General features: G+C 42.6%; 2 protein-coding genes across 4 annotated transcripts; both read right to left on the bottom strand.

Moving 5' to 3' along the window:
- Positions 1 to 496: 496 nt before the first annotated feature.
- Positions 497 to 65,365, bottom strand: LOC106585070 (solute carrier family 23 member 2). 3 transcript variants are annotated; one of them, XM_045706862.2, is made up of 16 exons: positions 65,040 to 65,365; positions 26,831 to 26,940; positions 25,267 to 25,469; positions 21,142 to 21,240; positions 20,307 to 20,423; positions 16,176 to 16,333; positions 9,534 to 9,622; positions 8,870 to 8,940; positions 8,211 to 8,392; positions 7,819 to 7,939; positions 2,320 to 2,476; positions 2,011 to 2,158; positions 1,756 to 1,861; positions 1,320 to 1,587; positions 1,087 to 1,182; positions 497 to 882 (listed from the first exon to the last, which is right to left on the bottom strand). In XM_045706862.2, the coding sequence occupies exons 2-16, from the start codon at positions 26,877 to 26,879 to the stop codon at positions 611 to 613; spliced, it is 2,136 nt and encodes a 711-aa protein (XP_045562818.1). In that variant the 5' UTR covers positions 26,880 to 26,940; positions 65,040 to 65,365; the 3' UTR covers positions 497 to 610. The 3 variants fall into 3 exon arrangements, with proteins under 3 accessions (XP_045562818.1, XP_014026316.1, XP_014026317.1); XM_014170841.3 differs by lacking the exon at positions 26,831 to 26,940 and having other exon boundaries at positions 65,040 to 65,364; XM_014170842.3 differs by lacking the exon at positions 26,831 to 26,940 and having other exon boundaries at positions 25,267 to 25,466; positions 65,040 to 65,364.
- A 6,015-nt stretch (positions 65,366 to 71,380) lies between these two features.
- On the bottom strand, positions 71,381 to 80,943 carry LOC106584951 (calsenilin). The gene is made up of 7 exons (XM_014170636.3): positions 80,832 to 80,943; positions 75,833 to 75,957; positions 75,358 to 75,427; positions 74,879 to 75,057; positions 74,352 to 74,456; positions 74,130 to 74,192; positions 71,381 to 71,428 (listed from the first exon to the last, which is right to left on the bottom strand). The coding sequence occupies exons 1-7, from the start codon at positions 80,941 to 80,943 to the stop codon at positions 71,381 to 71,383; spliced, it is 702 nt and encodes a 233-aa protein (XP_014026111.1).
- Between the last annotated feature and the right edge of the window lie 40,953 nt (positions 80,944 to 121,896).

Here is a 121,896-nt window from a genome sequence, read left to right as displayed (position 1 = left end):
GCATACACACACACACACACACCACACACACAGAGGCCACTGGGAGTGTAATACATCAGAGTATTTTGGTTAAACAGCAGAGAACAAACCTTTTCTTACAATTCCCCTTGGAATGAACGTAGACAGATGGACTGATGTAGACAAGTTAACTGAGAAATAAGTGTTAACTAAAGATCAAATTCCACAAGATGAAATAGTGCAATGGGAAAAGAGGGACCTCAATAATGGGCTGTCTAAGGCTCTTTTACTCACATACTAGGCAGAGACAAGAGCATGTTGCATCTGAAACTTCCTCTATAAGGACATCTGTTATTTCACGCTCATGACACTGGTTATAACATGCTAATAACAGCATGAATAGGCCATAGACAGTGTTATTCAGACACACACACACACACACACACACACACACACACACACACACACACACACACACACACACACACACACACACACACACACACACACACACACACACCCCCCCCCCCCCTAAAAGACAGGGTTGAGCATGTCACACTGCACTGATGCTACCCAAAAACCTCCACCCCTCCCTTCCTTCCATGGTACCAAACTCCATCTCTCTTCCCTCCAGCCCGGTTCTACCAGTCTGCTATACCCCGCTCTCCCCTGGTTCTGTGATTCCCTCCATCTCTGCTGCCTTCCCTGCCCCCCCTTGTCCCCCCCTAAGTCTGCAGGCCTTGCAGATCGCGCCCCACTGGTAGCCGCTGAAGGTGGGGCTGATGGGGAAGTACTGGAAGATGGTGTGGCGGCGCAGGAAGTCCATGCCGAACGGGAGGTCGTAGGTTCTCATCCCCTCTAGCTCCGCAGTACTGGGTCCCAACCCACGCTTCAACTTCCTGATCCCTCGCTCCTCCGGCGTACCTGACAGGAGGAAAGGAGAGAGGTAAGAGAGAGAAAAGAGGAAGACAGAGGATGAGGGGGTGAGCGATTGGAGAAGGCAACAGATTGTGATATACTTGTCCTATCTCAAAATACACTCAAAATGGTTGAGTACAGCAGTAGATTAATAGTAGTAGTGTGATAGACTAAACTAACAGTGATAGTGGGATAGTACAGTCCACTCACCAGGGATAGTGTTGTCCAGCACAAATGCCACTGACCCCCCTACGAACATGGCTGTGGTCAGGAGGACGTTCAACACCTGGTCAATCGACACTATACCTGAGAGACAGAAAGAGGGATAGAGAGAGAGCGAGAGAGAGAGAGGGTTCAGAGACCTACCCAGTCCTTTTAGATGTGTGAACACTGAAGTAGTAGGCCAATGAGCTAAATCTGTAGTCCACTTGTCCTCTACTCACCAGTGACCAGAGGGTTCTGTTTGAGGTAGCTGGGCAGCACCAGACCAAAGAAGATGGAGAAGCCCAGAACAAAAAGGTTCCTGGAGGAGTTGAGGTCTACAAACTGCAGGTTGGACAGTCCCACAGCTGTGATCATCCCAAACAGGGTACAAAACAGTGCCCCCAGGACAGGGTCAGGCAGGGAGGCGAACAACGCGCTGAATTTACCCACCAGCCCTAGCAGTAGCATCATAGCAGCACCGTATTGGATCACACGCCGGCTGCCCACCTGGAGGACCAATCAGAGAGCAGCAGGGAGTAAGAAAGCGAAGAATCAGGAAGAATAAAATACAGAGCAAATTAAATCCAAGTAGACTACTAGCCAATTTAAACAAATATTTAACATTTGAATAGAACTTGTAGTAGGACTCTGTGTATAGAAGTATGTGATGGTTACCTTAGTGATGCCTAGCACGCCTATATTAGGACTGGAGGAAGTAGAGCCATTTCCTGTCCCCATCAGCCCATCCAACACGCAGGAGAGACCTTCCATAAATATACCCCTACAGAGAGAGAAAAACAGAAAGAAATAGGGAGAGTGAAAGAGAGAGAGACGGATTTCAATTCATGATTCAAACCATTGTGTCTGCGTGAAGTAAGCAGATTCTATGAGGTGCATTAGGCAAGGAGCTATGCAAGCAAGGTCAAGTACCTGTTGATGGCGTGAATGGGGGGTGGGGGGGCACAGGAGAGGCGGGCACAGGCGTAGTAGTCTCCAATGGACTCAATGATGCTGGCGACCACGGCACTGAACATACCGATCACCCCCGCCGCTGTCACCGTAGGAACACCCCACTGAACTATGGGTAAAAAAAACAAACCCAACATTAACACACTGATATGGAACAAACAACTCCAAAACATTCTAGATTTGAGGAACCTACGAAGCTATTGGATTCTCTCATTCAGAGTTTGGGCTTAGCTAGGGGCGGGTTGAACATCATAGGGAGTGGTAACTCACAGGGGTAGGGGATCTTGAACCAGGGTGCGGCTGCCAGTATCCCCTGGCGTGCGTCGGTGCGGGCGTAGTAACCGTACTTGTCTTTCTCCGGTGGGAAAACATTGGTTACGGTAAAGATAAAACAAATCAGCCATGACACCAGGATGGCCATGATGATCTGAGGAAGAGGGAAACACTAAGGGTCAAACACGACCCTCAAAACTGTAAAGAGCAGATTGATAAAGAGTGGAACTTTTAATCAGACGGGGAGAGAGAGTGTGAGTGATGAAGAGGACTTTATTAGAGTGGAGTCACCAATACAAGCATCTGTCTACTGGTCTATAGGAGCAGCAGATATATGAGCTAGCATGACATGAAATGACCAGCAGGGGGCACAGAGCAAATAAAATAAAATGTATTAGTCACATGCACCGAATACAACAGGTGTAGACCTTACAGTGAAATGCTTACATACGAGCCCCTAACCAACAATACCGTTAAAAATGTTTTTTTTTTCAAAAATGGATAACAATAAGAAAAAAAGTAACAAGTAATTAAAGAGCAGCAGTAAAATAACAATACGAGACTATATACAGGGGGGGTACCGGTACAGAGTCAATGTCTGGGGACACCATTAAGTTGAGGTAATATGTACATGTAGGTAGAGTTATTATAGTGACTACGCATAGATGATAACAACAGAGTAGCAGTGATGTAAAAAAGAGGGGGGGGGGGGGGGGTGCAAATAGTCTGGGTAGCCATTTGATTAGGTGTTCAGGAGTCTTACGGCTTGGGAGTAGAAGCTGTTTAGAAGCCTCTTGGACTTAGACCTGGCGCTCCGGTACCGCTTGCCGTGCGGACGCAGAGAGAACAGTCTATGACTAGGGTGGCTGGAGCCTTTTACAATTTTTAGGGCCTTCCTTTGACACTGCCTGGTATAGAGGTCCTGGATGGCAGGAAGCTTGGCCCCAGTGATGCACTGGACCTACGCACTGCCCTCTGAAGTGCCTTGCGGTCGGAGACCGAGCAGTTGCCATACCAGGCAGTGATGCAACCAGTCAGGATGCTCTCGATGGTGCATCTGTAGAACCTTTTGAGGATCTGACGACCCATGCCAAATCTTTTCAGCCTCCTGAATGGGAATAGGTGTTGTCGTGACCTCTTCATGACTGTGTTGGTATGCTTGGACCATGACAGCTCCTTAATGATGTGGACACCGAGGAACTTGAAGCTCTCGATCTGCTTCACTATTCCTCCGTCGATGGGGATGGGGGCGTGCTTGGCCCTACGTTTCATGTAGTCCACAATCATCTCCTTTGTCTTGCTCACATTGAGGGAGAGGTTGTTGTCCTGACACCACACTGCCAGGTCTCTGAACTCCTCCCTATAGGCTGTCCCATTGTCGTCGGTGATCAGGCCTACCACCGCCATGTCGTCGGCAAACTTAATGATGGTGTTGGTGTCTTGCGTGGCTGAACAGGGAGTTCAGTAGGGGACTATCATGCACCCCTGCGTGTTGAGGGTCAGCTTGGCAGATGTGTTATTTCCTACTTTCACCACCTTGGGGCGACTGTCAGGAAGTCCAGGATCCAGTTGCAGAGGGAGGTGTTCAGTCCCATGGTCCTTAGCTTAGTGATGAGCTTGGAGGGCACTATGGTGTTGAACGCTGAGCAGTAGTCAATGAATAGCATTCTCACATAGGTGTTCCTTTTGTCCAGGTGGAAAAGGGTAGTGTGGAATGCAATAGAGATGGTGTCATCTGTGGATCTGTTGGGGTGGTATGCGAATTGGAGTGGGTCCAGGGTGTCTGGAAAGATGGTGTAGATGTGAACCATGACCAGCCTTTCAAAGCATTTCATGGTTAAAGATGTGAGTGCTACGGGAGGGTAGTCATTTAGATAGGTTACCTTTGTGTTCTTGGGCACAGGATCTGTTTGAAACAAGTAGGTACAGTGCATTCGGAAAGTATTAAAACCCCTTGACTTTTTCCACATTACAGTCTTTTTCTAAAATGGATATAATCATATTTTTTGTGTGCTGACTGTTGGAAAAGGATTCAAGGTGAAGCTGGTTGAGAGAATGCCAAGAGTGTGTAAAAGCTGTCATCAAGGCAAAGGGTGGCAAAGGGTGGCTACTCTGAAGAATATAAAATATATTTTGATTTGTTTAACACTTTTTTGGTTACTACATGATTCCACATGTGTAATTTCAGAGTTTATGTATTCACTATTATTCTACAACATAGAAAATAGTACAAATAAAGAAAAACCCTTGAATAAGTAGGTGTGTCCAATGTTTTGACTGGTACTGTAAGTATTCAGACCCTTTGCTATGAGACTCGGATTTTAGCTCGGGTGCATCCTGTTTCCATCGATCATCCTTGAGATGTTTCTACAACTTGATCGGAGACCACCTGTGGTGAAATCAATTGATTGCACATGATTTGGAAAGGCACACACCTGTCTAGGTTCCACAGTTGACAGTGCATGTCAGAGAAAAAACCAAGCCATGAGGTTGAAGGGATTTTCAGTAGCGATCCGAGACAGGATTGTGTCAAGGCACAGATCTGAGGAAGGGTACAAAAAATGTCTGCAGCATTGAAGGTCCCCAAGAACACAGTGGCCCCCATCATTCTTAAATGGAAGAAGTTTGGAACCACCCAGACTCTTCCTAGAGCTGGCCTCCCGGCCAAACTGAGCAATCGGGGAAAAGGGCCTTGGTCAGGGAAGTGAACCTTCCAGAAGGACAACCATCTCTGCAGAATTCCACCAATCAGGTCTTTATGGTAGAGTGGCCAGACGGAAGCCATTTCTCAGTAAAAAGGCACATACACAGCCCTCTTGGAGTTTGCCAAAAGGCACCTAAAGACTCTCAGACCATGAGAAAGAAGATTCTCTGGTCTGATGAAATCAAGAATAAACTCTTTGGCCTGGCACCATCCCTAAGGTGCAGCATGGTGGCAGCAGCATCATGCTGTGGAGTTGTTTTTCAGCGGCAGGGAGTGCGAGACTAGTCAGGATAGAGGGAAAGATGAACAGAGCAAGCGATTCTTGATGAAAACCTGCTCCAGAGTGCTCAGAACCTCAGACTGGGGTGAAGATTCACTTTCCAACAGGACAACAACCCTAAGCACACAACCAAGACAACGCAGGAGTGGCTTCGGGAGAAGTCTCTGAATGTCCTTGAGTGGCCCAGCCAGAGCCCGGACTTGAACACGATCGAACATCTCTGGAGAGACCTGAAAATAGCTGTGCGGCGACGCTCCCCATCCAACCTGACAGAGCTTGAGAGGATCTGCAGAGAAGAATGGGAGAAACTCCAAATATAGGTGTGCCAAGCTTGTAGCGTCATATCATACCCAAGAAGAATCGAGGCTGTAATCATTGCCAAAGGTGCTTCAACAAAGTACTGAGTAAAGGGTCTGAATACTTATGTAAATGTGATATTTCTGTGTTTTATTCTAAATACATTTGTTAATTTATAGAAACCTGTTTTTGCTTTGTCATTATGGGGTATTGTGTGTAGATTGATGAGGGGGATCAACGATTTAATCCTTTTTAAAATAAGGCTGTAACGTAGAAAAATGTGGAAAAAGTCAAGGGGTCTGAATACTTTCGGAATGCACTGTATTACAGACAGGGTCAGGGAGAGGTTGAAAATGTCAGTGAAGACAATTGCCAGCTGGTCAGCACATGCTCTGAGTAAGCGTCCTGATAATCCATCTGGCCCTGCGGCCTCACGAAAGTTAACCTTTTTAAAGGGCTCACTCACATCGGCTACGGAGAGAGTGATCACACAGGCATCCGGAACAGCTGGGTCTCTTACGCATTGTTCCGTTTTGCTTGCCTTGAAGTGAGCATAGAAATATTTAGCCTGTCTGGTAGGCTTGCATTGCTGGGCTACCCACTCCTTGAAAGCGTCAACTCTAGTCTTTGGCTCAGTGCGGATGTTGCCAGTAATCCATTGTTTCTGGTTGGGATATGCACGTACGTATGGTCACTGTGGGGACAACGTAATCGATGCACTTATTTATGAAGCCAGTGACTGATGTGGTAAACTCCTCAATAGTGAAAGTCCTGTAGCTTAGTATCCGTTTCATCAGACCACTTGCGTATTGAGTGAGTCACTGATTCCTCCTGTTTGAGTTTTTGCTTGTAAGCAGGAATCAAGAGGATAGAGTTATGGTCAGACGTCAAATGGAGGGAGAGCTTTGCATGTGCCTCTGTGTGTGGAGAAAAGCTTATCTACAATTGTTTTCCCTCTAGTTGCACAGGTGACATGCTGGTAGAAATGAGGTAAAACTGATTTGAGTTTTCCTGCATTGAAATCACAGGCCACTAGGAACGCCGCCTCTGGATGAGCATTTTCTTGTTTGCTGATGGTCCTATACAGCTCGTTGAGTGCGGTCTTAGTGTCAGGATCGGTTTGTGGTGGTAAATAAACAACTATGAAAAATATAGATGAAACTTAACTAGTTGTCTACAGTTTATCATGAGGTATTCTAACAAGCGAGCAGAACCTTGAGACTTCCTTAATAATATAAGAGATTGTGCACCAGCTGTTGTTAACAAAGAGACCCCCCCCCAGAGCTTACTGGACACAACCATTCTCTCCTGCCAATGCACAGAAAACCCAGCTAACTGTATATTATCCATGTACTTGTTCAGCCATGACTCCGAGAAGCATAGGATATTATAGTTCTTAATGTTCCGTTGATGTAATAGTCTCGAACTGAGCTCGTCCAGCTTATTCTCCAGTGATTGCATGTTTGCCAACAGAATGGAGGGTACAGGCGGTCTACAACACACAGGCCATGTCCAAATACCCGTACATGCATACTAAATAGTAGGCCATTTGGGTATGCAAAAACAGAAAGTTACGAATGGTAAGGAATAAGCACGATTGCGCATTAGATGGCACCTTCTCAGTATGGATGAGTAGTATGTTGATATTTGTTGCTTACTGCATACATTTTTACCAAACAGTATGTTCTAAATAGTATGTAGTACGATTAGTACACAGAATGCAGTTTTTGTAAGTAGTAGGCTAAACAAATTTCACATACAGCCACAGACAGACAGGCACACAGGAGATTTATATACAGTGCAGAACAGGGAAAAACAAAAACAAAAGGCACCATAGGGGGCTGAATCATTTCAGATCTTATTAAGAGGAACGGGGGAGGAGGAGACAGGGGAGGTGAATAAGATTTGAACAGCAGGACTTGACAGGTAACGGGAGGATGGAAAGAGGTATCTAAAAGATGGAGAGAGATGGAGGGAGATGGAGGAGTGTGTGCCCATTTATCTTAACTCACATGGCACTGTGATGGACTGGATCAATAAGCACACTCCAGGAAAGGGGATGTGTATGCTCCTGCCAGAGTATTTCTATGTGCATGCACATTTCTCTCTGTCTGTCTGTCTGTCTGTCTGTCTGTCTGTCTGTCTGTCTGTCTGTCTGTCTGTCTGTCTGTCTGTGTGTGTGTGTGTACGCGCACACACGTGTCAGGGTACTCACAGGGAACATCTTGAAGAGCTGTAATCTATAAGAGGTCCAACCTTTCTTAGCCTTGTAGATGGGCAGAGGAAGCTGTACGTTCCTCGCATACTGAGAGAACAACAACACCAGGAATATAGTCCTAGAGAGAGAGGACGAGTAAGAATCATTCTGATTGGCTATTTAATGGGCTGCTATAATAATTGATTGGTAAAGGATGCCTCTGGGGGGCGGGAGTCAGTCTTATAGGATAACAAAAGATAGATAAGAAATCATTTTACTTTCTGTTTTCATCATAACAAGACAAAGACAACAACAGACACTATAGAAAAACATATAGAGGGCTGGGGAATGTATACGGGACTATACAAGTAGTCAGTCAGGAGAGATTAGAGCCACAGTATACTACTCACAGCATGGCGATGCCCCAGTGTTTCCCTGCTCTCTCCCCTGCAGCCTGGAAGCCAGACAGGCCGATGAGGGCCACAGTCGGGGTGATAGTTAGGGGCCCGATGTATTTCAACAGGAGCCCAGGGAGCCCCAGGAAGCCAATACACACCTCTATCAGAGACGACACAATGATAGCCCCCTGGATCTGGAGGGCAAAGAGACAGACTTTGGTACAGCCTTGATAGTCTATCGACGTCCTTGTCTCTAATTCTATTCATTGTGACATCGTGATTGAGTTACCTCCTCACACACGCATCAAAACATGGTTACCAAACCCGCTTACACAAGCCTTATAAAAGGTTAATGTGAGTTAAAGGCCTCTGTCACACTCTCACACACGCACGCAAACACACAACGCACACGGCTAAAGGCCGAGTCACAGCAACAGGTCTAAACAAACATCATCATTTAGAACTCTTTCTACTCAACGTTTCAGTGTAGGCCCCAGAGGGTATCACTGGGATGTGCTGACTATCTAACATGGGCTTTGAACAATACTGACACAGAACACAGGAGTAGACCTCTCTCTGTACACTATGCAGTGTAAAGATTGGATAGTATAAAATATCCCCTATGTCTCCCGCTCTCTCCCCTTCCGTCTTGCATTTCATTTCTCTCTCACCTCTCGTATCCGGGGGTGCCAGATGTGTTCAGTGTTGAGCAGCTCAGTCTCGTTGAACATGGAAGGAACCACTGGCAGAGAGATGGAGAAAGTAACAGAGAGAAAGATGGAGTGAGAAAAAAGAAGAAAAAAAGAAAACAGAAAGAACATAAAAGAATGCTTAAACATATTTATCATTCTGTTATCGTCTGCGTCCTGGAAAAAAACGTGTATCGCAAAAAAGTTAAAAGTCACGGTTTATTTTCTGATCTATCGCCATGGAGGTTCACAAGTACTCTGGCTGACACCAGTTCTCAAATAGCCAGGCTAGTTCACAAGGCGTTTTGTATTACTTTTATTAGTTATACTTCTAGAGTAATGAAACTTTCATGGAACATGGAGGGGCATGACTACTATCGATTTACGTTTAATAAAATCAAAATCTACAAAAAGTGAGATACAAGGTTTTTCCAGGACACCGACGTTATAGATTAACACACTGGCACCGAACCTGGAAACCTAATCTGATGCCAACCTGAAAACCTCATCTGATGCCAACTGAGGTGCCAGTCAGCACTACTGATGCCAGCTCACGTGGGCAGGAGAGTGAGGGTGAGACCAGGTCATAATGAAGGCACTGGTGGGGTGTGTGTACGTGTATGTGTATACGCGTGTTTGTGTTTACCTGTAGCGTTGCACTTCCACTTGTCTAGTGACAGGATTGCCCTGGCGGGGGCCAGGAAGGCAAAGGCACTGGCCTGGAACAGAGGAAGTCTGGAACAACAACCACACACCAATACACACAAAGCATCTTATTAACAGATTAGTATCTTATTATCTTTTTAGCTAAGTGACAACACACACACACACACACACACCAGCAACTCACTCAATTAGAACACACACACACACACACATTCCTCTAATACACACACTAAGCATATTTTTTTAAGTGATAGATGTGCTTTAGAATGAAAATAATAAATATGTAGTTTCCTTGAATGCAGTTTATGGACAAGGAGTGAGTGCAACCCACATGTAAAATGGCTGCAAACTATCACACTGTCAAACATTGTGTCAGTTAGTTGTAAAACAGTGTAAAGTCAGTTATCATAGTGTGTGTGAGAACAGCTGTCATGATGGTTATGTGATGAATATGCCAGTGTTACGTAGCCCTTATGGCTGTGGATTCAAGTAGTATAACCAACAGTTCTCCTGTCTGTCCAATAGGTGTCACTAGTGAACACTGAGAAGCAGAGTCAACCCTGGCTAGCTAACAGCAACAGCATGGAAACTTACAGAGCTGTGGTGCTAGAACGGAGCAGGTGGTGGCTGATAATTAGCATTCATTTGAATGCTGGCCTGTCAGTGTGCAGGTGGACATCATTATTAACTTTAATCAACAACCAGATTAATGAGATCAATAAATGATGAAAAAGCATGGACTCTGATATCCATGGAAATGTACAAGGCAGGTGAAATGAGCTATGTCAATAATGAATAAGAGGACAACTAGCAACCAGTCATGACAAATAAAAACATTTGCCTGTTAAGTACCTTTTAAAGGCTGCTCTGTATTTGAATGTTTGATATACATCAAATGAATTATCACTTTACTAACATTATTGTTATTACACTGAACAAAAATATAAATGCAACATGTAAAAGTGTTGGTCCCATGTTTTCATGAGCTGAAATAAAAAGACCCCAGAAATGTTCCATATGCACAAAAAGCTTATTTTTCTCAAATTTTATGAACAAATTTGGTTACATCCCTGTTAGTGAGCATTTCTCCTTTGCCAAGATATTCCATCCACCAGACAGGTGTGCCATATCAAGAAGCTGATTAAACAGCATGGTCATTACACAGGAGCACCATGTGCTGGGGACAATAAAGGGCCACTTTAAAACGTTTTGTCACACAACATAATACCACAATGTCAAAAGTTTTGTGGGAGCGTCCAACTGGCATGATGACTGCAGGAATGCCCACCAGAGTGGTTGCCAGAGAATTGAATGTTCATTTCTCTACCATATGCTGCCTCCAACATCATTTTAGAGTATGGCGTGTATGGCGTCATGTGAGCGAGCGGCTTGCTGATGTCAACATTGTGAGGGCAGGCATAAGCTACGGACAACAAACACATTTGCATTTTATTGATGTTAATATGAATGCAGAGACAACGTGACGAGATCCTAAGACCCATTGTTGTGCCATTCATCCGCCGCCATCGCCTCATGTTTAAGCATGATAACGCACGGCCCCATGATCGGTACACCATTCCTGGAAGCTGAAAATGTCCCAGTTCTTCCATGGCCTGCATACTCAGACATGTTGACCACTGAGCATGTTTGGGATGCTTTGTATCGACGTGTACAACAGCGTGTTCCAGTTCCTGTCCATATCCAGCAACTTTGCACAGCCATTGAAGGGGAGTGGGACAACATTCCACAGGCCACAATCAATAGTCTGATAAACTATATGCGAAGGAGATGTGTCGCGTTGCATGAGGAGGTCACACCCAGTACTGACTGGTGGTCACACCCAGTACTGACTGGTTTTCTGATCCACACCCCTACTTTTTTTTAAAGGTATCTGTGACCAACAGATGCATATCTGTATTATCAGTCATGTGAAATCCATAGATTAGGGCCTAATTAATTTATTTAAATTAACTGATTTCATTATATGAACTCAGTAAAATATTTGAAATATTTGCATGTTCCGTTTATATTTTTGCTCAGTATATAATAGATTAGACTGAAAGTAGGCCATTTGAGTGTCATATTCACTGACGTGTGTGGGGGGAGTGAGACAGATGGAGAGAGAGAGAACAAGAGAGGAAAAGGGGAGAGATCGTGACAAACACATAGACGCCAATTTACCCAGCAGCACTCATCTACTACATGTTGTCCCCAGGTGGGACCAGCTGTGCACACACTGACATGCAAACACACACACCAGCGCTACACTCAGACAGAAACACTTTAGAAATATACTGGTAGGGGCACATGTCAGCACACACACAAACAAGTCACCTTTCCTAGAACAGTGAGTGTGCTCACTGATCTGACCTCACTGGACACTGTGACTCAAACACAGCCACTAGCACTCCTCACCACTCACTCTCCATTTCTCTATTCCTCTTTGCATCCCTTCAGCCCTGTCGGCCTACCCCTGCCTTCCCCTCATCCCTTTGTAGCCTCTTATCCATCTCTTCAGCCCTCAACCTCAGTCCGACATTTTCCCCCCTCCCTCTACTCCCGCCCTCTCCACGTTGCAGAGGTGACACAGATAGCTGTGATTTGTGACACAGAAATGACAGTCATTAGTGAAAAGATGGACGTCATATTGACGTTTGATGAGTTGGCTACAGATTGTGTTGTGAGAGATACAATGGCGCAGAGAACAGCTCTCACTAACAACTTCGCAAATGCTTCTTTGAGTTCTCGCAGCCTGTGATAATGTTCATTAAATGGCACAGATGTAAAAAAACAAAAAACTGATCGGGGCATTATAGGTCTGCGCGGGACTGATTTATTTATCCCGCAGCTTTCATACCGCACCCGCCGACTCCCACTGCAGCAAGAATTGGTCGCGAACCCAAACGCAGTACCTCAATTTTATTTTAGGCGCATAGGCAGTATCTAAATGGGCAAAATAGCCTAAGAAACACATGAATTAAAACTGAATCTCACGTGAACCATTATATTAGACTATCGGTATTACCAAGATATATCAGCCAATAGGCTAGACGTAGTTTTAATATAGCAGAGTTGGAGAGACTTGCATATTCTCTTGAGCTACGTTTTATAGCCTAACTTTTAAGAGTGGGACGATGTTCAGACGGAGACAATATGGGTGATCAATATTTATGTCTAGGCAATGTAGTAAACTATAGCCTAATCATATTTATTTAGTACATTTCCTTGGAAAGATAATTGCCCTGTGCTTCTCCACCCATGCATAGGCTATATAGCCTACTCTATTTAAGGAATATAATAATAATAATAATAAAATAATAAATGGCATTTAGGAGACGCTTTTAGCCAAAGCGACTTATAGGATATACATGGTCACTCCAATGTCTGCTGTGGCCATACAGCATTTACTGCGAGGCGGCCTCCGCAGAAGTCAGAGCAAACATACTTTTTTCGCTTCGCAGATCTGTTGTGAAGGAAGTTGTAAAGGAAGTGAGTTTGTGTTTATACAAGACTTCACGCCCCCACCTACCGTCAACCAGTCATGTCAATGCGGAGCTATACGGAGCACTCCACATTGTTATATGTAAAAAAAATAATAATTAAATACCCTTTTTTCTCCCCAATTTCGTGGTATCCAATTGGTAGTTACAGTCTTGTCCCATCGCTGCAACTCCCGTACGGACTCGGGAGAGGCGATTGTCGAGAGCCGTGCGTCCTCCGAAACACAACCCAGCCAAGCCGCACTGCTTCCTGACACAATGCCCGCTTAACCCGGAAGCCAGCCGCACCAATGTGTCGGAGGAAACACCTGGCGACAGTGTCAGCGTGCATTGCGCCCGGCCCGCCACAAGAGTCCCTAGCGCGCGATGGGACAAGAATATCCCTGCCAGCCGGGACAACGCTGGGACAATTATGCGCTGCCTCATACGTCTCCCGGTCGCGGCCGGCTGCGACAGAGCCTGGACTCGAACCAGGATATCTAGTGGCAGAGCTAGAGCCCTCCACATTGTTACATGCAGAAAAACATGTTGATTGCTGGCGCTGAAGATGTCTATATCGGTCTGCTAATACAGGATTAGTAAAGGCACAGGGCATGACTTTTGTGAAAAAATAATGTTCTTAATTTTACAACTACCTTTGTCAAAGCGTAGATGATAAGTGTTGATGTCTATATCAGTCGGCTAATACAAGTAAAAAGGCCCAGTGCACAACTTCTATTTTTATTATTTTATGTTTTGAAAGAAAAATGTATCTTATTTTTCAGGGGTGCTGCAGCACCTCTAATTCCCACAGCTATGCTCAGATGACAGAGCTTTTTGGCCTACAGGCAACTTAACTAGAAGCAGCGAATTCTGATTGTGTGAATAATGCAACAAATGTGCTTTTATTACAATAGGTAGGCTAACATATATGAAGCAGACAGACAACTTCTTACAAACAATCTGCGGGACAACAAAAATATTTATCCCTAAGTTGTCTGTCTGACCGCCTGGTCCCAACTACAGCATGAAAAATGCAGAGAACGCCTCAATGATCTGTCGGAATCCGCAGCCCTCTATGGTGCACAATTGCTATGTTTAGGTTAATCCTCTGTGTATGCAAGTGCTGTGTATGCTTCTCTGTGTGATCAGTCCTAACTGCAGGACTAAAGACAGGAGAGTCAGGTCCATAATTATTGATACCCTTGATAAAGATGAGCAAAAAAGACTATAAAATAAATACTGAGCTATATTGTATGCTCAAAATGTAAATTATATTTTACCATAGGTATGAGGTACTTTTCTGCATATTCTTTTTTTTCAACGCCAAACCCACCACTGGTGTGCACGGCCTTATAGCTATATTTTCATGTTATCTGACCGTAGAACCGGTTCCAATCCAAGTGCCAATGGCGGTTATCAAACTCCAGGCGGTGCTATGGTCAGATGACATGAAAATAGAGCTCTTTGGCCCACATTTATGGTTCTTCGGTTGAAGGGTTCAGTTGGACACAGCTTAAATTACATCAACCCATTTTTCACAGTAGTCCTATGTGGCTGAACGCCTGGTTTCTCCTTGAGCTGGGAGGAGTGTGTGAGAGCCAGGCAGACAGAGGTCTACCATACCACTGGTCTGTGAGTGTATGTGCAGCTCTTTTCAGGGCTGTAGTCGCTGAAACAGTAAAATACTGCTTAAATTCTCTTGTTTCCGACAGGAATCACCCAAGGCCATGAGACTAGCGGAGAACCTTGTGTGTGTGTGTGTGTGTGTCCAGTGTGTGTGTGCAGTGATTTCCTGTCAGGGCTGCTGTATCTTGGCCATGAGACTGAGACATGCAAACACAATTACAAACAGATTACCATGACGTGATATGGCATCTAGCAACACATTCATGTGTGGTAATAACCATAGCAACAATGATGAAACCTGGCTGTGGTATTTCTAAAGGATATCATATTTCTAGAGTGAGAGAGAGAGAGTGGGCAAGGGGAGGGAGAGAGAGAGTGGGCAAGGGGAGAGAGAGAGTGGGCAAGGGGAGGGAGAGACAGAGAGGAGAGAACAGAAGGGCATCTCAGGTCACACTGACTCACTGAGTCAAATTTGAACCTCTAACCACAGTGAGGAGAGAAAGAACTGAAAAAGAAAGAGGGAATGAAAAGGAGAAAAAAAGAAAAGGATAGAGTGTTTCCTGTAGAGGGAGAGGTGGCAGAGAGAGAGAAAAAAAATAAAATGGAGTGCTTGTTTGTCCATTCAGTCAATGCTCCTCACCATGTAGCCCTAAACATATCCCTAATGCTAACCACACTGTGTAGAATGTAAAGCTATGGAGATCTTCTCCCACAGTCTGGTTTACTGTTGACACCAAACATTCATGACATACTCAGGCTGCCAACCCAAACGGCTCCCTATATCATAGTGCACTACTTTTGACCAGAGCCATCAGAATATGGTGCCATTTCGGAGGAACCCTCAGACACTTAGAACATTTCAAGTTCACTGGTCAGTCTGGGAAGAGGGGGTGCAGCTCTACAGTTGGCCAAATACACACACACACACACACTTTCCTGCCCTGGTGCTAACCCACTCCTTTCCTGTTACCAACAGTACAACTTCTGGCTCATGTGCTTTCAGAAACTGTTGAGTCACATGCACACACACACACTCATTTTGCTACACCTGCAATAAACCTGCTAAAAATGTGTATGTGACCATTAAGATTTGATTTGACATACACACACACTAGAGAATGATAGAGGGATAAAGAGGAATGAAGGAGGAGCAGAAAGGATGGAGGAGTGACTTTTCACAGTCTCTTCACTGTCTATAATGCCTAAATGGTACTTAAAGAGAGAGGAGGGAGAGAGAGGACAGAGGAGAGAGTAGGGGGTGAGAGGCAGAGGGTATAAGGAGAGAGAGAAGGAGAGAACACTAGAGAAAGAGAGAGGTAAAAAAAATTACAAGCCGTAAAGGGGAAAGTGCAGGAGAGAAGATCAATAGCAGAGTATTATGTACCTGTAGCCACAACACTGGCCTACAGTTTCCCTTGTTGCCTGCATCAGCCCTAAACCCATCACTGTGTGTGTGTGTGTGTGTGTGTGTGTGTGTGTGTGTGTGTGTGTGTGTGTGTGTGTGTGTGTGTGACCTGCAGCCCAGTGTAGTCTGTAGCAGGGTGGTGATTCCCACACAGAAGAAGATAGTTCCTATGAGCTGACTGGTAGCCCACTGGTCAAACCCTACACACATGGCTTCAGCTAGCAGGAATGGCACCGCGATGGTACCACTGAAACATGTCAGGTAGTGCTAGAGTGAGAGAAGAGAGGGTTACATTGTGAAAGTGTGTGTGTGTGCGTGCGACAGTGAAGCAAACCAACTTTCATAAGAGTATGTTTTATAAGAATCAGTGTGAAGGGGAGGGGCTTAGTTACATCAGGAGTGGGGAGACTGTGTTACATCATATGGGTTATAGAAGGGGAAATACGAGGACACTTGAATAAGCAGTGAGATGGCATTTTTTGACCTGGGCATGGCTGCATCTGAACAGTCTGAAGTGGCTTCCACTCCTTGTCTCCTCTTGTTCATCTGCACTAGTAACAAAGGAGAGGTTAAAGCAATAGGGAGGATCCCTATCAGGCATTACCTTTCACCTCTCCAAGTATTTCACATCAGTGCAGATAAAGGAGAGGAGACAAGGAGAGGAAGCCATGTTATTCAGTTGCAGCCTAGGTAATAGAATATCTCTGAGGACACAAGGCAGTTGTCATTATTTGCATATTACATAGAGTCAACATGGCATTATTTGCATATTACACATATATTCAGACAGTCAACTGCATAAAAACCAGTGGCGACCTGTCATTCAGGGCAGGTGGGACAAGCAATAGGCTAACTAAATTCATGGTTATCTCAGTGTCTTTGTGGTCCAGTGGGTACAGCTGCTGACAATGGCACACATATGCCAGAGTAGGCATGGATTTCAATATTTTGAGGAACTAGTACTTTTCTAGTTACTCTCTGTGGGCTGTAGTTGTACTCTCTGTGGGCTGTAGTTGTACTTTCTGAAGAAAGTAACTTACTTTTTACTCCATTACATTTAACCAAATCACTTCGTTACATAGATTTATATTATTATATAATAATAGCCAAATGTAGCGAATTAAATTAAATGTACATTAAATCAAACTATTGGTTCCCTTTTACGTCTGTATGAACATTTCACAACCCCTTGACCAAGGAAATGTATTCAAAATAGCTCGTCATCAAAACTCTTAAGTCCACTGACTCTCAAAGTTGTCCATCAAACCCAGTTCTATCTCGACCACAGCTCTTCATATTTTTGTTCTTGGGTTCTTATCCAGATGCGAGGTAAATTGCACTTTAATTACCTTCTGCGTTTGTAATATTATATATTTCTGGAGTAAGATAAGTATTTCTAAGATATAATTCTGCTGCTGAAATTGAGTTGAGGACAAGTGCAAATCAAATGGCTAGGTAGCTAACTAGCTAGCTTTGGCTAACCCAGAATCTGACAGAAAAACTTTCATCTCCTGTTTTTAGCTCCTCATACGATCTCTGTTTGTTTCCCAACTAGTCACTTTGTCATTGGCAAAAAGAGTGAATCGAGTAATCAGATGTGTGTGGCAATAGCTAACTAGCTATCACATTAGGTTGCCACTAGATAAACTACCATGTAACTAGCTAACGTTAGCTAGATTAACAGTTCAGTCTACTGCAGCATCCTCCCATGCGTTGCTCTCTCTGTGTCTAAATGTCATAAATGACAAGGCCTATAAGCACATCCGTCATACAGAGAGTGTATCTTCTCAGTAAGCTTTTTGTGCCATACTGGAAATCACTTTTTTTTTGTGTCTTTTTATTTACAGCTTGTAGCGGCACAACCGAGGGTGAGGAGAATGGGCCAGCCGAGAAAAGAAAATACCCTTCAAAGTGGAAAGGAGGTTCAGAAGAGAAGGAGGGAGTGTAAATCCGGTTCTCTAGAAGAGATACAGCTAATCAAAAATTGATTTTTTTTTGTAGCAGGTTAGGAGAATTAACGTAGCAGGTTAGAGTAGATTAAGTTTAAGAAAAGGGTTAGGATTCGCTAAAATGCAAAAATATATACTTTTTTGACATCAATTTAATTCCATGGTGAAATGTGTCTGATTTGCACACTAGTAACATGATTGATAGTGACATTTCGGTATTGATTGTTTGACTGTTGTAACACTAACCTGTTCATTCTGAGTGAAAAATTAAACATCACACTTGCTGTAAATATTTTTAGTATGCATTTACCATCACATGTACTTGAAATTATATTGTGAAATAAATGTTCATTAATGGTATTGAAATTGTAAAATGATTCCAATGTCTCGAGTACCATATAACTTTATGAAATTGTGCACATTGAAAGACATTAAGTCAACATTGAAACTGTACAGCCTACGGACTTTGTCAGTTTTCATTGGAGAGTATCTGTGCTGGGGGACATCTGCAAGATGGTGCTGACAGGCTTTAATAATAAATAAATTGCACTAAGTTGTTATCCTTTTGTTTTGCTTTCACAGTTTACCAACAGGTGTAAAAAATGACCAAACAAAATGTGTAACTGGCAAGTAGTTTTCTGACCGGATACTATTTTTACTCTTACTTCAGTAGTTTCTTAAGGCTGAAATTAACAGTACTTTTACTTAAGTACTCTACCCACCTCTGCAAATTCTACATAGCCTAACTATAAAACATGGGCGAGCATCCACACTGGAGGAAAGTTTATCGTTCTACAGTAGGCCTACATCTGTCAATCAACTGATGGCCCAAATCAGCTCATCAATTTAGCCAGGGTAACAAACAGTAGATTCTCTGTTTTCAAACCTTTCATTATGCGACTATCAATAAGCTAACGGGTAGCCTATAGGAATATAATAAAATAACAAGGGGCTTATTGCAACCATCGATGGCACTAAATTATTGCCAACTGAGGTCTCGTTAAACCATCAATATGTGATAAATTCACCCACACAGCTGATCTCAATTGCAAGCATTATTGGTCACCTCTACCGCTTCCAAATAGATGATGTCAGTATTACCTTAGTCAGAGATCTGTAGATAATGACGAGATGCTCATGTCTTTGCCCAATGGGGGTCGTCCCAAAGGCGGTAAGACAGGCGACAAAGCTTGTCTGCATATTAAGCCCATAGAAACGCATTGTGCTTATTTTGCCGAGAGTGAGCCTTCTCACTTTGCCTCTTCCTCTCTGCCTTAGGCCTGCTTGCAGCCAAAGTCTTTCAAGATATGTTCGCCCTCTGGTTGGTATTGTCATCGAAACAATTTGGTCCGTTTTTAAGAGACTAAGGGCAATTGATCTATTTTACAAGCATTCTGTACAATAGAAATAAAGTATTTCCTCATTTAGACACTTGTATATCGTAGCGTAGTAGAGCCCAATAACTACAATGCGTTTTAAAGCTATATAAAATGACGGTTGTTGATGTGTATGGCTGCATCTCAGATACATTCTTGCACATTTAAGTGTTGCAGTAATACAACCTAAGCCTATAGCATGCGCGAGCGAGAACATTATTTTAAGATAGCGAGCCCTGATCCCAATGACTCGACTGCCCCCGAATGGAGAGAAAGAGAACTGCTAATTTTTAGCCAATCACAAGACTCATTTTAATTTCCTGAACCATCAGGAAAATTCTCCGCCACAAAAGACTGATCAAGTTAAGATCAGACATCTGTAAGACGTTTTTCTACAGACCCAGACTCAAATGAACTTGTGGATACCATGTTTATGTCTCTGCGTGTAGTAGCAGTGCTAGAGGCTTCACTACAGACCCGGGTTCGATCCCAGGCTGTATCACAACCGGCAGTGATCGGGAGTCCCATAAGGAGGTGCACAATTGGCCCAGCGTAGGCCGGGTTAGGGGAGGGTTTGGCCGAGGTCGTCATTGTAAATAAGAATTTGTTCTTAACTGACTAGTTAGAGATAGCTTCACGAGCCAACGCTAATTAGCGCAATGACTGGAAGTCTACAGGTACGCTATGTAGACTTCCTGTCATTGCGCTAATACTAGTTCGCATTGGCTCGCAAAACTACCTTTAACTTCCTTCATACTGCACACCGAGACATACAAATGGTATCCACAAGTTCATCTGACATTCAAAAACGGCTTCATTGCCAGAATCTCACAATACCCCTTTAAAAAGGTAACCCAGAGGTACCAAGGGGGATGTGTTTGTGTGTGTGTGTGTGTGCGCTTGCATGCGTCTCACCTGTAAGCCCAGGAATATACACAGGTACCAGGGAGGAGTGTCTTCAATGGTGTAGATCATGTCCATTCTCCTGGCGTCCATACTGTCTGCACTGTCTAACGTCTCCGACATGGAACTCTACACACACACACACAAAACACACACAAACAAAATGGTGAGAACTATAGATGTACAACCTCAAACACCACAGGCTATATGGTCTCTGGAGTAAAGGGTTAAGACTAAGTGTTTGTCTAAGTGTAGTTTAGTGTTACAGGTAGTGTAAGTGTGTGTGCCTGAGGGAGGTAAAACCTGAACCCAACCACTCTAGGGACTGTCATTAAAGCATTAGTTACTGACATGAGTCACAGGTGGTAGGATGAATTATAGGCCCAAATGGCCTATTCCCTATTTAGTTCACTACTTTTGACCAGGGCCCATAGTCACAGGCTGATGAGGTCACAGCCACATGTCCAGACAGAGACAGAGGGGGAGGAGCGGGGAATTCAGAATGAAAGAGAGAAACCCTAAAAGATTCAGCAAGAGAGTTTCGTAATGAAGAAAGACTAGGGAGGGAGGGATTTCGAAAGGTAGAGGGAGAATAAGAGAGAGATTCAAACAGACACCGATGAGAAATGCTTCCTGCCTCTGTGACCTCTCTCTCAGTCTCATGTATTGTTCTCACACGAGGGGAAAAGTGCAGAGTCACAGTGACAGGGAGAGGAGAGGAGGGGATGATCAAAAGAGCAAGCTAGGGGAGAGAGGGGGAGGAAGGTAAGGATAAACAGAGGATGTAGGGCGATTAGTGAGATGAGAAGGGAGAGTTAGGAGTTTGAAGTGTGCGTGCGTCTTGTACTTTCTCTCCTCCCTGGTTCTCTTTAGTGTAGACGGCCATCAGCTCAGTGTCTTCAGTGTCCTGCTCTCCAGCGGCCTGTCCCACTCCGTTAACCACCACCTACAGGACAGCAGTCAGATAAATGGCAATACCTAATCCATCTACAGGACAGTACATACACAAACAATGTAATGTGTATCTGCAAGAGACAGAGTACATTTCAAGGAAAGCAAAGCAAGGACATTGATAATGCTTGGGTAAGGTTAACAAAACTATTGGACCTAACACACAAGGACAGCCTGGGTGTTGCTTTGGGGGCCTTTGCAGCTCAGCTTAGTAAAAAAGATCCAGGGGAAAAGAGGGCCATAAGTAAATTAGTTCCTTCATTAGTACATGCATTGGTCTATTTTTCACACTGACGGACACACATTTGCTCTAGGGATGCAGGGTGTGTGTTGTATCCTGTTTAATGTTGTGTTCTCTGTCTGTGACTTGGTTAGCAAATTATAGATGAAGGTCACGAACACACACACACACACACACACACACACACTTGCTTTGAGTATGCGTCTTGCATCTCGTCTGTCAGGCATGAAAAATAACAAATGACTTTCGTTCTGACTCAAATGTCATCGGCATTAAACTGTGTGTGTGTGTGTGTGTGTGTGTGTGTGTGTGTGTGTGTGTGTGTGTGTGTGTGTGTGTGTGTGTGTATGAGAAAGAGAGAGAGAGATAGAGAACCTTTCCTGGGGACACATTACATTGTATCCTACTGCCCATTTTTCACTAGCTTGTAAAGATCACTTCTGGCAGAGCAGACAACAGATGAGAGACCTTAGAATGAACTGAATATTAGGTTCTAGACAATGGATCCTAAATGAAAGATTATACATTACACGGTTTGTTTTTGTTTGGTTTTTCTGTCTGTCTATCATTTGTATTAATGGACATTAACTAATGTCCCAGGACATCACAAAACTAGTAACCTTGGGGAAGGCATGCAGGGAGAGAGCTATGGAGGGGAGGTGGGACTATTGCTGTACAGGTCATTGAGAATAGCCACTGTGTCCCTTTATCTACCTCTGTCCCATTCAGCCATTCAGTAACAGCAGAGAGGAGCATGTGAATTGGATACTTATAATAAACACGATATACAGTGCATTCAGACAGTATTCACACCCCTTGACTTTTTCCACATTTTGATGTGTTACAGCCTGAATTTAAAATGGATTACATTAAGATGTTGTCACTTATATACACACAATACCCCATAATGTCAAAGTGGAATTATGTTTTTAGAAATGTTTAAATATTAATTAAAATAAAAAGCTGAAATGTCTTGAGTCAATAAGTATTCAACCCCTTTGTTATGGCAAGCCTAAATAAGTTCAGGAGTAAAAATGTTGCTTAACAAGTCACATAATAAATTGCATGGAGTCTGTTGCATAGTCTTAATGTTTAACATGGTTTTTGAATGACTACCTCATTTCTGTACCCCACACATATAATTATCTGTAAAGTCCCTCAGTCGAGCACTAAATTTCAAACCCAGATTCAACTCCAAATCCAACACAACATCACTGAGTACCACTCTTCATATTTTCAAGCATGGTGGTGGCTGCATCATGTTATAGGTATGCTTGTCATTGGCATGGACTAGGGAGTTCTTTTAGGATAAAAAGAAACGGATTAGACCTAAGCACAGGCAAAATCCTAGAGGAAAACCTGGTTCAGTCTGCTTTCCAATTGACACTTAGACGAATGCACCTTTCAGCAGGACAATAACCTAAAACACAAGACCAAATCTACACTGGAGTTGCTTACCAAGACGACATTGAATGTTCCAGAGTTGCCTAGTTACAGTTTTGACTTAAATCTATGGCAAGACTTGAAAATGGCAGTCTAGTATTGATCAACAACCAACTTGACAGAGCTTGAAGAATTTTAAAAAGAATAATGTGCAAATACAGTGCATTCGTAAAGTATTCAGACCCCTTGACTTTTTCCACAATTTGTTACGTTACAGCCTTATTTTAAAATTGATAAATAAAACTAAATCCTCAATCTACGCACAATACCCACATCGACAAAGCGAAAACAGTTTTTTTTCTATTTTTTTGCATATTTATATAAAAATAAACAGAAATACCTTATTTTCATAAGCATTCAGACCCTTTGCTATGAGACTCAAAATTGAGCTGAGGTGCATCTTGTTTCCGTTGATCATGCTTGAGATGTTTCTACAACTTGATTGGAGTCCGCCTGTGGTAAATTCAATTTATTGGGCATGATTTGGAAAGGCACACACCTGTCTATATAAGGTCCCACAGTTGACAGTGCACGTCAGAGCAAAAACCAAGCCATGAGATCGAAGGAATTGTCCGTAGATCTCCAAGATAGGATTGTGTCGAGGCACAGATCTGGGGAAGGGTACGAAAAAATGTCTGCAGCATTGAAGGTCCCCAAGAACAGTGGCTTGCATCATTCTTAAATGGAAGAAGTTTGAAACCACCAAGACTCTTCCTAGAGCTGGCCACCCGACCAAACTGAGCAATTGGGGGAGAAGGGCACTGTCAGAGCTCCAGAGTTCCTCTGTGGAGATGGGAGAACCTTCCAGAAGGACAACCATCTCTGCAGCACTCCACCAATCAGAACTTTATGGTAGAATGGCCAGACAAAAGCCAGTCCTCAGTAAAAGGCACATGACAGCCCGCTTGGAGGCACCTAAAGGACTCCCAGACCATGAGAAACAAGATTCTCTGGTCTGATGAAACCAAGATTGAACTCTTTGGCCTGAATGCCAAGCGTCACGTCTGGAGGAAACCTGTTACCATCCCTATGGTGAAGCATGGTGGTGGCAGCATCATACTGTGGGGATGTTTTTCAGCGGCAGGGAGTGGGAGACTAGTCAGGATCGATTGAAAGATGAACAGAGCAAAGTACAGAGATATTGTTGATGAAAACCTGCTCCAGTGTGCTCAGGACCTCAGACTGGAGTAAACGTTCACCTTCCAACAGGACAACGACCCTAAGGACACAGCCAAGACAACGCAGGAGTGGCTTCGACTTGCCCAACCAGTCCGGACTTGAATCCGATCAAACATATCTGGAGAGTCCTGAAAATATCTATGCACGACCCTCCCCATCCAACCTGACAGAGCTTGAGAGGATCTGCAGAAAAGAATGGGAGAAACACCCCAAATACAGGTATGCCTAGCTTGTAGCATCATTTCATACCCAAGAAGACTTGAGTCTGTAAACACTGCCAAAGGTGCTTCAACAAGGCAGAGTAAAGTTTTTTTATTTGCATACATTTCTAAAAACCTGTTTTTGCTTTGTCGTTATAGGGCATTGTGTGTAGATTGATTAGAAGAAAAAAAAAAGATTTCATCAATTTGAGAATAAGGCTGTAACGTAGCAAAATGTGGGAAAAGTCAAGGGGTCTGAATAACTTTAGAATGCACTGTATTGTACAATCCAGGTGTGCAAACCTCTTAGAGACTTACCCAGAAAGACTCACAGCTGTAATTGCTGCCAAAGGTGATTCCAACATGTATTGACTCAAGGGTGTGAATATTTAATAAATTAGCAAATGTACATTTCTAAAAACACGTTTTCTCTTTATGGGGTAGATGGGTGAGAATACATTTTTTTAAATCCATTTTGAATTCAGGCTCTAACACAACGAAATGTGAATAAGTCAAGGGTTATGAATACTTTAAGGCACTATCGTCTTAAATCTCTGATGGAATCAAACACAGGACAGGCTTTGTGTTGGGGCTTCTCAGCACAGTATCACATGCGTCCGTCCACCCGTTTGTGGCTCGGGAAACCCTTGTTATTGTTGATTTGTGGTGTGATGCACATGAGGGGACTGTGCTGCAGCCAAGAGGGAATGGCCAGAACAAAAAAAACTGTCACGACATGTGTGTTTTTGTGTGACCTTGAAGAGTGTTAAGTGATCCTAATGACAGGTCTGTGTGTATGGTGGCCTAACCCTGTCATTACAAATCAATCCTCTGTCAGTGTGTCAGCTTGATGACCCTTAACTGCCTAAATCCCCCCTGTGCAAGCAGACACGCACACAGATGCATGCATACAGACAGAAAACATACACACGCACTCGCGCACACAAGTATACTGTACCGGAATGGGGTAGAAGTCTGCTCTGTGTTTGTTCTCCTCCTCATACTTCGCTCCTTCTCCCTCCATCGACTTAGAGGTGATATTCTTCCCCATGCCCATTCCTCGCTCCTCCTCTTCCCTCACTCTCCCCGTCGCTCTCTCCGGTAGAAACACTGCAGATTGCACCTTCAGCTCCCTTACATGGTCCAGGACTGTGTCATCTACTGAGAGAGAGAGAGAAAGAAAGAGTGAGAGTGGGAAAGAGGGGCGAGAGCGAGAGAGATTGATCATTTACTATGACTTTCCTGATTGTTGCCATGAGGCCATCTAGACTAGAGTAGTACAGAGGTACTGTACTATGTAGAGTATTTTAGAAACTGGGCCCTTTGCCCACTGGATCAAAAGCTCCACGGGGGTCACTGAGGCTGTGGCTGGGGAGCAGGGTTGGGCCTAAAGCTGAGTTTACAGATTGAAAGCGGTCTGGTCCTGGTTCCAGAGCCCAAGACCTGACCTGAGGCAACAGTATCTGCAGTCACCTTCTCTTTAGCCTAGACTGGATCAAAGGTCAGAAGGGATCCAGGACTGTGGAAAGACCTGATAGATACTGGGATGGGCCTGGAAGACCCAGAATGAGTTCAAAATGGCACCCTATTCCCTCTATAGTGTACAACTTTTGATCAGAGCTCTATAGGTCCTGGTCAAAAGTACTGCACTAAAAAGCGAATAGGGTGCAATTTGGGACACAAACCCAGATGTATGTACTCATACAGTACATGCTGTCGATTACAAACAGAGAAGGGGGTAGGGGACGAGGGAGGAGAGCATGAGAAGGATAAAGACGGCATTGAGGAGGGGCAGATGGGGTCAAAAGTAAATCAGAGTAGACAGGGAAAATGAGGAGGAGAGCGAGGGATAGACAAATGAGGAGAGAAAGAAGGTAGAGGGAGATAAAGGGATAAAAGGTCGGAGATGGGAAGGAGGAGAAGGAAGCGTGAGGGGGAGGAGAGAGAAGGAGAGCAGGATAGAAGCAGGGAGGTACGTTTGTTAGTCAGGAGGTGGTGTTATTTCTGGCGTCATGTCAACTCCACTCACCCCTCATGTCATCTTTCACTGTCTCACCCTCACCCACTGTCTCACCCCTATGAGGCACAAGGCCTTCTTGTTAGACCAATACCTTCCCTCAACACCCTCACCCCATCCCTCTGCTTTAAAAATGACAGACTAAGCCTACTCTCCAGTCTCCAGAGAAAGCTTTTTAGTCCAGGAGTAGGCTTAATCTAGTTCTGGGAAACTAGCCCTGAGCTTTCTTCTGTCCTTAGCCTTTCCTCACCCTTATTCTACCTCCTCTGCACCAACCATCTTCTCCCATCCTCCATTCTTCTACCTCCCCCTTCCCTCTTGTGTCTGCCAGCAGTGTTGACTGCGCCCCTCTTCTCCCCCCCTTGCCTTCTCATCCAGCTTCAGGTTTTGGGTTGGTCAATGTGTGAAGTACCTAGTTGACATCACGCCCCCCCCCCCCCCCCCTTTCTAAGCCCCTCACCCCTTGCTTCCCCCAGTTAATGTTTAATGTTGGCAAGTAAAGTACCTAGTTGACACATCCCATCGCTCCTGTCGAGCTGGGCAGCGGGGTGCATCTGTGTGGGAGGGCTGAAAGAGGGGGGAAAAGCGATAGAGAGGGGGAGGGGGAGATAGAGGCTGAGAGAGACAGAGGAGAGAGGTGGGGGGTGGACAGGTGAGGGGTAAGGGAGGGGGTGAGATAGCAGTTAATATGACAGCCAACATTCATTAACCGTTCATCAGTCAGGTAATTAATGAGATTGATTAATTGATCCTCTCTCTCCACACACACACACACACACACACACACACACGAGCTTGTTACAAAGCCATTGGCCTATCACACACACACCTTTTCGTGACATGTAAGTAATAATAAAACACATGAGTTGGTGCCCTAACAGGCTGCCCTACAGTGGCAGTCTGTCCCATAGTAGACTACATTGGTGTGTGTGTGTGGTCTGTCCCATAGGCTACAGTGGTGTGTGTGTGTGTGTGTGTGTGTGTGTGTGTGTGTGTGTGTGTGTATGGTCTGTCCCATAGTAGACTACAGTGGTGTGTGTGTGTGGTCTGTCCCATAGGCTACAGTGGTGTGTGTGTGTGTATGGTCTGTCCCATAGTAGACTACATTGGTGTGTGTGTGTGGTCTGTCCCATAGGCTACAGTGGTGTGTGTGTGTGTGTGTGTGTATGGTCTGTCCCATAGTAGACTAAAGTGGTGTGTGTGTGCGTGGTCTGTCCCATAGGCTACAGTGTTATGTGTGACAGGGACTACCACAGCTCTGTTTCTCCAGGCTCAATTCGTTCTGATGAGCCCAGTTTTAACATGAGGAGGCACTAGCATGCGAGCCTGAGCAGAGCGAGAGAGAGACAGAGACGACTTTGTGTCTGTGCGGCTGACTGACTTGCACACCATTACTAAACCCGGGGCATGGAAACCACGGAAACCATGAAAGTCAACAACATCAAAGGGCTCATCACATGTGTCAGAGAGAGTCCACCATGAGACAGAGAGAAACCGAGAGTTACAGAGAGATCCATGGAGCTGATGTCTTAGTGTTGACAACAATCCATCACCCTCTCTTCAAACCCTGGATTATGAAGGGTACACATTAAAGGTCGACCGATTACGATTTTTCAACGCCGATACCGATTATTGGCGGACCAAAAAAGCCGATACCGATTAAAAATCGGCCGATTTTTTTATTATTATTTATTTATTTGTAATAATGACACTTACAACAATACTGAATGAACAGTTATTTTTACTTAATATAATACATCAATAAAATCTATTTAGCCTCAAATAAATAATGAAACATGTTCAATTTGGTTTAAGTAATGCAAAAACAGTGTTGGAGAAGAAAGTAAAAGTGCAATATGTGCCATGTAAAAAAGCTAACGTTTAAGTTCCTTGCTCAGAACATGAGAACATATGAAAGCTGGTGGTTCCTTTTAACATGAGTCTTCAATATTCCCAGGTAAGAAGTTTTAGGTTGAAGTTATTCTAGGAATTATAGGACTATTTCTCTCTATACGATTTGTATTTCATATACCTTTGACTATTGGATGTTCTTATAGGCACTTTAGTATTGCCAGTGTAACAGTATAGCTTCCGTCCCTCTCCTCGCTCCTACCTGGGCTCAAACCAGGAACACATCGACAACAGCCACCCTCGAAGCAGCGTAACCCATGTAGAGCAAGGGAAACAACTACTCCAAGTCTCAGAGCGAGTGACGTTTGAAACACTATTAGCGCGCACCCGGCTAACTAGCTAGCCATTTCACATCGGTTACACCAGCCTCATCTTGGGAGTTGACAGGCTTGAAGTCATAAACAGCGCAATGCTTGAAGCACAGCGAAGAGCTGCTGGCAAAACGAAAGTGCCGTTTTGAATGAATGCTTACAAGCGTGCTGGTGCCTACCACCGCTCAGTCAGACTGCTCTATCAAATCAAAGACTTGATTATAACATAATAACACTCAGAAATACGAGCCGTAGGTCATTAATATGGTCGAATCCGGAAACTATCACGTTTATTCTTTCAGTGAAATACGGAACCGTTCCGTATTTTATCTAATGGGTGGCATCCCTAAATCTAAATATTCCTGTTACATTGAACAACGTTCAATGTTATGTCATAATTACATAAAATTCTGGCAAATTAGTTCGCAATGAGCCAGGCAGCCCAAACTGTTGCATATACCCTGACTCTGCGTGCAATGAACGGAAGAGAAGTGACACAATGTCACCTGGTTAATATTGCCTGCTAACCTGGATTTCTTTTAGCTAAATATGCAGGTTTAAAAATATATACTTCTGTGTATTGATTTTAATAAAGGCATCGTACAACAATTGTGCTTTTTTCGCAAATGCGCTTTTGTTAAATCATCCCGTTTGGCGAAGCTGGCTGTCTTTGTTAGGAAGATATAGTATTCACAGTTCGCAATGAGCCAGGCGGCCCAAACTGCTGCATATAGCCTGACTCTGTTGCAGAGGTGACACATTTTCCCTAGTTAAAATAAATTCATGTTAGCAGGCAATATTAACTAAATATGCAGGTTTAAAAATATATACTTGTGTATTGATTTTAAGAAAGACATTGATGTTTATGGTTAGGTACAAGTTGGAGCAACGAGAGTCCTTTTTCGCGAAAGCGCACCGATTATATGCAACGCAGGACAGGCTAGATAAACCAGTAATATCATCAACCATGTGTAGTTAACTAGTGATTATGATTGATTGATTGATTGTTTTTTATAAGATAAGTTTAATGCTAGCTAGCAACTTACCTTAGCTTGTTACTGCATTCGCGTAACAGGCAGGCTCCTCGTGGAGTGCAATGTAAAGCAGGTGGTTAGAGCGTTGGACTAGTTAACCGTAAGGTTGCAAGATTGAATCCCCAAGCTGACAAGGTAAAAATCTGTCGTTCTGCCCCTGAACAAGGCAGTTAACCCACCGCTCCTAGGCCGTCATTGAAAATAAGAATGTGTTCTTAACTGACTTGCCTGGTTAAAAAATATTTATAAAAAAGAAAAATAAATATTTTATTAACTAAAATAAAAAATATATATTGGCAAATCGGTGGCCACAAATACCGATTGTTATGAAAACTTGAATCGGCCCTAATTAAATCGGCCCTAATTAATCGGCCATTCCGATTAATTGGTCGACCTCTAGTACACATTTCAGTGTGGGTGTGTGCGTTTTCAGTCAGTTATGACTCCTTGCAGTTCAAATCTGTTCAAATCTTGCAGTTGAAATCAAAATCAAATTTTATTTGTCACATCCCCTGAACACAACAGGTGTTACCGTGAAATGCTTACTTACAAGCCCTTAACCAACAATGCAGTTCAAGAAATAGAAGTGAAATTTACAAGAATACGAAATCAGAACTTTACAGAAGCACCTAGACTAACCTCATGTTCAATCTGTTTATTGTCCACCCAGAAGGAGATAGTCCTATAACAACAATTATAAACTGGGTGGTTCGAGCCCTGAATGCTGATTGGCTGACAGCCGTGGTATATCAGACCATATACCACAGGTATGACAAAATATGTATTTTTACTGCTCTAATTACGTTGGCACCTCGGGGGGTTTGTGGTATATGGCCAGTATACCACGACTAAGGGCTGTATCCAGGCACAATGATTTGTTGTGCATAAGAACAGCCCTTAGCCGTGGTATATTGGCCATATACCACACCCCCCTAGTGCCTTATTGCTTAAACAGACAACTTCTTTATCTGAAGCACATACACTGTGGACTAGAATGTGTGGGGAGACAGGGTAGGTAAAAAGAGAAACAGAGAGCATGAGAGAGACAGAAATAGAAAAAGACAGACAGAGAGAAAGGGGGAACAGAGAAAGAGGAGAAAGACACCTGCAACACTAACTTTAACCCTACCCAGTATACCCATGGTTGACAGTGCTGGCTACATCACCATGGTAACCTGAGCTCTGTTCCACTGTGATGTAAGATTCCACTTGAAGAGGAACACAATCCCTGCCCACAAGATGTGTGTGTGTGTGTGTGTGTGTGTGTGTGTGTGTGTGTGTGTGTGTGTGTGTGTGTGTGTGTGTGTGTGTGTGTGTGTGTGTGTGTATCCCAGTCTTACCAGATACTTGTCCACAGCTAAGCATGGCCAGGTCTTTGCAAGAACAATAAATTGTTATGCTTAGTCTAGCCAACAATCTACAACAAATGTCAGAGAGCTAAGCAACCTAGGCCTAGGGGCCTATTCATGATAGGCTTCCGCTGGTACTTTTCTATTCAGAAACCAAATAGATAACCTATGATCTTATCTGTATTTGATCTGCCCTTGAATAATTTCGTACTAGGGATGAGAAAGGGACATAACAGCAAAACGAAGTGCATTTTCACACACAGTTCTGAGCCAGGGGTTTCCAACATTTTCTAGCACAAGAGCTACTTAAAAAGAATGAAAGGTTGTGAGCTACTCATTTTTTAAAGCGTTCAAATAGGAACATTCTTCTCTTCTGTCAATATACCTGTGAAAATAATGGTTAGCAACCCGTATTTGGAATACTGGCCCCTCAAAATGATATTTGGTATTTTCCCCAAATTCGGTTTTCTCAGTTTTATTTTTCCTGGTTAGGGATTTTTTTTCTCTAATTTTTACTCTCAATGTTACAATTATTCATAGAGACACAACAAAAATGCATGTTCTGAGTCCATGTCAATTCTTAAATCACACCAGAAGACCATTTTTCAGGTCTGGGGATAAAAAACGAACAGTTTGGGATTTCTGTGTAGTTCCCCTTTAAATTGCGCAACTGGAAAGTGAGGAATGTGTTGGTCTAGCGATGTTTCTGCTGTTTGGCCTACTGCTGCAGCACATGTCATGGCACAGTTTGTTAAACGATGGCCACCAAATTGATACAAATAATCATAATATAGTTATGTCAGGTATGCCTACTTTTCTGTTAATATTTAATTGACAATGTTTTAGGAGAAAATCTTTCTCTACACACAAGACTTATCATTAGCATCGCTAACTAGCTACATACAGAGTGATAAACGCACGCACCAAACAGACAGACAGGGGCAATATTGCTGGAAATTAATTGCCAGTTATTGTGTTACGTTAATCCAATAGTGGCTAAAAACAGTTGGGATAATGTCAAATGTGGCTTTGATTGGATAGTAGCCAGAAGCTGTATATTTATGACAGTTTGCGATGAAAAAAATGCATGTACTTTCAGAATTGCTTGGCGAGCTATCTACCAGTTGGAGACCCCTGTTTTGAGCCATTGTTTGAATCAGAGTTCGATTTTGTTACATTGTTTTTTTTTTGTTTTTTTTTGGTCCGGTTGGTTTTACATTGCAAAATGTCAAACAAACAAAAATGCCCAAACAAAACCGTGTTCATGCAAGTAATTATTTTTTTTTTTAGAAAAATGCCCACATTATAATCCATCTATCTATTTTGTGTATCACTAACTTCATATTACTTTCGCTTGGGTCTTCCAACAACATGCGGGAGGAACTGCGCTCTTACTGCGACATGACTACGCTATAATCACGGGTATAGCCCCAGCCCAGTCTCCCTTAATCTGCATCAGATTTGATCATAAATGCGCTGCTTGCTACTCACAGAATGCTTCATAGATATGAAATGATGGTACAGGTCAGAGGCCACAGAACTATGCTGGGGTGTGTGTGTTGTTGGTGTGTGGCGGGGGAGGGTGGGGTTGCTGTTGAGATGACAGCTTTGGACCAACTCTTCTTTGTTGAAAATTCGAACAAAAGTAGCTGTAGAGAAGAGTGACAGAGTGGCATTGTGAAGTTTCCCTCCTTAGAGGGGATAAGAGCTACTGGCTGTAAATCTCTCTGGTCCTGAGGATGAAAGAATGCCAACACCCCAGGAAGGTCTATTAAACCATGTTAATGCTCCACCGCTATACAACCCATCACAAAGAGCTTAAATACTAATCAAACATGGTTATGTTTAAACCATCTATACAGTACACCTACAACACAAAAAGGCTTAAATATTAAAGGAAGGGTGTGTGTGTGTGTGTGTGTGTGTGTGTGTGTGTATATATATATATATTGCAACTATGCAGCTTATCTGTTTCCTCTCCATCTCTCTTCCATCACTCCTGCATCTCTATCTCCTCTCACTTGGACAACAATAAAGGTCAAGAGAGCATTGGCCTGGAAAGGTCAGAGGCCACGGAACTATCCTGGGGTGTGTGTGTTGGTGTGTGGCTGGGGAGAGGGGATCGCTGTTGAGATGACAGCTTTGGACCAGGGTTTGTGTGATGGTGGATTGTCATGGGATGTGGTGGTGCAGATTGGATGGGGGCCGTCCTCTCCCCCAGCAATAAGAGACAGACAGACGCACGCACACAAACACACACTTCAAGTCCTCTTCCTACAGTTCTCTGTGCAAAAAGAATCAGAAGACAAAGCCACTTGCTCCAGAAAAGCATGGGCACTCTTCTCTTTAATAATAATAATAAGTAACAGTCACTAGTTTTAGCTGTTTGAATTAGAGGTTGGCCAATTAATTAGGGCCGACTTCAAGGTTTCATAACAATCGGTAATCGGCCTTTTTGGACGCCGATTACATTGCAATCCACGAGGAGACTGCGTGGCAGACTGACCACCTGTTACGCGAGTGCAGCATAAAAAGGACCTTGCGGCTGCAAGGAGCCAAGGTAAGTTGCTAGCTAGCATTAATCTTGTAAAAAAAAAATATAAAAAAATATCAATCTTCACATAATCACTAGTTAACTACACATGGTTGATGATATTACTAGGTTAACTAGCTTGTTCTGCGTTGCATATAATCAGTGCGGGGCCTGTTAAATTTATCATCGAATCACAGCCTACTTTAACTTCGCCAAACGGGTGATGATTTAACAAAAGCGCATTCGCGAAAAAAAACACAATCGTTGCACAAATGTACCTAACCATAAACATCAATGCCTTTCTTAAAATCAATACACAAGTATATTTTTTAAAACCTGCATATGTAGTTAAAATAAATTAATGTTAGCAGGCAATATTAACTAGGGAAATTGTGTCACTGTCACGACTTCCGCCGAAGTCGGCTCCTCTCTTTGTTCGGGCGGCGTTCGGTGATCGACGTCACCGGCTTTCTAGCCATCGCTACTCCATTTCTCATATGTCCATTTGTTTTGTCTTGTTCCATACACACCTGGTTTTCATTCCCCAATCAATCTACATGTATTTAGTCCTCTGTTCCCCTCCATGTCTTTGTGTGTAATTGTTATGTGGATATTGTCAGGCGCTATACTTTAGTTATATTCTGTGTTTTTGGCACGTGTATGTTTTTATGTGCTGTCGTTTTTGGACCGGAATTAAAGTGGGCCTGTTTACTTCACTCTGATCTCCTGCACCTGACTTCGCCTGCGTACACACCCCTAACAGTCACTTCTCTTGCGTTCAGTGCAAGCAGAGTCAGGGTATATGCAGCAGTTTGGGCAGCCTGGCTCGTTGCGAACTGTGTGAAGACAATTTCTTCCTAACAAAGACCGTAATTCATTTGCCAGAATTTTACATAATTATGACATAACATTGAAGGTTGTGCAATGTAACAGCAATATTTAGACTTAGGGTTGCCACCCGTTCGATAAAATACGGAACGGTTCCGTATTTCACTGAAAGAATAAACGTTTTGTTTTCGAAATGATAGTTTCTGGATTTGACCATATTAATGAGCAAAAGCTCGTATTTCTGTGTGTTTATTATAATTAAGTATATGATTTGATATTTGATAGAGCCGTCCGACTGAGCGGTGGTAGGCAGCAGCAGGCTCGTAAGCATTCATTCAAACAGCGCTTTACTGCGTTTGCCAGCAGCTCTTAGCAATGCTTGAAGCACAGCGCTTTTTATGACTTCAAGCCTATCAACTCCTGAGATTAGGCTGGCAATACTAAAGTGCCTATAAGAACATCCAATAGTCAAAGGTATATGAAATACAAATGGTATAGAGAGAAATAGTCCTATAATTCCTATAACAACTACAACCTAAAACTTCTTAACTGGGAATATTGAAGACTCATGTTAAAAGGAACCACCAGGTTTCATATGTTCTCATGTTCTGAGCAAGGAACTTAAACGTTAGCTTTTTTACATGGCACATGTCGCACTTTTACTTTCTTCTCCAACACTGTGTTTTTGCATTATTTAAACCAAATTGAACACGTTTCATTATTTGAGACTAAATTGATTTTCTTTATGTATTATATTAAGTTAAAATAAAGTGTTCATTGTTCATTCAGTATTGTTGTAATTGTCATTATTACAAATATTTATATTAAAAAAAATAAAAAAAAGATCGGCCGATTAATCGGGACCTGCTTTTTTTGGTCCTCCAATAATCGGTATTGGTGTTGAAAAATCACAAATTGGTTAAACTCTAGTTTGAATTGAACAAGAGTCAAGACTACAGCACTTATTTTATGTACTGTTGGTGGAGACAGATCTGTTAAAAACACTAAATACTCTTAACCTTTGAGATACAGAATAAGAGGCAACACGGCCAACTCTTCTTTGTTAAAAATTCTAACAAAAGTAGCTGAAGACAAGAGTGACAGAGTGGCATTGTGACGTTTCCCTCGGAGGGGATAAGAGCTATTGGCTGTAAATCTCTCTAGTCCTTTTCATTACAGCAGCTGTGGCTGGTGTTGCTGTTGCAATTCATTAGTTGACTCTGTGGGGGTGCAATATTTAACCACAATAGACCCCGACTGTCACTGACTGAGTTTGAGGATGAAAGAATGCCGACACCCCAGGAAGGTCTATTAAACCATGTTAATGCTCCACCGCTAAACAGCCCATCACAAAGAGCTTAAATACTAATCAAACATGGTTATGTTTAAACCATCTATACAGTACACCTACAACACAAAAGGGCTTAAATACTAAAGAAAGACAGAAGGCAGAAGGGTGTGTGTGTGTGTGTGTGTACTGCAACTATGCAGCTTTACAGCTTATCCGTTTCTTCTCCATCGCTCTTCCATCACTCCTGCATCTCTATCTCCTCTCACTCGGACAACAATAAAAGGTCAAGAGAGCATTGGCCTGGAAAAGTCAGAGGCCACGGAACTATGCTGGGGTGTGTGTGTTGGTGTGTGGCGGGGGAGGTTGGAGTCGCTGTTGAGATGACGGCTATACCATCTTTACAGTACACCTACAACAAAAAAAGGGCTTAAATACTAATGAAAGACAGCAGGCAGAAAGGGTGTGTGTAGTGTATTGCAACAGAGCAGCCATCTATGGAATCCAAGCCTATATTGTACAGTACACACACACACTAAGCACCGCTCACTCCAAACACTAACACAGTGGAGCTGACTAAACAGTATATTCACATGGTTCTATCAATGTAAAGAATCCAAACCTGGATATGAATTCCCCCTGTGTAAATTGGTGTAAATATACAGTTGAAGTCAGAAGTTAACATACACTTTAGCCAAATACATTTAAACTCAGTTTTTCACAATTCCTGACATTTAATCATAGTAAAAATTCCCAGACTTAGGTCAGTTAGGATCACCACTTTATTTTAAGAATGTAAAATGTCAGAATAATAGTAGAGAATGATTAATTTCAACTTGTATTTATTTCATCACATTCCCAGTGGGTCAGAAGTTTACATACACTCAATTAGTATTTGGTAGCATTGCCTTTAAATTGTTTAACTTGGGTCAAACTTTTCAGGTAGTCTTCCACAAGCTTCCCACAATAAGTTGGAGGAATTTTGGCCCATTCCTCCTGACAGAGCTGGTGTAACTGAGTCAGGTTTGTAGGCCTCCTTGCTCACTCACGCTTTTTCAGTTCTGACCACACATTTTTTAAAGGATTGAAGTCAGGGCTTTGTGATGGCCACTCCAATACCTTGACATTGTTGTCCTTAAGCCATTTTGCCACAACTTTGGAAGTATGCTTGGGGTCATTGTCCATTTGGAAGACCCATTTGTGACCAAGCTTTAACTTCCTGAGTGATGTCTTGAGATGTTGCTTCAATACATCCACATAATTCTCCTCCCTCATGATGCCAACTATTTTGTGAAGTGCACCAGTCCCTCCTGCAGCAAAGCACCCCCACGATATAGGACTCGTTTTACTCTGGATATAGATACTTTTGTACGGGTTTCCTCCAGCATCTTCACAAGGTCCTTTACTGTTGTTCTGGGATTGATTTGCACTTTTCGCACCAAAGTACGTTCATCTCTAGGAAACAGAACGCGTCTCCTTCCTGAGCAGTATGACGGCTGCCTGGTCCCATGGTGTTTATACTTGCATACTATTGTTTGTACAGATGAACTTGGTACCTCCAGGCGTTTGGAAATTGCTCCCAAGGATCAACCAGTCTTGTAGAGGTCTACAATATTTTTTCTGAGGTTTTGCCTGATTTCTTTTGATTTTCCCATGATGTCAAGCAAAGAGGCACTGCGTTTGAAGGTAGGCCTTGAAATACATCCACAGGTACACATCCAATTGACTCAAATTATGTCAATTAGCCTAGCGGAAGCTTCTAATGCCATGACATCATTTTCTGGAATTTTCCAAGCTGTATAAAGGCACAGTCAACTTAGTGTATGTAAACTCTGACCCGCTGGAATTGTGATGCAGTGAATTATAAATCAAATAATCTGTCTGTAAACAATTGTTGGAAAAATTACTTGTGTCATGCACAAAGTAGATGTCCAAACCAACTTGCCAAAACTATAGTTTGTTAACAAGAAATGTATGGAGTGGTTGAAAAACGAGTTTTAATGACTCCAACCTAAGTGTATCTAAACTTCCGATTTCAACTGTAGTTAAATGTATTATATTCTACTGTATGGCCCTGGATATTACAGAGCAAGGTTATTATAGTAAATGAAAACTGAAACGAAAACAATTTAGTAAACGAAAATACACAGATTAACATGTTTAAAAAAAAAACATATACTGAAACTATCATCTTGGACTCCAAAATGAACTAAACTAAAATAAAAACCATTATGAATTATGTTCAATTATTTTCAGCTTTATTCTCTGATGGGGTTTAAGCTTCTGAATCTGGCAGGTCACATTGAGATTAAATGTATAAAAGTCAAAAGGTAGACTCAGCAAGACGGTGATGCCACGAGCAGCACCAGAAATATTGGGCGTGATTGAGTGGTAAGGCTAAAGCAACTGACTGTAGAAGCAAGTTGAGGAGTGAAGTCGGGGAAGTGCATCTGCGACAGCTGAAAGTCAGACACTAAATGTGCTTTTCAAAACAAGGCTCAGATGTGTTGCCATTTTTATAAATGTCGAAATTAACATGCATCAAATCACACAATCACAAACTGAAGTCATAATACAATACTAAATGTTAACACATTGTATAATCAATTAGTAAGAGAGAGCCTCAAATATCACATTATTTGCTGGAAGTTTACATTCAAGTTTAAATAGACTTAAGTTGGAGTCACTAAAACTCGTTTTTCAACCACTCCACAAATTTCTTCTTAACAAACTATAGTTTTGGCAAGTCGGTTAGGACATCTACTTTGCATGACACAAGTCATTTTTCCAACAATTGTTAACAGACAGATTATTTCACTTCTAACTCACTGTATTACAATTCCAGTGGGTCAGAAGTTTACATACACTAAGTTGACTGTGCCTTTAAACAGATTGGAAAATTCCAGAAAATTATATCATGGCTTTAGAAGCTTCTGATAGGCAAATTGACATAATTTGAGTCAATTGGAGGTGTACGTGTGGATGTATTTCAAGGCCTACCTTCAAACTCAGTGCCTCTTTGCTTGGCATCATGGGAAAATCAAAAGAAATCTACCAAGACCTCAGAAAATAAATTGTAGACCTCCACAAGTATGGTTCATCCTTGGGAGCAATTTCCAAACGCCTGAAGGTACCACGTTCATCTGTACAAACAATAGTACACAAGTATAAACACCACGGGACCACGCAGCCGTCATACTGCTCAGGAAGGAGAAGCGTTCTGTCTCCTAGAGAATTAATGTACTTTGGTGCGAAAAGTGCACATCAATCCCAGAACAACAGCAAAGGACCTTGTGAAGATGCTGGAGGGAACAGGTACAAAAGTATCTATATCCACAGTAAAACAAGTCCTATATCCACATAGCCTGAAAGGCCAATCAGCAAGGAAGAAGCCACTGCTCCAAAACCGCCATAAAAAAGCCAGACTACAGTTTGCAAGGCTACCTGAAACGTTTGACCCAAGTTAAACAATTTAAAGGCAACGCTACCAAATACTAATTGAGTGTATGTAAACTTCTGACCCACTGGGAATGTGATGAAAGAAATAAAAGCTGAAATTAATCGTTCTCTCTACTATTATTCTGACATTTCACATTCTTAAAATAAAGTGGTGATCCTAACTGACCTAAGACAGGGAATTTTTACTAGGATTAAATGTCAGGAATTGTGAAAAACTGAGTTTAAATGTATTTGGCTAAGGTGTATGTAAACTTCTGACTTCAACTGTATGTGCAAAGTTTGTTTTGATTTAGAATGGACCATTATCATGCACCTGTCTCAAAACAGGAGCAGCGGGGGGAAAAAATACATGTCATCTATGCACTTAAATAGCAAATGGAGGACGCTTTTCCGTTGGTTCATTTTCATGCCAGCCAGATAGGCTTACTCCTGTTGTAACAGGAGAAGCAATGTGCTTAATATTAGGAAATTTGAGAAATAAATAAATAAATAAATATAGTAGGCCTAGCCTATAGAAAGCTGATGGGATCCTATTTGTAATAGAGGCCATCAAAACTCTTTTCTCACACAATTGCATAGCTTATAGAAATGTTAAGCAACATGAGCTCATGAAGTGTTTGATTAGATTTTCGATTACATTTGCACTGATTTCAGAGTGATTAGAGGGACAATAGAGTGCTGAGGACCAGGCTATTAGCAAGTTTGGTAGGCTACTAATGACTATCAGCAGCACTAGAGTTTGGAGAAGCATAATTATCGTGACTAACGGTCACGTGGAATTTGACTGCCGTCATGACTCGTGACCGCCGGTGTGGCGCAAATACTGTCACCGTAACAGCCCTATTTGTGACCGTTGTATTCTGTTTATAAAGGCTGCTGCTGAAGACCTAAGCATTGAAGCCTGCTTACTACCTGCCTGCGCCCCAGGCTGGAATGGAATGTTATTCAGAGAAATGGAACATGCACGTGAGCGCTTCAGTGATCGTACTCTGAGCCACAGAAGTTACACCTCCACACGGTGTCACTGTCTCCCTTTTCTTCATTTCCCTTGCTCTTCTCTCTCTCCCTCGCTCTGAGGTCCAGAGACACGTTGTGACCCAGCACAGCAGTGTAATCTTAGTCACATGTTACCTACGGCGGGCAAACACACCACCATCCGCGTTAGAGAGTTTGGTAAGACTGCGACCCATGTCCTGGGTGGTTCTTCCCTGACCAGGCAAGAACCGCCCAGGGAAAACACGCCCAAAACCTGCCCCCTCTTTCAGTTGGCTCCAGGATGCTTCTCTATCTATTGGCTTGGCTACATCCTCATTCTACAGGTCGCAGTAGCTGCTTACTTCCTCATTCTACGGGGTCGCAGTAGCAGCCAGTTTTTGAACTCCAAAGAAAAAGGTACACTACATGATCAAAAGTATGTCGACACCTGCTAGTTGAAAATCACATTCCAAAATCATGGGCATTAATATGGAGTTGGTCCCCCTTTTGCTGCTTTAACAGCCTCCACTCCTCTGGGAAGGATTTCCACTAGATGTTGGAACATTGCTGCAGGGACTAGCTTCCATTCAGCCACAAGAGCATTAGTGAGGTCAGGCACTGATGCTGGGCGATTAGGCCTGGCTCACAGTCGGCGTTCCAATTCATCCCAAAGGTGTTCGATGGGGATGAGGTCAGGGCTATGTGCAGGCCAGTCAAGTTCATCCACACCAATCTCGACAAACCATTTCTGTATGGACCTCGCTTTGTGCATGGAGCCATTGTCATGCTGAAACAGGAAAGGGCCTTTCCCAAACTGTTGCCACAAAGTTGGAAGTACAGAATCATCTAGAATGTAATTTTATGCTGTAGCGTTAACATTTCCTCTTACTGGAACTAAGGGGCCTCGTCCGAACCATGAAAAACTATCCCGACCATTATTCCTTCTCCAACAAACTTTACAGTTGGCACTATGCATTGGGGCAGGTAGCGTCTTCCTGGCATCCGCCAAACACAGATTTGTCCGTTGGACTGCCAGATGGTGAAGCGTGATTCATCACTCCAGAGAACGCATTTCCACTCCTCCAGAGTCCAATGGCGGCGAGCTTTACACCACTCCAGCCGACGCTTGGTATTGCGCATGGTATTTCTTAGGCTTGTTTGCGGCTGCTCGGCCACGGAAACCCATTTCATGAAGTTCCATACGAACAGTTCTTGTGTCGACGTTGCTTCCAGAGGCAGTTTGGAACTCTGTAGTGAGAGTGTTGCAACAGAGGACAGGTGATTTTTATGCGCTACACGCTTCAGCACTTGGTGTTCCTGTTCTGTGAGCTTGTGTGGCCTACCACTTCGCGGCTGAGCCGTTGTTGCTCCTAGACATTTCCACCTCACGATAACAGCACTTACAGTTGACCAGAGCAGCTCATAGCAAGGCAGAAATTTGACGAACTGACTTGTTGGAAAGGTGGCATCCTATGATGGTGCCACATTGAAAGTCACTGAGCTCTTCAGTACAGGCCATTCTACTGCCAATGTTTGTCTATGAAGATTGCATGGCTGTGTGCTCGATTTTATACACCTGTCAGCAATGGGTGTGGATGAAATAGCAGAATCCACTAATTTGAAGGGATGTCCACATACTTTTGTATATATAGTGTATGTACATGTGGTGCTATCGCTCCTGAATATAAACCCGTAAAGTCAATAAACCCCTGTAACTGTATACACAACCAACCATAAGTATGTTTGAAACGTGTGAAAACCTTTCTACTACTGTTAGTTTCCAAGTTGTACTGAGTGCTACAACAACTTTTTAGCTGATCTAGCTAACATTCGCTAACTAGCTTAGTCATGGGTACAGATGTAGCATAGCAATGTAAAGTTACTCCCCGTAATATAAATTAAGGAAAGGTCAATGCATAGCAGTTAAAATGATTGTTACTGGCCTCATTTAGGGATAGTGAGGAGTAACATTAGTTCCCCCATTTTAATCATAATTCTCACAAAGTCAATTTTCAGACATTCTCCCCACCCTTTTGATGAATTTGATCAAATTAGTGTTTTGCATGTTTTTGCTTTTTACTTGAAGTGATATATATTTTTGGGACTGTATCCCAAAAATGTCCTTTAAGTTATACGACTCAATCAACACTTACTTTTCAATACTCTGACAAAAATCGGTGAAAGAAGTAAGGTCATTGTGCAAATAGTGTGGGATAGACCATAAGGGCTCAAACATAGACCTTGTCATCAGGCTAAGAGAAGATGAAGACCCAAGCTACATAAGACAAGGTCTTTCAGCAGGTCTGGGGTGCATCAAGCAATTAAAATGTACTTTTGGTTGTTGACTGTTAGTGTATTAAACCATAGTTGTTCAACTCTATTTTTCAGCAATACCTGCTTATAGTGAATAATTGCATGAATTGATTGTAAAAGCACACACTTTGTATTACGCTAGCTACTTAATCCTTCACCTGAAAAATATTGCAAGATGGCGCCGACAGAGGGTCGCCTCGGTTCTAATCCTTAGGAAACTATGCAGTATTTCGTTTTTTTTATGTATTATTTCTTACATTGTTAGCCCAGAAAATCTTAAACGTTATTACATACAGCCGGGAAGAACTATTGGATATCAGAGCGACGTCAACATACCAGCACTACAACCAGGAATACAGCTTTCCCGAAGCGGATCCTTATTTCGAACCACCCAAGGCATTCGAACTGATTCCAGAGGCTGACCCAAAACAACGCCGTCACAGGAGAGGTAGACGAGCGGCCTTCTGGTCAGACTTCAGAGGCGCACACATCACCCACCGCTTCCCGAGTATTTTACTCGCTAATGTCCAGTCTCTAGATAACAAGGTAGACAACATTATGGCTAGGGTTGCTTTCCAGAGACATCCGGGATTGTAACATACTCTGTTTCACAGAAACATGGGGGACATGCTCTCTGGGGACATGCTGTCGGAGTCGGTACAGCCACCGGGATTCTTTGTGTGTCGTGCCGATAGGAATAAACATCTCTCAGGGAAGAAGGGCAGGTGTATATTTCATGATTAATGACTCATGGTGAAATTGTAACAACATACAGGAACTCAAGTCCTTCTGTTCACAGGACCTAGAGTTCCTCAAATCAAATGCGGTCAGTATTATCTCCCAAGAGAATTCTAGTTGGTTATTTTCACTGCGGTGTATATCCCCCCAAGCCGAGACCACGATGGCCCTCAAGGAACTTCACTGGACTCTATGCAAACTGGAAACCATATATCTGGAGGCTGCATTTATTGTAGCTGACGATTTTAACAAAGCAAATTTGAGAACAAGGCTACATAAATTCTATCAGCATATTGATTGCAGTATCTGGGCTGGCAAAACACTGGATCATTGCTACTCTAACTTCCGCGATGCATACAAGGCACTCCCCTAGCCTCCGTTCGGGAAAATACGACCACGTCTCCATTTTGCTTCTCCCATCCTATAGGCAAACTCAAACAGGATGTACCCGTCACAAGGACCATTCAATGCTGATCTGACCAATCGGAATCCATGCTTCAAGATTGTTTTGATCACGAGGACTGGGACATGTTTCGGGTAGCATCAGAGAATAATATAGATGTATACGCTGATTTAGTGAGAGTTTATAAGGAAGTGCATAGGAGATGTTGTTCCCACTGTGACTATTAAAACCTACCCTAACCAGAAACCTTGGAAAGATGGCAGCATTTGTGTAAATCTGAAAGTGCGAACCACCGCATTTAACCATGGAAAGATGACCGGGAATATGGCCAAATACAAACAGTGAAGTTATTCCCTCCGCAAGGCAATCAAACAAGCGAAACATCAGTATAGGGACAAAGTGGAGTCGCAATTCAACGGCACAGACACGATACGTACAGTTGAAGTCGGAAGTTTACATACACTTAGGTTGGAGCTATTAAAACTCGTTTTTCAACCACTACGCGCATTTCTTGTTAACAAACTATAGTTTTGGAAAGTTAGTTAGGCTATTGCTTTGTGCATGACACAAGTGTTTTCCAACAATTGTTTACAGACAGAATTTCACTTAATCACAATTCCAGTGGGTCAGAAGTTTACATACACTAAGTTGACTGTGCCTTTAAACAGCTTGGAAAATTCCAGAAAATTACTTCATAGCTTTAGAAGCTTTGGATTGACTCAAATTATGTCAATTAGCCTAATGGAGGTGTACCTGTGGATGTATTTCCAGGCCTACCTTCAAACTCATTTGCTTGACATCATGGGAAAATCAAAAGAAATCAGCCAAGACCTCAGAAAATAAATTGTAGACCTCCACAAGTCTGGTTGATCCTTGGGAGCAATTTCCAAATGCCTAAAAGGTACCACGTTCATCTGTACAAACAATAGTACGCAAGTATAAACACCATGGGACCAGGCAGCCGTCATACTGCTCAGGAAGGAGACACGTTCTGTCTCCTAGAGAATGAACGTACTTTGGTGCGAAAAGTGCAACTCAATCCCAGAACAACAGCAAAGGACCTTGTGAAAATGCTGGAGGAAACAGGTGACAAAAGTATCTATATCCACAGTAAAACAAGTCCTATATCCACATAACCTGAAAGTCCGCTCAGCAAGGAAGAAGCCACTGCTCCAAAACCGCCATACAAAAGCCAGACTACAGGTTTGCAACTGCACATGGGGACAAAGATCATACTTTTTGGAGAAATGTTCTTTGGTCTGATGAAACAAAAATAGAACTGTTTGGCCATAATGACCATCGTGTTAGTCAGATTTTGAAACGATTGGGCTGGACAGTTTGATGGAATCACCGGGAAGTTTTTTTTATTTATTTTTGGACCGACAAACTATATTAAGTGGTCCTCCGTAAAATATAATATTAATACCAAAAAATAGTGTTTATTTTTTGGGGGTGGGGAACGCATGTTTCCAAATAGTTTAGTTTAGCAGATAACCAGGTGTAAGGTATGTTTATGTTGCACAGTATATTAGTGAGTGAAACTGACACAGATGAATTCTGTGTCAGTTTGTTTCACATATAAATGGGTATACCCTGTTTCAGAGATCTGGACTCGAGTCACGTGACTTAAACTCGTGTAAAACTCACGTTGCAAATGTTGAGATTTGAGACCAAAAATTTAAACACTTGACAGTCGACTTGGACTAGAGCATCTATGACTCAGGACTTAACTTGGACTTGAGCTGTAACACCGCTGCTGAGCCGGCAGATGTGGAAAGGCAAGGGGGGGAAAAAAAATTGTGCACCGTCTTATATTTTCACCGCGTGTCGCTTTAAAATATGCACTCTCAGCATGGGTTTCTATTAATGTTAATTCTCAGCCAACCACAGACCTCTCAACCTCCAATGTAGTGGGCGGGGGGAAACAGTTGATTCTAATGAGAGATTTCACAATGTCAGTCAAACTGTAGCTGTACTATCAACACTAGCTATAAATCATAATTTGGGTGGCCTTTCTATTAGTAATGATGATTCAAACAACATTAATTTCCTTATCTGTGAACTTTATTACGTAGCCCTATGTACTGTAACAGAAAATATAACCTAAATTTAAAAAATTGCATTGAAATTGGTATAAAACACAACACTCGGAGCACTGGAATTCCATAAGTACTAGACTGGCCATGACAGTCAATCTGACTGTTGATATTTCAAATTGTGTAACTGCTAAATCAAAGCATTTAATAAGATAAATTAGGTCATAAGAAACCTCAGGACACCAAATGTAAATTGTAATTGTTAAGAAAATGTATTCATTGATCCAGAAGCGAATAGAGTGTAAATACTAAAATAAGTTGCCTGCCCAGCTGGCCCATTCAAACTACACCTAAACTGTACTGAAACAAATTTCACACATATAATAATATATGTGGCCTGAAAACAAGATTAAATTGACAATAGTCTGACGGGTAACAATATAAAAAAAATGGTCAAATTGAGAATGAATAGACTGATGACCAGCGCAGCTTGCACAGACAAAGAGAACGGAGCTTACAAAATAGCACTTCTTCAATAGAAGTCCACGCAGGCCAGACGTTTTGATTTCTATACCCTACTAGAAAGAATAGATTGTAAGGTTTCTAAATGAACCTATTTTTCCCAAACCTATTTTTCTACAAATTGAACAGATGGCCTTTTTGTGAAAAATATAACTGTTTCCTAGAATAACCGGAGGTCCACGAACGCGTTCCTCATGTGAATACTGGCGACAATCACCAATTGCTTTTTGGGAAAAATATCCTTTCTATACTGAATAAAAATAGAAACGCAACATGTAAAGTGTTGGTCCCATGTTTCATGAGCTGAAATAAAAGATCCCAGAAATGTTCCACATCCGGCTTCTTCACATGTGGGATCGTTTGAGACCAGCCATCCGAACAGCTGATGAAACTGAGGAGTATTTCTGTCTGTAATAAAGCCCGTTTGTGGGGAAAAACTCATTCCTGATTGGCTGGCCCTGGCTCCCCAGTGGGTGGGCCTATATCCTCCAAGGCCCACCCACAGCAGTGCCCCTGCCCAGTCATGTGAAATCCATAGATTAGGGTTGAATTTATTTATTTCAATCGACTGATTTCCTTATATGACCTGTAACTCAGTAAAATCTTTGAAATTGCTGCATGTTCCGTTTATATTTTGGTTCAGTATATTTTCTTCTGTTATATTCTTACTGTAAAATATGTGTTGACTGTGGCAGGGCAGCAGAATATAAGCCTGTGATGTCTGCTAAATGAACAAGCTGATTTCATTGGCATGGCACAGCCATATAGCCTCGGCTACTAAGCAAATTAAACTCAAAAACATGCTATTCTGTTCTTTTGAAATAAATTGTCTGGTATCATGTTTTTACTGACCTTTCAAAAATGAATCCATTAATATTTCATTTAGGTTGTGTATATTAAATGGATTTATTAGACTGGCGGCTATTGGTACTCATTGAGGCTCAGGTATTCTACTGTTAAATATGCATAGGGTCATTTTGACCGCCATGGCACTTTGAGGATGAAATGCTCAGAACGTTTCACATCTATCTAAAAGTACTGATAGTGTAAAACACACATATTTAGGAAAAGTCAGGGACAGTTGGTTTCAAGGTTTTTATTGAAATGAAGTTATTGAAATGACAATATTGAAAACGGTCAGATTGACCGCCTTGGTGGTTCTAGTGTCAAACACTGACTTGAGGACTCAAAACACAAAATTAGGGACTTGTGACTTGACCTCAGCTCTGGAACTTGGGACTTGACACTTGCCCATTATTACTTGGGACTTGACTCGAGACTCAAAGGTTAAGACTTGAGACTTGCTAAATTGTGAATTGGTGCCATCTCTGCCTTGATCTATGACATGAAATACTGATTCACACAAACACAGTAAAATGTTTTAGAGGCAGTGCCTTACATAATCATTTTGTTTTTACTGTATTGTGCAGGGCAAGAATATCTTTGTGGCAGATCTGTATGTGACACCTGGGTGCCTTCCATTGGAACAGACCCTTTCACCACTTTGCCTGTAAGTAAAATCATAAAATATGGTCGGCATTTAAATTATTTCAATACAATTTGACTCACATCTGCCAGTTGACGTCCAATACACTTCCAGAAGTACTAAAATGGTAACCAACTAGCTATCAAATAAGTAATGTGGTTTCAAATGAACGATGGACATTCTGTATTTAATTTCAGTCTGATGATCATGTGAAAGAATCTGTCATCAAGCTATGTGTAAGTGGTTTGAATATCATTGCAGTATGTACTTACAGTATATTTATTTTTTATTCAAATCATTTTATTAAAACATTATTTATTTTCATTGTATGTCATTTTACCCAACTAACTGATAAGCTTTCTGAATTGTATAAAACATTAGAATTGTACTGTAGGTCTTGAAGCCACTGCAGAGGGTCATCTACTTTCTTGACTCTGTATGCTTGGAGAACAGATTGCTTGGATTCGGTGACATATCATATGTTGCTGTGTGCAGCTTTAGTTGAGTTATATTTGTGTTGCGCAGTTGGCCAGATAAAGATTTTGTGCTTTGTTAGAACACAAGGTCCTGTTCTGCAGACCGTTGGTATATAGTGTTAATTTCACACAGTTCCAGCCATGTTCTAGAACCTTTAATTTTGTGTGTGTTAATGTTGTATTCTCCTTAAGTGACAATGCCCCCGAAGCCAGTGTTTGGAGGATATATTAGCACGGGTGTCGTTAGGCCCGAGACAAAGTCGAGGGCTGGCAAAATGTGCCAATATATCCTCCAAAACACCGTCTTCGAGGGCATTGTCACTTTTATACAACAGGTTAGCAACATATTGAAATAATGATTGACATATTTTCAGTAAAAAAATTATTTTGATTAATTTATTCATACCATTTTATCCTTCCACAAGATATACTCCAGATACAAATCTAGGGTTGGTACCTAAGCCGGCTGGTTGATCATTCTATCGGTTTGGTTGCCAGAGACGCGACCCAGTCATTCAATCTTTTTGTTTTGTATCTATAGACGCGACCCAGTTGTTCGTTGTAAATGTTCTATTGCCATACTGACTGGCAACGTTCTTGCTTGCTAGCTAGCCAACTACAGCTAACTTAGTCACGTCAAACAGTGCAGACTGATTAACAACAAAGTAGCTGCATTTGCATAAGCTGTTTTCTAGAGACCTTTATTTGGATACATCCATTAAAATAAGCTAATGATGTGCGATTTCATCTGGCATAGAAAAATGTGCTCTCTCGTCAGGTCGCTGTTGTTCAGAGGAGCTAGCCAACAACATGGCTAACACAATCACTTCAAACAGATGGAAAGCCTGCAAAATAGCTGCACTGTGTTTCATTTTATCTGTTTTGTTTTGATATTTCTTTGTATAATATATATATCTCCATTACAGCTGAGAAAAGCTGCCTATTTGTCTGATCCTGACTTGTTCATTACTATGCGACAAGTGGAGATTGTTTCAATATTCAAATTCAATGTCCAAATGTTAGTCTAAAAGAAAAAATGTGATATAAAATGTCAAGATGCTTTTATAGTGGAGATCAAGTTTATAAAATTGCCTGGCTGTGCTGATAAGACAGTGGATTGCACAGTCAGATGGAATAGGCATTTTAACATCATAGACTTAGCCGGTGGTAACTTGTGGAATAGACACAGCTGGAATGCGGTTTTAACCAGTCAGCATTCAGGATTAGACCCACCCGTTGTATAATGCATCATAATAACCATGTCCCTTTCAGGGACATTGCACAGCGTATTTCACTGGGTCAGTGGACTCAGATGGGTGGAGCAGACATTTTTTTACCAGCCTTCACATTATTTCAAACATTGTGGCATATCAACTCCTGCTGTCCACAGAGTGTTGTTTCTTTGTGTTAAAAATGTGTGTATAACTTTTTCCTCTTTAAATTGTGGCTTTTCCTCGACATGATAACCACTGGGACTGTGGGATATTTATGCTGATGGTAAGACCAATAGTTTTAGTGTCCATATTTTGATGTAGCACAATTGTTTAGTATCATACATTTTTGTTTTTACAGTACAAAATGTACATGGCAGTGGATGCCCAGTTTGACTTCTCCCAGGTTAGCTGAAATAACTGTCACCTTGAAATTAAATGTCTACAGATCGCAATAATACTGAAAAATGTACCTTTTGTTGCGCTTGTCAATGGCAATCCACCCCCCGTTTACACCGACATGCCATCATTGAGAAAGTGGTGGTGTGCCATGTTGCTCAAGAACTCCAATACCAAAGGTTAAGTCAACAAAATATTTGTACAAATTAGATTCCCCACAAAATAGTCCTCTCAGGATCTATATTAAGATAAAATGGCTGCATTGGACCTTTCTTTTTTAAAAGACAGATTTCTTGAGTTATCTTCAATTCATTCTGACTATTTTGAGTAAGTGATACTGTCTTTGTTCCTATGGTTTATCATGGGGACAAACATGAATAACTGCCACATCGAACCACACCCCAAAGACCGAAATCTCGTTTTTCTTAATGAGCAACAGAGAAACACATACGGAATCGGTGCTTTCGGTCACTCTTTAAATTTCCTGTATTGCATAAAAATCCTACATCTGTATATCCCAGTCACTGTGTTTCCTAAATGTTTCGACATGCACCAGCCATTTAGACTTCTGTTATCAGATAGGCAGTGCACTTTGCTGTCAGTACATAGTTACCACAGTTGAACTGATGAGAACTTCTGCACAACAGTTCTGAGAGGACTATTTTGTGGGGAATCTAATTTGCTTCCTGCTATTTAGGGAGAGGCTAGATCTATTTCTAAATCTCAGCTTTTTAACTAGCTCATCCGTATGTTTTTTTAAACATTACATTTTTGTTAATCCAAATGCCCAGATATTTATAGGCAGGAACCCGATCGATGGGAGAACCATCCAACTAATACATATGTTGTCCATCTGAATTTATTTTGCGAGAATTAGAAAAAAACATATTTAGTCTTTCCCGGATTAAGTACAAGTTAAACCAACCAGGGCTCTCTGTAAGGCAACGAAGTCAGATTGCAACTCTAACATAGCCTGGGCAACGGAATACATAAGTGTCACCTGCATACATATGAATATTACAAGTTAACAGATATAACTATTTATATAAATAGTTATGAGAACAGGTCCCAATAACGACCCCTGCTATACACCTTTAATATCCAGGAAACACTTGACACCATCAGAAATCACACATTGATCTGTCAGATAAGACACATTCTCAAACCACTTGCAAGAAGCCTGATCCAGGCCTATTTCAGTCTTTGCATTATAATGTAATGGTCAGTGTCAAAGTCCTTGGAAAGGTCAATAAACAAGGCAGCACAATGGTTTTTATGATCTAAGCAATTTAACACATCTAGAACAAGTGTAGCAACTGAAACGGTGCTATGTCCAGGTCTAAAACCAGACTGGTGCACATTTAGAATAGAATGAGAAGTTTAAAAAGTTATTAGTTGAGAGTAGGCCAAGGATTCTAAAACTTTGGAAAGGCAAGATAACTACCATCCAATTTCCAAGATCTCTCATCCTTTAGGTAGGGGGAGGACATGTGCCACTTTCCAGATCTTAGGGATAACACCTGAAATATAGGTTAATTATTCTGCAATAAGTGAGCCAGAGAGTTGCAGTAAAAAAGGATCAAGAGAATTACCCCCTGTGGATGTTTTTTTCATTGATTTTTAGCAATGCATAGATATAATATCATAGATAGAGAATGTCTATTTTCATTTCAACCATTTTATATCTGGGTGTGATCATTCTCTACAGTCTGTTTCAAGGTGAATAAAGGACTCTCTCTACTGGAATTAGAGGAATTTCCAGAAACAATTATTTCAAATAGATGGCCAGCTAAGGCAAAATGGGTATTAAAAGCACCACGAATTTCCATTTGGTCTATTATGGGACCAGAGGCTGTCATAACCTGACTACTTTCCAGAAGTGGATTCCCACGATTCTCAGATACACAGTTCAGGAAGTATGTTGACTTTGCTTTTCTAACCAGAGACAGATATCGATTTCCCAAATGTCTGCCAGTCAGAAGTAGTATCAGTCAATCTAGCCTCAGCCCAAGCTAAATTTCTTTCCTGTAATTTTAAATACAATTCATGCGTGAACCAAGGGATTGATCTATCCTTCACGCTTAGTTTTTTTATACCAAGTTTTTTCCAAATTTTATACGGAGCAGGATTATTTACAACAGTTAATCCCCAAAGGCTGATGTCCGCGCCCCTGCGACAATCTAATTAGCATAACAAAAAATCCCATAAAAATCTGTCAGTTTAAACTAGAGGGATGTTTTTTTGCATTGGATGCGTCTCAATCCACCGCAGACGCCTATGTCTCACTTCTGCGGTCTTTTCACAAAATGGTCTGTAGTGTTCGAATGGTTTGGCCTAGAAATTAAGGCTGGGCAATATGGCCAAAATATATCAAGAATTGAAAAAAATAATAAATTGATGGTATGACGGTATTATGTTTTTTAATAATAAAAGTTCTAAATTCGCTTAACCTGTTGGGGGTAGGGGGCAGTATTGACACGGCCGGATAAAAAACGTACCCGATTTAATCTGGTTACTACTCCAGCCCAGTAACTAGAATATGCATATAATTATTGGCTTTGGATAGAAAACACCCTAAAGTTTCTAAAACTGTTTGAATGGTGTCTGTGAGTATAACAGAACTCATATGGCAGGCAAAAACCTGAGAAGATTCCTTACAGGAAGTGCCCTCTCTGACAAGATCTTGTTCTTCTCGTCTCTGTTTATTGAAGACTGAGGATCTTTGCTGTAACGTGACACTTCCTACGGCTCCCATAGGCTCTCAGAGCCCGGGAAAAAGCTGAATGATATCGAGGCAGCCCCAGGCTGAAACACATTTGCTCTTTTGGCAAGTGGCCGATCAGAGGACAATGGGCTTAGGCGCGTGCACGAGTCGACCCCGTGCTTTATTTTCTTTCGTCTTTTTACCTAAACGCAGATTCCCGGTCGGAATATTATCGCTTTTTTACGAGAAAAATGGCATAAAAATTGATTTTAAACAGTGGTTGACATGCTTCGAAGTACGGTAATGGAATATTTAGAATTTTTTTGTCACGAAATGCGTCGTGCTCGTCACCCTTCTTTACCCTTTCGGATAGTGTCTTGAACGCACGAACAAAACGCCGCTGTTTGGATATAACTATGGATTATTTGGGACCAAATTCTTAAAATAATTGTTATGCTTTTTGTGAACGTTTATCGTGAGTAATTTAGTACATTTTTTTGTAAATTCACCGGAAGTTTGCTAGTTCTGAACGTCACATGCTAATGTAAAAAGCTGGTTTTTGATATAAATATGAACTTGATCGAACAAAACATGCATGTATTGTATAACATAATGTCCTAGGGTTGTCATCTGATGAAGATCATCAAAGGTTAGTGCTGCATTTAGCTGTGGTTTGGGTTTTTGTGACATTATATGCTAGCTTGAAAAATGGGTGTCTGATTATTTCTGGCTGGGTAGTCTGCTGACATAATCTAATGTTTTGCTTTCGTTGTAAAGCCTTTTTGAAATCGGACAGTGTGGTTAGATTAACGAGAGTCTGGTCTTTAAAATGGTGTAAAATAGTCATAATTTTGAGAAATTGAAGTAATAGCATTTCTAAGGTATTTGAATAACGCGCCACAGGATTCCACTGGCTGTTACGTAGGTGGGACGATTTCGTCCCGCCGACCCTAGAGAGGTTAATGAGTAGTGCGTGATCCTAGGGTGGCAACACATACATGCTAAGTGATTTCCATTGGTCTTTCTCCATTCTGATTGTACAGTATAAAACCCCCCGGGGGCCAGCACGTTGGGGGGGGCACACTCTGGCGCCGGAAGGCGCGCAGCGAAAGAAGCCGTGTCATCAATTTCTGCATATGAGATCATTTCCACACTGCCACGTAGGGCTGCACGATATCTGGGCCTTATTTTTAATGAAATGTTGCAATTTGACTTGCGATTTAGAGCAAAACACTTGGGTTAACTGTTGGAATCATGGAAATAGAATGTATATTCTAATTATATGGTTAGAATATAATAGTGGGCACTTTTAATAGTGTTGTTTGACATGACAATGAATGAAAATGCCAGGGAGGAGTTATTGTGACAGGGTATGAACTAAAGTGTTGATAGGTGTTTCCTAGGGGACCCTATAATCTTTGGCTACATTGAATGTTGTTTTCTCTTAGCTACTTCATGTAGCTAACATATTCTTGCTTTGAGTATTCCTCTTTAAATTTATAAGATACTGTTGCACAAACAACATGCTGATTTAGGTCTACACCATCACTGGTATTATCAGGCTGTAGCTAACTACGCTTGCTCTTACTCAGTACATTTATTAGCTAGCTAGCGATTAACATTAGCGGCTAACAATCAGTGGCTAACAAGATTTAGGAACAACTTGCTAAGACAAACTAGCTGTTTGCAGATGTAAGAAATACAAGCTAAGTGTAATTATAGAATGCTAGTAGATTTATATTAAAAAGCAAAGTGACAACTGCATCGTTGTCATCAACATTGTTGCACATGCTGCATTGACCATGAAGACTGAACGCAAGTGTCTCGTGGTCGAGGAACAACAAATGCACTCATTGAGTGACAGACAGGAGCCGGGGCTAGGTCTGTGTGGAAAGCGGCATAGAGAGATGACTCAAGTAGCGAAGTAAACTATAAAAATGGACGTTACACACTGCCTATCACATTTAACAAACCAAACATTCAAGTACTGTTATAGAAGGTAAAGTAAAAACCCAAACCGGTCCGTGCATCAATACCGGTACATCGCAAAAAACGGTATACCACCCAGCCCTACTACAAACTATGGAAAGATGAAACTCACGAACACGTATGTCAGTCGTTTTGCTCTAGGATGCCCACAGGCCTCACAAGACTCGTTTGATGTTCCCCCAGTACCAGTTGAATTTTTTTTAAATGTTAGTATATTTGGAGAAGGCATAGTGCCTAAAATAAGGGGTTAAATACATGTAAAAAATGTTTGTGTTTTCTTATTTCCCTCATATCTCTCAGATATAGGACAGACACCGCAGTCCCCTCCAAAAAATCTAATGGAAGTTTGTTCTGTTGTTCCATGTAGTGAATCTGTTATTTAATGTGTTTGTATGGGCTAACACCAGTAAGGCCAAAATAATTGTTCATAAAAAGAAATTAAAAAATACATTTTCTTTTCTTTTTTATACTTCAAGTGGTTTTAAAATTCTAAATCAAATAGCAAAATGATCCTTGGTATGACCGTCTTAAAACAATTCCATATAGCTTAGTATAACCAAATCCAATACAACACATTATTGAGTACCAATATCCATATTTTCAAGAATAGTGGTGGCTGCATCATGTTATGGGCATGCTTGTAATCGTTAAGGACTGGGGAGTTTCAGGATAAAAAAAGAAATGGAATGGAGGAAAACCTGGTTCAGTCTGGCTTCCACCAGACACTGGGAGATGAATTCACCTTTCAGCAGGACAATAACCTAAAGCCCAAGGCCATATCTACACTGGAGTTGCTTACCAAGAAGACAGTGAATGTTCCTGAGTGGCTTGAAAATCTACAGCCAAGACCTGAAAATGGTTGTCTAGCAATAATCAGCAACCAATACAACAGAGCTTGAAGAATTTTGAAAAGTATATTTTGCACAATCTAGGTGTGGAAAGCTCTTAGAGACAGCTGTAATCACTGCCAAATGGTGCTTCTACAAAGTATTAGCTAAGGGGAGTGAATTAGTTATTTCTGTATTTAATTTTCAATCAATTTGCAAAAATTTCTAAAAACACGTTTTTACTTTGTCATTATGGGGTATTGTGTGTAGATGGGTGTTTTAAAAATATATATATACTGCTCCAAAAAAATAAAGGGAACACTTAAACAACACATCCTAGATCTGAATGAAAGAAATAATCTTATTAAATAGTTTTTTCTTTACATAGTTGAATGTGCTGACAACAAAATCACACAAAAATAATCAATGGAAATCCAATTTATCAACCCATGGAGGTCTGGATTTGGAGTCACACTCAAAATTAAAGTGGAAAACCACACTACAGGCTGATCCAACTTTGATGTAATGTCCTTAAAACAAGTCAAAATGAGGCTCAGTAGTGCGTGTGGCCTCCACGTGCCTGTATGACCTCCCTACAACGCCTGGGCATGCTCCTGATGAGGTGGTGGATGGTCTCCTGAGGGATCTCCTCCCAGACCTGGACTAAAGCATCCGCCAACTCCTGGACAGTCTGTGGTGCAACGTGGCGTTGGTGGATGGAGCAAGACATGATGTCCCAGATGTGCTCAATTGGATTCAGGTCTGGGGAACGGGCGGGCCAGTCCATAGCATCAATGCCTTCCTCTTGCAGGAACTGCTGACACACTCCAGCCACATGAGGTCTAGCATGGTCTTGCATTAGGAGGAACCCAGGGCCAACCGCACCAGCATATGGTCTCACAAGGGGTCTGAGGATCTCATCTCGGTACCTAATGGCAGTCAGGCTACCTCTGGCGAGCACATGGAGGGCTGTGCGGCCCCCCAAAGAAATGCCACCCCACACCATGACTGACCCACCGCCAAACCGGTCATGCTGGAGGATGTTGCAGGCAGCAGAACGTTCTCCACGGCGTCTCCAGACTCTGTCACGTCTGTCACATGTGCTCAGTGTGAACCTGCTTTAATCTGTGAAGAGCACAGGGTGCCAGTGCCGAATTTGCCAATCTTGGTGTTCTCTGGCAAATGCCAAACGTCCTGCACAGTGTTGGGCTGTAAGCACAACCCCCACCTGTGGACGTCGGGCCCTCATACCACCCTCATGGAGTCTGTTTCTGACCGTTTGAGCAGACACATGCACATTTGTGGCCTGCTGGAGGTCATTTTGCAGGGCTCTGGCAGTGCTTCTCCTGCTCCTCCTTGCACAAAGGCGGAGGTAGCGGTCCTGCTGCTGGGTTGTTGCCCTCCTACGGCCTCCTCCACGTCTCCTGATGTACTGGCCTGTCTCCTGGTAGCGCCTCCATGCTCTGGACACTACGCTGACAGACACAGCAAACCTTCTTGCCACAGGTCGCATTGATGTGCCATCCTGGATGAGCTGCACTACCTGAGCCACTTGTGTGGGTTGTTGACTCCGTCTCATGCTACCACTAGAGTGAAAGCACCGCCAGCATTCAAAAGTGACCAAAACATCAGCCAGGAAGCATAGGAACTGAGAAGTGGTCTGTGGTCCCCATCTGCAGAACCACTCCTTTATTGGGGGTGTCTTGCTAATTGCCTATAATTTCCACCTGTTGTCTATTCCATTTGCACAACAGCATGTGAAATGTATTGTCAATCAGTGTTGCTTCCTAAGTGGACAGTTTGATTTCACAGAAGTGTGATTGACTTTGGAGTTACATTGTGTTGTTTAAGTGTTCCCTTTATTTTTTTGAGCAGTGTATATTTTGAATTCAGGCTGTATTTGGCTAAGGTGTATGTAAACTTCAGACTTCAACTGTATTTCTATGGGCACAAGTACAGTTCATGACACAAACTGTTCACAGCCCTCTTGTTGGTGGAGATAATTTTGCAGGTTTAAAGGTTATTTCCTTCAATTCTACACATTTTGTCATGGGATGCAAAAACGTTTTGCAGTTTTAAAGCAAATGTTCTTGCAATTCTATACATTTTGCCATGTCTAATTTGTATTCATGTGATATTTGAGAAACAAAAATTACAACAATATTTATAGGCTAAAAAAATGTTAGCTGACATGGGCTAGTTGATCTGGTCATTTCTGACTAGTTATAAATACCTCTCTACGGTCTGCAATGACTAACATGACAGGAAGAACTGATGATGCACTACCCAATTTCTACATTGCACCTTGTGCATTCTACTATTACAACTTCCCTTTTGCTGGAAACCACTGGTTTTAGTACATTGACAAGATAACATTATATTGTTTTTACACAGGTGTTGTAACTTTGAATTCATATTCATGGATTACAAGGACTGCAAACCAGGTTTATATACTGTTTATTATTGATTGATGTGTAGAATGTATTAATAATTTAAAAACGTAAAATGCTTGCTGGGCATAACATACATATAACCAGAGACAGCAAAGTTTGTGTGATATATTAAGTCCTTGTATGGTGTTTCTCGCATGGTATGACAGCAAGAGGAAAAGAGGGGAATTGCAGGGGTTCTACTTTTATCATCTAAGAAATATAGCTAGTCAAGTCTTTTATCTCAGTCACTGATCTGGAGAAAGTTATGTTTTTATTTCCTCATGCCTAGATTACTGTAACTATTTGAATATACACCAGGAAATGTAACCATATCACAACTGCTTCTCTACACTGGCTACCAGTAACCTTTTAGAATAGATTTTCAAATGCTATTTATCATGTTTAAGTCTAGGCTTGGTTTAGCCCCATCCTACTGTATATCTCAGATCTTTTATCTCCCTACGAGCCAGGACGGTGATGTAAAGTGAACTCAGAAATATAAAAAAAGACTGACTTGTGTAGCCTGATCTTTGAACATGTTTCTGCCATGCTTGGTTGTGATATCGTGTTCCCCAGAATCCTGTGTGCGGTGAATATCGAAACTTCTTGATTGTACAGAGAAGTGTCTGACTGATAGTCACCTTCAATTGGCAATCCTGAATAACTGGAAACAGAACAGCTGGAGACAGAAATTTCCTACAGTCCTATCTTCAATAACACGCTCCTGAGGCTACCTTGCTTTACAACACATGGTCAACAAAAAGCCCACATCACTCCACAGGGACAGAGCTGGAAAGACTTGTGTGGGCCAGCGTGGGACAATCTAAAGAAGGATATCCTGTTGATCGCAGATTGAGGTGGAGACGAGCATCACTTAAAGGGGCAATCATAAATTGCTTCATCCATTTTTGGACTTATAAATTAATTATATGTACCCATTAATTCTTGAAGAATATTACTTATAAATGTATTGTGAGCTTAGTTCAACTGTCACACCCCTTCAGAACCCAAAATATAAGCTTGTTTTACTCCAATGTTTGTAAAGAGTAAATGTAACATGGTTAAAACTATAATTTTGACATCATGGATTGTCAGTCCTTGCATCCAGAGGTCCTTTGAATTTGAGCGTGGTTACATTTCTCCAGCCCAATCCTCCGGTTCACACCGTGGTGGGGAGTCCACTTTGTTATTGTTTCAACTGCTGATTGCAGCTTTAACCAATAATTGATCACTTTCCCACCAGACAAACTTGCTGAACCTATCAGTATGGCTACAGCTGTGAGGTGGTAATAGATTTCATTTCACCATTCTGTAATAAAATGAACATTTTTGTTCAATTAAAAATGTTAGAGAGATGACTGCCGTAATCTACGCACCCATTTATGTTTCACTGTAAGGTGTCTAGAAATGAGTTTGAAAAGAGAGACTTAATATCGGCCTATCTATTGCCTCCACTCTACGTTACATAGGTTCATCAGAAAGACAACTATGCCTCCACGTGATCTCTGGTGTCTGGGATGTGAGTGACTACCCTCGGCACCATCATAGCTGGAGCATGTTGAGTAACAGATACGATGTGAAGAATACGCAGACTAATGTGACGCCTTTGATTTCACGTTAACCTATTACACATGGGTGTTTATTGTGGAGCTATCCACATTGTCTCTTCTCCCACAAAATAAGAATAGGAAGCAGCTGGTTATTCGCAAAAGGTTATGCTTCGTGTCAATGCTGTATGTAAACTTAGCCTTAACACTAACCTCATCCAGAATGCAACTATTCACCCAAATTAAAATGTTAAAATGAAACACTATGGCCATTACTATCTAATCATCATGTCCAACAAACTACTTGTGTGAAGTTTAATACAGAATTGAATGTATTACCTGTTGGTGCTCGGGTTTTTCTTTATCAACACTATACTACTGTAGGCCTACCTACCATTTATCGTTTTTCAGGGGTGCATTCTTTTCATGCCTAGAAGATGGTGACAAGTGTCCTATACAAACGATTATAGGTTTAGATTGTCAGCAGTTTAGCCAAAGTCCTTGCCTCATCAAAAAGTTTAAATAATCAAAAGGTGAATGTACACTTGCATATTTACATTAGGTGAACACGCATAAATGCAGTGAGTTAATCTGATCTCATGGATTATTTCAGAACATTGAGATGGATTGGATTCCTTAGTCATCTGGTTTCCATTTAGTCCCCAGACACAGTTTGCAACACCTATAGGCCTACTTTTATGAAATGTAAGATTTATTTTCTTGATTAATTGTAGACATTCTAACACCGTAGCCTACCCCCAATTCATTGACCAGTGGCTGTTAAAATAACAGGCAGGCCTATTATTATTAGGTAATTAAAATAGGCAAATTAGCGTCAAGGGTAGCACCCTCATGGTGCTCCTGACAACCAACTTCTAAAAACTGCCACTGGGGAGGGCCTGTTGCTCAGCGAACCCCCGCAGATCCCAGCCCAGCAATGCCTACCACCGATCCAGCCCACCAGGGATTCATCCTGTGTGTGTGTGTGTGTGTGTGTGTGTGTGTGTGTGTGTGTCCAAGAAAGAAAAAAAAAAATAGTCAGCTGGAATGCTAGGCTATTGCTCCATGTCAGCCGTTATAGTCTGCTTGGCAGTGGGAGAAGATGATACTTTCAGGCCAATTATCCATAACAGTGCCCCACAAATCTGAGCAATCTAACTGTGGTATACTTGATTCCCATGTTGGCCTATTATTATTACTATGTAATTGGTTATTCATTTGTGTTTGTTTTAGTGAGTGACACTGGCGTCATGAATCTAATAGTAGTAGGGCTAATAGGCCTATCGTCGCATGCGTAACTGCGCCTTAGTTTCAGTTTCTGATTATCAAAAGACACAGGTTCAAAGTTCAACATTGTCGATAAACTTAATGCATGAATGGTCAATGAATTACACAGGAGAAATGGCAATGACAAAATATCCCATATTTTAGTAGAAAAACTCTTAGGATTGATAATGGATCAGGTGGAGGATTAGTCGTTGACGTAGGCTAGTCGGGTGGAATGCGACCGACCTCGGACCACGCCCACATCCCCAGGACGGAATTGTGCTGACCCCCTCCCCCCCTGCAAGACCAGGTCCTATACAGGAGATGGTCCGTTCCCCACTGGAAAGTCAGCCCCCGGGCACGGCCCTGAGTTTAACTGGCCTTCCCAGGGGGGCAGAAGGGAGGCGGGTCGGTGGTATAATACATCATAGGAAGGTGAGAGCTGCTTATAGGCCTATACCAAGTGTAATTTAAGGAAATTAGGTAGGCCTACGACAAAAGGGCAGGTTGTAGGGAGATGGTGGAGTGGCTAGAGATGTGGTGTATAGAGCAGAGGTAGGCCTATGGTAAGGAAGCATAGTGTGATAAAATCTGAGCTATCCATGTCCAATGTGAACTGGGTACGGGGAGCTGTCCTTACAGCACACTTCTAGCCGCACTGTCCAATGGAGGCGGCCGCAGGGCAATAGTATAAGCTCCAATCATAAAGCGTGCGCCACTGACAGAAGAAAGTACAACGCTAGGCTTAGTCGCCAATGGTTTGTCTTAAACCTTTTGTTTGCCGTGCCTCTTAAGTATTTGTTAAATGCCTTTATTTATCATCTCGGGACACATCTGAGATTGGAGTCTGATCTATGAGACTTTTTATTAACTGTAATAATTTGCCGTTTCATTAATCCTAACTACGCTCCAGCCACTACGACCAGAGCCATGTCGTGTGCACAAGAGGAGAGCTTCATTCGGCAGTCAGAAATAAATTGACATAGAACCAAATGTCTTGAAGAGAAAGGTAGGCTTAAGTGCAGGTTGAAAGATAGAATTCCGGCAGGAGTAAACTAGAACGAGGAAGTAGCCAAGAACCAATAGAAAGAGAAGCATCCAGGAGCCAGTTGAAAGAGGGGGCGGGAAGAATTGCCCAGGACTATATTGGTCTGAGACCCACTGCAGCCCAAGTCACCCGGGTGACCCAGCTCTCACACTAGTAATAATATTCATTATTAATAACGGTAGGCTACAGGCTTAACACACAAATCCCCATGAAACAGCTTTGGAGGCAAAGTTAAGCCATTATGTTACACATTTTATTTGAGAATGTGATTTAAATAACACCTAAAACACAATTTGGTAAGCTACATTAATGAAGGGGATCAGAGAGGGAGCATATTCTCTCTCTCACACTCACGCACTCCCCGTGGTGAGAGAGCGTGCACGGTTCATATTGATTATAATGACATAGGCTGCACAAATTAGGCTAACCTACAAACCAAAGGTTCTGCTGGAGCCTTTCATTGTGTAGAAATCTCCATAGATTATAGGCTACGAATAACTTATTTGTAGCCTGAGGACAAAACAAATCTTCCTTCCTCATGTTGGCTCAAGCAAGTGACGTGCACACACATTCCTCCAAGCATTGTTTCCAGGACAACCATGGTAATAAATCTCACCCTAAAAATCAGATGCGATCCCTACATGGTGATTGATGGATGGATATCGATGAATAGTCCTACTTATGTAACAACTAATTTTAACACACACACACTTATAAGATGAAGGGAAGGGGGAGAGGTAAAAGGACCTAGGAGCACCAACATCTTAAGTTCATAAGAGCTCATTACATTTGGTGTCAAATGAAAGCTAAGAGTCTATTTTACAGAAATGAAGGCATATATATATATATATATATATATATATATATATATATATATATATATATATATATATATATATATATACACACACACTGCTCAAATAAATAAAGGGAACACTTAAACAACACAATGTAACTCCAAGTCAATCACACTTCTGTGAAATCGAACTGTCCACTTAGGAAGCAACAGTGATTGACAATAAATGTCACATGCTGTTGTGCAAATGGAATAGACAACAGGTGGAAATTATGGGCAATTAGCAAGACACCCCCAATAAAGGAGTGGTTCTGCAGGTGGGGACCACAGACCACTTCAGTTCCTATGCTTCCTGGCTGATGTTTTGGTCACTTTTGAATGCTGGTGTTGCTTTCACTCTAGTGGTAGCATGAGACGGAGTCTACAACCCACACAAGTGGCTCAGGTAGTGCAGCTCATCCAGGATGGCACATCAATGCGACCTGTGGCAAGAAGGTTTGCTGTGTCTGTCAGCGTAGTGTCCAGAGCATGGAGGCGCTACCAGGAGACAGGCCAGTACATCAGGAGACGTGGAGGAGGCCGTAGGAGGGCAACAACCCAGCAGCAGGACCGCTACCTCCGCCTTTGTGCAAGGAGGAGCAGGAGAAGCACTGCCAGAGCCCTGCAAAATGACCTCCAGCAGGCCACAAATGTGCATGTGTCTGCTCAAACGGTCAGAAACAGACTCCATAAGGGTGGCATGAGGGCCCGACGTCCACAGGTGCAGGACGTTTGGCATTTGCCAGAGATCACCAAGATTGGCAAATTCGCCACTGGCGCCCTGTGCTCTTCACAGATGAAAGCAGGTTCACACTGAGCATGTGACAGACGTGACAGAGTCTGGAGACACCGTGGAGAACGTTCTGCTGCCTGCAACATCCTCCAGCATGACCGGTTTGGCGGTGGGTCAGTCATGGTGTGGGGTGGCATTTCTTTGGGGGGGCCGCACAGCCCTCCATGTGCTCGCCAGAGGTAGCCTGACTGCCATTAGGTACCGAGATGAGATCCTCAGACCCCTTGTGAGACCATATGCTGGTGCGGTTGGCCCTGGGTTCCTCCTAATGCAAGACCATGCTAGACCTCATGTGGCTGGAGTGTGTCAGCAGTTCCTGCAAGAGGAAGGCATTGATGCTATGGACTGGCCTGCCCGTTCCCCAGACCTGAATCCAATTGAGCACATCATGTCTCGCTCCATCCACCAACGCCACGTTGCACCACAGACTGTCCAGGAGTTGGCGGATGCTTTAGTCCAGGTCTGGGAGGAGATCCCTCAGGAGACCATCCGCCACCTCATCAGGAGCATGCCCAGGCGTTGTAGGGAGGTCATACAGGCACGTGGAGGCCACACGCACACTACTGAGCCTCATTTTGACTTGTTTTAAGGACATTACATCAAAGTTTGATCAGCCTGTAGTGTGGTTTTCCACTTTAATTTTGAGTGTGACTCCAAATCCAGACCTCCATGGGTTGTTGGATTTCCATTGATTATTTTTGTGTGATTTTGTTGTCAGCACATTCAACTATGTAAAGAAAAGTATTTAATAAGATTATTTATTTCATTCAGATCTAGGATGTGTTGTTTAAGTGTTCCCTTTATTTTTTTGAGCAGTATACACACACACACACACAATATATATATAGAATATATAAGAAAAAGCTGCCAACAAGTGCTCAGCATATGTGGGAACTTCTTCAAGACTGTTGGAAAAACATTCCAGGTGAAGCTGGTTGAGAGAATGCCAAGAGTGTGCAAAGCTGTAATCAAGGCAAAGGATGACTACTTTGAAGAATCTCAAATATAAAATATATTTTGATTTGTTTAACACTTTTTTTTAGTTACTACATGATTCCATATGCGTTTTCATAGTTGTGATGACGTCACTATTATTCTACTATATAGAAAATAAAGAAAAACCCTTGAATGAATAGGTGTGTCCAAACTTTTGACTGGTACTGTAAATCAAAACACAATAATGTTGAAGTTAAGAACCTTGGAAACTAATATTAACATTTATATTTAATTTTACTGATAACAATTGTGTTTATGATTTATTAAGCAATTAAAAGGTGTACATCGGAAACCGCAGTTGGGTCACCTGCTACTGTCCTCCCTTCCACTGGCATACTGTTATTGACATAATTGTGAAAACAGTATTTTCTCTCTCTCATACACTCAAAGTAGAGTAGTGTATAGGTCAGTACAGTAAAGCACACTAGGGTAGAGTAAAGTACAATGTACTGTGCTCTACTGCGATGTCCAAGCACCACATTATTTATGCAGACATCATTGAATCTCAATTCAGAGTAGATATTGAACAGAGTTTTTGGAAAACTTGGTCACATAAAAAGGGCCATTTTACTGTCATTCTGTTACAAAACGTTACATCTGCACTGTTATTCAAGTATATGGGTTGTTTTATGTGGACATTTTTGAAAGTAGTCCTTACGCATAGAGTTGTATGGTTTGTTTAACTTTGCCAAAAATCGGAGTCTTAGCGTCATTCTGTTACCATGGAATTGCCTATATGCTAATCAATAGAAAGCAATGCCTCATACTATCCCACTGCGCATCTCTTATCATTAAATGATGAGGCCCTCTGATTAGGAGCATGCATTGCTATAGACATGATCCTTCTGCTCCCACCGCGTTTGCTATTGGTCCATCCTCGGATGTTGTATGTCTCCCTCTCTCTGTCACACTGTAGCTAGCTATGGCGTCATATTCCCCATCACGAGAATGATGCAAATACGGCTAGTGAGCACCAAACAGCTGGCTCCCCAGGTAAACACTCACCTGTCCTGGGGAAGGAACACCGGCAGGACCCGTTTCCCTTCAGGGTTATGGTAAAGTCCCCGTGGCGGTGCTGGCGAGGTTAGGGTTGGTTAGGGGTGATACAGCCAAAGGCAGGTTAAACCCGAACAACAACCTTCAAATGAAGCCGAAAGGAGCGTTAGATGTGTGTTGGTCCAGTTCTTATTAGGTAGAAAATAACTATTCTTGTAGTCTCCCGCGCCAGTGTATTGGGCTGTCAGATAGCAATGTCTGTAGATACAGAAAGAGTGTGTATTATGTAGTCTACCGATAGGCACGGGGTTGACTGGACACATAACAGCGCATGCTCAGATAGGCCCTGACGTCAGGCCCTTCCTCTTTGTGCTTACTGCCACGTTCAAGACAACCGGGAACTCAAAAATCTCTGACTTGCGACTTCAGTGCGTTCAAGACAACTGGGAATAAAATGAGGTCAAATCATGACGTCAGTGATCTTCAGGTCGGAAAGTCGGGGCTCTATAAATATGCCCGTGTTTCCGACTATGAATTCCGAGTTGGCTGACCGTTCAAAACGATTTATCCCAGTCGGAGCTCGTTTTTTTTCTGAGTACACAGTTGTCTTGAACAAAACTGAAGTCGGAAGTCGAGATTTCCGAGTTCGCTGGTTTTAGAACGCGGCAAAAGTCAATGTGTTCTGGGCACGCCGGTTCCAGAAGCCTACCCTTCCTCTTTCTCTCAATGTTTCTCCTCCAATCCCCCCCTCTTTCTCAGTGCTCTCGTTTCGATAAGCTTATCCCTGTTTTTATGAACACAAAATGTCGTCTTCCACTTTCTCCCTGGTTCTGTGGATATTTGCACCGTTCCATACTCACATCTAGTGGTATTCTAGGCGTATCGCAGCAACACAGTTCTTCAGGACCCATGCTCCACAAACATAGACATGCTGCCCAAGTATATAACCCAAGTAATGACATATCCAAAACAAGACCAAGAGGGGGGAGGAACACAATAATGGTGTAATGTAGGCCTTCTAAAAAACGGTCTCCAGATTCCATTGTAGACTGAAGTACTGCAATATTGTGTAATCATCTTACTGTTGAAATGTGAACTGTGCCAATATTAACCAGTTTCCTAATAATTAAATTTCTCTATACTGCATGTATGCATGCATGCATGCATGTCTGTCTGTCTGTCTGTCTGCATAGCAGCAGGAATTTGTTTTGAGTAGGGGGTGCTGAGTGCAGGGGGTTGGGGAAAAAAATCCCCTTTATAATAAAGTATTTGCAGGCCAATTCAATTCCTAATGTGATGAGTAACATAAGCATAGGACATGATTCAGTAACAGTAGTCACTGTAGCCTAAAGTAAATTGAAATACATTTGTCAAAAGTATATAATTACTCCCGTCTATACAGAAATAAATAAAATAATTCAAAATACTTCACCAGAGAGCATGACTTAGCCACAGGGGATAATTAGCTTATTTTAAAGCTGTGGATTGTTTCAAATCACATATATATGCCTAATTGGGAATCCCGCAATTTGGGCAGCGGGCTTGGCAATATAGGCCTAGCTGATTATTGAGATGCGGCTGTCAGTAAAAAGCAACACATCTAAAATATGTGTGAAGATGATGTGCCTTTAGTATAATTTGAAATGTTGAGACAAGAAGAAGGGGAGGGATGTGTGGTGAAGATATTGGCACATCTCTCTCCAGAATGCACTCAGCTGTCTCCCACCAATACTTACGCATTCATTGTTTTATTGTGTTAATTGTTTGCCCTTTGATTGTTTATTTTTTATAAATTCCCCATTACATACAGTATGTCACCAGTAGTAAATGTACTGTTATTGGTTACATGAATTTCTGGTAGCTCTTTCCTGCAGTCAAAGGACCAAATCTCCCTCTAGTGGCCTCATGGGTGGAATGTTATTCATATCGTTCAGAATTTTATAATTAATAAACATTTCAAAAAACCCGCAGAAAATCTGGTGTTTCTGTGTCAAATGGTTTTGTTATATTTCAGTCTTCTGTGATGTATATAAAATGTAATATTGGAATGCAAACTCAAAATTGAATACATTTTAACTCTATATCTGACATGGTACAGGTGTCTTCTTTTTTAAGCCCATAACCATGTGTATGAGGTTTATACTTCTGTTTCAAAGTAGATTTGTTTAAGACTTCCAAGAATCTCTCTGTGTGACCCTGATTTAGCCCACTGCAGTAAAAGGTTAATACTTTACCTGAAGTCAGTTGCCTATTTGGCCTGTAGTATGTTACTGCGTAGACCTTTCCTGCAGTCAAATGACCTAGTGGCCTCATGGGTGGAATGTTATTCATTACATTTTATAATTAATAAACGTTACTTTAAAAAACGCTGAAAATCCTGTGTTTCTATGTTAAACGGTTTTGTTATATTTCAGTCTTAAATGATGTATATAAAGTATAATATTGGGATGCAAATTCAAAACTAAATACATTTCAACTCTATATCTGACATGGTTCATAACCATGTGTGTGAGGTGTATACTTTTGCTTCAAAGTACTTTTGTTTCAAAGTTCAAACACTGTGTGACCCTGATTTATCCCTCTGCATTAAAAGGTTCACCTGAGGTTGATTGATTTTTAAGTGTGAGGTCTTATCTAGAACCCTACCACATTTTTTACCATCAGACATTATATTCAGCCTGGCAACCCTCCGATTGCAGGCCCACATTGTTAACCTAGGTTATCCTCCCAGCTTTCACCCTTCTGTTATGCAACAATATCAGATCTTATCACATTCCATTTGGTTTCATCTTGTCATCACATTACTCTGCTCATCTTCAATGCCCTTCCACCACAATAAGCAATAACCATGTTATTTTATCACCGCCGTTTTCCAACACAGATAAATAACAACAAAGCTCACAGAAACTAAATCAATGATCTATTTGAAAGCCAAAGCAGATACCTAACAGATCAGGCAGTCAACTCAAAGACCAACAGAGGAATTTATACAGCAGTCTGGCAAATCAATCTCCATCCAGAAACAAAGTCATATTTGGGCATGTATTTATCAACAAGCATCTCAGATTAGAAGTGCTGATCTAGGATCAGTTTTGCCTTTTAGACAATAATGAATAAGATTTGATGTACAACAGGGACGTGATCTTAGATCTACTCTTTATGTTATTTATTATTGGCCCTGTAGTGTAAGATCTGCTACAGTATATCATCCACTCAATGAACTAACTAAAGTGCTTCATTTTTCATTGGCCAAAGTGGCCGTGTCCTCCTGACCTGCTATGGCCTGGCTATTGACTAATCCCCAATCAGCCTTTACCCTACCAGCACCTGCCACTGACGCATACAACAGGGAGTGAGATCAGACATGACAGACATACACAAACTCTCTCTCAGTGCTCGCTCTGGTGGTTGTTTATGCATGTGAGATAAAGTACCCCACATGACAATGACTACAGGTATGTAAGGTAAAGGCTTAAGTAGGCCTGTAGTATTCTAGAACTTTAATCTTAATGTGTGTGTGTGTGTGTGTGTGTGTGTGTGTGTGTGTGTGTGTGTGCGTGCGTGCGTGCGTGCGTGCGGTGTAAAGGAGCTGAGACCTGAGGATTTGGGACAGTAGAATCAGGAGTCACATGTTTGTGAAGGTGTTTGGCAGGAGGAGTAGCTCTAGAGATGCTAAAGACTGGATTTACATCATGCTCCACTTGGCAACACACACACACGTTCTAGCGCTCATGCACACACGTACACTTTGTAACGCTCACATACACACCCACCCACTCATGATGACATCCCACGGATAGTGAAGTGATCAACACATACAGCCTAGGAATCCTGGGAATTCTCAATCAGGCAGTTTAGAATTCAAACGAATTATGAGTTAAGAATCCCCTCATGTTTGCACTGGTCATTCTAGTCTTTCTGCTTCAAAACAGGCCCTCCTTCAAACAGTAAATAGTTATAACACAACATTGTTTTCTCATGGAGAGAGTGGCTCACATGGTGTGTGTGTGTGTGTGTGTGTGTGTGTGTGTGTGTGTGTGTGTGTGTGTGTGTGTGTGTGTGTGTGTGTGTGTGTGTGTGTGTGTGTGTGTGTGTGTGTGTGCGTGTGCGTGTGCGTGTGCGTGTGCGTGCGTGCGTGCGTGCGTGCGTGTGTGTGTGTGTGTGTGTATGACATTTAGGCCAGGCACCAGGGCTTGGCCATGCTATCTGTGCATGCTTTAGTTCCATGGTTTGGTCTCTAGTCTGTTTCATTCATTCATGCCACACCGCACAAACAAACACACGAACGCACGCACACGTGTGAACAGAACTAATCTGCTCCAGGCCAGGTCACATGAGCTATGTTGTTATGGCAAAGACAGAGAAAACCTCTGTTACAACACTCTGCTTCTGAGACAATGTGATTTCCTAGAACAGGTCCACAGGGTACAATATATAGGGCCTGGTGCCTAGGGGCTTTGGTGGTTAGGGCTTAGGTGTAGGGGTATGAAAGTATGGGGTGGGGCGGGGTGTGGGTATGGGTTTTGTCTGCAGTCTGAGCAGTCAACGTGTTACAGGTATAAAGGATTAGAGTATTACCATTATTTACCATGGTATTACTACATCAGGATTATGGCATATTTGTGCCGTCCCAGAATTGCTTTTGGTTTCAATGAGAAGAACGGGCATGTAATAATACTTTCTGCCACAGGAACACTGTTCCTTCATTCACTACTGCATATATCTGTACAACAACAACAACAACAACACCACATACCTTATCAGGGCTTAGGATAGGAAATGACAGTGATGTCATCACTAGCGGCCAGTGCTCAGACCTCAGATGATCACATCATAGATGTCCCAAATGGACCCTATTCCTGAAAGGGAATAGGGTGCCATTTTGGGACATTAACAAAACAAAACTTCTGTTGAATGATTGAGAAGAGGGATCAAGCCATAGCTGTATACTCTGTATTCATCTGAGGATGGCTTTAGTTTCTAACACATATACGTCTTAGTATATCTGTCTTGTTGTTACACACATTATAAGGAGGCACTGACATACTGTACATCTCATGCTTATTCTGACTCGCTGGTCCGTTGGTGACAGAACAGAACCAGTGACCCTCCCTGTGTCACCTAGAACTGTGGCCAGACGCAACCAGTAGGGTTAGAGCCCACCGCCCGTAGGGGTAACTCAAAACTCCAGAACGGACTTGAAATGAAACAAAATACCTGTACGATCAAATTATCCAAAAAGACTTATACTAAACATGTAAGGCTACAATTCCATCAATTTGTATTCTGTAAGTGTTAAGAAAACTTCCCCACAGATTTTGTTTGGCCTTAACCTTAACCCCACCTATTACTTACTACTAATAGAGCAGTACAGACGAGAGCACAACGCCTAACATTATTTATGTTATTATTATATATTACTGTCTATACATATCTACATACACACTGAGTTTTCTTTTAGTGGTCTACTGTGACTATCTATATTTACAATGCATTCTCTTCTGGTGCATATTGTAGAATATGAATGATTCTTAGTGCAAGCGCATGCTTCCGTTCTTTTCTTTTTAGTGTCCCTGTGGTGTTTGGTGCTGGTGTCCTTGCTCAGGATCAATCCAGCTTGCTGTACGCTACATCAACTCTCTTAAACACTCTTCAAAGAAGTGTGTCAGTGCGTCCCCATATAGTATGTGTAAGTGCGGAGGCTACTGTACTTATGTGTTATAGCTACAGGATCCTGGTCTGGAGGTCAGCCACATCATGATGAGTTTCCACTATTGCCACTCTCACATTCTCTTGCCATCTTTTGATTAGTCATTTTTCTTTTTGGTCCAATGAGAAGGCAGAGTTCTAGAAGCTCCTCGGATCGTCAGTGTTGAGCAGTTCGGTCCTTCTTTCTCCTTTCTTTGAGAAGCTGACAAGCTGTAAAGTAGAAGAGGTCCCAGTAGCTCTCTTCTCTCCTCTTTTCTTTCTCTAGTGCGCTCTTTAGTCCACAAGCAGTGGCAGGTTGAGGCTAGTACAGCAGTAAATGAACTCTGCTAGTACATATCTGTGGATTAGCCATCCTAGATTAGGATGCACTAAATTGAGTGTGTGTGTATGTCTGTGTGTGTGTGTGTGTGTGTGTGTGTGTGTGTGTGTGTGTGTGTGTGTGTGTGTGTGTGTGTGTGTGTGTGTGTGTGTGTGTGTGAGTGTGTGTGTGTGTGTGTGTGTGTGTGTGTGTGTGTGTGTGTGTGTGTGTGTGTGTGTGTGTGTGTGTGTGTATGTGTATTTTTCGATTGGACAGGGGTTGTGTATAGACAGGAGGACGGGATCGGACGATGGGAGAATGACGTAGAATGTTCTGCTGGGCTCTAGAGGACGTTCTCAAAGAGCTGCATGGAGTTCATGATGTTCTCGTCCTGGAAGACAAACAGACAGGACAGACTGTTGAATGAAAGTCATGAGTCTGGTTCTTTGTTCACTTGGATTATTGGTGCACAAATTCAAACATTCAGAAAATCTTCCATTGACATCCAGGTAACACTTTACTTGAAAGGGGTTTACATAAGACATTCACAACACCTTTATGAACCCAGTCATAACACCTTCAAGATCTTTCTTGTCCCCACAATGAAATCTCCGTCCGCCTGTCTGTCCGTTCGTACGTTAGTCACATGCGATATCTCAGAGAGCACTGGCCAGATTTTGACAAAACTTGGGTGAATGATGCATCTTGCCATGAAGATCTGACATTTACAAAATTATACTGATTGCCCAAGGCGGGAGCTACACTAATTAACTGACATTTGCGAGTCACACCAGAGAGGAAGATGTGAAGTGAGAGGGATAATTGGGTCCAAAAAACGCAGGTGGCGTTTTTTTTTTTATTTTCTTTTGGCTCACTGAGTAGTTTTTGTATGGAGGTCAATGAGAGAGTGTCGAATTTGGTTAACAAACAATGTAATGGCTTATTTACTACATGTGGCTTATTTGATCAAAAATAAGTTTCGTAGTGCTTAGATTGTCATGAGTGTACTGATATAGGGGCGGCAGGTAGCCTAGTGGTTAGAGCGTTGAGCCAGTAACCGAAAGGTTGCTGGATCGAATCCCTGAGCTGACAAGGTAAAAATCTGTCGTTCTGCCCCTGAACAAGGCAGTTAACCCACTGTTCCCCGGTAGGCCATCATTGTAAATAAGAATTTGTTCTTAACTGACTTGCCTAGTTAAATATAAGTAGGACACCTGACATCCTGGCAACTTTGAAAAAAAACCCACTTTATATTGGAGTGAAGGCTATTCTATGCGAGAAATTGCCAAGAAACTGAAGATCTCGTACAACGCTGTGTACTACTCCCTTCACAGAACAGAGCAAACTGGCTCTAACCAGAATAGAAAGAGGAGTGGGAGGCCCCGGTGCACAAACAACTGAGCAAGAGGACAAGTACATTAGAGTGTCTAGTTTGAGAAACAGACGCCTCACAAGTCCTCAAATGGCAGCTTCATTAAATAGTACCCGCAAAAGACCAGTCTCAACGTCAACAGGGAAGAGGCGACTCCAGGATGCTGGCCTTCTAGGCAGAGTTCCTCTGTCCAGTGTTCTTTTGCCCATCTTAATCTTTTCTTTTTATTGACCAGTCTGAGATATGGCTTTTTCTTTGCACCTCTGCCTATAAGGCCAGCATCCTGGAGTCACCTCTTCCCTGTTGACGAAGAGACTGGTGTTTTGCCACCTGTTACTGCATTGACAGCCAACAGCCACCTATTTCTTTACCACTACATCACTGGTTCTGATGGTATTTGATGAAGACATTGACACTGTACTAGCTAAAACATGTCAGCTAGATAACAACATAGATGCAGTTCCCTTAGCACATGCTGCAAATATTGTGCATCACCAAATGTTCCTCTCTGGGTTCCCAGAAGCATTTCATTGTACTATGTGCATGTGACCATTACATTTTGACTATATGATTTGGTGCTTTCATCACAAACTAAACAATTATTATTCTTAACCACCCCACTACCAGAAAAGTTCATAATTCAGTAAGCTAATAATGATAATTCCAAGGTGGCATCCTGCTATGTTGAAAGATCATGAGAGAGGACACAGAACACTCAATGCACACAGTCACTAACCACTTACCCTGTGCTGGTCCCAGCATTACATTTACATTTACATTTAAGTCATTTAGCAGACGCTCTTATCCAGAGCGACTTACAAAATGGTGCATTCACCTTATGATATCCAGTGGAACAACCACTTAACAATAGTGCATCTAAATCTTTTAAGGGGGGGGGTTAGAAGGATTACTTTATCCTATCCTAGGTATTCCTTAAAGAGGTGGGGTTTCAGGTGTCTCCGGAAGGTGGTGTTTGACTCCGCTGTCCTGGCGTCGTGAGGGAGCTTGTTCCACCATTGGGGTGCCAGAGCAGCGAACAGTTTTGACTGGGCTGAGCGGGAACTGTGCTTCCTCAGAGGTAGGGGGGCCAGCAGGCCAGTGGTGGATGAACGCAGTGCCCTTGTTTGGGTGTAGGGCCTGATCAGAGCCTGAAGGTATGGAGGTGCCGTTCCCTTCACAGCTCCGTAGGCAATCACCATGGTCTTGTAGCGGATGCGAGCTTCAACTGGAAGCCAGTGGAGAGAGCGGAGGAGCGGGGTGACGTGAGAGAACTTGGGAAGGTTGAACACCAGACGGGCTGCGGCGTTCTGGATGAGTTGTAGGGGTTTAATGGCACAGGCAGGGAGCCCAGCCAACAGCGAGTTGCAGTAATCCAGACGGGAGATGACAAGTGCCTGGATTAGGACCTGCGCCGCTTCCTGTGTGAGCATGTTATGTGAATAGTGTAACTGAGGATTGGGTACTGCGGCAGTATAAATACACATTTCCACTGTACATCTTATGACTAATGTTGAATAAATCTGTTAACGGTTTGTAATGAATGATACTGCAACACCCAACGGTGTTATGACTGGTTTCATAAAGGTGTTATGAATGTCTTATGCATACCCCCTTCAAGTGATTTTGTTAACATCATCTATGTCTTTTATTAATTATGTCAAAGTGTGAGGTAGCGCACAGGTCTGCTGTTGTGTTGATGCATGTTTTGTAACTGTGGTACCTTCTGACAGGTCTCAATGAATTCCTCAATGGTCACCACTCCATCTCTGTTTCTGTCCATTTTCTGAAGAAAGAAGAAAGGAATGGAGGGAGGGAGAGAGGGAGGGGCAGAATGAATGAAGTAAGGAGAGAGGACGAGAGCATGTTCAGTGAGTAAGAAACATTTTGTTGAGGCGTGTGTGCATGTTGTGTGTGCATGTTGTGTGAGTGTGTTTGTGTGCACCTGGAAGAACTTATCCACATGTTCAGAGGGTGCCTCATCCCGTACACTTGGGTAGGTGTACCTGCCCATCATATCATAGATGGACTTCATAATAGCCAGCATCTCCTGCGAGAGAGGGAGAGAGAGGGAGACAGAGAAAGAAAGAGAGAAGAGACAGAGGGAGAGAGGGGTCATAGTTTACCGTGATGTATCTAAAGCTACAGATGTAGGATCTTAATTTGAGCCAGTTTGCTACAGCAGGTAAATAATCCTGCAGCAACAGGAAATGTGAATGATTATGTGGATAATAATGAATGGACATTTTTTTAGGGGTTGATACACTTTTCATTAGGGCAAATCAATTCTGAAATGTTAAGTGGAAATTAATGACTTTAGAAGCCTTTTTAAACCATGAATACACTACACGTTTGCATTTCCTGTGGTGCAGGAAAATTCTCAGTAACAAAAGAGTACTCTAATTAAGATCCTACATCTGTAGCCAATCATTTAGATATGCGGTGTTTCTATAGAAGCCAATCACAGTGTACCTCTTTAGTGATGTATCCATCCTTGTTGATGTCATACAGGTTGAAGGCCCAGTTGAGTTTCTCTGTGACTGACCCTCTCAGAAGAACAGACAGGCCGATCACAAAGTCCTCAAAACGAATGGAGCCATTTCTGTCCATATCAAACGCATTGAACAGGAAATGTGCATAGGTGGTGGCGTCTGTAGGATAGAGGGAGAGAGTGGGGTGGGGGGAGAAGAGAGGAACATAAGAAAGGAAAGATAGGGGAGGTAGTGTACAGGAAAAGGGTTGAAGAAGGGAGAGAGAGGTTAGGGGAAAAGGGATGAGGAGAGGAGAGAGGTGGAGGGGAGGAGAGAATGTTGGGGGTAGGCAGACATTCAAATAATCAGTAACCATAAGCTTTTCCTGTTATTCTCCCTGTAGTTCAGGTGTGCTTTTATCATATTCCAGGCACAAAGAGCCAGAGAGTAGCTTCAATGGAGATAGTTCTATCCGCTCACCTCCTTGGGGAAAGAACTGAGAATAGATGGTCTTGAACGTCTCTTCATCAACCAAACCACTCGGACACTCCTACGAGAGAGAGAGAGAGAGAGATAAAGAGAGAGAGAGAGAGAGAGAGAGAGAGAGAGAGAGAGAGAGAGAGAGAGATAAAAAAAGAGAGAGAGAGAGAGAGAGAGAGAGAGAGAGAGAGAGAGAGAGAGATAAAAAGAGAAAGAGAGAGAGAGAGAGAGAGAGAGAGAGAGAGAGATAAAAAGAGTTACAGGGAAATTAGCCATATGCCTATTAATGGTGAAGTAATTTCAGTACATCGATAAGCTCAAATCTACTCTAATTTATTCTACATTCTTATGTAGAACTCCAAACTGCCCACAAATAAAGATCCAAGCTCAACCTGCTTAAAATAAAGGCAAACAAATACCTCCGAAATACAGTCCTACAGAATCCCCACCCCATCCTCTCTGCTCCCCTACGTACATTCTTGAAGCCCCTGTATAGTGACTGGAGCTCCTTCTTGGTGAACTTCGTCTGAACCTGCAGCTGGTCCAAGCCTTCTGGCTGGTGACGAACTATAGACAGCTCCAAATCACTGTCACTACTGTCTGTAGGAGGAAAGAGCGGGGAAGAGGGAGAGAGAGAGGGAGAGAAAGAGAGAAAAGAGAAGGGGATAGAGAGAAGGAGAGGGGAAAGAGAGGGAGAGAGGAAGGAAAGTGGGAGAGAGGGATGGGGAGACCATGGCAGGCAGGGAAAGAGAGGAAGAGGGAAAACAAATTTAAGGGGTGGAAAGAGGGGCCAGATCAAGAAAGAGTTAGAAAGAAATTGAAGAGTGAGATAAAAACAAAAAGAGGACTCAAAAAGAGAGGGAGGTACTTTCTTTTAAAGTGTGATCTTTGCAGAGAAACTACGTTTTCTGTTAGTATTCACTTATTACATTTGAGTGAACAGGTGCCAAATTAGTAATATTCAATAGCAAGGCATTGAAAGAACTTAATTCTGAAATATCCAATGAAAGCCATGACTATGACTGATTTTATTTTATGTGTATTAGTCCTACTTGTTCTAACAAAGTAAGAGAAAGCACTAACACTGTGAGAAAGAAAAGCAAGACATAGCTCAAAAAAAAGGGGAGTTTCTAGAAACCAAGAGATTTCTATTGCTTCCATACTCACCATCTTTAAACACACACAACAGAGAGAGAGAGAGAAAGAGAGAGAGAGTGTGTGAGAGAGACAGTAAGAGAGATAGAGAAATGTAAAGACAGTTAACGGACTAAAGAGAGGTATACAGAGAATGAGAAAAGAGAAGAAAAAAAACAGAGAAAATGGTCAAGTCAAGTCAATAATTGTGGAACACAGATACTGACTAGGGAGAACAGGAGAGGAACAGACAATCTATATAAATGCAGTTAGTCCCACTCTCTCCCTCCATACTCCCACCATACTACCTCTCTCTCGGACACTTTCTCTCTGTCTCCATCTCCCTCCATCCAACCTCTCTCTCCCTCTCTCTTTCTCCCTCCATCCCCATCTCTCTTACCAGTCTCTGTGATGTCGATGAGTCCCAGTAAGTGCATCAATTTGAGGAACATTAGTACAAGGCTGACTCCCACCTGACACTCAACTCCCCTTCTTTCTCCGTCTTTCCGTCTTTTTGTTTCCCCCAGCGTGAAAATTCTGGCTCTCTGTCCTCTCTCCCTCCGTACCCACTTTCCCTCTGCCAGTCTCTCAATAAAACACCATCTGTCTCTCAAACTAAAGACAGATATTGCTTTGGATCCTTGGGATGCTTTCAAGTTCCAGAGAGTTCTACAGTTCTAGAGAGAACAGTTCCAACTGGGATTCAGAGAGATTTAAGTTGAAGCCATGAAAAGCGATTGGACCAGATTCAAGCTCAATGATATCCAAAAGGACATAAAACAGCCTTTCAAATAAAACTGAAACTACATGGAACAAATACAATCCTTCTTTCCATGAGATTTCTTAAGCTGTTTTCCCAAAAGATTATTCCAATTGTTTACTTATTGTCCCGTCATTTTACTCCCAAGTCCTGGGACATCCAGTTGAGAGGTTACTCATATCATCCCGCTGAATCAAACACCGACGAGCCAACAGACATACGTCACTTAACCGTGTGAATTTACTCTCTTCCATCCCTACTTATTTCCTTGGCTTCCCCTCCTCCTTTCATTCTCTTCATCCCATTAACCTGTGGACTCCTGTCAAAACTACCCTCAGATACAGACATGCCACATTTATTTTTTTAATAATTGTGAAAAATCCCACACATTTAGGGACAGTTCCACCGACAAAGGAAATCCCACGCACCCTCTGCTTACAAAACAAATCTGTAACAAGAAGTCTGCATTCATTATGAAGATGTTTAACAAGATGTTTCCACAACATTAATGCAGTGCTTGTTAGTGAACCCATTTGCCATTGAGGACTCAGTGTAGATGGCTGCATCTCAATAGTCTGATGTCGTCTTCTTTCCTTCATCTGCTCTGATCTGACAGAACAAGACAGGTGGAAGCTGACACCCAATAGACATCCATCAAATTGCTTTCACCAAGCCGATGTTTTCAGATCAATGCAAATGAAGGAGAGGAGGCAAGGAAAGGAAGACTCTTTAGTTTAGAGTAATGACACCCAGCCATCTGTCCTAACTCCCATGTCCCCAGCAGGCTCTGTGATCCAGTTCAAGTCTAATTGTTCTCATCTCTCCAGAGTTCATAAACACAGCTCTCAGTAGGCTGACGCTTCACACAGGATGCGTCCCAAATGGCTCTGTGGGCCCTTGTCAAAATTAGTGCACTATATAAGGAATAGGGTGCCATTTGGGACAAATCCACAGCCAGAACATATACAGCATTACTGTAATTCATCGGACGCTGGTTCACTCAAGGTCTGTGACACTTGCCAAAAACTCTTGTTATTTCAACGTCATCATACTACTGATTTGCAACTCACACACACACACACACACACACACACACACACACACACACACACACACACACACACACACACACACACACACACACACACACACACACACACACACACACACACACACACACACACACACACACACACACACACACAATAAGACCCCATTGAGATAAATACAGGGGGTGATCAATACTGTCCTCTGGTGGCAGTATAAATTAAGTAGTAGGCAGGAGTCCAAGCAGTATTGATCAGTCGACGGCCATTATTACATTAATGGCCAGACTCTCTCGTCTAACTGACGCCACACACAATCCAGAATACACAGCACCACCACACATGCCAGAAATAAATCAAACAGATCCAAAATACAACACACATTAGGACTGGTAAAAAGTCTCATTTCAAAAGCAACAACTAGGGATTTGTGTGTTACACAAACACACACACACACACACACACACACACACACACACACACACACACACACACACACACACACACACACACACCACACACCACCCCATACCCATTATTGGATGGTGGTTAATGGTGCTAGGTGGATATACATAATGTAGCTGGTAAAACAGATGCCCTTATTTGACTGCTGATCGATTTAGCTATGTAACTATTATTATTATGGCTATGTGACTTTGCATTTCTCTATTTCCATTTGTGCTGGGACGGAGTGTATATCAGAGGGGCACTTAAGAAAGAAAGTGAGAGAGATTGAGAGAGAGAAAAATGAGTAGAGGAAAAGCTATTGCGGAACACTATTGAACAGTGGGAGAGGATTTTGGGGGCCATTGCGGGATGGCCAGTGCCCTTCATGGTCCTGGCAAAGTACTGCAGGCTCCACATTTAGGCGGTCTCAAAGAAAGCCTGTTCAATACTGCATGTATAATTAATGCTAGGTAATGCTAGACCTGGGTGTGGGCCATGCCTCTCTGAAGATGTGACCACAGAGAGATGGAGAGAGAGGGAGGGAGGGAGGGAGGAGGAGAGAAGAGGAGAAGGAGAGAGAAAGGTGCACTGTGGAAGGACTGAGAGGGAGAAGGGAGAAAGAGAGAGAGAGAGAGTGACCCTCAGATTGAACAGACCCACGACAAATTTGAAAACAAATCCAATTTTGATAAACTCCCATATCTATAGGGTGAAATACCACGGTGTGCCATCACAGCAGCAAGACTTGTGACCTGTTGCCACAAGAAAAGGGGCAACCAGTGAAGAACAAACACCATTGTAAATAAAACCCATATTTATGTTTATTTATTTTCCCTTTTGTACTTTAACTATTTGCACATCGTTATAACACTACTGTACATAGTCATAAAATGACATTTGAAATGTCTCTATTCCTTTGAAACTTTTGTTAGTGTATTGTTTAATGTTCATTTCTGAATGTTTATTTCACTTTTGTTTATTATCTATTTCACTTGCTTTGGCAATGTAAACATATGTTTCCCGTGCCAATTAAGCCCTTTGAATTGAATTGGGAGAGAGAGAGAGAGAGAGAGAGAGAGAGAGAGAGAGAGAGAGAGAGAGAGAGAGGGGGGGAAGAAGAAGAGAGATGCACTGTAGAGGAATTGAGAGCGAGAAGAGAGGACGTTTGGGTTCAGAACAATAGAACAAAAGAACACTATAAATAATGGGTGAACCACTCCTTCACAAACAACTACATGATCAACATTATTCACCATCGCCACATTGGCTTGAGTCTATCCACAGGAGCAATAAATGTGTCAAATACTACATGATTTACCTGATCCATAGATAATAAGATAAAAGGCACACATGGAATTATACTACTCTCTAATGCTTATGATGTCTGTGATAAGTCTAAACTGAAGCACTTTAATGTGGGGTTGGAGGCTTTCTATTGTAATTGCTTTGGCACAGTGGCTACAGAACACTTTGTCTGGCCTTTGGCCTCCAACTATATATTATTAAGGGAACATTATAGAATCTGAATGATGTTATTCTTTACAGTAAACTTTACTTTAATGTCCACTAAAACATTTTTCTCTTGAGAGATATTTCCTAATAGATACCACAATTCCCTATCTCAGAATGCCCAATTGCAAGATACACACTGCCCTACCCCAGCCTCAGAAGATGGCAGCTTTAGGTTTGGTTAAGTTGACCAATTCAATTGTTGGGAACATATATAGAGTGTGCAGCTTTCTTCCTTTCTTTTTATACTATCTTAGAATATATCAAATGCCAAAATATCAAACACCAAATGCCCTATCCCAGATACTAGTTACCCAGATACCAGATATGATCCCAGCATATCTACTGTGTAACCCCCCCTGGTACCACATATCCACTTTGCCTCCCAAATACAAGATACAGTTTGAACACCCAACCTCAGATGGCAGAGTTAACGCCCTGCCTTAGCTGAAACATCGAGCTAAATGCCATGTCCCCATTTGTGAACATGGAATAAAAAGATACAGACCACCAGCCTTTTTGCTTCCCTGCCATTTCATTGGATTTCTAGCCTACTGGAGCCTCCTCAGGGCCCTTACCTTCAAAGGAGGACATGGGCTCCAGGATGCCAAAGCCCTTGAGCACGGCCACAAACATGATCATGACCACACCAATGGCAAACAGCTCCATGCCCTGGATCTGAAACCCCATGGCTGGGAGAGACGGCAGGGGGAGCCCGCTGAGGGCAAGCCCACACACAGAGGCCTGGTGCCGGGGAAGGCGGGGGGAGGGAGGGGGGGGAGACTTCAGCAGGTGCAAGGTTAATGATAGTGATAGTCGCTGTGGTTGAACAACAGATGCTAGGCTATCCACCAGTCAGTCAGGTAGGCTAGGTACTTGGAGGCTTGGCTAAGCTTATCAGCTGGTGCTAACATAACGAGCTGGGCAGCATGAAAGAATGGACAAGAAAATGGATGTAAAATGTCAAAGATTATGGAATGGAAAATATTAAAAAGTGGGTAGACATGGGGAAAAAAATGCTCTCTTTAGATCTGACCTGTGGGAAAATAGAGGTTGAGTCCAAGGCCACTTATTTTGGTGGTGAGGAGCGGTCTAAAGTGAATATTGTTGTCATTCCTCCACAGTTGTTCTCAAAAATCCAGACAGATAGCCATTGATAGAGCATCGCTGTACACCTTTACAGTCCAAAAGGTAAATGTCAATCATCTTAGAGCCGTCATTTTGGGGGACTGAATAATCTCTGGATAAAATCACCTTCAGGAATTACAGAGAATTCCAATCAATGTTCTGTGATGTCCGGTTCATGATGTGTTTTAAAACTGTGAATCGTTGAAGTGAATCAGGTGACTAACTTGCTGACTCAGGAAGGTGTGTAGAAGTGGTGAGAGTGAAATCCTACACCTCACTGTGATCATCTCATCTTTCCCACGATATAAACAGAAATATAAGAACATCCACAACATAAAGAAACAGAATCTCTGAACTTAAAATAGTCCCTCTCTGTGAATGAAACACAATACCAGGTGCCTTTCCTTCCTTCCTTCCTTATTTTAGATCTTGTCATAGTATACAGTAGGTGTAAATCAATCAGTTAATCAATCAATCCACAATATAATCAATACTATAATTGACAGATCAATAGACTAGTTAAATATCAGTACTCTAGTCTCTGATAATTCACCAAACACCACTTTCTAAGACATTACGAACAATCTTTGCACTTATTTCTCTTTGTTTCCCGACCATTCCTTCCTCTTTCTCGCAGTAACACTTGGTCCAGTCCAGTCCAATCGAATCTGGTTCAGATCTGGTTGGGTTCACGCCAGGTTCGATGTGATTCACGCTAATGCGGTTCACACGCCCAGTCTGGTCCAGTATTTTCTGTCCAGTTTATTCCAGGTAGTGACCACATCGGGTTCCGGAGGATTGGGTCTGTGTAGAGCTGAGAGGTGTCCGATGGACTGAAGAGCTACCAGCAAGCACCGCCCATCCCTTACCGCCAGTTGCCTTCCCTTCTCTCCTCTTCTGCGCTCTCTCTCTCTCCCCCCCACCCTCCTTTCGTCTCTCTCTTTCCCCTCTGTCCCGTAAGAAACCACAGATGATGAAGCTACAGTGGGCAGTCCAGTGACTCTCTCCATCCACTCCAAACCTCCTCTCTTTCTGTCCATATCTTCCCTCCTCTCCTCCCTCTGTTCATCTCATCCGTCTCACCTCGCTCTTTCCAGCCGACCTCCATCCCCACATTTATTCCTTCACGCTTTCTAACCACAGGCTCAGTATCCAATGTTGTTCCCAATTTTATTCTCTCTCTTTGTCTCTCTCTCCCTCTCTTCTCTTTCTGACCACCTTCCCCCCCCCTCATCTTCTCTTTTCAGATGTAGTGCTTGGGGACCAGGGGTGAAGTCACATTTCCAGACTGAGACAGAGGGCCTGATAGGAGGATCAAACACACACACACACACACACACACACACACACACACACACACACACACACACACACACACACGCACACGCACACACACAGCAAGTGCTAGACAAGGGCTGTGTTCAGAAGACAATAAAAGGAGATGTTTCTGTATGTGTGCATGTGCGCACTTGTGCGAGACATATCTGTGGATAGGTGGTGGAAAACTGAGGATAAGATACAGTAGTTGATGAGTGTGGACTTGCTAATGCTTTGAGTAAGATGGAGATGGAGACGTGTGTGTGTGTGTGTGTGTGTGTGTGTGTGTGTGTGTGTGTGTGTGTGTGTGTGTGTGTGTGTGTGTGTGTGTGTGTGTGTGTGTGTGTGTGTGTGTGTGTGTGTGTGTGTGTGTGTTTGTGTGTTTGTGTGTGTGTGTGTGTGGAGCGCTCGCTAATGCATTGATGCAGATGGCTGGGAGACAACGAGAGGCCAGAGTGAGAGAGATCAATGAACCTGTGCTGAGCCTCTCCCCTGTCCTCTGCTCCTAACTCCACAGCACTAACTATACCACTCCATATCCTTATATCTATACACTACAATCATCACTACTCTGACATGTTAGGGAAGCCTGCTTGGCAATTAGATAGACATATAACCTGTGACCCTAAATGTGTGCGTGTATGTATGTCTGTCTGTCTGTGAATACCAGATGGAAACTTTACCCTCACCAAAACACTTAGCTACTGTAAATCTCTCCCTACAGTATGTCGCTCCAGTCACTCAATACCCACAGTGATTTGGTTCCACAGACTGGTGTGTGTTTGTGTGTCATCCCAGCCAGCATCACTGCAAAGATCAGCTTATTATCTCATTTGTTCAACACTACAAACATACAGTTCGCTTGAGAGCAGACAGACAGGAAAGAGCTCAATGTCTGGGATCTGGTCAGTGAGTGGATCATCATTAGCTCCAGACCCAGACTCTGGACAGCTGAGTCATAGATAGCCTGAGGATTGACCCATGCTATTCGTATCTGGCTGGTGAAAACAGTGCTACTGTAACAGAGTGACAGAGTCCAACACACAAACAGACAAGATACACACCAATATGGACACGTCTAAATACTGCTTTTAAACACCGTAGAGCCATATTCAGAACCGGACTTACTGAGGAAAGAGAGGGAGGGAGTGGAAAGAGAGAGATGGTACATGTGACGGTGTACAATGCCTGAGCAGTGGTATCTAGCGGCCTTATGGTGACAGTCAGACCGAGAACATGGGTATAGAAATAAAGAGCATAGAGAGAAAAAGCCACTGTAGAGAGGTCGAGAGTCAGGTGAAAGCCAGAGAGAAGAGTAGTAGAGAGTGGGGTGAGATCCTACCTGAGCGGTGGTAGCGTGCAGCACTATGGTGACAGTCAGACAGACAGCTGGGGCGAGACAGACGCCTCCTGGCCTCCAGGGAGAGAGCTGCCATCACAGCACCCATAGCAACCAGGCGAGACCAGACAGCACAAGGTGACAAGAGAATAAACTAGACTAGACAAGACGAGACTTCAGCTCTCAATAGTGATGCCACAAATGCCAAACTAAAGACTCCAATGAGATGACACTAGAAGAATCGATGCAAGATTCCAACGAGAAGAGACAACTACGATTGGAGAAAAACTAGTCACAACTTAACACTTCAATGAGACACGCAAAGTGATCCACTCAATAAATAATGTAATAATAAAAGTGAACCCATCAGATAACAACTATTCTACCCGTCATATCAAACTACAGCCCGATAGATCACAGCACAGATTTAACTGATGCTGAAAACTGTGTGGAGAGGGCAGACGGTGTGTGTGTGTGTGTGTGTGTCACATTTCCCAGTCTGTTTGGAGTTTGTGACACTGGGCTTGAGTCAGACAGATGAAGAGAGAGGGACAGAGAAAGAGAAAGAGAGAGAGAGAGAGAGAGAGAGAGATCAAACATTCTAAAGAGCCTGACCTTTCACATGAAACATCACACACTTCCACCACTTTCTTCTCTTCTTCTCTCTGTCTGTTTCTCTCACTCTGTCCACATTCCTCACATTTAAGTACACTTCAACTCCCCTTCCCGCACTCCTATCTTGTTCCATCTTGTTCTATCGTTTCCATTTGGGTTCCTGTTTTGAATCGATTACATCCTTGTGGCACTGTGAAATACTTTAAATATACTACCTGTAACACGTGTACCTGAGGAACTGTACAAACTGTTGTAAAAGTTGGGTCTTAACTAAATAACCACACAAAGTACAAAATTGGTCGTATAACCATGCGAAGGACAAAATCCAAGCTGTGTAATCATTTACAATACCCACTAGAGGGCGGTAACATCATGTATGCAGCAGAGTCACGTTTACCTAAATACGGCTCTGGTATACAGTAATGCTGACAGGTTTGTGATCTGATAGCTTCAGTCCTCATTGTCAGTCAATGAGAGATGAAACATGGGAGGATGGATCAAATGAGAGTTCAGCCTATTGAAAGAATCACATGAAGTGTTACTCAGCTGTTCTCCAGAAACAGTCACGATCGTGTAACATGTGTAGACCTACAATGTGTCACGTGGTTGGTCATTCCTATGTTCCTGTTCAGTGTCTCAGTGCCACAAGGATGTAATCGATTCAAAACAGGAACCCAAATGGAAACAAAAGAAACCCTTTCGATTACACATATGTTACTCGTTTTTCCACTAGAGTCAACGCAATATGTTTTTTAGATATGTCTAATAAAATCATTTAATTAATTCCAAAATAATGGTCTGGAACGCCAATGTCAAGCCACTGTCTACTGGGATGCAGCTAGAATTATAGCAGGTAAAGTTGAAGGGGAATTTCACCCTGGCTCTGCGACGGCATATAGTTATTACTATATTAACAACGTTACGTTTTTATCGTAAACATCACAATTATCCAAACCACAAGCTAGAACCAGCACATTTTCATTTTACTGGTAGAATCGGGAAATGTCTATTCCCTGTGTATTCCTGTGGTGCTCAGTTGGTAGAGCAGCGCCAGGGTTGAGGGTTCCATTCCCACGGGGGACCAGTATGAAAAAAGTATTAAAATGTATGCACTCATTACTGTAAATCCCTCTGGATAAGAGCGTCAGCTACGTAAATGACTAAAAGGTCAACTTGAAATGTATTCGTCTGCTCATAGTAAACCACAAATTCCGGCATTCATAGCGAATCCTGATACCGCCCGCTAGGTAGAGGGGGCGTGCCCACAAACTTGAATAATGGTGACCAATGCAGAGAGGCTGTGATAGTAGGAGTGATGTTTTTGAAAAAAGTGGACCCTTACCTTTTGGCTGACCCATTTGTGTTGGATGCTGTGGAATCGGTGAAGGTAACCAGAAGTGGTCTGGTGATAATTGATTGTGTTTCTGCTGGTCAGAGGGAGCAGGTGATCCATGTTAAAAACGAATGGGGAAAAGAGATGTGAATTGTTTTGCTCTCAAGGAAAGGGCGCCATTGAGAGGAGTGATTCCTTATGTACATGTAGGTAGAGTTATTAGTGACTATGCATAGATAATAACAGAGAGTAGCAGCAGCGTAGAAGAGGGGGGAGGGGAGGCAATGCAAATAGTCTGGGTAGCCATTGATTAGGTGTTCAGGAGTCTTATGGCTTGGGGGTAGAAGCTGTTTAGAAGCCTCTTGGACCTAGACTTGGCGCTCCGGTTCCCGATTGCCGTGCGGTAGCAGAGAGAACAGTATATGACTAGGGTGGCTGGAGTCTTTGACAATTTTTAGGGCCTTCCTCTGACACCGCCTGGTACAGAGGTCCTGGATGGCAGGAAGCTTGGTCCCGGTGATGTACTGGGCCGTACGTACTACCCTCTGTGGTGCCTTGCGGTCGGAGGCCGAGCAGTTGCCATACCAGGCAGGGATGCAACCCGTCAGGATGCTCTCGATGGTGCAGCTGTAAAACCTTTTGAGGATCTGAGAACCCATGCCAAATGTTTTCAGTCTCCTGAGGGGAATAGGTTTTGTCGTGCCCTCTTCACGACTGTCTTTATGTGCTTGGACCATGTTAGTTTGTTGGTGATGTGGACGCCAAGGAACTTGAAGCTCTTAACCTGCTCCACTACAGCCCCGTCGATGAGAATGGGGATGTGCTCGGTCCTCCTTTTCCTGTAGTCCACAATCATCTCCTTTGTCGTGATCATGTTGAGGTAGAGGTTGTTATCCTTGCACCACACGGTCAGGTCTCTAACCTCCTCCCTATAGGCTGTCTCATCATTGTCGGTAATCAGGCTTACCACTGTTGTGTCATTGGCAAACTTAATGATGGTGTTGGAGTCGTGCCTGGCCGTGCAGTAATGAGGGAACAGGGGGTACAGGAGGGGACTAGGCACGCACCCCTGAGGGGCCCACGTGTTGAGGATCAGCGTGGTGGATGTGTTGTTACCTACTCTTACCACCTGGGGGCGGCCCGTCAGGAAGTCCAGGATCCAGTTGCAGAGGGAGGTGTTTAGTCCCAGGGTCCTTAGTTTAGTGATGAGCTTTGTGGGCACTATGGTGTTGAACACTGAGCTGGAGTCAATGAACAACATTCTCACATAGGTGTTCCTTTTGTCCAGGTGGGAAAGGGCAGTGTGGAGTGCAATTGAGATTGCATCATCTGTGGATCTGTTGGGGCGGTATGCAAATTGGAGTGGGTATAGCGTTTCCGGGATGATGGTGTTGATGTGAGCCATGACCAGCCTTTCACTTAGCTCCTGAAACTAATCCCACCTTGCACTACCAAACACCCACCTGCTTACTGCATCCACTGACACCTACTCCTCCCTCCGGGCTACTATGCATACTAGGGGGTCAAAGGATTGTTGTTAGTGTCCGCCTCCTTTTAAATAAAGCCCGCTTTGGGGGAGGGAGGTGGGCCAGAGCACGAAGCACTGCCCAAGACAAGTTGTAGTCTTTCAGAGACTGTGTCTGCTTGTATATTTGGCAATGAATCCGCCAATAGGAACATCGCTGAAAGAAGTCCAATACCTCTATCGAACAAGGACAACCATATCTACACCTAATTCATCTTAACTCATACCAATCCCTCTGATTACAGATGGCAATCACTCATTCATACTTCACCTCAGCCCTGCAGGTTTAGAGACAGCCACAGCTAGGCAATTAAATAATACTTTTTAACCACAAAGCTAATTTCTCTCCCTTTGAAATATTCCCTCCCTCTCTCTTTCCCTCTCGCCCTGGGTCTCACCTGCCCACATTTCTTCTCTCTCATCTTTTTCTCTCATGTTGATAAATGAATAATAAGTCATATTTATCACCCCCCTGTCATTCCATCACCCCCCTCTATCTCTATTCCTCCACCTTTTCTTTTTCCATTGTCTCCTTTTTTCTCTAACTCCATCTGTCTGGGTTATTTTGAGTCAGAATGTGGTTTAGGTAACAGATCAGTAGGGTATTACGGCCCTATTTAAACTGCATGGAATTGTGAATTATGGGGATTTAGACTGTGAACTGCATTAGCCAACTTTCAAAGGGACATACTGAGTAAAGAGAGAAAGGGGGGAGGGGAGAGAGAGAGAGAGATCTGTTTTCAAAATAACATCTTAACAGTATAGTAACAGTCATAGCAGCCCCATTTTTTAACTATTATCTATCTCTTCTCTGGCCCTTGGAGTTAAGATAGGGAAGGGGGAGCAAACACTGTCATACACTAAAACATGCTTTCCCCAGACACCCCTAGGCTACATAACAGAGGACGGAAAAAGAGAAAGACAGCATGGGAGCAGAGAAGGTCCGAAAAGGAGAGAACGAAAAAAGGATAGAAAGAGAAGTACATGAGCTTGCTGATTCAGCAGTGGCACAGAGAGTGATGAATGGATGGATGCTGTTGGACAGAAGGACAGAGGAGGATGGGGGGATAGGTTTGCATCTAATCAATGGCACAACGGAAGGACAGGCATACATCTAATTAATTGTAGGTCAAAAGACAGACAGACAGACAGACAGACAGACAGACAGACAGACAGACAGAATGACTGACAAGCCGAGTCATAACCAGAAGTCAGGGAGCACACTGAAAAAACGTTAATGCCATTACAAAAACGCTGACACGTATTTGTCTTGGTGTTTGTACCAGTCTTAAAAACAACGAAAACACCCACAAACTGAAGAGTGGCGATATAGTGTTGCTAATACTAACAACCTGCCGAGAGCAAGATAGACCACAAACCAGACGGGAGGAAAGACCAGAATGAGTGTTCCACCCAATGACCCCCTATAATGGATTAAGCTGCACTGACCTGCTCTGCTCTGTTCTGACCCATGCTGTAACTTAATAACATCATGCTATCTAGTCTCCCACACGTATAGGTCACTGGCCTAGAAGAGCATGGCACTATGTTAGAGAGACACACAGAGGAAGAGACCACCTAGAGTACCTGGAGTGGGTGATCCAGTGAGGAAGCCACAGAAGCAGCGTGGGAAGTTATTCACCTCCTTCTTAATCTCCGTCCTCACTAAGGTAACCAGGAAGGAACGAGGTAACCAGGAAGGAACGAGGTAACCAGGAAGGTGGAGGTCAACAGCTCCAAATCAGGGTCCCCAGAAACACAGACCTCCAAGCATCTGTATCTGAATAAACCCAACCCTGTCACAGTCCAGGGGCCTCCCGGGTGGCGCAGTGGTCTGTGCCACCAGAGATTCTGGGTTTGAACCCAGGCTCTGTTGCAGCCGGCCACGACCAGGCGGTCCATGGGGCGATGCACAATTGGCCCAGCATCTTCCGGGTTAGGGAGGGTTTGGCCGGCAGGGATATCCTTGTCTCATCGCGCACTGGCGACTCCTGTGGCGGGCCGGCTGCGACAGAGCCTGGACTCGAACCAGGATCTCTAGCGGCACAGCTAGCACTGTGATGCAGTACCTTAGACCACTGAGCCACTCGGGAGGCCCCCAGTACTGTTGTTGAACGCAGCTCAGTCCGATCTCAGAGAGCAAGGGTCTTATTTGCACCCGTTATTATAAGAGGGATACAAACCATAAAAGGAGGAGCATTTGAATAACATTAATATAAAGGTAAATTCAGGTAAAAGGCAAATTAACATGTGTGGAGTCTGATTATAGGGACTCGTAAAGTAAATCCATTATGAGAAGAATGATTAAGGAAAGTGAGAAAAAAGAAAGGGAGGGAAAGGTTGAGGTAGAGGCTGAGGTACAGGATGATGTAGAGGTGTCCCAGTGACTCTGAAACTGGAGGAGCCATCACAAACATGTGCAGTGGCGTGTATTCATGGGTGCCAAGGCAAGCCAGGCTTCCCCAAATATTTGAACAATAAAAAAATTAATAATAATACAATTATTTATCTTTTGTCTCTCTCTGTGTTTTTATAATTTTCCGTAAATTTGCAAGTGGCTGAATCTCACTGGAGAAATCATCCGAATGAGGGAAACAGTATGTCTCAGTATGTGTAGCCCATGTATCTGATGCTGTCTGGACCAACAGAGTATAACATGTTGCCACTGTAGCATTTGATTGATTGATGACAGCAAGCATATTGCCTCCCTAGATAAAAACATGAAAAAAAAAAAATAGCCAATCAGCATTGAGCTGAGCTCAACTGTGGGTTGTCCTGGTGCAGCAAAACGCCCCCGAAGGGAGGCCAGTTTGAATTTAGCTTCAGACCAATCAAATCACTTCTTAAGCAAAATGTCATTTTCAGAAAAACTTGTCTGTTTCTGGTCTGCTTGTGTTGATGTCCTGCAGTAGCTAGCAGTCCCGGGGATTTGGACTTGTGGTTTTGATTTAATTCTCTGTACAGGCCAATGATTATGATCTAACCATAATGTAATATGTTGTGCCACTGGCCTGAAACCATTGAAGTTCAATATGTAGCCTAGATGTAGCCTAGTAAGCTCACGTTAACTAACTAGCTAACTTAGCTGGTTCTGTGGTTCGTTGTTGTCCATGCGAGGAAGTTAAACAAGCAAGCATTTTAGCTAGGTAGCCTATAACAACAGAAACTAAAAGTGTACTGTATGACAGCGCCATAGACCGTTTTGCCAACATGAAAGAGGAGAGTGAGCAAAAAAAATGTTTTGCTTGTGAGCACACACACACACACACACACACACACACACACACACACACACACACACACACACACACACACACACACACACACACACACACACACACACACACACACACACACACACACACACACACACACACACACACACACACGAGTGGTATGCTAGAATAGCGCAGGCAGTGCTCCTGTTGTCTTTGTGCTGACTTGCGGTAACTCTGTGGTTGTAAATCAGTAGTTGGTTAGTAACCTGTTGAAAACATTAACTTGCTTGACCATGCAGGTGATATAACGGTTTGTTACATGCAATAGGCTTCTGTGTATCCAGCAGATTAGAGGGACTCACAGTAGCAAACGGACCAAAGCCTACCCCCCCTCTATCGTTCTTTCTCTTCCCAGTCTCCCTCTCTATCTCACTCTACCTCCCCTTCGCTATTTTCTCTCCCGTCTCTCCCTCCCATTTCTCTCTTGCTCTCTCTCTCTCTGTGTCTCTCTCTCTCGCTTTCTTTCTCTCTCTCTTTCTCTCTCCCTCTATCTGATGTTCATGCTGCTGACACAGAACACTGTGACTGTGACCACAGAAACAGAATCTATAGGATATAGACCTTTCACTGACCTGCAAGAATAATATCCATGAAACATCAGCTTTTGATACATGATCCATTGTTACGTACTAGGATAACTCTATAGCTTTAGATCCATGCGGTGCTGTTACATTATTAAGAACAGAATACAGAATACACATAGAGTGAGGTCAATGTTTCTCATGCCTCACACCCCCGCAACAGTATCATGCACTAAAATAAATATTTAAATGTGTATTTCCCATTTTAAACCACAAGGTGGCACTGAAGAGCCATTACAGTAAACTTCTGAGGAGACACTCAAGGAACAGACGTCTAATAGAACAGTATGGTGTGAATGCTGTACATTTAGAGACATGCAGAGGGAGAGGGTGCACGTTTTGTTTTTTGCCCTAGCACTACACAGCTGATTCAAATAATCCAAGCTTGATGATGAGTTGGTCATTTGAATCAGCTGTATGGTGCTAAGTTAAAAACCAAAACATACACCCAGGGGCCGGGACCCAGTTTGGGAAACCCTGGTCTATACAAGCTTAGCCACTGAAGTGTAACTAAGAGCTCCAAAATAATGAGCAAAAGAAGGGCCTTTGATTAATCAAATACAGTGTGTGTGTGAACTCTGACCCCGTGGTAAATGTTCCTGGTACTGAACATGTCGGCTCAACCACAGGGACCAGGAGAGGTCAGGCTAGTCGATTCATGAATCAATTCCAATCCAGTTAATTAGAGTTTAAACATTCGACTACACAGTTCTCCCCCTTTCTCTCCACACCCTCTCTCCCTTCTGTCTCTGTCCCTTACCCCTCTCTCCACCTTTCCCCACTCCCCCCCTCCCTCACCATCCAGCCCTCCCCCACCCTCTCCCTCCTCACCTTTGTCTGGTGTTGTCCTGCTGGTGATGATCCATTTGATCAGACAACAGTTCATCAGGGCTTTGTGTGTGAACTGGGGCTTCTGCCATTTCCCAGACTCCTTCACTCTTCCTGGACCAGGCTCTACCCCATTGGCATCCCCCAACAGACTGCCATCCACCACCTTACCATCCTTCTAGAGAGAGAGAGAGCAAGAGAGAGAGAGAGAGAGAGAGAGAGAGCAAGAGAGAGAGAGAGAGAGAGAGAGAAAGAAAGAGAGAGAGGGAAAGAAGACCACATAGGGAGACAGACAGTGAATGATTACTACTGCAGACCATTTATGATTGACATGTGCAATCACAGAGAGGCTCAATGGATCAATGAAGCAATGTAGGTGTGTTTCTGCTACTGACCTCTAACCTTACACTTACATCCTATTCTCTGAGGAGCTCTTATATTGTATCTCTTATGAGTGTTTAGTAAGGCCACAGTATAGCTAACTAATTTAAAAGAAGGACTAATTAAACCAATTCTGAATGGGGCCTATAGGCTGCTGTGATCTGATCTCCTACCCCTCTCCCTGATGTGAGCATTTGCTCACTCCCGCTCTTTGATTTAAAACATTGGATTGGTGTAAACCTAGGTTAGAGGGAGTTTGCCCCAATTTTTTGGTATCAGTTCATTCCTTTTAAATTCACGAGAGGGAGGGAACAAGTGCACACTTCAGTTCACAGGCCAATAGTCTTGGAGGAGAGATACAGGGTGTGCAGGCTTTATTTCCAGCCCTGCACTAACACACCTGATTCAGCTAATCAAGATGAGTAGTCGATTAAATGAATAAGGTGTTCTAAAGCTGAGCTGTCCACATGTGAATGATTCATCAGAGAATATTCAGTGCTACTTAAATGCCATGCTCCATCTCTGAGCTCCATAACTGATAGACTGTTATCAATGCAACTGTATTATTCTATATTATTTGTAGCCATCTATTTAACACCACAAACCGATGCTGGCATTAAGACCGCACTCAACCAGCTGTGTAAGGCCATAAGCAAACAAGAAAATGCTCATCCAGAAGAGGCGCTCCTAGTGGCCGGGGACTTTAATGCAGGCAAACTTAAATACGTTTTACCTTATTTCTACCAGCATGTCACATGTGCAACCAGAGGGAAAAAAAACTCTAGACCACCTTTACTCCCTACACAGAGGTGCATACAAAGCTCTCTCTCGCCCGCCATTTGGCAAATCTGACCATAATTCTATCCTCCTGATTCCTGCTTACAAGCAAAAACTAAGCGGGAAGTACCAGTGACTCGCTCAATACGGAAGTGGTCAGATGACGCAGATGCTACGCTACAGGACTGTTTTAATAGCACAGATTGGAATATGTTCCGGGATTCATCCAATGGCATTGAGGAGTATACCACCTCAGTCATCGGCTTCATCAATAAGTGCATCGATGATGTCGTCCCCACAGTGACAGTACGTACACATCCTAACCAGAAGCCATGGATTACAGGCAACATCCACATCAATCTAAAGGCTACAGCAACTGCTTTCAAGGAGCGGGACACTAATCCGGACACTTATAAGAAATCCCGCTATGCCCACAGATGAACCATCAAACAGGCAAAGTGTCAATAGAGGATTAAGATTGAATCCCACTACACCGGCTCTGACACTCGTCGAATGTGGCAGGGCTTGAAAACTATTACGGACTACAAAGGGAAACCCAGCTGTGAGCTGCCCAGTGACGTGAGCCTACCAGACAAGCTAAATGCCTTTTTTGCTCACTTCGAGGCAAGCGACACTGAAGCATGCATGAGAGCACCAGCTTTTCTGGAAAACTATGTGATAGCGCTCTCGGTAGCCGATGTGAGCAAGACCTTTAAACAGGTCAACATTCACAAAGTCGCGGGGCCAGAAGGACTACCAGGACGTGTACTCAAAGCATGCACAGACCAACTGGCAAGTGTCTTCACTGACATTTTCAACCTCTCCCTGACCGAGTCTGTAATACCAACATGTTTCAAGCAGACCACCATAGTCCCTGAGCCCAAGGAAGCGAAGGCAACCTGCCTAAATGATTACCGCCCGTAGCACTCACATTGGTAGCCATGAAGTGCTTTGAAAGGCTGGTCATGGCTCACATCAACACCATCATCCCAGATACCCTAGACCCACTCCAATTCACATACTGCACCAACAGATCCACAGAGGATGCAATCTCAATCACACTCCACACTGCCCTTTCCCACCTGGACAAAAGGAACACCTATGTGAGAATGCTGTTCATTGACTACAACTTAGCGTTCAACACCATAGTGCCCACAAAGCTCATCACTAAACTAAGGACCCTGGGACTAAACACATACCTCTTGACGGGCCGCCCCCTGTTGGTAAGGGTAGGCAACAACACGTCTGCCACGCTGATCCTCAACATGTGGGCCCCTCAGGGGTGTATGCTTAGTTCCCTCCTGTACTCCCTGTTCACTCACGACTGCGTGACCAACCACGTCTCCAACACCATTATTAAGTTTGCTGACGACACAACAGTGGTTGGCCTGATCCCCGACAATGATGAGACAACCTATAGGGAGGAGGTCAGAGACCTGGCAATGTGGTGCCAGGAGAACAACCTCTCCCTCAATGTGAGCAAGCGAAAGGAGCTGATCGTGGACCACAGGAAAAGGCGGGCCGAATAGACCCCCATTAACATCGACGGGGTTGTAGTGGAGTGGGTTGAGAGTTTCAAGTTCCTTGGTGTCCACATCACCAACAAACTATCATGGTCCAAACACAACAAGACAGTCGTGAAGGGGGCTCGACAACACCTCTTCCCCCTCAAGAGACTGAAAAGATTTGGCATGGGTCCCTAGATCCTCAAAAAGTTCTACAGCTGCATCATCGAGAGCATCCTGACCGGTTGCATCACCGCCTGGTATTTCAACTGCTTGGCATCTGACCGTAAGGCGCTACAGAGAGTAATACGTATGGCCCAGTACATCACTGGGGCCAAGCTTCCTGCCATCCAGGACCTATATACCAGGCGGTGTCAGAGGAAAGCCCCAAAAAGTGTCAAACTCCAGTCACCCAAGTCATATACTGTTCTCTCTGCTATCGCACGGCAAGCGGTACCAGAGCGCCAAGTCTAGGACCAAAAGGCTCCTTAACAGCTTCTACCCCCAAGCCATAAGACTGCTGAACAATTAATCAAATGGCCACCCGGACTATTTACATTGACCCTCACCGTTCATTATCAATGCATAGTCCCTTTACCCCTACCTACATGTATAAATTACCTCAACTAACCTAACTAACTAACCCTGCACACTGACTCGGTACCGGTACCCCCTGTATATAGCCTCGTTATTGTTATTTTATTGTGTTACTTTTTAATTATTTTTTACTTTTGTTTATTTAGTAAATATTTTCTTAACTCTTTCTTGAACTGCACTGCTGGTTAAGGGCTTGTAAGTAAGCATTTCACGTTAAGGTCTACACCTGTTGTATTCGGCGCAGGTGACCAAGTTTGATTTGATTTGATTTGTATGGCTCATCATTAATCATTCATCGATGAAGTGCTTATTAATTAAGATAATCCGTCACATGCCAGCTCTAAGAACTGTGGGCTGGTTTAACATCAGAGATGAATGGACACGTAGAAATGAATAAAGTGATGAAAGCAACATGACAAATTTCTGTCTGTAAAGTCCTTACGGGACTATAAAAAGCTATGGGGCGAAGGAGAGATGGATGAAGATGAATGTAGAGTGTGTGTGTGTGAGAGTGAGTGAGTGAGTGAGTGAGTGAGTGAGTGAGAGAGTGAGTGAGTGAGTGAGTGAGTGAGTGAGTGAGTGAGAGAGTGAGAGAGTGAGAGAGTGAGAGAGAGAGATGAATGGAGAGGGTCATTGGATCACACTCTAGTGACAGATTCAACATGAGAACAGACAGATGAGGGGAGGGACAGAAGGATAGGGGGAATGAGAACAACGAAGGTGGAGAGAGTAAGGGGTCCAAGGCAATGTTTCCTCTAATCCCTTTGATCTGCTGAGCGCAAACTTGAATGTTGTGAAAATTCTGTGCAACTTCCAGCGCTTGTTTACTGTGAACACTGAGGCTGTACCCGCTGTGAGTTACAGTTTCAGACAGTGGTCAAGTAGGCTACTGTGGCTATTTGATCATAATGTAGGCCTACCAGAGTGGCCTACCATCAAAAACAATTGATGAGAAAGAAACAAGAGAAAATGCATCCCATAACATTTTAACATGGAAATCAGCCTACAGTAGAAGCCAAAGGGTGGTGTTCAATGTAGGCCTGAGACTTTCATTATAATTGCCATACCATTATTACAGAGAATCAGACAAACAATGCTACCCTCTGCCTATTGGATACTTAGCTTACTCAAGACTCTCAAAACACAACAATGCCCCTTTAAGACATAAAAATGCTCTTTAGCCGACTTGCTTTTCAAAGATGTCTAGAAATGTACACGTTTTGTGCTCTTGAAGGAATTAATCACTCCCCCATTGCGGACTACAAATGATCTGTAACTGGGCTAATAACTCACTAACTAGCAAAGGATATGTATAAATGTGCACACGTGGCTACAAGCAGCACTCACTTTGATCTCAAAACAAGCGTGTCTACTGACGACCACTCAGGCTGTAAACACATGTCCAGTTCAAAGTGAATTGCACAGATTCATACAGCGTATTCAGACCCCTTAACCTTTTCCACATTTTGTTATGTTACAGCCTTATTCTAAAATGGATTCAATTGTTTTCCCCCCCTCATCAATCTACACACAATATCCCATAAGGACAAAGCAAAATGAGGTTTTAAGAAATGTTATCAAATGTATAAATAATAAAAAAAACTGAAATATTACATTTACATAAGTATTCAGACCCTTTACTCAGTACTTTGTTGAAGCACCTTTGGCAGCGATTACAGCCTCGAGTCTTCTTGGGTATGACGCTACAAGCTTGGCACACCTGTATATGGGGAGTTTCTCCCATTCTTCTCTACAGATCCTCTCAAGCTCTGTCAGGTTGGATGGGGAGCGTTGCTGCAAAGCTATTTTCAGGTCTTTCCAGAGATGCTTGATGGGGTTCAAGTCCGGGCTCTGGCTGGGCCAATCAAGGACATTCAGAGACGTGTCCCGGAGCCACTCCTGCGTTGTCTTGGCTATGTGCTTAGGGTTGTTGTCCTGTTGGAAGGTGAACCTTCGCCACAGTCTGAGGTCCTGAGTGCTCTGGAGCAGGTTTTGATCAAGGAACCTCTGTGTACTTTGCTCCATTAATCTTTCCCTCGATCCTGACTAGTCTCCCAGTCCCTGCCAGTGAAAAACATCCCCACAGCATGCTTCACCATAGGGATGGTGCCAGGTTTCCTCCAGACATGAGGCTTGGCATTCAGACCGAAGAGTTCAATCTTGGTTTCATCAGAACAGAATCTTGTTTCTCATGGTCTGAGTCCTTTAGGTGCCTTTTGGCAAACTCCAAAAGAGGCTCTCATGTGGCTTTTACTGAGGAGTTGCTTCCATCTTGCCACTCTACCATAAAGGCCTGATTGGTGGAGTGCTGTCCTTCTGGAAGGTTCTCCCATCTTCACAGAGGAACTCTGGAGCTCTGTCAGAGTGACAATCGGGTTCTTGGTCACCTCCCTGACCAAGGCCCTTCTCCCCCGATTGCTTAGTTTGGCCGGGCGGCCAGCTCTATGCAGAGTCTTGGTGGTTCCAAACTTCTTCCATTTAAGAATGATTGAGGTCAGTTTTTTTGTGTGCCTTTCCAAATCATGTCCAATCATGTCCATGTCCAAAAGTTGTAGAAACATCTCAAGGATGATCAATAGAAACAGGATGCACCTGAGCTCAATTTCGAGTCTCATAGCAAAGGGTCTGAATACTTATGTAAATAAGATATTTCTGTTTTTTAAATTTGCTAACATTTCTAAAAACGTGTTTTGGCTTTGTCATTATGGGGTATTGAGTGTAGATTCATGAGAATTTTTTTGTTGATTTAATCCATTTTAGAATAAGGCTGTAACGTAACAAAATGTGGAAGGGTCTGAATATTTTCTGAATGCACTATATATGGCAATGATCTATTTGCATATAGGCCTACTGCAGCTCTGATTGGTTATGCCGCACTGGTCTTTGTAAAGTATGGGCTGAGTCATGTGTGTCAATGCAGTAGAATCCTACTCTGATGCATTCTGCCTACAACAACATCTCTTGCATAGTTCATTTTGTTTCAGTATGTTGCATTGAAAGTGGTTAATATTGCATTGATTCAATCACAATTCCCACAGTAGAGCGAAACCTTGATAGTGTTAACTAAAGGGGAAAACTCGAAAAAGTTGAGTGAAGTTCAATCTCATGCTTTTCTGCGCGGGCTGATATTTCTTCTGGGTGGCAGTCCTGGGGGAGCTGCTCACCAGCGCACCCCCGCAGCTTAGAGGGAACATTGGTCCTAGGGTTTATGTGTGTTTCCACCGCTAACCGCTAATCCTATAGCATAGCAGAATGACATTGTCTCTTTACATAAGGATGTTTCAACAAAGTGATTGAGTGGTAAATGGGCAATGTGAATGTCAGTATGGATGGATGAGGGATCTGATAAGATTTCCCTAAACTCTTCTAAAATGTCTCCATTGATCAGCCGTCAGTCTCGCCCCTCGCACGCACGCACGCACGCACACACGCACACACGCACACACGCACACACACACACTAGGTCCCCTTGGGAGAGAGAGGGAAGGAGATGACGAGAGAAGACACGGAAGCTCTGTTTGGTTCCTGCCGTGTGGGATGGAAGCGAGGTATGGCGGGAGAAGAAAGGAGGAACGTAAACGGCTGTGAGATCATGGGGGAGTCTGACCACACAGGCTCATCCCACTCTTTTACAGAGAGAGAGAGAAAAAAGAGAGAGAAGAGAGAGGGAGGATGTTGTGAAAACAAGGACGGGTTTGTTCTTGGTTTATCCTAATGAATACCGAGCTATCTAAGCAGGAGAGCAAAGGAAGGATAGAGGGGGGAGTAGGGGGAAGAGAGGGATGAGAGAGAGGAGGTAGTGATGGGCTAGAGATAGAGAGAGGGATATGGAAGGAAGGGAGAGAATGATGGAGGGATGAGGAAGATAAAAGGGATGGAGAGAAGAGGGGTGGAGGCAAAGAGAGAGACAAAGGAGAGATGTGCTACAGTGGGGGTAAAAGGTATTTGATCCCCTGCTGATTTTGTACGTTTGCCCACTTACAAAGAAATGATCAGTCTATAATTTTAGTGGTAGGTTTATTTGAACAGTGAGAGACAGAATAACAACAACAAAAAATCCAGAAAAACGCATGTCAAAAATGTTATAAAATTATTTGCATTTAAATGAGGGAAATAAGTATTTGACCCCTCTGCAAAACATGACTTAGTACTTGGTGGCAAAACCCTTGTTGGCAATCACAGAGGTCAGACGTTTCTTGTAGTTGGCCACCAGGTTTGCACACATCTCAGGAGGGATTTTGTCCCACTCCTCTTTGCAGATCTTCTCCAAGTCATTAAGGTTTCGAGGCTGACGTTTGGCAACTCGAACCTTCAGCTCCCTCCACAGATTTTCTATGGGATTAAGGTCTGGAGACTGGCTAGGCCACTCCAGGACCTTAATGTGCTTCTTCTTGAGCCACTCCTTTGTAGCCTTGGCTGTGTGTTTTGGGTCATTGTCATGCTGGAATACCCATCCACGACCCATTTTCAATGACCTGGCTGAGGGAAGGAGGTTCTCACCCAAGATTTGATGGTACATGGCCCCGCCCATCGTCCCTTTGATGCGGTGAAGTTGTCCTGTCCCCTTAGCAGAAATACACCCCCAAAACATAATGTTTCCACCTCCATGTTTGACGGTGGAGATGGTGTTCTTGGGGTCATAGGCAGCATTCCTCCTCCTCAAAACACGGCGAGTTGAGTTGATGCCAAAGAGCTCCATTTTGGTCTCATCTGACCACAACACTTTCACCAGTTGTCCTCTGAATCATTCAGATGTTCATTGGCAAACTTCAGACGGGCATGTAGTATATGTATTTTTGAGCAGGGGGACCTTGCGGGCACTGCAGGATTTCAGTCCTTCACGGCGTAGTGTGTTACCAATTGTTTTCTTGGTGACTATGGTCCCAGCTGCCTTGAGATCATTGACAAGATCCTCCCGTGTAGTTCTGGGCTGATTCCTCACCGTTCTCATGATCACTGGAACTCCACGAGGAGAGATCTTGCATGGAGCCCCAGGCCGAGGGAGATTGACAGTTATTTTGTGTTTCTTCCATTTGCGAATAATCGCACCAATCTTGTCCCTGACATCCTTGGAGAGTTCTTTGGTCTTGGCCATGGTGGAGAGTTTGGAATCTGATTGATTGATTGCTTCTGTGGACAGGTGTCTTTTATACAGGTAACAAGCTGTGGTTAGGAGCACTCACTTTAAGAGTGTGGTCCTAATCTCAGCTCGTTACCTGTATAAAAGACACCTGGGAGCCAGAAATCTTTCTGATTGAGAGGGGGTCAAATACTTATTTCCCTCATTAAAATGCAAATCAATTTATAACATTTTTGACATGCGTTTTTCTGGATATTTTTGTTGTTATTCTGTCTCTCACTGTTCAAATAAACCTACCATTAAAATTATAGACTGATCATTTCTTTGTCAGTGGGCAAATGTACAAAATCAGCAGGGGCTCAAATACTTTTTTCCCCCACTGTATATATAAAAGGAATTTGCTATTTTTGTGCATTTCACAGAGAGATGGAGATAAGGTGGGAGAGAGAAGTAGGGGAGAACAGCAAAATGAGAGAGAGTGTATTTATTTATGTTTATTTATTTTCCCCTTTGTCCTTTAACTATTGCACATCGCTACAACACTGTATATAGACATAATATGATATTTGAAATGTCTTTATTATTTTGGAACTTGTGTGAGTGTAATATTTGCATATGTTTCCCATGCCAATAAAACCCCTTGAATTGAATTGCGTGTATGTATGTGTGTGGTACCTGTGCGTGTGTGTGTGTGTGTGTGTGTGTGTTAATGTCAGATAGATATCGCATTGCATAATGACCACATAAGAAGATGAAGGAGTGATAGAAATATACCCAACCTATTATCTGGAAATCTTTTTATCATTTTTCATGACAGATTAATAACAAAAGAAACACAACTACGGGGAGAAGACGGAGAGAAGGAAGATTTTTTTATTTGTACTTTTCCTGTTGAAAAACAATATCTCACATATAAATACAGGAATGTGAGCACACTTAATAAGGGCACAAAAATCTGTTTTGAGGAAAATTGTGTTTTTTAGACAACTGCAAACTTCAAGGAGTTGGCCATTCAAGGAGTTGGCCATTCAAGGAGTTGGCCATTCAAGGAGTTGGTCTGGTGGTGCCCTTTGATATCATCGGCCTCCCCCTTGCTTCAGGTTAACAATAGTGGCGCAATAGAGAACAAAAGATGAAAGCCCTACCCCCCACTTGTACCAGGTCATGAGGATACATGGACCACCTATTGAGATGTGCCTTTTGCTAGGTAAATCAGGTGTTAAATGAGGTAAAAAGGAGACTGGAGTGAAAATGTAAAGAGTAACAGAGAGAGAGGGAAAATCAAGGAGGAGAGGGCATGCAGGAAGAAGAGAAGAAAGGACGGAGAAAAGGAGGAGCGGAGAGGAGGGGGTAGAGAGGAGGAAGAGGAGGAGAGAAGTATAATGAAGAGGAGAGGAGCAACACATCCTGAATTAGCCCTCCTCCATATCTCCATCTCCGTCTCTCTTCCTCTGTCGCGAGCAGCTGGATTTAAAAACCCCACATGCTGGATTATTCATACAGTAAGACCAGTCTAGCATTCAAACACACACACACACACACACACACACACACACACACACACACACACACACACACACACACACACACACACACACACACACACACACACACACACACACACACACACACACACACACACACACACACACAGGTATCACCCTAGATTTCCTTATCTTGTTTTCTCTTAACTCTCCAAATGACTTTGGCCTGGGAAAGCACTGGGGGTCAATGGGTCACTCTGACATCACCACACACTCCTCGAATCACAGTTTCACATAATCCAGAAAGAATTTCTGGGAATTGGGAAATTAAATATACAGAAGGGGCACAGACAGTGGTATCCTGCCCTTCACAACACACACAAATAAAAATGTTTAAGCTTACAGGCACACAAGAGTTGGGTCACAAGTGCCTGCACACACACAGACACAGACACAGACACACATATTTTGTTGTTATATCCTCGTGGGGACCTAAAATGTATTTTAATTCAAAATATTTTCCCTAACCCCTAACCCTAACCCTAACTCCTAACCCTAACCCTAAACCTAACTTCTAACCCCTTAAAGGCTCTGCATGGTCAATCCAACATCTGCATTGGCCGTGCAGCATTTACATTTGGCAGGCGCACGGCAACGCAGTACGGAGCTCAATTTGGACCCTGGATGGCTCCGCGATTGCGTCACACCCTCCATACGGAGCCTCCGACCACATTTTCGGATCAAGCATTAATTGGCTTTTACCCTAACCCTAATTTTAATCTTAAACCTAATTGTAACCTAACCTTAAACCTAACCCTTAAGTTTAACCTAGCCTTTTTCCTCATGTGGTGATGTAGTGAATGAGAGATGATGAGATATTATAGAACCATCACTAATGAAGGAGAGGAGAGTGAGGAGCGGAGGACAGGAGAGAAGGGGGAGTGAGGAGCAGAGGACAGAAGAGAGGGATGAGTAGGGGGAGCAGAGGGGAGCGGAGGAGAGAAGGGGGAGTGAGGAGAAGATGACAGAAGAGAGAGATGAAGAGAGGGAGTAGGGGAGAGAAGCAAAGCAAGGAGAGGAGCAGAGGAGTCCTCGACTGTAGCGTCACAGACAGGTGATTACATTAATAAGTCATGTTTGATTAACATCCTGCCTGGCCACCCTGGTGAGATATTCTCTCTCTCTCTCTCTCTCTCTCTCTCTCTCTCTCTCTCTCTCTCTCTCTCTCTCTCTCTCCTCTCTCTCTCTCTCTCTCTCTCCTCTCTCTCTCTCTCTCTCTCTCTCTCTCTCTCTCTCTCTCTCTCTCTCTCTCTCTCTCTCTCTCTCTCTCTCCTCTCCCTCCCCTCCCTCCCCTCCCTCCCTCCCTCCCTCCCCTCCCTCTACATGTTTGTGAGTGTGTTTGCCTCTCTCTCCCTCCTCTGCCGTTGTCACCCCTCTACTCCTCTCTCCTCCCTTCCTGTCCTCTTCTCCTCCCCCACTATGTATTACTCAAGTTTTAAAGACTGTAGTGTAGGCCTACAGTTTCTAAACACTACTTGTTTTCATCCTTCCCACCTTATCGGGACTGATTCAGACCTGGCTAAGACACCAGAGGTTTATATGATGACGCCAAATGAAACTGCATGTAATTGCATGTGCATGTCACACGTGGATAACCCAGCGAGTCAAACGGTGAAGTCTTCATCGAGGCAATACTGAAATAGCAATCGATGGGTGAGTCAGTGCCACATTTTCATATTTTGCCGTTAATGCACACACACCAGAATCTCAATTTTCTCTCATTAGACCTCTCTCTCTCTCCCCCTCTCTATCTCTTCATTGCTCCCAATGTATTTATCTATTTATCAGTCAATCACTTTGCCAGTCTTCTCTCTCCTGTCCTCCTACTCTCTCTCCATCTCCATCTCTTCATTGCTCCCAATTTATTTATCAGTCAATCACTTCGCTAGTCTTCTCTCTCCTGTCCTCCTACTCTCTCTCTCTCTCTCTCTCTTTCTCTCTCTTTCCTGCTTTTCTGTGTGTATGTGTGTGTGTGTGTGTGTGTGTGTGTGTGTGTGTGTGTGTGTGTGTGTGTGTGTGTGTGTGTGTGTGTGTGTGTGTGTGTGTGTGTGTGTGTGTGTGTGTGTGACAGTGGTCTGCATTAAAGGATCCGTGTTACACTGGGTAACATGGCTACTAGAATGAGAGCGAGGGGGATCGAGAGAGACTTGTGAAAAGAAAGAGAGAAGGATTTAGGAAAAAAGTGTGACCGGGAGAGATGGGTCCAAAGACTACCTCTCTATCTGTGAGAAAATGCATGGTTGTCATAGAGCATGGGTGTGTGGGAGGGTGGCGGATTCATATGGACTTGAGTGTAGGGCTGGTTTGTGTGTGCGTTTGTGTTTGCGTTTGTTTGCCCGTGCGTGCGTGCGTGCACACGTGTGTGTGTGTGTGTGTGTACTGACATAACAGTAATCAAATCAAAGTTAGTTGGTCGCATACAGAGAAAAATAAAATGAGCTCTGAGTAGAATGAGCTATGGGTAGAATACAGTATATATTGTACATATAAAGTGAAACAATGACTCTATGTACAGTTGAAGTCGGAAGTTTACATACACTTAGGTTGGTGTCATTAAAACTCGTTTTTCAACCACTCCACATACTTCTTGTTAACAAACTATAGTTTTGGCAAGTCGGTTAGGACATCTACTTTGTGCATGACACAAGTAATTTTTCCAACAATTGTTTACAGACAGATTATTTCACTAATAATTCACTGTATCACAATTCCAGTGGTTCAGAAGTTCACATACACTTAGTTGACTGTGCCTTTAAACAGAAAATTCCAGAAAATGAAGTCATGGCTTTAGAAGCTTCGGATAGGCTAGTTAACATCATTTGAGTCAATTGGAGGTGTACCTGTGGATGTATTTCAAGGCCTACCTTCAAACGCAGTGCCTCTTTGCTTGACATCATGGGAAAATCAAAAGAAATCAGCCAATATTTTTTTTTAGACCTCCACAAGTCTGGTTCATCCTTGGGAGCAATTTCCAAACGCCTGAAGGTACCACGTTCATCTGTACAAACAATAGTACACAAGTATAAACACCATGGGACCACGCAGCCGTCATACCGCTCAGGAAGGAGATGCGTTCTGTCTCCTAGAGATGAACGTACTTTGGTGCAAAAGTGTAAATCAATCACAGAACAACAGCAAAGGACCTTGTGAAGGTGCTGGAGGAAACAGGTACAAAAGTATCTATATCCACAGTAAAACAAGTCTTATATCGACATAACCTAAAACACTGCTCAGCAAGGAAGATGCCACTGCTCCAAAACCGCCATAAAAAAGCCAAACTACAGTTTGCAACTGCACATATCACCTGGTCTGATGAAACAAAAATAGAACTGTTTGGCCATAATGACCATCGTTATGTTTGGAGGAAAAAGGGGGATGCTTGCAAGCCGAAGAACACCATGCCAACCGTGAAGCACAGGGATGGCAGCATCATGTTGTGGGGGTGCTTTGCTGCAGGAGGCACTGGTGCACTTCACAAAATAGATGGCATCATGAGGGAGGAAAATTATGTGGATATATTGAAGCAACATCTCAAGACATCAGTCAGGAAGTTAAAGCTTGGTCGCAAATGGGTTTCCAAATGGACAATGACCCCAAGCATACTTCCAACGTTGTGGCAAAATGGCTTAAGGACAACAAAGTCAAGGTATTGGAGTGGCCATCACAAAGCCCTGACCTCAATCCCATAGAAAATTTGTGGGCAGAACTGAAAAAGCGTATGCGAGCAAGGAGGCCTACAAACCTGACTCAGTTACACTAGCTCTGTCAGGAGGAATGGGCCAAAATTCACCCAACTTATTGTGGGAAGCTTGTGGAAGGCTACCCAAAACTTTTGACCCAAGTTAAACAATATAAAGGCAATGCTACCAAATACTAATTGAGTGTATGTAAACTTCTGACCCACTGGGAATGTGATGAAAGAGATAAAAGCTGAAGAAATAAAAGCTGAAATAAATAATTCTAACTACTATTATTCTGACAGTTCACATTCTTAAAATAAAGTGGTGATCCTAACTGACCTAAAACAGGGAATTTTTACTGGGATTAAATGTCAGGAATTGTGAAAAACTGAGTTTAAATGTATTTGGCTAAGGTGTATGTAAATTTCCGACTTCAACTGTACATAGGTCAGCAGTCTCTAAAGTGCAGGGTAGAGTGCTGGGTGGTAGCCGGCTAGAACAGTGAGTAGGGTTCAGGGCAGGGTACTGGGCTGACGTTGATCAATGTGAGCTTAATCTGTAAAAAATCCAGAATGGAAACTTTTCCATCAACATTTAATTTATTTTTATTTAACTAGGCAAGTCAGTTAAGAACAAATTCTTATTTTCTATGATGGCCTAGGAACAGTGGGTTAACTGCCTTGTTCAGGGGCAGAACGACAGAGTTTATACCTTGTCAGCTCAGGGATTCGATCTTGCAACCTTTCGGTTACTAATCCAATGCTCTAACCACTAGGCAACCTGCCGCCCCACATCCTTCGTGTACTGTATAAACGCCTTATCAAAAAAAGATGATAGTCTTTCTATTCATGCTGAGCGCTGATTCTAATTTCTGTGTAATCTTTAGTACTATTCTAATTATGTTTTATTTCCTCTGGTGAAAACCAGATGAAACCATTGGCCACATGAAAAAATGTAGCTACTGTAAATCTCTCCCTATGAAGCTCCAGTCACTCAGTACCACAGTGCTGTGTGTGTGTGCCTCTCTAGGGGATGTGGTTACAAGACACCCCAATTATTAAGGAGCCTCTGTCTGTCTCTCTATGGACCGATTGAACAGGTGTATTTGCATGCACCTGCAGGTGTGTGTGTGTGTGTGTGTGTGTGTGTGTGTGTGTGTGTGTGTGTGGTGTGTGTGTGTGTGTGTGTGTGTGTGTGTGTGTGTGGTGTGCGTGTGCGTGTGCGTGTGTGTGTGTGAGTGAGTGAGTGAGTGCTTTGAGTGATGAGGACTGACAGAGCTGCGGAAAATGTCTACGCTTTGAAGTGAACTTGTCCGCGTAAAGCCATGTGATGCTGACTGGGAGTGTAATCTCAATCTGCTCCTACTGTACAGGTAGCAGTGTGTGAAAGGCTACAGTGTGTGCACACCTTTGTTCCAGCCCAGCACTAATACCTGACTCAGATAATGAACTAAACATAGTCTTCAACTTAGATCACAATTAGTGTAGTAAAGAGCTGGAACCTGGGCTCTAGATCCGTGGTTGGCCAGCCCTGGTATAGACCTGGTTATAACAGAGAACAGGTAAGGATGGACAGAGGGAAGGAGACAGGGACACAGACAGACAGACAGATAGTTCTTGAATAAAAAAAGATGAAAGATGAATAAAGAATCTTTCTTGAATCTGTCTTGAATAAGTCCCCCTGAATTACAGCAATAGACGAACGCTCTTACTTCAATACTCAGAACTATCGATGTAAATACTGTACACATGTAAATATCACATTATTGTTTACATAAACTTCAAAATGTCAACAGCTCATCAATGTCAGCCATGCCTGCAGAGAGAGAGGGAGTGAGGGAGAAAGATAGACAGAGAGAGAGAGGGGGAGCGAGGGAGAAACAAGTTCACCTTAAATCAGCCATAAATCCTGTTGTGACAGGGACAATGGAAGCTTATTGTGTTAGCTTTTTTGTATAAATCTAAATATGTGGACATTGTGTATGATTGCCCTGCAGCCACTTGCCTACCAATAGAGGACCACAACAGAAACAAGTCTTAGACTTTTTGTGTATAATCTTCGGCAATTTTGGTACATGTATTGGTTGCCTGGTGTGGCTTCTTTATGTATTATAAAATGTTCAAATCAAATCAAACAAGGAGTGGCATTTGAATGCAAGCTTCAGAACAAAATGTAAATTGCAAAAACATTTCTAGCCTGTCTATGTATGGGTAACAGAGTTGGCATGTTATGCTCGACTCGCTCAGTTTTCCACCACAAAACACCAGCAAACTACCAAAACGAGTAGAACCAGCTCACCAGCTTTTATACTATCATTTCACTATTGTATGTTCAATGTTTCTTTTTAAATAAATATTTGAAAAGAAATAGTTTCACCATATTAAAACAAGAGTTCAGTTCACGTAACTGACGTAAATCAATCACTAATCACATGAAACAAATAATAATCTTCAGAAATAACTTTGTCACAGAAACAACATTACTAAGGTTTTACAATGATGGTGAAAACTTGGAGACATTTTGAGGTAAAAGTGGATTCAAATCTTCCTCGAAGTAACAGAGGGTGCACGGAGGGGCATGTCAAAATGCAGAATTTGGGCACTTTAGCAAGTATTTATTCATATAAAAAAATCAGATTGATTGAATTATCCATGTGGTCTGTATTAGAGGGCACTTCATTTGATATAACAGTCTTTTAAAATTCAATATAGGTGCACAATTTCTACTTAAAATATCAAAGCGATGCAAAAAGCACATATTTTGTGGAATGACCCAGAGAGTGAAAGAGAGAGAAAGAGTGAGTGAGATGGAGAAAGAGAGAGAAATAGAGAGAGAGGGAGAGAGGGAGAGAGTGAGGAAAGGTTTCTCTGAGCCCAGAGCCAACCCTGTCTCAATCTTCCACTCCAAGCTAGTTAGCATCAACACACGATGATGACTCAAATCACAAGTCGCCACATGCACATAACAAGCGCACAAATGCACGCATGCACAAACATACACACACACGCACGCACACACACACACACACACACACACACACACACACACACACACACACACACACACACACACACACACACACACACACACACACACACACACACACACACACACACACACACACACACACACACACACACACACACGCACACACGCACACACAAACATACACACACACACACACAACCCCTCACTCCAGCCTGAGCCAACACCTCTGTGGAACAATCAGCTTTTTTGCCAATAATTTGATCAATTGATTGATTTATTACACTTCACCAATCGCAGGAGGTAAATATACAAAAAAAAACTCTCTACCCTGCCTACAACGCTGTACCAACATCTCTGTACTGTCACCCCCTATTGTAAGGCTTGAGGAATGTAGTGTACTTGTGACAAGTAGTGTACTTGTGATAAAAACACTAAATCCTTGTCTACATAGGATCCAATCTTACCAGACCCCTCAGAATCAGCTCTGGACCTCGAAGCCAGTTCCACTGCGTTTTTCATTATTCTCCTCTAATCAGGGACAGATTTAGACCTGGGACACCAGGTGGGTGCAATTCATTATCAGGTAGAACAGAAAACCAGAAAGCTCCGGACCTCGTAGGGTAAGAGTTGAATAGCCCTGTACTAGACCAACCATCACTGACAGACAGAGGCACGCTCATTTTCTGCCTGACTGTTTTTTAACCTTGTTTGGCCATGTACACGACTCATCTGGTGTTCTAGGTCTGAATCAGTCTGATTAGGGAGAAGGATGAAAGTCAGCAGTGTTCAGCGAGCCTTTCTCCCTGTCCTGTGCTTTTCAGTGTTTGTGGGGTCAAACTATTTAGTGATGGGTCAACTTAGCGCAGGGGTGGTCAGCCCACCTCCTAGAGACCTTGTTGTCAGTATCTATGGCGAACTAATATAGGCTACCTACTGACTGTGAATGGTAATGTGTAAATCTATACATCAATCAATTAATCAGGTAAATAGATCCATCAATCAATCAAAGGTGTGTGTGTGTGTGTGTGTGTGTGTGTGTGTGTGTGTGTGTGTGTGTGTGTGTGTGTGTGTGTGTGTGTGTGTGTGTGTGTGTGTGTGTGTGTGTGTGTGTGTGTGTGTGTGTGTGTGTGTGTGTGTGTGTGTGTATGATGTCTGTCCACTCCACAATCACCCCACAGATTTCCCAATTCCCAGAAGTTCTTTCTGGATTAAGTGAAACTGTGATTCAAACAGTAACATAAAACACAGTAACACATACTCTCACACACAGGGTAATACAGTCCTCTATAAACCAGACTATTTAAAGATTTATAGTCACGCTCACACATGAATCATCACAATAGACCCAGGTGGAGGGACTATAGGGTCCTAGTCAACAAAAATTGGAAGACATACACTCACACACACTCACACACACACATACACCCACAGACACACACACAGAGAGAGAGAGAGAGAGACAGCACATTCGCTGTGGAAGACATGATTCTCTGTGACACCTCACAGGAAGCAGCCGAGAATGAGGTCCCTGTGCCGTACTCGCTAAAAGCGTGCGCCCCAGCCCAAGGAGACAGACAGCACTGTAGAATTACCAGCCGGCTAATTACTTAACTTCTCTGCTTTGGCTCAAATAGGGAGAAATGTGCTGCTGAAGGACATGTGGATGGAAGGACGGAAGCAAACACAAAACAAGTTGTCTGTTTGTTCAGGCTACTATGACTTATAGCAATTTCTCCTCCAAATTATTAAAGGGGCAATCTGCAGTTGCTACATTTCTTTTTGGACTTACAGTAAATAAATGAATGATATGTACCCATTGATTCTTGAAGAATGTAATTTGTAATGCCTCATGAGCTTAGTTCAACTGTCATACCACAACAGAACCCCAAATATAAGGTTGTTTTACTCCAATGTTTGGAAACAAAATAAATGTAAATGTCACTGTATAGCCTCAAAAGCTATACTTTTTATATCATGAATGGTCAGTCCTTGCATCCATAGCTCTTTCTATAGCCCCATCCCTCAGCTTTTTACTGCGGATTGCCCCTATAAGGTGTGAAACATGCAGTTTTGGATTGAAGCGCAATTTCAGAAGCAATGGTAGGCTAAAATGTAAAACAACCATGACCATGTTAATAGAATGAATGAAGTTGAGTTTGTTTACCTGCATGTTGTCTGATGTGAAGTAGGCTTGCTCTCCGATATGAAGGGTTAATCTGTCCTCGCGCTCTCCTCAAAGCAGACTTGCCTCGTGCTGTGATGTCCCCAGGAATCTCACTGCACAGAGAGAGAGAGATGGAAGGAGGGAGGGTCAGAGAGAGTGAGAGCGAGAGAGGGGGGCACGAGGAGGACGATGCGCTGTGTGCTCTCTCGAACTCTAACCGTTTTATGGGCTATGCCGTTTGCATTTTCCATAATCAATTTGAATATGTAAAGAGAAACGCAATTTAATATACCTATTTGAGGAGAGAACAGTTGCAGTTTCGTAAATTTGAAAAACTCACAAAGTAATGGATTGTTAAAGCATCAAATGGGAGCTGCGAGGGGAATTATTTTCCCACAAAAATGGCTCTTCTTTCATTATTGTTTCATTATGCATCCAATTTATTCTTGTCAGGTGGAGAAGACGGGAAAGACTGTGGCGCGTGTATGTGTATAAGTATGAGTATGTGTTTGTGTGTGATGGTTGGTACAGAAACACAATTAAAACCCTGCTCTGCAAAAACCAAATCAATTTAGGAGACCTAGGCTTGGTCTGAGGCTGCCAGGGGCAGAGAAAGGGGGAGAGAGCGAGAGAGAATGGGGTTGGAGTGGGAGAAGGTGTGAGAGAGAGGGGGAAGAAATGGAGAGAGGAAGATAGGAGGGAGGGTGTGGGAGAAAAGGGGGGCAAAGACAGAGAGGAGGATTGGATTGAAAGAGGGTGTGAGAGAGGGAAGGGAGAGAAAGAGATAGGAGAAAGGAGAGAGAGAGATTGGTGGTGGATTGGGAGAAAGGGGGGGATAGGAGAGAGGTGTGAGAGAGAGACCTGGGTGGAATAGCAATCAATCAGGTCAGTCATTTTCTGGAAGTGTTTATTGCATAATAACAAGTTAAGATAGCCTGCAGGAGCCACAGGCACAAACTTAATCTATTCTGAACATACTGTACTCCCTAATACAGTGACCCTGCACTACGGCCACCCAGGTCACGGTCTATTCACTCTGTTACCATCTAGCAGACAGAGACGGTACAGGTACATCAAAGCCTCGACCAAATCCAGGCCATCACACCATCTCCTGTAGTAAGACAGACAGAGAGAGAGAGAGACAGACAGACAGACAGACAGACAGACAGACAGACAGACAGACAGACAGACAGACAGACAGACAGACAGACAGACAGACAGACAGACAGACAGACAGACAGACAGACAGACAGACAGACAGACAGACAGACAGACAGACAGACAGACAGACCTGTACTCACATATACAATCACTCACACACATACGCACATACTCACAAACACACGCACTTACAGTATATAGAGTCAATAAACACTGGACAATTCAAGTTTCACGTTTCTTTTATATAGTTTTTCATACTGTGTATTCGTATACTGTACTCTTCACATAGCTCATTCTAATATACACTGCCTTCAGAAAGTATTCATAACCCTTACTTATTCCACATTTTGTTGGGTACAGCCTGAATTCAAAATGAATTAAATTATAATTGTTTTCTCACCAATTTACACACAGTACCTCATAATGACAAAGTGAAAACATGTTTTTAGACATTTTTGTACATTTATAAAAAATGACATACAGATGTATCTCATATACATAAGTATTCACGCCCCTGAGTCAATACTTTGTAGAAACACCTTTGGTGGCAATTACCGTTTTGAGTCATCTTGGGTATGTCTGTATCAGCTTTGCACATCTGGATTTGGGGATTTTCTCCCATTCTTCTTTTCAGATTTTCTCAAGCTCTGTTAAATTAGATTGGGAGCTGTGGTGAACAGCAGTCTTTAAGACTTTCCACAGATTTTCAATGGGATTCAAGTCTGGGCTTTGGCTGGGCCACTCAAGGAGTTGCATATTATTGTTCTGAAGCCGTTCCAGTGTTGCTTTGGCTGTATGCTTGGGGTCATTGTCCTGTTGGAACGTAAATCTTCGCTCCAGTCTAAGGTCGTTTGCACTTATCAAGGATTTGCCTGTATTTGTCTCTATTCATTGTTCCCTTTATCCTTACCAGTCTCCCAGTCCCCACCACTGAAAAGCATCCCCATAGCATAATGCTGCCACCACCATGCTTCACAGAAGGAACGGTGTTAGACAGGTGATGAGCTGTGCCTGGTTTTCTCCAGACATAGTGCATTGCATTCAGGCCAAAGAGTAACATTTTGTCTCATCAGACCACATAATCTTTTGCCTTATGATCTCAGAGTCTTTCATGTGGTTTTTTGCAAACTCCAGGCATGCTGTCATGTGCCTTTTTCTCATGAGTGACTTCCGTCTGGCCACTCTCCCATAAATGCCAGATTGGTGAAGTGTTGTAGGGACTGTTTTCCTTCAGGCAGGTTCTCCTATCTCAGGTAAGGAACCTCCCTGACCAAGGTCCTTCTTGCCCAGTTTCTCAGTTCGGTCGGACAGCCAGCTTAGGCAGAGTCTGGGTCAGTGCTGCCAACTAATTTTCAGGGTAAATTGCTAGAGGCAGGTTGATTTGTTGCTAAAAGTTGCTAAATGACGTTGTGATGTCATTGCGTGATAACGTAAAACTGCGTCATTAGGTAGAATACACAATGACGTTACTCAAATTGACTGGCCATCTCGGCAAAAAATATGATTTGACATTTGCTCAGGTACAGACTCCCACTCTTTTCTGTACTTCTGGCTGTCCAATTATGATTGAGACATGTTGATTGATGTTGTAAGTTCTGTTCAAGATCAAACATTCGTGACCAACTATATTGATTGGGTTTGGCTCGTCGAACCCGTACTATTGCTGCTGCAGTTAGCCAACAATGATTTGCAATTTACTGAAATTGCTGCTGGCCTGCTGCTGCCTGTGCATGAGCTGGGCGCCTACTGCTGACGTCCCTCACAATGCACTTTTGCCGCCTGGCACGTGTGTTGTGACTGAGTGTGTGACAGAGAAAATCGTTTTTGTGTCATTTAGAGGGGAAATGCGTGCATTTTAGCGTTTGAGTCACTTTTCAAAAGTTGCTAAAAGTTCCAAATATATTTTTAAAAGTAGCTAAATTTGTTGCTAGGTGCTGTTTGGAAAAAAAAGTTGCCAGGGTAGTCTGAAAAGTTGCAAAAATCTAGCAACAAAATTGCTAAGTTGGCATCACTGGTCTGGGTACTTCCATATTGTTTTTACATTTCCCAATGATGAAGACCACTGTGCTCTTGGAAACTTTCAACATTCTAGCAATTGTTTAATACCCTTCCCCAGATACAGTACCAGTCAAAAGTATGGGCACACCTTCTCATTCAAGGTTTTTTATATATTGTTAAAATTCTCTACATTGTAGAATAATAGTGAAGACATCAAAACTATGAAATAACACATGTGGAATCATGTAGGAACCAAAAAAGTGTTAAACAAATCAATATATATTTGAGATTTTAGATTCTTCAAAGTAGCCACCCTTTGCCTTGATGACAGCTTTGCACACTCTTAGCATTCTATCAACCAGCTTCACCTAGAATGCTTTTTCAACAGTCTTGGAGTTCCCACATATGCTGAGCACTTGTTGGCTGCTTTTCCATCACTCTCCTTGGTCAAATAGTTCTTACACAGCCTGGAGGTGTGTTTTGGGTCATTGTCCTGTTGAAAAACAAATGATACTCCCACTAAGCGCCAACCAGATAAGATGGTGTATCGCTGCAGAATGCTGTGGTAGCCATGCTGGCTAAGTGTGCCTTAAATAGCTAAATAAATCACTGACTGTGTCACCAGCAAAACACCCCCATACCATCACACCTCCTCCTCCATGCTTCACGGTGGGAACCACACATGCGGAGATCATCCGTTTACCTACTCTGCGTCTCACAAAGACACAGCGGTTGAAACCAAAAATCTCAAATTTAGACTCATGAGACCAAAAGACAGATTTTCACCGGTCTAATGTCCCTTGCTCGTGTTTCTTGGCCCAAGCAAGTCTCTTCTTCTTATTGGTGTCCTTTATTAGTGGTTTCTTTGCAGCAATTCGACCATGAAGGCCTGATTCACGCAGCCTCCTCTGAACAGTTGATGTTGAGATGTGTCTGGTACTTGAACTCTGTGAAGCATTTATTTGGGCTTCAATTTCTGAGGCTGGTAACTCTAATGAACGTATCCTCTGCAGCAGAGGTAACTCTGGGTCTTCCTTTCCTGTGAGGGTACTCATGAGAGCCAGTTTCATCATAGCTCTTGATGGTTTTTGCAACTGCACTTGAAGAAACTTTAAAAGATCTTGAAATTGTCCGGATTGACTGACCTTCATGTCTTAAAGTAATGATGGACTGTCATTTCTCTTTGCTTATTTGGGCTGTTCTTGACAATAATATGGACTTGGTCTTTTACCAGATAGGGCTATCTTCTGTATACCACCCCTACCTTGTCATAATACATTTGAGCCAATCAGTTGTGTTAAGAAGGAAAGAAATTCCCCAAATGAACTTTTAACAAGGCACACCTGTTATTTGAAATGCGTTCCAGGTGACTACCTCATGAAGGAGTGGCTTTGGGACAAGTCTTTGAATGTCCTTGAGTGGTCCAGCCAGAGCCCAGACTTGAACACGATCGAACATCTCTGAAGAGACCTGAAACTAGCTGTGCATTAACGCCCCCCATCCAACCTGACAGAGTTTGAGAGGATCTGCAGAGAAGAATGGGCAAAACTCCCCAAATCAGATATGGCAAGCTTGTAGTGTCATACCCCAAGAAGACTCGAGGCTGTAATCGCTGCCAAAGGTGCATCAACAAAGTACTGAGTACTTTGGATCTGAATACTTATGTAAATGTGATATCAGTTTTTTAATAATCTTTGTCATTATGGGGTATTGTGTGTAGATTGTGTGTAGATTTAATAAGGCTATAACCTAACAAAACGTGTAAAAAGTGAAGGGGCCTGAATACTTTCCGAAGGCACTGTATACTGCTGTACATATTCTTACTATATATTTTTGGTGTATATTCGCATGAGTTGCATTTGGATTACTGATTGATTTCTTGTTTGTAGTTTTTGATTACTTTTTATTTGTGCACTGTTAGGAGCTAGCAATCCAAACATTTCATTGCACCTGTAATAACATCTGCTAAACTGTGTACGCGACCAATAAATGCCTTGATAAGGAAACCATAAACAGAGGTCATGTGAGTGAGGGCAAAAAGGTTGTCCCAGCTGTTGCCCTACTTTAGCTAAAGCCATTTCCATGTAAAAAGCCCCATGAGCTCTAACATGTCAAGTTAAAATTTGGTGTCAAAGGAAAGCTACGAGTCTATTTATAAAGCATATATATCAATGTTTCAACCATTTTCCATGCTAAAAATTTGGAATAAGCATCGGCTTTCTTTGATTTATGGTCAAACAGATGGAAAAGGGGTCTTAGAAAACATCTTGCAGAAAAAGTCTTAAAAGGTATCAGAAATACATCACAACCCAATAATCTTGAAGTAAAGACCCATTCCAACTAATATCAACATTTATATTTCATTTTGCAGAAATGATTTGCCTTCTGTAAGTTTAAGAAATACTGCCTACCCACTGGGCACACCACACCACTTAAACTTGGAAAAATTGGGTAATATTTGGTTGAGACATTGATCAATGAGATTACAACCTTCTGTAGATTCACCCACTCACAAAGACAGGCAAACGTTTGTTGAATTCCCAATGTGTTATCACCATGCTTTCAACAATCTAAAAGCACAACCAAATTCCAATGGAAAAACAATGTCGGAATTTTGGTTTAGTTGTCAACTAAATGTGTAATCACTGCACTTTCATCCATTTAAAAGCACAACAAAGTTCAAATGGGTAATTAAATGTTATTTAGTTTATTTATACAACAGTTTATTGTGTTATCACTGTGCTTCAGCTAATAGCATAACCAAATTACCTGGATTTCAGTTGAGATTACATTAAAAGTACAAAGGATCAATGTGGTTTGAGATTCTGGGCAGATTATTATAGCACTTGTGAAGATCTCCACAGACTTGCAATTCTGAACATGCACACTTTCTTTGATTACATAAGAATACATTTATAGAACACAGTAAACTCCAAATGTGTCCATGGATGTGTAACTCATTAAAAGGTTGAATAAATACTGTTACATTAACTCCGGGCTATTTACTGTATTACAAAAGCAATATTCAATTGTCGTGGACAACACAACCATTATATAAACATTTAAAGGAGATGCATCTACTGCTTGAATAGTTCTATCTGAGCCACTGGTTTAATCCTATTCTTGAACTTTTATTTTTCCTTTAGTTGGAGATGTGAATCCAACATAACAGTTATTAACTTGTAGATTACATTTGAAATCAACCAAATCTGGAAACCCTGGGGCTATATGTATTGTTAAGTTGTCGACAAGTTATTAACTTGTAGATTACATTTGAAATCAACCAAATCTTGAAACCCTGGGGCTATATGTATTGTTAAGTTGTCGACAAGTTAATAGATTATTTACTGTATTGCAAAAGTGATATTGAACTGTGTTTGGTTGTCAGTGCAACCAAATATCAACATTTAGAGGAGATGTATCTTCTGCGTGGATAGTTCCATCTGTGTCAATGATTTAGTCGGGCTTTAATTCCAGTTTGTCAACAAATGAATAACTGATATGTTGGATTCACGTCTCCATCTCAACCCAAAATCTTAATTAAAGAATACGACTTAATCAAATTAAATCAAACTTTAAATGCACTTTAAATAAAGTTTCATTTGATTTAGTCCTGCTCTTTAACTTAGATTTTTGGTTGAGATGGAGACATGAATCCAACATATCAATTATTAACATGTAGATTACATTTGAAATCAACCAAATCTTGAAACCCTGGGGTTATATGTATTGTTTATTTTTTGTTGAATTCTGGGTTGAATTGAAACATTAGCTGTTGATAACTTCGCGAACGGCTATAAAGGCCTAAGTAGTTATATTTAATTTGCTCTGGTAAACCTACCCTTTGGAATGACTTCGACAGCAACAGTGAATGTATTACATTTTTAAGTATAGATCTCTCAACAATCATTCTCACAATAACAAATTGGTAGTAGTCAGTGGCAAATATCAAAAGTAAGCAGGGCTGGGCTTGATTAAAACCCTAATGGGAGACCATGGATGTTGAAATCAAGGCCGGTCCGGAACGCACCAAATCTGAACCAAACATAGATGTCTATGTGTTTTGCATAATTTATCAGTCATCTACTGCTGTACACTCACACTACTGTACACTGTTCACTGAAATGGCTGTCTGTGTGGGTGTCTTTCTCTGTCTCTATCTCTCTTGCAATCAGCCTTCCCTCTCTCTTTTGTAGCTATATTACCCAGTGGAAGCGGTCCTCCTTGGGTCAATACTCATTACACACACGGATCCTTGTACGTGCACGTACCAGTGTGTATGTCTATAGCTACATTGAGGAAGGATTACAGTTATTAGAAGATTGAGTGGCTCGGCAGGGCAAATAATCAGAGTTAGGGTCGATTCCATCTCAACCGCAAAATTATTTCACTTCACATAATTGAAAAAGTCCTCATAGCAGATTATGGACTGAAGTTTTTAGTGGAGATATTTCACTAGTTGAGCCATCCCTGGCTCACAACAGCACAGCCCAGTACAGTAAGTACCGGTACTGCTCCCAAACTAGACCATGCAGGACTTTACCATCTTATCAACAAGACAAATACATGTTTAACGAAATATTATAAAGTAGCTATACACTGATTACCAGATTCCTTTGTATAAACACAAAATGCGTTGATCTAACAAGCTGAAGTCTTTCCATAAACCACATAGTTTCAAACTGGTTTTATCTAATAGGACATGCCCTCATGTTCCTCTGTGTGTGTGTGTGTGTGTGTGTGTGTGTGTGTGTGTGTGTGTGTGTGTGTGTGTGTGTGTGACAGACAGACAGAAAAGGTTTTCACATAGAAGTCAGTACATAATAGTAGAGATCATCGCTACATACACACACACACACACACACACACACACACACACACACACACACACACACACACACACACACACACACACACACACACACACACACACACCACACACACACACACACACACACACACACACACACACACACACACACGGGTTGCGTCTCAATCTACCGCATCCACATCTGTGGTGGAAAATGTGGCCGAGCTACAGCGGTGTTTGTCAGACCATGAGACATCCCAAAAATCGATAATCTCGCGAAAACGTCTATAGCGTCCCGAACGGTTTGATAACTAATAACTGATACATATTACCCCACTACACACACACGCACACACACACGCACGCACGCATGTATGGAAAGAGTCACACGATGGTGTTCTCTGTTTTGCTCTACATTTTGCTCGACGACCCCCACAAGTATCACAGGACTCATTTGAAAGTAACCGGTACCGTTTGTTTTACATGGAAGTATGGAAAGTGTAAAAAAAAAAAAACGTTAAATATTTGCTTAGCTTTCTAATATCTCATTATGTCTCCTACTTTTTGACTGTGTTAAGGCTGTGTAAGGGAGGCGAAGTGCAGGAGAGCAGAGTAAAGTAAACAGGCGCACTTTTATTCCGTTCAACAATAGGCACAAAAAATGACATAAGTGCCCAAAACCACAGAACATAAACTATAAAAGTATCGTGAGTGAACATACACCATTAACAATGAACAATTACACACAAAGACATGATGGGGAACAGAGGACTAAATACATGTAGATTGATTGGGGAATGAAAACCAGGTGTGTATGGAACAAGACAAAACAAATGGACATATGAAAAATAGAGCGGTGATGGCTAGAAAGCCGGTGACGTCGATCGCCGAACGAACAAGGAGAGGAGCCGACTACAGAGGAAGTTGTGACAGACTGTCTGTTTTGCCATTTATGAATGTGTTACTCAATGCGTTTCTATGGGCTCTAGCAGTAAAGGCAAAATTATATATTTTATCAAATATTTTTTTTTATATATACAGTACCAGTCAAAAGTATGGACACACCTACTCATTCAAGGTTTTTTATTTCTTGTTATTTTCTACATTGTAGAATAATAGTGAAGACATCAAAACTATGAAATAACACATATGGAATCATGTAGTAACCAAAAATGTGTTAAACAAATCAAAATATATTTTGATCACAGATTTGCACATTCTTGGAATTCTCTCAACCAGCTTCATGAGGTAGTCATCTGGAATGCATTTCAATTAACAGGTGTGCCTTGTTAAAAGTTCATTTGTGGAATTTCTTTCCTTCTTAATGCGTTTCAGCCAGTCAGTTGTGTTGTGACAAGGTAGGCGTGGTATACCTAAGATAGCCCTATTTGGTAAAAGACCAAGTTCATATTATGGCAAGACCACCTGCGGGACACACTATTCAAATTTCTCAAACATACAACTATTATATCCCATTTTAAAGATACACTTCTCGTTAATCTAACCACATTGTTCAATTTCAAAAAGGCTTTACGGCGAAAGCATAACATTAGATTATGTTAGGACATCGCCGAGACAAGAAAAACCACACAGCCATTTTCCAAGCAAGGAGAGGCATCACAAAACCAGAAATACAGCTAAGATTAATCACTAACCTTTGATGATCTTCATCAGATGGCCCTCATAGGACTTCATGTTACACTATACATGTATGTTTTGCTCGATAAAGTTCATATTTATATAAAAAAAAACATTTTACATTGGCATGTAATGTTCAGAAATGTTTTTCTGAGCACATCAATTTACAGAAATACTCATCATAAACGTTGATAAAATATTCAACTGTTATTCAAAGAATTATAGATTCACTTCTCCTTAATGCAACCGCTGTGTCAGATTTCAAAAAAGCTTTACAGCGAAAGCACACTTTGCAATAATCTGAGTACGGCGCTGTCACAAAACCAAACCCGCCATTTTATGGAGTCAACATAACCCAGAAATAGCATTATAAATATTCACTTACCTTTGATGATCTTCATCGGAATGCACACCCAGGAATCCCAGTTCGACAATAAATGTTCATTTGTTTCGATTAAGTCCATCCTTTATGTCCAAATACCTCCTTTTTGCTTGCACGTTCAGTCGAGTAATCCAAATCCACTGCGCTCGCGCAGTGAGTTCAGACGAATAGCCAAAAAAGTTACATTACAGCTCGTAGAAACATGTCAAACAATGTATAGAATCAATCTTTAGGATGTTTTTATCATAAATCTTCCATAATATTCCAACTGGACGATTCCTTTGTCTTCAAAAAATAAAAGGAACACAGCTAACTCACCTGGGCGCGCGCCACTGAGCTCATGTAATTTTTTTCAGTCATCTGATTCCAATGGCTCTTATTCTCTCCCCATTCACAGTAGAAGCATGAAACAACGTTCTAAAGACTGTTGATATCTAGCGGAAGCCTTAGGAAGTGCAAAATGACCCCACAGACACTGTATACTGGATAGGGAATCACTTGAAAACTACAAACCTCAGATTTCCACACTTCCTGGTTGGATTTTTTTCTCAGGTTTTTGCCTGCAATATGAGTTCTGTTATACTCACAGACATCATTCAAACCGTTTTAGAAACTACAGAGTGTTTTCTATCCAAATCTACTAATAATATGCATATCTTAGCTTCTGGGACTGAGTAGCAGGCAGTTTACTCTGGGCACCTTCTTCATCCAGACGTCAAAATACTGCCCCCTACCCTAGAGAAGTTTTAAGACATGAAGGTCAGTCAATACGGAAAATGTCAAAAACGTTTAAAGTTTCTTCAAGTGCAGTTGCAAAAAGCATCAAGTGCTATGATGAAACTGAGTCTCATGAGTACCGCCACAGGAAAGGAAGACCCAGAGTTACCTCCGCTGCAGAGGATAAGGTCATTAGAGTTAACTGCACCTCAGATTGCAGCCCAAATAAATGCTTCACAGAGTTCAAGTAACAGACACATCTCAAAATCAACTGTTC

Source organism: Salmo salar, chromosome 24, assembly GCF_965601325.2.
Source record: "Salmo salar chromosome 24, fSalSal1, whole genome shotgun sequence".
Taxonomy (NCBI): Eukaryota; Metazoa; Chordata; class Actinopteri; order Salmoniformes; family Salmonidae; genus Salmo; species Salmo salar.
This window is presented reverse-complemented; position numbering and strand designations above follow the sequence as displayed.

Bases quoted from the DNA above. Each gene is read 5' to 3' on its own strand.
- LOC106585070 (XM_045706862.2), bottom strand. From the start codon at position 26,879: ATGCACCCCGCTGCCCAGCTCGACAGGAGCGATGGGATGTGTCAACTA. The intron at 25,470-26,830 runs GTACTTTACTTG...TCTCTCTCTCAG, and splicing joins CGATGGGATGTGTCAACTAG to TAGATGACACAGTCCTGGAC. The intron at 1,862-2,010 runs GTACTTGACCTT...CTCTCTCTGTAG, and splicing joins CCCATTCACGCCATCAACAG to GGGTATATTTATGGAAGGTC.
- LOC106584951 (XM_014170636.3), bottom strand. From the start codon at position 80,943: ATGGGGTTTCAGATCCAGGGCATGGAGCTGTTTGCCATTGGTGTGGTC. The intron at 75,058-75,357 runs GTGAGCGGATAG...TCTATCCTACAG, and splicing joins TCAGTTCTTTCCCCAAGGAG to ACGCCACCACCTATGCACAT. The intron at 71,429-74,129 runs GTACCACAGTTA...TTTGTCTTCCAG, and splicing joins TCATTGAGACCTGTCAGAAG to GACGAGAACATCATGAACTC.